Source organism: Coregonus clupeaformis, chromosome 20 (genome assembly GCF_020615455.1).
Source record: "Coregonus clupeaformis isolate EN_2021a chromosome 20, ASM2061545v1, whole genome shotgun sequence".
NCBI lineage: Eukaryota > Metazoa > Chordata > Actinopteri > Salmoniformes > Salmonidae > Coregonus > Coregonus clupeaformis.
Genome location: NC_059211.1, coordinates 27963960 through 28108138, shown reverse-complemented (window position 1 = coordinate 28108138; position 144179 = coordinate 27963960). Strand labels below are relative to the sequence as shown.

At 44.7% G+C, this 144179-nt stretch overlaps 1 protein-coding gene across 2 annotated transcripts; it reads right to left on the bottom strand.

Annotated features, from left to right (window-relative positions):
- Positions 1 to 50459: 50459 nt before the first annotated feature.
- Positions 50460 to 142404, bottom strand: lepr (leptin receptor). Of its 2 annotated transcripts, none has more exons than XM_045205454.1 (19): positions 142191 to 142404; positions 105160 to 105212; positions 101787 to 102032; positions 100286 to 100415; positions 99191 to 99372; positions 94789 to 94952; positions 94171 to 94315; positions 83764 to 84042; positions 83518 to 83617; positions 77958 to 78178; positions 77596 to 77747; positions 72032 to 72185; positions 70148 to 70230; positions 69641 to 69854; positions 63835 to 64041; positions 60368 to 60451; positions 59856 to 59958; positions 54500 to 54575; positions 50460 to 54272 (listed from the first exon to the last, which is right to left on the bottom strand). In XM_045205454.1, the coding sequence occupies exons 2-19, from the start codon at positions 105197 to 105199 to the stop codon at positions 53424 to 53426; spliced, it is 3429 nt and encodes a 1142-aa protein (XP_045061389.1). In that variant the 5' UTR covers positions 105200 to 105212; positions 142191 to 142404; the 3' UTR covers positions 50460 to 53423. The 2 variants fall into 2 exon arrangements, with proteins under 2 accessions (XP_045061389.1, XP_041696014.1); XM_041840080.2 differs by lacking the exon at positions 142191 to 142404 and adding an exon at positions 110441 to 110809.
- Positions 142405 to 144179: the final 1775 nt, after the last annotated feature.

Here is a 144179-nt window from a genome sequence, read left to right as displayed (position 1 = left end):
AACATCATGTTTTAGTCTAGCTGTTTTTGCTTAGAGTCCTTGCGTAAAGATGAGTTGACTGGTAAACATCATGTCAGGGCTACTTGGTATCTCTTTTGATCAATCATTAGCTTGAGGCTTTAGCCTTAGGCCAAGCATGATGCTGAAGAGCAATTGAAAATATAGAATATTGCATGTTACAGTGTATAATACACTAGCCTGGTCCATCCTGTATACTGTACGTTCTCCCTGTAGCCGAAAATTCTAGTCAAGTCATACATGTATGAAGCAGTTTTAAATAATGGATTTTATAGGATCTGCAGGATCTATATAAGACAGAAAATGTAAAATCACTGTAAATTACGTTTCTAGGAAATGCCATAAATGCATATGGATTTTGAATATGGATATAGTAAATGTCTTTACAGTACATGAATACAGAAAGAGCTAAATGGTCCTGGCATATTGATGTCATTGTTTCACAGCTAGATACAGTTGAAGTCGGAAGTTTACATACACTTAGGTTGGAGTCATTCAAACTCGTTTTTCAACCACTCCACAAATTTCTTGTTAACAAACTATAGTTTTGGTAAGTCGGTTAGGACACTTTGTGCATGACACAAGTAATTTTTCCAACAATTGATTAAAGACAGATTATTCACTTATAATTCACTGTATCACAATTCCAGTGGGTCAGAAGTTTACATACACTAAGTTCACTGTGCCTTTAAACAGCTTGGAAAATTCCATAAAAAGATGTCATGGCTTTAGAAGCTTCTGATAGGCTTATTGACATCATTTGAGTCAATTGGAGGTGTACGTGTGGATGTATTTCAAGGCCTACCTTCAAACTCAGTGCCTCTTTGCTTGACATCATGGGAAAATCCAAAAAAATCAGCCAAGACCTCAGAAAATAAATTGTAGACCTCAATTTCCAAACGCCTGAAGGTACCACGTTCATCTGTACAAACAATAGTACGCAAGTATAAACACCATGGGACCACGCAGCGTCATACCGCTCAGGAAGGAGACACGTTCTGTCTCCTAGAGATGAACGTACTTTGGTGCGAAAAGCGCAAATCAATCCCAGAACAACAGCAAAGGACCTTGTGAAGATGCTGGAGGAAACAGGTACAAAAGTATCTATATCCACAGTAAAACAAATCCTATATCGACATAACCTGAAAGGCTGTCCAGCAAGGAAGAAGCCATTGCTCCAAAACTGCCATAAAAAAGCCAGACTACGGTTTGCAACTGCACATGTGGACAAAGATCGTACTTTTTGGAGAAATGTCCTCTGGTCTGATGAAACAAAAATAGAACTGTTTGGCCATAATGACCATCGTTATGTTTGGAGGAAATAGGGGGTGCTTGCAAGCCGAAGAACACCATCCCAAACGTGAAGCATAGGGGTGGCAGCATTATGCTGTGGGGGTGCTTTGCTGCAGGAGGGACTGGTACACTTCACAAAATAGATGGCATCATGAGGAAGGAAAATTATGTGGATATATTGAAGCAACATCTCAAGACATCAGTCAGGAAGTTAAAGCTTGGTCGCAAATGGGTCTTCCAAATGGACAATGACCCCAAGCATACTTCCAAAGTTGTGGCAAAATGGCTTAAGGACAACAAAGTCAAGGTATTGGAGTGATTGAAGCCCTGACCTCAATCCTATAGAAAATGTGTGGGCACAACTGAAAAAGTGTGTGCGAGCAAGGAGGCCTACAAACCTGACTCAGTTACACCAGCTCTGTCAGGAGGAATGGGCCAAAATTCACCCAACTTATTGTGGGAAGCTTGTGGAAGGCTACCCAAAATGTTTGACCCAAGTTAAACAATTTAAAGGCAATGCTACCAAATACTAATTGAGTGTATGTAAACTTCTGACTCACTGGGAATGTGATGAAATAAATAATTCTCTCTACTATTATTCTGACATTTCACATTCTTAAAATAAAGTGGTGATCCTAACTGACCTAATACAGGGAGTTTTCTTTACTAGGATTAAATGTCAGGAATTGTGAAAAACTGAGTTTAAATGTATTTGGCTAAGGTGTATGTAAACTTCCGACTTCAACTGTATATTGTTAAGCCCTGGAAGTGTGTTGTCACACACACACACACAGTTATCTCTGTGTGCCAGAGATGACTGAGCAGAACCAGTCCACCCCAGAGCCTGACGGTCACTCTGAAATGACAGATAACAGCCTTGTGACAAGACAGAGACAGAGACAGCCAGACCACTGTGACGCAGCCTGCCAGGGGGCCTCTGTTTGTTTGTGTTTTTGTGCATGTGTGTGTGTGTGTATGTCAGGCCCGACTCCAGGATGACATGGGGGGGGCTACATATAGGCTACATTTCTGTCGAATTTATGACACTACTCAATGAACATAACCAAGCCGCCACTTCTCCAGGTGCGCAATATTTTCTTTGTGGGACTGGGAGAGTTTCAGAAGAGCAAACTAAATCAAACTAAATCCATATTCTATAGCCATAGCTGATGTGACATTTCCTACATGACAGTAGCCAATTTGAATCTGCCGCGAACAAGATTACATTTCCATTCAGAGAGCAATGTTTTCATAGTATTGAATCACTTTTACAGTAGCCTATCACACAATGACTGTGTAATGCAAATGAATGATAACAGTGTGAAAGTTTGCCTACTTGATTTAGTAGCCTAAATATGGTATTGGTCCTACATACAAAATGTACTAAAATGAAGGCCTATCTGTTTTGAAGCCATATACACAACAACTGTCATTTTGCACACAAGAAAACACTCGATGTTGAACAGAAGCCCCACGAAGACTGGTAGCCGAAGATGCGCTCATTAAAACAGCACACACCTTAACCATCAATTCAGGAAGGTGGACAGAATGCTACAGCCAGTCAACACCATGCACTGCCAATTTCAGCATCACCTCAGAGCACAACCAATAGGCTACATTGGTCATGGTCCCAATAGCAATTAGACCCGCAAAAGCAAGCAATGACATTAAGAAGCACAGATGCATCTAATAAACTGAACAAAAATATAAATGCAACATGCAACAATTTCAAAGATTTTACTGAGTTAGTTCATATAAGGAAATCAGTCAATTCAAATAAATTCATTAGGCCCTAATCTATGGATTTCACATGACTGGAAATACAGATATGGATCTGTTGGTCATAGATACCTTATTTTTTAAAGGTAGGGGCGTGGATCAGAAAACCAGTCAGTATCTGGTGTGACCACCATTTGCACCATTTGCCTCATGAAGCGCGACACATATCCTTCGCATAGAGTTGATCAGGCTGATTGTGGCCTGTGGAATGTTGTCCCACTCCTCTTCAATGGCTGTGCGAAGTTGCTGGATATTGGCGGGACCTGGAACACGCTCTTGTACATGACGATCCAGAGCATCCCAAACATGCATCCCAAACAACAATGGGTGACATGTCTGGTCAGTATGCAGGCCATGCATTGTGTACAGATCCTTGTGACATGGGGCCGTGCATTATCATGCTGAAATATGAGGTGATGGCGGCGGATGAATGTCACGACAATGGGCCACAGGATCTCTTCACGGTATCACTGTGCATTCAAATTGCCATCGATAAAATGCATGTTGGTTGTTCGTAGCGTATATCTGCCCATACCATAACCCCACTGCCACCATGGGGCACTCTGGTCACAACGTTGACATCAGCAAACCCGCTAGCCCACACCACGCCATAAACGTGGTCTGCGGTTGTGATGCCAGTTGGACGTACTGCCAAATTCTCTAAAACGACGTTGGAGGCGGCTTATGGTAGAGAAATAAACATTAAATTATCTGGCAACAGCTCTGGTGGACATTCCTGCTGTCAGCATGCCAATTGCATACTCCCTCAAAACTTGATACATCTGTGGCATTGTGTTATGTGACAAAATTGCACATTTTAGAGTGGCCTTTTATTGTCCCCAGCACAAGGTGCACCTGTGTAATGATCATGCTGTGTAATCAGCTTCTTGATATTCCACATCTGTCAGGTGGATGGATTATCTTGGCAAAGGAGTAATGCTCACTAATAGGGATGTAAACAAATTTGTGCACAGAATTTGAGAGAAATAAGCTTTTTGTGCATATGGAACATTTCTGGGAACTTTTATTCAGCTCATGAAACATGGGACCAACACTTTACATGTTGCGTTTATATTTTTGTTCAGTGTAGATGCAAGGACGTAAAAAGCAAAGGCCTAAACTATACATTACATTCAAAAATCTGCCAAACAACCAGTAGGCTTACATGAGGGAAAACCAATTAATTAATCATTCTGGCATGGCAGCCAGGGCCATAAAGGTTGTAGCTTACCATTTAGACGAGTTGCAGCCTCCTCTATGCTGTGTTGAGCCTCATGAGAAGTTTCTGATTCCATACTCCTTCCTGGCAAAATGTACTTGTCAGGTCCCACTCAAATGACAGCTGGATAAGCTGGGCTTTTCGTTGATGTAACAAGCAGCGTCTGTGTGCACTGAATACGAAGGAATTTTTGCACATTGCTGTAGATGTCCCAAATGTGAATCCAAATCCATGTTTCAATGCCAGTCAGCATTGCTGACAAAGGCCCGCTGTATCTTTGAAAACACTGAGTGGAGTCCATTTGTTGTTGCTGGCTGTGGTTGTGAACTCCTCTTCCACTGGTTCAGTTTTGGTTAGATCCAACTGGTCGTCAGGTGCTAGTGGCTGGGATAACGAAGGTTCAGGTGCTTGTTGTGATGTTACCCTTGTGCCCTGGCTCTTCTCGAATCTTGTGCCCTGGCTCTTCTCGAATCTTGTTGGTCAGCAGGCAGCATGGGGGATGGGCGGGTATTACATTTGCTGCTAGGCTCCTCAACCTTGGTGGCTGGTCCAGCAGGTTGCTCGCTGAATTCTGCATCGCACTGAACATGGTGGTCCTCTGTTATTTTGCTGTTGGCAGTGCCTAGCCATTTTCTGGCATCCATGCTGATTAGCCAGCTATAATTATTTTGCTCGCCGCTACCAAAACTTAACGCAGCTAGTAGTTACTAGCTAGCCTATTATTAGCTGTAGCTGTCTTGAAAAGTGAACAACATTGTTCCCCTCTCTGTGAGAAGAAAACAGTCTATTTGACCCTGTCCTGGGTGGATCCAAAGAGCTTCCTAAACAAGGTAACAAAAGCAGTACCGTATGACATTGCATGGCTGGGTGTCCAATCAGAATGCATTTTTGGATTTTACTAAATATTACATTATTACATCCACCCTCCCTCCCCCTCCTCAGATCATGAGCGCACACCTGGTCTGCGCTACTGGCAGGCCCAGAGGCGCTACATTTGCAAAACCGGTCATTGTAATTCATATAGCATTTATTATGTTTATTGGGAAACAAAACTGGGGGGGCACAAATTCTATCTGGGGTGTCCATGCCTTGCTTTGCCACCCTGTAGAGCCGGCACTGGTGTGTGTGTGTGTGTGTGTGTGAGGTATACTCACTTTGAGGACACAAGCTCAAGTACATAGTGCAAATATTATGAAAATATGAAAAATCATATATGATTTTCTTCCTATTCAGCAAAAGTGGGAGAATAAGGCTTGAAATGATTGAAATGTTTTCTAAATACAGTAACAATGAAATTGTAAACAACTTACTATAAGATTTCACCTTTCTTATAATTGCAAAAATAAATATGATCATACTTAGTGACAGCACAAAATTGGCACCATTTCATATTTACATTTTAGTCATTTAGCAGACGCTCTTATCCAGAGCGACTTACAGTTAGTGAATACATATATATTTTTTAGTATATATATTTTTTTCATACTGGTCCCCCGTGGGAATCGAACCCACAACCCTAGCGTTGCAAACGCCATGCTCTATCAACTGAGCTACATCCCTGCCGGCCATTCCCTCCCCTACCCTGGACAACTGTGCGCCGCCCATGAGTCTCCCGGTCGCGGCCGGCTGCGACAGAGCCTGGATTCGAACCAGGATCTCTAGTGGCACAGCTAGCACTGCGATGCAGTGCCTTAGACCACGGCGCCACTCAGGAGACTCATATAACTGACAACAGAGAATGTTCTGCCCTGCATCCTCAGAGCAATGCAAACACTTTAAGCACAAAGTGATTTTGTCCCTCTTTGATCAAAAGAAAGTGGTCTTGTTTCAATTCTGCAAAATGATGTAGTATTTCTTTCATGTTGAGAGCTCTAAATGCGTCGGAGAACATCACAGTGAGATGGAACCACAATCGCTGCATTCCCTTTACATCTAAGAGGATTTATTAAGACTCTTGCACTCTAACGTGATTGCCTTTCACTGGATTGGAGCAGAAAATTGTATTTGTCACATGATTCGTAAACAACAGGAGTACACTGAGTGTACAAAACATTAGGATCACCCTCCTAACATTGAGTTGCACCCCCTTTTGCCCTCAGAACAGACTCAATTCGTCAGGGCATGGACTCTACAAGGTGTCAACAGTTTTCCTCAGGGATGCTGGCCCATGTTGACTCCAACGCTTCCCACAGTTGTGTCAAGTTGGCTGGATGTCCTTTGGGTGGTGGACCATTCTTGACACACACGGGAAACTGTTGAGTGTGAAAAACCCAGCAGCGTTGCAGTTCTTGACACACTCAAACCGGTGTGCCTGGCAACTACTACCATACCCCATTCAAAGGCACTTAAATATTTTGTCTTGCTCATTCACCCTACATACACAATCCATGTCTTAATTGTATTAAGGCTTAAAAATCCTTCTTAAACATATGTACATATACAGGTAGGTAGGGGTAAAGTTACCAGGCAACAGGATAGATAATCAAATCAAATCGAATTGTATTTGTCACATGCGCCGAATACAACAGGTGTAGACCTTACAGTGAAATGCTTACTTACAAGCCCTTAACCAACAATGCAGTTTTAAGAAAGAATAAAATAAAAAAATAAAAAATACAACATAAAATAATATGAAATAAAAGTAACAAATAATTAAAGAGCAGCAGTAAAAATAACAATAGCGAGGCTATATACAGGGGGTACCAGTACCGAGTCAATGTGTGGGGGCACCGGTTAGTTGAGGTAATTGGGGTAATATGTACATGTAGATAGAGTTATTAAAGTGACTATGCATAGATAATAAACAGAGAGTAGCAGCAGCATAAAAGAGGGGTGGGAGGGCAATGCAAATAGTCTGGGTAGCCATTTGATTAGCTGTTCAGGAGTCTTATGGCTTGGGGGTAGAAGCTGTTTAGAAGCCTCTTGGACCTAGACTTGGCGCTCCGGTACCGCTTGCCGTGCAGTAGCAGAGAGAACAGTCTATGACTAGGGTGGCTGGACTCTTTGACAATTTTTAGGGCCTTCCTCTGACACCACCTGGTATAGAAGTCCTGGATGGCAGGAAGCTTGGCCCCAGTGATGTACTGGGCCGTATGCACTACCCTCTGTAGTGACTTGTGGTCGGAGGCCGAGCAGTTGCCATACCAGGCTGTGATGCAACCAGTCAGGATGCTCTCGATGGTGCAGCTGTATAACCTTTTGAGGATCTGAGGACCCATGCCAAATCTTTTCAGTCTCCTGGGGAATAGGTTTTGTCGTGTCCTCTTCACGACTGTCTTGGTGTGCTTGGACCATGTTAGTTTGTTGGTGATGTGCACACCAAGCTCCATTACAGCCCAGTCGATGAGAATGGGGGCGTGCTCGGTCCTCTTCTTTTTCCTGTAGTCCACAATCATCTACTTTGTCTTGATCACGTTGAGGGAGAGGTTGTTGTCCTGGCACCACACAGCCAGGTCTCTGACCTCCTCCCTATAGGCTGTCTCGTCGTTGTCGGTGATCATATCAGGCCTACCACTGTTGTGTCATCGGTTTCGCTGCATTAAAGTCCCCTGCCACTAGGGACACCACCTCTGGATGAGCATTTTCCTGTTTGCTTATTGCCGTATACAGTTCATTGAGTGCAGTCTTAGTGCCAGCATCGGTTTGTGGTGGTAAATAGACAGCTACGAAGAATATAGATTAAAACTCTCTTGGTAGATAGTAGCAGCAGCGTATGTTGTGAGTGTGAATGTGCATGTGTGGCATCACTATTTGTGTCTGTACCAGTGGAGGCTGCTGAGGGGAGGACGGCTCATAATAAGGGCCAGAACAGAGCAAATGGAATGGCATCAAACGCCTGGAAACCATGAGTTTGATGTATTTGATACCATTCCACTGATTCCGCTCCAATCATTACCTCGAGCCCGTTCTCCCCAATTAAGGTGCCACTAACCTCCTGTGGTGTGGGCGTATGTAGTGTGTGTGTATGTGTGTGTTGGGGTGTCAGTGTAAGTATGTGAGTGTGCGGGTAGAGTCTAGTGTGTGTAATAGTCGGTGCAGAGTTAGTGCAAAAAAGGGTCAATGCAGGTCTGGGTAGACATTTGATTAGCTATTTAGAAGTCTTGCTTAGCAATCTAATGGCTTGGGAGTAGAAGCTGCTCACGATTCTGTTGGTTCCAGACTTGGTGCACTGGTACCGCTTGCCATGCGGTAGCAGAGAGAACAGTCTATGGTTTGGGTAGCTGGAGTCTTTGACAATTCTTTGGGCCTTCTTCTAACACCGCCTGGTAAAGAGGTCCTGAATGGCAGGGAGCTCGGCCCCAGTGATGTACTGGGCTGTACTCACCACCCTCTGTAGTGCCTTGCCGTTGCCATACCAAGCAGTGATGAAGCCAGTCAAGATGCTTTCAATGGTGCAGCTTTAGAACTTTTTGATTATCTGAGGGCCCATGCCAAATCTTTTCAGACTCCTGAGGGGGAAGAGACGCTGTCGTGCCCTCTTCACAACTGTGTGTGTGTGTGTGTGTGTGTGGACCATGTTAAATCCTTAGTGATGTGGACATTGAGGATCTTGAAGCGCTCGACCCACTCCACTACAGCCCCATCAATGTAGTGTTCGCCCCTCCGTTTCCTGTAGTTCATGATCAGCTCCTTTGTCTTGCTGACGTTGAGGGATAGGTTGTTGTCCTGGCACCACACTGCCTCATCGTCGTCTGTGATCAGTCCTACCACCGTTGTGTCGTCAGAAAACTTGATGATGGTGTTGGAGTAGTACGCAGCCACGCAGTCGTGGGTGAACAGGGAGTACAGGAGGGGACTAAGCACACACCTCTGAGGGGCCCCCGTGTTGAGGGTCCGCGTGGCAGATGTGTTTTTGCCTACCCTTACCACCTGGGAGCGGCCCGTCAGGAAGTCCAGGATCCAGTTGCAGAGGGAGGTGTTCAGTCCCAGGGTCCTTAGCTTAGTGATGTGCTCGGAGGGAACCATGGTGTTGAATGCTGAGCTGTAGTCAATGAACAGCATTCTCAAATAGGTGTTCCTCTTGCCCAGGTGGGCTAGGGCAGTGTGGAGTGCAGTAGAGATTGCATCCTCTGTGGATCTGTTTGGGTGGTATGCAAATTGGAGTGGGTCCAGGCTGTCTGGGATGATGTGTCCCGTGTAGCTCAGTTGGTAGAGCATGGCGTTTGCAACGCCAGGGTTGTGGGTTCGATTCCCACGGGGGGCCAGTATGAAAAAAAAAATGTATGCACTCACTAACTGTAAGTTGCTCTGGATAAGAGTGTCTGCTAAATGACTAAAATGTAAATGTGTGCCATGACCAGCCTTTCAAAGCATTTCATGGCTATAGATGTGAGTGCTATAGTCATTAAGACAGGTTACCTTGGCGTTCTTAGGCATAGGAACTATGGTGGTCTGCTTGAAACAAGTTGGTATTACAGACCGGGTCAGGGATAGGCAGAACATTTCATTGACGACACCAACATACCACGTACATTTACATTTTAGTCAATTAGCAGACGCTCTTAGCCAGAGCGACTTACAGTTAGTGAGTGCATACATTTTCATATTGGCCCCCTGTGGGAAACGAACCCACAACCCTGGCGTTGCAAGCGCCATGCTCTACCAACTGAGCTACAGGGGACTACAGCGCGCACACACACACACACACACACACGCACACACACGCAATGTGTAGCCTGACCTGAATGCAGATATTAATCTAGTTCCATCACTGAAAATCCTCTGTAGTCTGTACTACAGGCTTTATGTAAGCAATAAGGCCTGAGGAGGTGTGGTATATGGCCAATATCCAATGGCTAAGGGCTGTTCTTAGCCAGTTGCAACATTGAGTGCCTGGATACAGCCCCTTAGCCGTGGTATATTGCCCATATACCACAAACCCCTGAGGTGCCTTATTGCTATTAAAACATGTCACCAATGTAATTACAACAGTAAACAAGTAGTATTGCGTCATACCCGTGGTATATTGTCTCGTATACCACGGCTTTCAGCCAATCAGCATCCAGGGCTCGAACGACCCAGTTTATAATGATGACTATAAACTGGGTGGTTCGAGCCCTGAATGCGGATTGGCTGACAGCTGTGGTATATAGTGGGGAAAAAAAATATTTAGTCAGCCACCAATTGTGCAAGTTCTCCCACTTAAAAAGATGAGAGAGGCCTGTAATTTTCATCATAGGTACACGTCAACTATGACAGACAAAATGAGAAAAAAAAATCCAGAAAATCACATTGTAGGATTTTTTATGAATTTATTTGCAAATTATGGTGGAAAATAAGTATTTGGTCAATAACAAAAGTTTCTCAATACTTTGTTATATACCCTTTGTTGGCAATGACACAGGTCAAACGTTTTCTGTAAGTCTTCACAAGGTTTTCACACACTGTTGCTGGTATTTTGGCCCATTCCTCCATGCAGATCTCCTCTAGAGCAGTGATGTTTTGGGGCTGTCGCTGGGCAACACGGACTTTCAACTCCCTCCAAAGACTTTCTATGGGGTTGAGATCTGGAGACTGGCTAGGCCACTCCAGGACCTTGAAATGCTTCTTACGAAGCCACTCCTTCGTTGCCCGGGCGGTGTGTTTGGGATCATTGTCATGCTGAAAGACCCAGCCACGTTTCATCTTCAATGCCCTTGCTGATGGAAGGAGGTTTTCACTCAAAATCCCCATTCATTCTTTCCTTTACACGGATCAGTCGTCCTGGTCCCTTTGCAGAAAAACAGCCCCAAAGCATGATGTTTCCACCCCCATGCTTCACAGTAGGTATGGTGTTCTTTGGATGCAACTCAGCATTCTTTGTCCACCAAACACGACAAGTTGAGTTTTTACCAAAAAGTTCTATTTTGGTTTCATCTGACCATATGACATTCTCCCAATCCTCTTCTGGATCATCCAAATGCACTCTAGCAAACTTCAGATGGGCCTGGACATGTACTGGCTTAAGCAGGGGGAGACGTCTTGCACTGCAGGATTTGAGTCCCTGGCGGCGTAGTGTGTTACTGATGGTAGGCTTTGTTACTTTGGTCCCAGCTCTCTGCAGGTCATTCACTAGGTCCCCCCGTGTGGTTCTGGGATTTTTGCTCACCGTTCTTGTGACCATTTTGACCCGACGGGGTGAGATCTTGCGTGGAGCCCCAGATCGAGGGAGATTATCAGTGGTCTTGTATGTCTTCCATTTCCTAATAATTGCTCCCACAGTTGATTTCTTCAAACCAAGCTGCTTACCTATTGCAGATTCAGTCTTCCCAGCCTGGTGCAGGTCTACAATGTTGTTTCTGGTGTCCTTTGACAGCTCTTTGGTCTTGGCCATAGTGGAGTTTGGAGTGTGGCTGTTTGAGGTTGTGGACAGGTGTCTTTTATACTGATAACAAGTTCAAACAGGTGCCATTAATACAGGTAACGAGTGGAGGACAGAGGAGCCTCTTAAAGAAGAAGTTACAGATCTGTGAGAGCCAGAAATCTTGCTTGTTTGTAGGTGACCAAATACTTATTTTCCACCATAATTTGCAAATAAATTCATAAAAAATCCTACAATGTGATTTTCTGGATTTCTTCTCCTCAATTTGTCTGTCATAGTTGTCAAGTACCTATGATGAAAATTACAGGCCTCTCTCATCTTTTTAAGTGGGAGAACTTGCACAATTGGTGGCTGACTAAATACTTTTTTCCCCCACTATATCAGACCGTATACCACGGGTATGACAAATCAGTTATTTTTACTGCTCCAATTACGTTGGTAACCAGCTTATAATAGCAATAAGGCACCTCGGGGGTTTGTGATATATGGCCAATAAAGTGCTATGGAAAAGTATTTGCCCCCTTTCTAATTTTCTCTACTTTTGCATATTTGTGATATTGAATGTTATCAGATCTTCAACCAAAACCTAATATTAGATAAAGGGAACATAAGTGAACAAATAACACAACAATTACATATTTATTTCATTTATTTCATAAACAAAGTTATGCAACACCCAATTCCCCCGTGTGAAAAAGTAATTGCCCCCTTACACTCAATAACTGGTTGTGCCACCTTTAGCTGCAATGACTCCAACCAAATGCTTCCTGTAGTTGTTGATCATTCTCTCACGTCGCTGTGGAGGAATTTTGGCCCACTCTTCCATGCAGAACTGCTTTAACTCAGTGACGTGTGGGTTTTCAAGCATGAACTGCTTGTTTCAAGTCCTGCCACAACATCTCAATTGGGATTAGGTCTGGACTTTGACTAGGCCATTCCAAAAGTTCCAATTTGTTGCTTTTTAGCAATTTTCATGTAGACTTGATTGTGTGTTTTGGATCATTGTCTTGCTGCATGACCCAGCTGCGCTTCAGCTTCAGCTCACAGACGGATGGTCTGACATTCTCCTGTAGAATTCTCTGATACAGAGCAGAATTCATGGTTCCTTCTATTAAGGCAAGTCGTCCAGGTCCTGAGGCAGCAAAGCATCCCCAAACCAGCACACCACCACCACCATGCTTGACCTTTGGTATGATGTTCTTACTGTGGAATGCAGTGTTTGGTTTTCGCCAGGCATAATGGGACCCATCTCGTCCAAAAAGTTGACTCAAGTTTGTCAAAAAGCACCTGGATGATCATCAAGACACTTGGAAGAACGTTCTAAGGACAGATGATTCAAAAGTATAACTTTTTGGACGACATGGTTCCAGTAATGCCTGGCGAAAACCAAACACTGCGTTGCGTCGTGCCTAAGAACAGCCCTTAGCCGTGGAATATTGGCCATATACCACACCCCCTCGTGCCTTATTGCTTAATTATACCACAGCATTGTTGAATACTTGTTTCTGATTGGTAATGAACAGGGCAAAATCGTGCATCACCAGTTCATTGTTATGGATGTATCCAAATGACTGTCACTAAAAAAAGGTACTAAAAAAACTACTTTGCTGTTATTCTAGCTGCAAAGGTTGACGTGACTGTGTTAGCCATGAGTGTGTTAGCCGTAGTTGGCTAGCTAGTAAGCAAGGGATAAGAATGGCAACCAAATAAAAATAACAAATGACTGGGTCTCTTCCATATACACTGAACAAAATGATAAACGCAACATGTAAAGCGTTGGTCCCATGTTTCATGAGCTGAAATAAACCGGCCTCACAACCGCAGACCATGTGTATGGCATCGTGTGGGCTAGCGGTTTGCTGATGTCAACGTTGTGAACAGAGTGCCCCATGGTGGTGGTGGGGTTATGGTATGGACAACGAACACAAGTGCATTTTATCGATGGCAATTTGAATGCACAGAGATACCAGACGAGACTCCGAGGCCCATTGTCGTGCCATTCATCCGCCGCCTATCACCTCATGTCACCCATAAAGCATGTTTGGGATGCTCTGGATCGACTGCATGTTCCAGTTCCCGCCAATATCCAGCAACTTCACACAGCCATTGAAGAGGAGTGGGACAACATTCCACAGGCCTCAATCAACAGCCTGATCAACTCTATGTGAAGGAGATGTGTCGCACTGCATGAGGCAAATGGTGGTCACACCAGATACTGACTGGTTTTCTGATCCACGCCCCTACCTTTTTTTAAAGGTATCTGTGACCAACAGATGCATATCTGTATTCCCAGTCATGTGAAATCCATATATTAGGCCTAATTAATTTTATTTCAATTGACTGATTTCCTTACATGAACTGTAAGTCTGTAAAACCTTCGAAATTGTTGCATGTTGCGTTTGTGTTTTTGTTCAGTATATATAGAACAGAAATAATTAATAACTGGGTTGCGTCTCTGGCAACGGACTAACAATCAGGTTTGGTGGGAGGATGAAAAAGTATGAATTTACTTAAAAACATACAAATATAAATGAAAACATGTCATTTCTACCGTTAAATGTGTGCTTTAGTATTGTTTTCTTTGGCAACTGTGGTATAAGCGGGATTAACGCCTTTGTTCTGTAGATTTTTGTAACATTCCTCTTAAGTCTTCCAGAGGTACTGAATGTCATAGCCCGTTCGGAACATTATAGGCACATTCATAACGTTTCTAATAAGTATTATAGAGGTTATAAATATCAGGTCGCTATTCAGACATCATGGGAACATTAAAACGTTCCTTGGTAGTCCATGAAAGGTTCTGAATATCATGTTATTTTGGAGATATCCTAGGAACATTTCATAACGTTACATTTAGAGCTATGGTTTGTCTTCATATAACGTTACAATCGGAATGATAGAAATACATTTTGGAACATTGTCTGTAAGTTTCACAATAACGTTATCATGACTTATGTGGGGACTAAACTAACTTTGTGGTCACGTCCTGGAACGTAATTTTGTTAGCTGGGCAAGAATCTAAAGACAGGACAGACATGCATCTCATTATACCCATTATACTAGCACAGGACTAAACATAAACGAGCCCTCTCACCAGGCCAGCCGATTAGTCCCTTATGCTAGTTCAAGGCATTGTGCACATGGGAATTCCCACTAGCATTGATGCAGAGTCATGCACTTAAAGCATTAAAGGCTTAAAGTTTTTTGAATGTGGTGGTTAAGACGTTAACGTAGGGACCGGGAGAGCCTTTCCTTTCAAATACCCTCTGTTGAGATGATAGAAAGCACTCGGTTTCTCAGGCAATTACAGGGTTGTGTGTGTGCGTGGGAGCTATGGCTCTCGCTCTCTCTCTGTGTGTGTGTGTGTGTGTGTGTGGAAGCTATGGCTCGCAAAGCTACCTTCAACTTCCTTCAGATCACAGTGACAAGTTACAACATATATTTGTAGCAAACAGAGCAAGCAGTGGAGCGAATGAGAGCCATGAGCGTACAGCCACCGCTTGCTCCTCATCATCTCCCTAGAGTGCAGTGGTGCGCATCAGTTATATTTCAGATGGTGTCAAAATCATATAATTTTAATGCATTTTGGAGTCCTTTCAAAATGTTACAAGAAGTGACCTTCTCACAGTCATTCAAAAAAAAAACATCTCTCCGGACCCTTCCAGCAACACGCTGTCGCAGGTTGACGTTTATTGGGATGAATCTTGTCCTGGAGGCAGAGCTAGATGGGCCAGCTGCAAAGTCAAAATTGGCTATATATCGTAAACATTTATGAAAACAAACATTTGCTTTTTGGTCTTAATTTAAGGTTAGGCATAAGGTTAGCAGTTGGTTAAGGTTAGGGTTAGGTTTAAAATGTTTGACTTTGTGGCTGTGCCAGCTAGTGAATACCCTGCAAAGCTGCCTCCAGTAGTCATCCCAGTAAATGCCAACCAGCTGTTCTGTTGATCCTTCTTCATATGATGCCCTGTGGTGTGTGTTTAATATTATGTGTATATCGGGGCAAGGGATGGGGGGGACTAAGACACACGGAGGGAGGGGAGGGGGGTTCAGGGGATTTACTACTTAAGAAACACGCTTGAGATTAGGGAGCAGAGCCATCTGGTAGTCTGTGACATACACACACACACAAAGAAAGACACCCCCCCCCCTCCACACACATAGAAAGACAACTTCACACACACACACACATACACACACACACAGAGCATCACCTGAGTGACTCTCTCCTGTTCAACACCATCCACCACAGCACCGCATGCTATTGAGGGAGGTTCTCTGAAGGTTAAACATTTCATTTGACATTTTCCACACAGACAAAACCAACAATATCACAGAGCAATCTACAAAATACATTCACATGAAAAAACAAGAAGACGGAGACAGATACACAGTCCCCTCCCCGATTTCATTGTGGGGACAAAAAAACGAACAAATAAAACAGCGATGTCTTCCAAGAATAAAACAAGTTAGAATAGGTGAATAAGAAAATACTGTCATTCTACTTATCTTTATGTTCTTCCATGATAAATATATATATCCCTTTCTCTCCTTACTCTCCTTCCCAAACAAATTATTATAAGTATTGAATTCCTTTTTTTTTTACCACCTTTTTCGTGACATCCAATTGCGATCCAATTACGATCTTGTCTCATCGCTGCAACTCCCCGACTGGCTCGGGAGAGGCAAAGGTCGAGTCATGCATTCTCCAAAACATGACCCGCCAAACCGCATTCCTTAACACCCGCCCGCATAACCCGGAAGTCAGCTGCACCAATGTGTCAGAGGAAACACTGTTCAATTGACGACCGAAGTCAGCCTGCAGGCACCCGGCCTGCCACAAGAGCGCGATGAGCCATGTAAAGCCCCCCCGGGCCAAACCCTCCCCTAACCAGGACGACGCTGGGCCAATTGTGTGCTGCCCTATGGGACTCCCGGGTTTGATCCCATAACCTGGGATCGAACCCGAGTCTGTAGTGACGCCTCAAGCACTATGATGCAGTGCCTTAGACCACTGTGCCACTCGGGAGGCCATAAGTATTGAATTCCAGTGGTACAAACAGCAACACCCAGATGCTTGGTGGGTTATGGGTTGGCAATCCCCTTCAAAAGTATATGTGCACACTCATCTCCAATAAACCGAACTACAGGTTCCAGATATGCAAAAGCTTGTCAAGTTTCCCCTTGAGGACATTAGTCAGAGAGGAAACAACCACAACAGGTTTCTGAGCCACAAGGAATTGTTTGGTTTCGTGTCATCTATCCATGGTTGAATAATTGCTATTCTAGCAGCATACCACATTAGAGCTAAGCTTATTTTTAGGACATTTCAGTCCAGGGTTAGCCGAGTGTAGACCCATAGCACATTGTAGAGGCTGTTACCAACTGGAGAGCCCAAAATATTGGAGATGTCACTTTCCACCTCTTTCCAGAAATCTTTAACAATGGGACAGTACCAGATAAGATGTACATAAGTACCTTTGTGCTGCTTACATTTGGGAAATTCCCCAGAACATGCAGGGTCATATTTCAAATCAAATCAAATGAAATTGTATTTGCCACATGCGCCGAATACAACAGGTGTAGACATTACAGTGAAATGCTTACTTACAAGCCCTTAACCAACAATGCAAAGTAAAACAAATAAAAAAAGTGTTATGCAAAAAAAATTAAAGCAAATAACTAAAGAGCAGCAGTAAAATAAAATAACAGTAGGGAGGCTATATACAGGGGGGTACCGGTGCAGAGTCAATGTGCGGGGGCACCGGCTAGTCAAGGTGATTGAGGTAATATGTAAATGTGGGTAGAGTTAAAGTAACTATGCATATATAATTAACAGAGTAGCAGCAGAGTAAAACAGGGGGATGGGGTGGGGGTGGGGGGGGCAGTGCAAATAGTCCGGGTAGACATGATTAGCTGTTCAGGAGTCTTATGGCTTGGGGGTAGAAGCTGTTGAGAAGCCTTTTGGACCTAGACTTGGCGCTCCGGTACCGCTTGCCGCGTGGTAGCAGAGAGAACAGTCTATGACTAGGGTGGCTAGACTCTGACAATTTTGAGGGCCTTCCTCTGACACCGCCTTGTATAGAGGTCCTGGATGGCAGGAAGCTTGGCTCCAGTGATGTACTGGGCCGTACGCACTTCCCTCTGTAGTGCCTTGCGGTCGGAGGCCGAGCAGTTGCCATACCAGGCTGTGATGCAACCAGTCAGGATGCTCTCGATGGTGCAGCTGTAGACATTTATGAGGATCTGAGGACCCATGCCAAATGTTTTCAGTCTCCTGAGGGGGAATAGGCTTTGTCGTGCCCTCTTCACGACTGTCTTGGTGTGTTTGGACCATGATAGTTTGTTGGTGATGTGGACACCAAGGAACTTTAAGCTCTCAACCTGTTCCACTACAGCCCCGTCGATGAGAATGGGGGCGTGCTCAGTCCTCTTTTTTTCCCTGTAGTCCACAATCATCTCCTTTGTCTTGATCACGTTGAGGGAGAGGTTGTTATCCTGGCACCACACGGCCAGGTCTTTGACCTCCACCCTATAGGCTGTCTCATCGTTGTTGGTAATCAGGCCTACCACTGTTGTGTCGTCCTACTTATGACAACATGTGTAGTTTGTAACTTATGCATGATTTTATAGTTTTATAGGAACAACATATTTTCTTTGCATTAGTAAGAATAGCTTCCCATTCACAATTATTGATGGTCAACCAAAGGTCTTGCTGCCATGCATGTTTGCAACTATCATTGTTGACCTTGCCTATTTTAAATAGACTGCTGTATACAGTGCCTTGCAAAAATATTTATCCCCCTTGGCGTTTTTCCTATTTTGTTGCATTACAACCTGTCATTTAAATAGATTTTTATTTGGATTTCATGTAATGGACATACACAAAATAGTCAAAATTGGTGAAGGTAAAACATTCAACTAAATAAATAACGGAAAAGTGGTGCCCCCCATATTAAAAATTTATAATATAAAAAACATTTTAAAAAAAGTGGTTGTCCCACTGGCTATCATAAGTTGATTGCACCAATTTGTTAGTCGCTCTGGATAAGAGCGTCTGCTCTCAAGGAGCGCTCAAAACAGGTCAGGGACAAAGTTGTGGAGAAGTACAGATCAGGGTTGGGTTATAAAAAAATATCTGAAACTTTGAACATCCCACGGAGCACCATTAAATCCATTATTAAAAAATGGAAAGAATATGGCACCACAACAAACCTGCCAAGAGAGGGCTCCCCACCAAAACTCACAGACCAGGCAAGGAGGGCATTAATCAGAGAGGCAACAAAGAGACCAAAGATAACCCTGAAGGAGATGCAAAGCTCCACAGGGAGATTGGAGTATCTGTCCATAGGATCACTTTAAGCCGTACACTCCACAGAGCTGGGCTTTACGGAAGAGTGGCCAGAAAAAAATAAGCAAACACGTTTGGTGTTCGCCAAAAGGCATGTGGGAGACTCCCCAAACATATGGAACAAGGTACTCTGGTCAGATGAGACTAAAATTGAGCTTTTTGGCCATCAAGGAAAACACTATGTCTTGTCTTATTTCTTGTTTGTTTCACAAGAAAAAATATTTTGCATCTTCAAAGTGGTAGGCATGTTGTGTAAATCAAATGATACAAACCCCCAACAAATCCATTTTAATTCCAGGTTGTAAGGCAACAAAATACGAAAAATGCCAAGGGGGGTGAATACTTTCGCAAGCCACTGTATGTAGCTTATTTTTTATTTTTTTATGGAGCTAGCATGGACAAAAAAAAATCCCAGCTTATTAAGGCCAGATCGCTCCTTGCAAAAGGAAATTGAATTGATAATGCTTAGAAGCTGGAGGAAACAGTGAAATTGTGAGTGCGGTAAACCATATTCTTGTTGCAATTTCAGGAAAGATATACGGGAGCCATCATTAAAACAAATCATTCAATGTCGTAATTCCAGCTTTGTACCAATTCTTAAAGCCACTGTCTGTACATGAAGGAGGAAGGAAGGGATTGATAACAATCGGAGCAAAGAATGTCATATGAAAAGCTGCTTTTGCAGTATTCTATGATTCAATGGTGTTCGTGACAATAGAATTCTCCTTTAGGCTTTTATCTTAGGTCTGCCAGAGATCCGAAACCAACAACCCTCTGATTCCAGATCCAACCATGTTGAGTTTGGGTGTGCTCAATCCTCTCAGAAATGATCTTTAGTTGTGTGGACCAGTGATAGTATTTAAAGTTAGTTACAGACAAATTTCAGTTGGAGTTTTTCTGATTTTAATTTTAGGTCGCTTGTTGTTCCAAATAAATTGCTCAGTGAATTTATTTGAAAAACTTTCCAGGGATATGATTTGGGATCATCTGCAAAGGATATACTATAACATTCATTTTAATCACAGCAATGAGACCACCTAATCAGGAGGTTTGCTGCAGTTCTCACGCCTCCTCCTGCATGTAATCATTTCTTCATAGCTTCCCTCCCTCCCTCTGCTGGCTGTACACACTCACCATCTGTTAACTCCACAGCTAGGTTATAGTTGAACATCAACATACCTGTCAAAAACAGAGAGAGAGAGAGAGAATGAGAGAGGGGGGCGGGAGGGAGAGAGAGAGAGAGAGAGAGAGGGAGAGAGAGAGGGGGGCGGGAGGGAGAGAGAGAGAGAGAGAGAGGGAGACAGGAGGGAGAGAGAGAGAGAGAGAGAGAGAGAGAGAGAGAGAGAGAGGGGGCGGGAGGCGGGAGGAGAGAGAGAGAGGGAGAGGGGGGCGGGAGAGAGAGAGAGAGAGAGAGAGAGAGAGAGAGAGAGAGAGAGAGAGAGAGAGAGGGGGACGGGAGGCGGGAGGGAGAGAGAGAGAGAGAGAGGAGAGAGAGAGGGGGGGCGGGAGGGAGAGAGAGAGAGAGAGAGGGAGACAGGAGGGAGAGAGAGAGAGAGAGAGAGAGAGAGAGAGAGAGGGGGGCGGGAGGCGGGAGGGAGAGAGAGAGAGGGAGAGGGGGGGAGGGGAGAGAGAGAGAGAGAGAGAGAGAGAGGGGGGCGGGAGGCGGGAGGGAGAGAGAGAGAGAGAGGGGGGAGGCGGGAGGGAGAGAGAGAGAGGGAGAGCGATGGGGTCTTCTTAGACCCACATAATTACAACAGTCCTTGTACAGATTTATACAGCTAGGGTAAACCAACAACCTTCCTGTCAAAATACAAGTTTGTTTTTGCAGTCTTCACTTTTGCAGTCTTCACATTCAAGATGTGTACAGTAGTAGCATGTTAGATGTAGTACTTGTTTGTCTGCCCCCAGGTTACACACAACTTTATCACACACACAACTACGCTAAACACAACCGCACAGCCTATCAGAGATTCACAGTCATGTTATCAGAGAAAGAGAGAGAGAGTTAGGAGAGGGAGAGCTTTATTTCACTTTTGTTTATTATTTATTTCACTTGCTTTGGCAATGTAAACATGTGTTTCCCATGCCAATAAAGCCTTTTGAATTGAATTGAATTGAGAGAGAGAGAGGTACAGAGAGAGAGTTAGGAAATATAGAGAGAGAGAGCGAGATAGAGTTAGGAAAGAGAGATCAAAAGAAAGGGGTGTTAAATCAAACTAGCCAACTGTCAGGTTAAATGCATCCCTAGCCAAGGACTAGTTCATAATTAAATAGCAACATGCAGCGCCATGCAGCAGTAGAGCTCCCTAATCAGCAGGCTGCAGCCATTAGGCTTGTCTCAGTCTCTGGCTGGCTCCCTTAGTATGGCGGCATGAGATCCTCTTCTTTCCCACTCTCCTTATGTTCATACGTCTCGATACACGGGGAATGGGATACACGTACAGTCATTCTGCGTATGGTTCTTAGCACCCCAAACACTAAATGCATACTCATACTTTCACAGGCACAAACACACACACCTACACACACACACACCTACACACACACACCTGCACACACACACACACACACACACAGAGTCAGATCTGATATTACTCATCTTTGTGCTAGCGAGGCGTGCTGAGAGGCTCTGCCTACACGATCCAGCCGCTATCATTCCAACAAGATATCACGGTTTGACACGGTTTGACTTCAGTATTCGACGTTTGACCAGGGTGGGCATCAATTCCGAATGCTTAAGGTAAGGGTTAAGGGCTGGGATTGGGTTACAACAGAAACAACACAATGGTTAAGTTTAGGCACTACTTCCAAATGGTTAAGGTAAGGGTTAAAGACATGCTCCGGAACTTTGGCGACTACTAAGTCTTTTTTAAACCTTCCACTTTGGGCTGGATGTGTAAATGTGTAGTTCATACATGCATAATCTATGAGCAGAATTACTGTCTTAACTCAATTAGCCATGAAATCCCTAGTTTGAAAGCAACTATTTTTCTGGACGCTGTGTGCTACACCATTTACCCTACATATTCCCCCACGTGGACCAGACCCCTAGCAATTCGATTTCTAGCCAATGAGCTTCAGCACCTTACCATTTGAGTGACAGCTAGCAAGATACACACACAGCAGAGCGAGAGAGAGAGAGCAATGACGTGGTGCACATATCTGCACATATGTGACGTAGTCCACAATTTTCGGGGACCACTTTTGGCTTGTGAACACTAATTTCAGAAATACTGGCTAGAAAGTATACAAACGTTTGGGATAGGGTAAAAAAAAAAGTTTAAAAAACGATTGCCTAGCACTGGAATTGACCACGCGACCCTCGGGCCCGAAGCGCACCGCTTACGCCCATCTGATCCACCATCCCAATCCACAATGCTCTAGCAAACCGCAAGCCTACTTGATGGTAATAGGGCTCACCGTTGCCCCTAGTGGCTGGCATCTCCCAAGGTCCTGGGGACCTTAATGAACGTAGAATATTGCCTTGGATCTCGAGTAACCTGGCTAATCATTCGCCATAACAACCAGCCCTAGTCACATGACCTCCAGACATGACTCATCAAGCTCACATTGTTTCCACGAGAGCCCTGTGTGAGTATGTGTGTGTGTGTGTGTGTGTGTGTATTTGTGTGTATTTGTATGTGTGTGTGCGTGTGTGTGTGTGCCCGTGAGGATGTTCGTGCGTGTGTGTAGGATCACTGTATGTGGTGGATATGATTATGTTTCACATATATAATACAGGCATTACACAATAACAACATGATGTTGTTGACATTTCAACTCTCCATGGGAGATTTCCCCTCAGCCTTTCAGGAATCTGGAGTTTGTAGTCTAACTACAGCTCTCTGGTCCACATTGCATCCAAGTACAGTAGCATGCATTGTTCTAACACAAACCTCTGGTGTACATCTTGTTGAGCTTTTGGAAAGATTCCATCCACATCTCCATCTCCCTGGGTCTAAATATAGGGATGGAAATCGTGACTTTACAGTATCCCTGTAAGGCTGACAAACGCACAATAGCAGATCCACCATAAGAAACAAAATAATTCATGTATTCGCTCGCTAACATATGCAAGGAAATATGCACATTTACAGAATAAAGATTAAGAGGAGTTTTCTTTCAATCCCTCAAGTCTCTCTCAAGTCTCTCTCCACCGAATCTATAGTCTTATCCACTGAAAACAATAGCACCTGAACGCTACAAGGTTAGATATCTTGCAGGCATGCTTAAAGGGGCAATCTGCAGTTGCTATAGTCTGCAAACTGCAATGAATATGTCACTTCAATAACCGCTAAAATCCCCTTCGTTTTGAATGAATGTTATTTTCAAAATAATAATAATCTAGCCTAGGCATGATAAGGCAACCATTTGGATCAGTAATGGGTATTTACCAGAAAGGCACTTTATACACACACATACAAATACACACAAAAAATAAATATAAAAAAACATTGTAAAGTGGTTATCCCACTGGCTATAAGGTGAATGCACCTATTTGTAAGTCGCTCTGGATAAGAGCGTCTGCTAAATGACGTAAATGTAAAATGTAAATGTGTATTTTGTCAGGATGTATCTGCGACTCTGCGTTAACAGATACCATCAGAAAATATATGGATATGTGCTGTTTGTCGTGGATCATCATTCTCCCGAGTCGTCCTATAATTAATGTGGCCACCAATATGCTCACACATGCCCAGTTATTCAGGCAAGCTAACCGTGTGCTCTGCCTTCTCTCCTCTCCGAGCAGCCTTGCACACCTACAACCTAACCTAATGCCCAATTTCCACATAACACAATCATTCAAATAGCCAGGGTTGCTTCGCCCTCATGTGAGTGCTAGCAATCAGGCTAGGTAGTACTAGGCATTAACAGCCAATCCAGTAGGGGCTGGACGCTATAATGAGCTTCCATTGGTCAACAGCGCCGCGATATCGCTGAGTATTTGCAAAAAGTTCAGCTTTCCCCAACTTTGGTCCCGCCTGTTCACGCTACCTTGGCCATGCTCTGATCGCCCATGGGCACTTCACTCCATTGAAAATGAATGGGGCTCGATTGTTTCATCGCCCGCAACATGTTAAGTGGAAATGCACTGTAACATAGCAGGCGTAAACCGATGCTGGCACTAAGACCGCACTCAATGAGCTGAATAGGGCCATAAGCAAACAGGAAAATGCTCATCCAGAGGCGGCGCTCCTAGGTGTCGGTGATTTCAATGCAGGACAACTGAAATCCGTCTACCAGCATGTGACCTGTTCATGTCCGGGTTAGACCCATAGCACTCACGTTGGAAGGACCCTGGGACTAAACACCTCCCTCTGCAACTGGATCCTAGACTTCCTGACGGGCCACCCCCCTCAGGGGTGCGTGCTTAGTTCCCTCCTGTACGCCCTGTTCACCCACGACTGCTTGGCCAAGTACGATTCCAACACCATCATTACGTTTGCTGACGACACAACAGTGGTATGCCTGATCACCGACAACGATGAGAGAGTCTATAGGGAGGAAGTCAGAGACCTGGCAGTGTGGTGCCAGGACAATAACATCTCCTTCAATGTGAGCAAGACAAAGGAGCTGAACATGGACTACAGGAAAAGGAGGGTCGAACAGGCCCCCATTAACATCGACAGGGCTGCAGTTGAGCGGGTCAAGAGATTCAAGTTCATTGGTGTCCACATCACCAATGAACTATCATGGTCAAAACACACCAAGAAAGTAGTGAAGAGGGCACAACAACACATCTTCTCCCTCAGGATCCATGGGTCCCCAGATCCTCAAAAAGTTATACAGCTGCACCATCAAGAGCATCCTGACCGGTTGCATCACTGCCTGGTATGGCAACTGCTCGGCATTATTTAATTTTTAACTTTCGTTTATTTAGTAAATATTTTCTTAACTCTATTTCTTGAACTGCATTGTTGGTTAAGGGCTTGTAAGTAAGCATTTCACAGTAAGGTCTATACTTGTATTCGGCGCATGTGACATAACATTTGATTTCATTTGATCTCGTTGTGTTGTTGTCCTCCAGTGGCTAGCTAGCTAATTAAAATTGGCCCTTTACTAAATTAGCCATGGATGGAGATAGGGATTTGGACATGATTATAACTGCGATTTGGATCCAACCATAAAATACATTGTGCCCCTGGACTGAGAGGATGGAAGTTCAATATCTAGCTAGATGTAGAAGGCTAATGTTAACTAGCTAAGGTTGCCCATGAAAGGAAGTTAGGATAACGAGCAATCATTTTAGGTAGCCGAGGACAATTTTCTTTTTTTAACGTTTACTGTATGACAGTCATCGACCGTTTCGTCAACATGAAAGAGAGGAGGATGGCATTGGCGTTTTTGTATAGTAGGGTGAGTCAACATGTTTTTTCTACTAACACGAATGCATACACACACACACAAATCAGAACTATGGACAGCCATATCATATTTAGCTTACGTTGACTGGACTAAATTGTTTTTGGTTCCTTTTAGTTGTCACTGTATTACACTAACCATAGGTGATTTGATGATGTTGAAATGTTGAAGTTGAAATGGTGCTGGAATAGTGAAGGCAACTCCTGTTTTCTTTGCGACTTGCAGTAACTCTCCGTGGTTCTAAATCAATAGTTGTTTAGTAGTCCTAAAATGTTGGAAATATGAATTTTCTTGACCAGCTGTAGGTCATGTAAATGTTTGTTACATGCAATATCCTTTGTGGACTTCAGCGGACAGAGGTTGCTCTCCGGTTTTGTGACAAAACAAAAGTGTGGATGAATTTATTCTGCCACTGTCTTCTTATTGTCTCAGCCTTAGGCCTATATGTCACGGTCGCAAGGCATATGAACTAACAGGTTATAGAGCAAACAACGCAATTATCACAACACACTGGTTTCCCCAGTGATTTTACCCATGCACGCTACTGATACACACACACGCTGATTATGTAACAGTTTTGCTTCCATCCCTCTCCTAGCCCCAGGGATCCTCTGAACACATCAACAACTGCCTCCCGCAAAGCAATGTTACCTATCGCTCCACAAAAGCTGCAGCCCTACTACTTCAAGGTCTCAGAGTGAGTGACGCACTGCTAACTAGCATTTCACACTGTTTACACTCACCCACTTTGACCTCCTCCTTCTCCGCAGCAACCCCAGCAGCTGGGCAGAGCACATCTGAGTGATCTGGGTCAACAGCATCAATGTAACAGTGTTTTTAGAGAGTGAGAGTGAGAGAGAGAGAGAGAGAGAGAGAGAGACTCCTGCAGCTCTGTCGCACGCTGGGTATGTACATAATCAATGGTAGGCTTCGAGGGGACTCCTATGGTAGGTACACCTATAGCTCATCTCTTGGCAGTAGTACAGTAGAATACTTTATCACTGACCTCAACCCAGAGTCTCTCAGAGCGTTCACAGTCAGCCCATTGACACCCCTATCAGAACACAGCAAAATCACAGTCTACTTGAACAGAGCAATACTCAATCATGAGGTATCAAAGCCAAAGGAACTGAATAATATTAAGAGATGCTATAGATGGAAGGAAAGTAGTGTCAAAACCTACCAAAAAACAATTAGGCAACAATAAATTCAATACCTTTTAGACAACATCCTGGACAAAACGTTCCACTGTAATAGTGAAGGTGTAAACTTGGCAGTAGAAATCCTAAACAGTATATTTACATTTTACATTTTACATTTAAGTCATTTAGCAGACGCTCTTATCCAGAGCGACTTACAGGAGCAATTAGGGTTAAGTGCCTTGCTCAAGGGCACATTTACGTCATTTAGCAGACGCTCTAGTCCAGAGCGACTCACAAATTGATGCATTCACCCTATAGCCAGTGGGATAACCACTTTACAATTTTTGGGGGGGGTAGAAGGATTACTTTATCCCTATCCCAGGTATTCCTTAAAGAGGTGGGGTTTCAAATGTCTCCGGAAGGTGGTGAGTGACTCCGCTGTGTGGGGGGGTAGAAGGATTACTTTATCCTATCCCAGGTATTCCTTAAAGAGGTGGGGTTTCAAATGTCTCCGGAAGGTGGTGAGCGACTCCGCTGTGTGTGGGGGGGTAGAAGGATTACTTTATCCTATCCCAGGTATTCCTTAAAGAGGTGGGGTTTCAAATGTCTCCGGAAGGTGGTGAGTGACTCCGCTGTGTGTGTGTGGGGGGGGTAGAAGGATTACTTTATCCTATCCCAGGTATTCCTTAAAGAGGTGGGGTTTCAAATGTCTCCGGAAGGTGGTGAGCGACTCCGCTGTGTGTGTGGGGGGTGCGGGGGGGGTAGAAGGATTACTTTATCCTATCCCAGGTATTCCTTAAAGAGGTGGGGTTTCAAATGTCTCCGGAAGGTGGTGAGTGACTCCGCTGTCCTGGCGTCGTGAGGGAGCTTGTTCCACCATTGGGGTGCCAGAGCAGCGAACAGTTTTGACTGGGCTGAGCGGGAACTATGCTTCCGCAGAGGAAGGGGAGCCAGCAGGCCAGAGGTGGATGAACGCAATGCCCTCGTTTGGGTGTAGGGACTGATCAGAGCCCGAAGGTACAGAGGTGCCGTTCCTCGCTGCTCCAAAGGCAAGCACCATGGTCTTGTAACGGATGCGAGCTTCAACTGGAAGCCAGTGGAGTGTGCGGAGGAGGGGTGACGTGAGAGAACTTGGGAAGGTTGAACACCAGACGGGCTGCGGCATTCTGGATGAGTTGTAGGGGGTTTAATGGCACATGCAGGGAGGCCAGCCAACAGCGAGTTGCAGTAATCCAGACGGGAGATGACAAGTGCCTGGATTAGGACCTGTGCCGCTTCCTGTGTGAGGCAGGGTCGTACTCTCCGAATGTTGTAGAGCATGAACCTGCAGGAGCGGGTCACCGCCTTGATGTTAGCGGAGAACGACAGGGTGTTGTCCAGGGTCACGCCAAGGCTCTTCGCACTCTGGGAGGAGGACACAACGGAGTTGTCAACCGTGATGGCGAGATCATGGAACGGGCAGTCCTTCCCCGGGAGGAAGAGCAGCTCCGTCTTGCCAGGGGTTCAGCTTGAGGTGGTGATCCGTCATCCATACTGATATGTCTGCCAGACATGCAGAGATGCGATTCGCCACCTGGTTATCAGAAGGGGAAAGGAGAAGATTAGTTGTGTATCGTCAGCGTAGCAATGATAGGAGAGGCCGTGTGAGGATATGACAGAGCCAAGTGACTTGGTGTATAGGGAGAAAAGGAGAGGGCCTAGGAACTGAGCCCTGGGGACACCAGTGGTGAGAGCACGTGGTGCGGAGACAGCTTCTCGCCACGCCACTTGGTAGGAGCGACCGGTCAGGTAGGACGCAATCCAGGAGTGAGCCGCGCCGGAGATGCCCAGCTCGGAGAGGGTGGAGAGGAGGATCTGATGGTTCACAGTATCAAAGGCAGCAGACAGGTCTAGAAGGACAAGAGCAGAGGAGAGAGAGTTAGCTTTAGCAGTGCGGAGAGCCTCCGTGACACAGAGAAGAGCAGTCTCAGTTGAATGACCAGTCCTGAAACCTGATTGGTTTGGATCAAGAAGGTCATTCTGAGAGAGATAGCAAGAGAGTTGGCTAAAGACGGCACGCTCAATAGTTTTGGAAAGAAAAGAAAGAAGGGATACTGGTCTGTAGTTGTTGACATCAGTGGGGGTCGAGTGTTGGTTTTTTGAGAAGGGGAGCAACTCTCGCTCTCTTGAAGACGGAAGGGACATGGCCAGCGGTCAAGGATGAGTTGATCAGCGAGGTGAGGTAGGGGAGAAGGTCACCGGAGATGGTCTGGAGAAGAGAGGAGGGGATGGGGTCAAGCGGGCAGGTTGTTGGGCGGCCTGCAGTCACAAGTCGCAGGATTTTGTCTGGAGAGAGAGGGAGAAAGAAGTCAAAGCATAGGGTAGGGCAGTGTGAGCAGGACCAGCAGTGTCATTAGACTTAACAAACGAGGATCGGATGTCGTCAACCTTCTTTTCAAAGTGGTTGACGAAGTCATCCACAGAGAGAGAGGAGGGGGGGGAGGATTCAGGAGGGAGGAAAATGTGGCAAAGAGCTTCCTAGGGTTAGAGGCAGATGCTTGGAATTTAGAGTGGTAGAAGGTGGCCTTAGCAGCAGAAGCAGATGAAGAAAATGTAGAGAGGAGGGAGTGAAAAGATGCCAGGTCGGCAGGGAGTTTAGTTTTCTTCCATTTCCGCTCCGCTGCCCGGAGCTCTGTTCTGTGAGCTCGCAATGAGTCATCAAGCCACGGAGCTGGGGGGAGGACCGAGCCGGCCGGGAGGATAGGGGGACACAGAGAGTCAAAGGATGCAGAAAGGGAGGAGAGGAGGGTTGAGGAGGCAGAATCAGGAGATTGGAGGGAGAAGGATTGAGCAGAGGGAAGAGATGATAGGATGGAAGAGGAGAGAGTAGTGGGAGAGAGAGAGCGAAGGTTGCGGCGGCGCATTACCATCTGTGTAGGGGCAGAGTGAGTAGTGTGGGAGGAGAGCGAGAGAGAAAAGGAAACAAAGTAGTGGTCGGAGACATGGAGGGAGTTGCAGTGAGATTAGTAGAGGAGCAGCATCTAGTGAAGATGAGGTCAAGCGTATTGCCTGCCTTGTGAGTAGGGGGACGGTGAGAGGGTGAGGTCAAAAGAGGAGAGGAGTGGAAAGAAGGAGGCAGAGAGAAATGAGTCAAATGTGGACATAGGGAGGTTGAAATCCCCCAAAACTGTGAGGGGTGAGCCATCCTCAGGAAAGGAACTTATCAAGGTGTCAAGCTCATTGATGAACTCTCCAAGGGAACCTGGAGGGCGATAGATGACAAGGATATTAAGCTTAAATGGGCTAGTGACTGTGACAGCATGGAATTCAAATGAGGAGATAGACAGATGGGTTAGGGGAACAATTGAGAATGTCCACTTGGGAGAGATGAGGATTCCTGTACCACCACCCCTCTGACCAGATGCTCTCGGGGTATGCGAGAACACATGGTCAGACGAGGAGAGAGCAGTAGGAGTAGCAGTGTTTTCAGTGGTAATCCATGTTTCCGTCAGCGCCAGGAAGTCGAGGGACTGGAGGTTGGCATAGGCTGGGATGAAGTCAGCTTTGTTGGCAGCAGAACGGCAGTTCCAGAGGCTGCCTGAGACCTGGAACTCCAGGTGTGGGGTGCGTGCAGGGACCACCAGGTTAGAGAGGCAGCAGCCACGCGGTGTGGTGCGTTTGTGTAGCCTGTGCAGAGAGGAGAGAACAGGGATAGGCAGAGGCATAGTTGACAGGCTGTAGCAAATGGCTACAAAAATGCAGAGGAGATCGGAATGAAATGAGCTAAGCATCTGGGAGAGGAGAGAGCAGGGCCTTCCTCACCAAAAACTTCTACCTCAGAAACTAAAATTGTTTCACTGAACCACCCGAACAAAAACTCTCCCAACTTCCACCTTTAGAAATCAGAATTGTTGTGAACCACAGCGGTTCAATGTTTAGACAAGGAATAGACTCAACCCACTTTATTCAGCTAGCTAACTATGACACCATAGCTAACTAGCATGATAGCATCCAATAACAATAACACACAGTTTAGCACCAACACTTGGTCACAACAAACCACCAATAGTGTGTTAACTAGCTAACTAGCATGCTAGCATCCAGTAACACACAGTTTAGCACCAACACTTGGTCACAACAAACCACCAATAGTGAGTTAACACACTAAACAGATCATTCGTGTCTGTGTCAAGTTCCTTTCATGACGCAGCAATGATTAAACGTTGGCTAGCTAGGACAAGTATATTGTATTTAGCTACTACAGTACAGTTAGCTGGTCGTGTTGGGTAGCTAGCAATGGCCACTGTGTTGACTTTGTTTGGAGAACGGCTAGCTAGCTAGCTTCGTACTACACCCGGCACACAATGGCTACTGTGTTGACTCTGACTCTGTTCGAAAAACGGCTAGTTAGCTCGCTTCGTGCTACAGCCGGCACGGCCGAAGACACTGCCAACCTACAGTAACTACCCACAACAACCCACGATGCCTAGCTATGACGCCATAGCTAACTAGCATGCTAGCATCCATTAACACACAGTTTAGCACCAATACTTGGTTACAACAAACTGCCAAGAGTGTGTTAACACACTAAACAGATAATTCATGTCCGTGTCTAGTTCCTTTCATAACGCATAACGCAGCAAAAAATTAAACGTTGGCTAGCAGCACATTAACATTGGAAACAGCTCTCCACCGTTGCTAAACGTTACCAGTAGCTACCCGCTAGCTAGCTAGCCTCGTGCTTCGATACTAACCTACAATAATTACCTACGGAAACCTACAATAACAACAATACTAACCTACAATAACTACAATACCTAACTACAACTAACTACCTACCTACGATCTAATACATGGTTTAAGCTTTACTCAACACCATATGAGAAGCTTACCTCCTGCTAGAGAAAAACACAACCTCTCCCGATGGCTCTCGTATTAAGTTTATCCCTAATACAGACAGACACAGATCCTATTGGCTGTTTCCCAAATGGCAACCTATTCCCTACATATGGGTCCTGGTCAAAAGTTGTGCACTATATATGGAATAGGGTGCTATTTGGGATGCAGACATACACTGGGAGATACACTGGGAGAGAGAGTCTTACTGCACAGAAGTCTGCAGGCTGGTTGGCAGATGAACTGTCAGAGGACAATGTTCAGTTCTTACAGATGAGATGAAGTGACTCGTCCAGGACTTCCCAGCTTCCCTATCAAATCTAAAAAATCTATAACAGAAAACCGAAGAAAAGTAACGACAATGACAAATGGTTTGATGAAGAATGCAGAAACTTAAGAAAGAAACTGAGAAACATATCCAACCAAAAACATAGAGACCCAGAAAACCTGAGCCTACACCTTCACTATGGTGAATCACTAAAACAATACAGAAATACACTACGGAAAAAGAAGGAACAGCATGTCAGAAATCAGCTCAATGTAAATGAAGAATCCATAGACTCTAACCACTTCTGGAAAAATCGGAAAACACTAAACAAACAACAACACAAAGAGTTATCTATCCAAAACTGAGATACAGTTGAAGTCGGAAGTTTACATACACCTTAGCCAAATACATTTAAACTCAGTTTTTCACAATTCCTGACATTTAATCCTAGTAAAAATTCACTGTCTTAGGTCAGTTAGGATCACCACTTTATTTTAAGAATGTGAAATGTCAGAATAATAGTAGAGAGAATGATTTATTTCAGCTTTTATTTCTTTCATCACATTCCCAGTTTACATACACTCAATTAGTATTTGGTAGCATTGCCTTTAAATTGTTTAACTTGGGTCAAACGTTTCGGGTTGCCTTCCACAAGCTTCCCACAATAAATTGGGTGAATTTTGGCCCATTCCTCCTGACAGAGCTGGTGTAACTTAGTCAGGTTTGTAGGCCTCCTTGCTCGCACACGCTTTTTCAGTTCTGCCCACAAATTTTCTATAGGATTGAGGTCAGGGCTTTGTGATGGCCACTCCAATACCTTGACTTTGTTGTCCTTAAGCCATTTTTACACAACTTTGGAAGTATGCTGGGGGTCATTGTCCATTTGGAAGACCCATTTGCGAGCAAGCTTTAACTTCCTGAATGATGTCTTGAGGTGTTGCTTCAATATATCCATATACTTTTCCTTCCTCATGATGCCATCTATTTTGTGAAGTGAACCAGTCCCTCCTGCAGCAAAGCACCCCCACAGCATGATGCTGCCACCCCCGTGCTTCACGGTTGGGATGGTGTTCTTCGGCTTGCAAGCAACCCCTGTCACGATTCTCTAAAGCAGAAGCCAGAAGCAGACCAGGACAAGGTGAGTAGAAGGTGGGCACCGGAGGTGAGTTGGTGAGAGTGAATAGGCAGATCCAATGATGTCACAGAAGCCACCAACGACCAGGCAGAGGTGGGGTGAATGTTCCGGGAGAATGACTGTAGACAGAGTAAACGAAGGTAAGTACACGGCAAGCAAAAAGTACAAAACAACAAAACTAACTCTAGTAACTTTGAGGCTGATACGCTGACACAACATACTGTTCATGGCTAACAATCCGGCAGGGAATGGTTGTCAGGTCAGAGCTTATGAAGTGGAGAGGTGATGATCAGGACCAGGTGTGCAGATAGCTGATGAGATGCAGGTGCGGGTAATAGAGAGATCTCCCGCCTATATTCGTCGCCCGGCAACCAGACAGGGTGCGTTCAGGAACCTCAAGAAACAGACTCCAGGACAGAAAACAGGCAACGCAGGCAGAAACAGACTCAGGAAGCGGGATTCATGACAACCCCCTATTTCCTCCAAACATAACGATGGTCATTATGGTCAAACAGTTCTATTTTTGTTTCATCAGACTAGAGGACATTTCTCCAAAAATGTTGCAAACCGTAGTGTGGCTTTTTTATGGCGGTTTTGGAGCAGTGGCTTCTTCCTTGCTGAGCGGCATTTTAGGTTATGTCGATATAGGACTCGTTTTACTGTGGATATAGATACTTTTGTACCTGTTTCCTCCAGCATCTTCACAAGGTCCTTTGCTATTATTCTGGGATTGATTTGCACTTTTCGCACCAAAGTACGTTCATCTCTAGGAGACAGAACTCGTCTCCTTCCTGAGCGGTATGATGGCTGTGCGGTCCCATGGTGTTTATACTTGTATACTATTGTTTGTGCAGATGAACGTGATACGTTCAGGTGTTTAGAAATTGCTCCCAAGGATGAACCAGACTTGTGGAGGTCTACAATTGTTTTTCTGAGGTCTTGGCTGATTTCTTTTGATTTTCCCATGATGTCAAGCAAAGAGGCACTGAGTTTGAAGGTAGGCCTTGAAATACATCCACAGGTACACCTCCAATTGACTCAAATGATGTCAATTAGCATATCAGAAGCTTCTAAAGCCATGACATCATTTTCTGTAATTTTCCAAGCTGTTTAAAGGCAAAGTGAACTTAGTGTATGTAAACTTCTGACCCACTGGAATTGTGATACAGTGAATTATAAGTGAAATAATCTGTCTGTAATCAATTGTTGGAGAAATGACTTGTGTCATGCACAAAGTAGATGTCCTAACCGACTTTCCAAAACTATAGTTTGTTAACAAGAAATTTGTGGAGTGGTTGAAAAACTAGTTTTAATTACTCCAACCTAAGTGTATGTAAACTTCCGACTTCAACTGTATATGGGTAAATCACTTCTCCAATCTTTTTGGCCCTATAACAAAGAACAAACAGCAAAAAAAATACATGATCAAATGCAAATCTTAGAATGAACTATTAAAGACTACCAGAACCCACTGGATTCTCCAATTACATTGAATCAACTACAGGACAAAATACAAACCCTCCAACCCAAAAAGGCCTGTGGTGTTGATGGTATCCTCAATTAAATGATAAAATATACAGACCACAAATTCCAATTGGCTATACTTAAACTCTTTAACATCATCCTTATCTCTGGCATCTTTCCCAATATTTGGAACCAAGGACTGATCACCCCAATCCACAAAAGTGGAGACAAATTTGACCCCAATAACTACCGTGGGATATGCGTCAACAGTAACCTTGGGGAAATCCTCTGCATTATCATTAACAGCAGACTAGTTCATTTCCTCAGTGAAAACAATGTACTGAGCAAATGTCAAATTGGCTTTTTACTAAATTACCGTACGACAGACCACGTATTCACCCTGAACACCCTAATTGACAAACAAACAAACCAAAACAAAGGCAAAGTCTTCTCATGCTTTGTTGATTTCTAAAAAGCTTTTGACTCAATTTGGCATGAGGGTCTGCTATACAAATAATGGAAAGTGGGGTTGGGGGAAAAACATACAACATTATGAAATCCATGTACACAAACAAGTGTGCGGTTAAAATTGGCAAAAACACATATTTCTTTCCACAGGGCCGTGGGGTGAGACAGGGATGCAGTTTAAGCCCCACCCTCTTCAACATATATATCAACGAATTGGCGAGGGCACTAGAACGGTCTGCAGCACCCAGCCTCACCCTACTAGAATCTGAAGTAAAATGCCTGCTGTTTGCTGATGATCTGGTGCTTCTGTCACCAACCAAGGAGGGCCAACAGCAGAACCTAGATCTTCTGCACAGATTCTGTCAGACCTGGGCCCTGACAGTGAATCTCAGTAAGACAAAAATAATGGTGTTCCAAAAAAGGTCCAGTTGCCAGGACCACAAATACAAATTCCATATAGACACTATCGCCCTTGAGCACACATAAAACTATACATACCTCGGCCTAAACATCCCTGCCACAGGTAACTTCCACAAAGCTGTGAATGATCTGAGAGACAAGGCAAGAAGGACCTTCTATGCCATCAAAAGGAACATAAAATTCGACATACCAATTAGGATCTGGCTAAAAATACTTGAATCAGTTATAGAACCTATTGCCCTTTATGGTTGTGAGGTCTGGGGTCTGCTCACCAACCAATAATTCACAAAATGGGACAAACACCAAATTGAGACTCTGCATGCAGAATTCTGCAAAAATATCCTCAGTGTACAACAAAAAACACTAAATAATGCATGCAGAGCAGAATTAGGCCGATACCAGCTAATTTTCAAAATCCAGAAAATAGCGGTTAAATTCTATAACCACCTAAAAGGAAGCGATTCCCAAACCTTCCATAACAAAGCCATCACCAACAGAGAGATTAACTTGGAGAAGAGTCCCCTAAGTATGCTGGTCCTGGGGCTCTGTTCACAAACACAAACAGACCCCACAGAGCCCCACAACAAAGACAACAACACAATTAGACCCAACCAAATCATGAGAAAACAAAAAGAGAATGACTTGACACATTGGAAAGAATTAACAAAAAAACGGAGCAAACTAGAATGCTATTTGGCCCTAAACAGAGAGTACACAGTAGCAGAATACCCGACCACTGTGACTGACCCAAACTTAAGGAAAGCTTTGACAATGTACAGACTCAGTGAGCATAGCCTTGCTATTGAGAAAGGCCGCCGTAGGCAGACCTGGCTCTCAAGAGAAGACAGGCTATGTGCACACTGCCCACAATCGTACTACACCGGCTCTGACGCTCGTCGGATTTGGCAGGGGTTGAAAACTATTACAGACTACAAAGGGAAGCACAGCCGCGAACTGCCCAGTGACAAAAGCCTACCAGACAAGCTAAATCACTTCTATGCTCGCTTCGAGGCAAGCAACACTGAAGCATGCATGAGAGCATCAGCTGTTCCGGATGACTATGTGATCGCGCTCTCCGTAGCCGATGTGAGTAAGACTTTTAAGCAGGTCAACATTCACAAGGCTGCAGTGCCAGACGGATTACCAGGACGTGTACGCCGAGCATGTGCTGACCAACTGACAAGTGTCTTCACTGACATTTTCAACATGTCCCTGACTGAGTCTGTAATACCAACATGTTTCAAGCAGACCACCATAGTCCCTGTGCCCAAGGACACTAAGATAAGCTGCCTAAATGACTACCGACCCGTAGCACTCACGTCTGTTGCCATGAAGTGCTTTGAAAGGCTGGTCATGGCTCACATCAACACCATTATCCCAGAAACCCTAGACCCACTCCAATTTGCACACCGCCCCAACAGATCCACAGATGATGCAATCTCTTATGCACTCCACACTGCCCTTTCCCACCTGGACAAGAGGAACACCTACGTGACAATGCTATTCATTGACTACAGACTGCTCTCAAAGCTCATCACTAAGCTAAGGATCCTGACGGGCCGCCCCCAGGTGGTAAGGGTAGGTAACAACATGTCTGCCACGCTGATCCTCAACACAGGGGCCCCTCAGGGGTGCGTGCTCAGTCCCCTCCTGTACTCCCTGTTCACCCATGACTGCATGGCCAGGCACGACTCCAACACCATCATTAAGTTTGCCGACGACACAACAGTGGTAGGCCTGATCACCGACAACGATGAGACAGCTTATAGGGATGAGGTCAGAGACCTGGCTGTTTGGTGCCAGGATAACAACCTCTCCCTCAACGTGATCAAGACAAAGGAGATGATTGTGGACTACAGGAAAAAAAAGAGGACTGAGCACGCCCCCATTCTCATCGACTGGGCTGTAGTGGAACAGGTTGAGAACTTCAAGTTCCTTTGTGTCCACATCACCAACAAACTATCATGGTCCAAACACACCAAGACAGTCGTGAAGAGGGCACGATAAAACCTATTCCCCCTCAGGAGACTGAAAAAATTTGGCACGGGTCCTCAGATCCTCAAAAGGTTATACAGCTGCACCATCGAGAGCATCCTGACTGGTTGCATCACCGCCTGGTATGGCAACTGCTCGGCCTCCGACCGCAAAAAAAGAAATTTCGCTCAGCACTATTCAGAAGACTCATTCCTCCAGGCTATTATCCTCTATTCTCTTCCCTTAATTCTTAGCATCAGGAAGATACAGAAGCACTTTACACCAATAAACCTGCCTGTGTGAATCAGCTCAATTGGATTTTAGGGGGTTGTGTGGCACTGCGCAGAGCTTTGGCCTTCATGAGTCCACCACCACCTTTCCTCTCCCCTCTCAGCGATGTCATGTCCTGTGTGAAATAGGTTAGGTTTAATTTACATTTAAGTCATTAGGCAGACGCTCTTATCCAGAGCGACTTACAAATTAATGTGAGTATCACATCTATGTTACAGAAAGAAATATTGAAAAAGAAAGAGAGAAAGTGTGGGGGTGTAGGGCTTGGAGCTATTATCTGTGCCTTGATTAATATAGAAAATAGTTATTGATTGAAACTGTTAATTGAGAGAAGTCGTTATGTAATTGCAGCAATGTTCTCTACTAAATTGATTGTTGATAGTCTTGAAAACCCGACCCTAGGCAACACAGTGACTACCAACTGGGCACACACTGGTTGAATCAAAGTTGTTTCCACGTCAATTCAATGAAATGACGTTGAACCAACGTGGAATAGACGTTGAATTGTCGTCTGTGTGCAGTGGGTAAGGTCTGGTTTCAATGATGGACTTGCCTACGACACTACTTTATCCGCTTGAATAAATACAAAATAGTAGCTAACAAGATGGAGATCACATTGGTTATTTTTAATGAGTGCATTTCGCAAGTGGCTAGTTTACATCAAGTACCTTGACTAAAACCACTGCAAAGGTTTTTGCCTGCAAACTTTGGTTTTGAATAGCAACGTTCTGGCATGTCTGCCTTGTGATTTGTTGGGAGAGTCCCAATATATTTTTTTTTTCCTTATCAATGTAGTGATGTGTATTTTTAATGGATTATCAGATAAAATTGAGTTAATCATGAACATATAGTTAACATTCTTTGTGGCTAACGGAATTGGGCAGTTTGTTTTAGTCTTCAAACACAGTGAAAAGAGCCAGGGTTGAACAGAGTTTAAACTAAACATGAGTGTTTTTGCAAGATAAGGATTGATTGATTGTAGTACTCTGAACTTAATGAAAGTTGAGTTTAGCCGCTCTCAGAGACAAAGGAAGTGGGCGGAGCAACAAAAGAGCGGGAAAACTGAAGAGGACTATATAAGATGGAGGGAGATCGTAAGAATGTGTGCCCCTCTGCAGACAGGTATCGGCTTTGTTGAAAACTTTAATAAAGTCATTTCTTGATGCAACAAAAACTCTGTAAGACCTTATTTGTAATAAAGTATAGTGGTTATTTTCCACAACAGTAGGCAGTGACATAGTTCCTCTATGCCAAAAGAGTCCATAATTGAAACCAGACTCTAGTCAGTGTTGCCTAGGGTCGGGTTTTTCGAGACTAGATTATTGACCACCCGTGAAAAGACAATAATACAGTGGGGGAAAAAAAGTATTTAGTCAGCCACCAATTGTGCAAGTTCTCCCACTTAAAAAGATGAGAGAGGCCTGTAATTTTCGTCATAGGTACATGTCAACTATGACAGACAAAATGAGAAAAAAAATCAAGAAAATCACATTGTAGGATTTTTAATGAATTTATTTGCAAATTATGGTGGAATATAAGTATTTGGTCAATAACAAAAGTTTCTCAATACTTTGTTATATACCCTTTGTTGGCAATGACACAGGTCAAACGTTTTCTGTAAGTCTCCACAAGGTTTTCACACACTGTTGCTGGTATTTTGGCCCATTCCTCCATGCAGATCTCCTTTAGAGCAGTGATGTTTTGGGGCTGTCGCTGGGCAACACGGACATTCAACTCCCTCCAAAGATTTTCTATGGGGTTGAGATCTGGAGACTGGCTAGGCCACTCCAGGACCTTGAAATGCTTCTTACGAAGCCACTCCTTCATTGTCATGCTGAAAGACCCAGCCACGTTTCATCTTTAATGCCCTTGCTGATGGAAGGAGGTTTTCACTAAAAATCTCACGATACATGGCCCCATTCATTCTTTCCTTTACACGGATCAGTCGTCCTGGTCCCTTTGCAGAAAAACAGCCCCAAAGCATGATGTTTCCACCCCCATGCTTCACAGTAGGTATGGTGTTCTTTGGATGCAACTCAGCATTCTTTGTCCTCCAAACACGACGAGCTGAGTTTTTACCAAAAAGTTCTATTTTGGTTTCATCTGACCATATGACATTCTCCCAATCCTCTTCTGGATCATCCAAATGCACTCTAGCAAACTTCAGACGGGCCTGGACATGTACTGGCTTAAGCAGGGGGACACGTCTGGCACTGCAGGATTTGAGTCCCTGGCGGCGTAGTGTGTTACTGATGGTAGGCTTTGTTACTTTGGTCCCAGCTCTCTGCAGGTCATTCACTAGGTCCCCCCGTGTGGTTCTGGGATTTTTGCTCACCGTTCTTGTGATCATTTTGACCCCACGGGGTGAGATCTTGCGTGGAGCCCCAGATTGAGGGAGATTATCAGTGGTCTTGTATGTCTTCCATTTCCTAATAATTGCTCCCACAGTTGATTTCTTCAAACCAAGCTGCTTAGCTATTGCAGATTCAGTCTTCCCAGCCTGGTGCAGGTCTACAATTTTGTTTCTGGTGTCCTTTGACAGCTCTTTGGTCTTGGCCATAGTGGAGTTTGGAGTGTGACTGTTTGAGGTTGTGGACAGGTGTCTTTTATACTGATAACAAGTTCAAACAGGTGCCATTAATACAGGTAACGAGTGGAGGACAGAGGAGTCTCTTAAAGAAGAAGTTACAGGTCTGTGAGAGCCAGAAATCTTGCTTGTTTGTAGGTGACCAAATACTTATTTTCCACCATAATTTGCAAATAAATTCATTAAAAATCCTACAATGTGATTTTCTGGAAAAAAAATTCTCAATTTGTCTGTCATAGTTGACGTGTAACTATGATGAAAATTACAGGCCTCTCGCATCTTTTTAAGTGGGAGAACTTGCACAATTGGTGGCTGTATGTATGAGAGTTTGTGGTAGCATGCTCATTCACTTGGTTTTGGCGCCAAACCAATCATTTGTTTGCGGCTCCCCGATACAATTAGCTTTTTTCCATTCATGCATTTGTTAATTAAAGTTACAACTACAAACTGATGTAACTCCCTAGTGTCAAATGAGGCACCCGTGCGTCAATCTAATTAACATTTTTTAAAAATCTGTCAGTTTAAGCTAGAGATATCTGTTTTTTTGTATGGACTGCGTCTCAATCCACTGCATCTGCCAATGTCGGGCCTTCCGCATCTTCTCACAAAAACGTCTGTACGAACAGTTTGGCCTACAAACTAATATGACCCCTCTATGGAAAGATGAGACTCTCACAAAGTGTCACGGGACTCGTCTGAAGGTAACCCGGCACCGGTAAAAAAAAATATGGAAGTATATAAGTAGTTTTGTGCCCCCACCCCCCCACCCCAAAAAAGGGGTGAAATATCTCCTAGATGTAGAGCAGAAACTTCAAAACCTTATTCCTTATGATTTTATTTTTTTAGAAAATCTGTTTTGCCATTTATGAATGTGTTATTCAATGAGTTTCTATGGGCTATAACAGTAAAGTATGAAAATGTATGCACTCACTAACTGTAAGTCGCTCTGGATAAGAGCGTCTGCTAAATGACTAAAATGTAAATGTAAAGGCCAAATTCAATATTTTATAAAATAATTTGTAAGTATTTTTTTGATACCTACAGGGGTCCTAAAATTCAAAATCAAATAGCTAAATAATCCATTGTATGACCATCTTAAAACAATTCCATATTTTAGGTTAGTATTTTTCCTTTATCTAACCAGGCAAGTGTTATTGAGATCGTAATCTGAACGTTCCCATCTTCCCTCAAACAGAGCCCTAGCTAGTAAAACCCAACATCAATATGGCCACAATATGGCCACAATATGGCCCGGTAATAAAAGTTGGTGAGCGAATGGGATTAATAAAAAGAGGTAAACGTGACATAACTGGTCCTAAGAAATATGTTTTCTTTCTGTTAGGTGTCAACAGAGCTTTAACGTCCTCACAACCCTCTGGGCCAGGCACTACTATTGCAAAACTAGTGCACTATGTAGGAAATGGGATGCCATTTAGGGACAAAACCCCTGAGTCCAATCCAATCTGTTTAATCTTTGCAAACCCACCAAACTCAATCAGAACGATATGACATCAACGCCGGCAGGGTTATTCTATTACAGGAGCTAGGGCCTTCACTTCAGCTTGAACTCTGTCTCTCTAAACACAGAGTGACAGCTCACTCACCTCACCTACCTCCGCTGCTCACTGTAATGTCATTACCACAGGTTAGAGGCAGAGCCGGGGTCTGTCAGTAGCCTACAGGCTGCAGCAATCACATGGTATTATTTTCTCATTCTACAGGTGAATAATGAATCATAAACATCCCCCCCCTCTCTCTCTCTCTCTCTCTCTCTCTCTCTCTCTCACACACACCCCACCCCTCTGCTTTTCTTCTGTTTCCTGGTAGTATGATAACTTGACCATTCTAATCAGCTATGTCATGTTGACCTACACTACCAGTCAAAAGTTTTAGAACACCTACTCATTCAAGGGTTTTTCTTTATTTTTTACTATTTTCTAAATTGTAGAATAATAGTGAAGACATCAAAACTATGAAATAACACATATAGAATCATGTAGTAACCAAAAAAGTGTTAAACAAATCAATATATATATTTGAGATTTGAGATTATTCAAATAGCCACCCTTTGCCTTGAGACAGCTTTGCACACTCTTAACATTCTCTCAACCAGCTTCACCTGGAATGCTTTTCCAACAGTCTTGAAGGAGTTCCCACATATGCTGAGCACTTGTTGGCTGCTTTTCCTTCACTCTGCGGTCTGACTCATCCCAAACCATCTCAATCTGGTTGAGGTCGGGGGATTGTGGAGGCCAGGTCATCTGATGCAGCACTCCATCACTCTCCTTCTTGATAAAATAGCCCTTACACAGCCTGGAGGTGTGTTGGGTCATTGTCCTGTTGAAAAACAAATGATAGTCCCACTAAGCCCAAACCTGATGGGATGGCGTATCGCTGCAGAATTCTGTGGCAGCCATGCTGGTTAAGTATGCCTTGAATTCTAAATAAATCACAGACAGTTTCACTAGCAAAGCGCTCTCACACCATTAAACCTCTTCCCTGCTTTATGGTGGGAAATACACATGCAGAGATCATCCGTTCACCCACAACTCGTCTCACAAAGACACGGCGGTTGGAACCAAAAAACTTTGGACTCCAGACCAAAGGACAAATTTCCACCGGTCTAATGTCCATTGCTCGTGTTTCTTGGTCCAAGCAAGTCCCTTCTTCTTGTTGGTGTCCTTTACTAGTGGTTTCTTTGCAGCAAATCGACCATGAAGGCCTGATTCACACAGTCTCTTTTGAACAGTTGATGTTGAGATGTGTCTTTTACTTGAACTCTGTGAAGCATTTATTTGGGCTGCAATTTCTGTGGCTGTTAACTCTAATGAACTTATCCTCTGCAGCAGAGGTAACTCTGGGTCTTCCATTCCTGTGGCGGTCCTCATGAGAGCCAGTTTCATCATAGCGCTTGATGGTTTTTGAGACTGCACTTGAAGAAACTTTAAAAGTTCTTGAAATGTTCCGTATTGACTGACATATCTTTAAGTAATGATGGACTGTCGTTTCTCTTTGCTTATTTGAGCTGTTCTTGCCATAATATGGACTTGGTCTTTTACCAAATAGGGATATCTTCTGTATACCCCCCTACCTTGTCACAACACAACTGATTGGCTCAAACGCATTAAGAAGTAAAGGAATTCCACAAATTAACTTTTAAGAAGGCACACCTGTTAATTGAAATGCATTCCAGGTGACTTCCTCATGAAGCTGTGTGTGTCCATCTGTGTGTGTGAGTGTGTGTGTGTGTGTGTGTGTGCCGCTTAGGATGGTTCCATGCTCCTACAGATCTGAGCCCCTCTCTCACTTATACCCCAGGCCAATGGGTTCCAATTAGACTGTCAAGTGCTCACCTAACACAAATGACACCCTATTACCTTAAAATGCATTACTTTTGACCAGGGCCCAACGCTCTAAAGTAGTGCACTATAAAGAGAATAGGATGCCATTTGGGACGCATCCAAGGAAGCCAGACCCAGACAGAACTACAGTGTCTGGAGTCATCTGGAGTCATCTAGGAGGAGGGCTTGAAGTCAGCCAATTATCTCAATAATAATTTGGATATTTCTGGAGGTGAACCAAAGGACCACAGGAGGGAATATTTATTCTAACAACAGAATAGTGTGAATACGCAGTAAAAGCAATGGTTTTGTACACCACTATTATCATTGTTTTCCCTGCTGGAAAAAAACAGCATTTATTTCAAGCTGGTCGATGCTGGTCCATGCTGGTCTATGCTGATCAAGCTAGTCTGACCAGCATGGTCTAGCTGGTCTGACCAGCATGGTCTAGCTGGTTATGCTGGCAGACCAGCCTTCATTGTGTTTTTGCTGGTGATCAGCATTAGCTGTGTTTTTGCTGGTAACCAGCATAAGCTAAAGCAAAACCAGCATCAAGTCACATTATGCTGGCTTGCGAAGTGATGTTTAATTCCTATTAGAATCCAGACAGATTCCCACAATCTGCATCAACTAAGACTGCCAGGGTTAGAAAGATGAATGAATGAGACTACATAAACCACGTAAACTGGAACAACCATTTCAGTAACGGGTGCAACAAATCCAACTAATAGATTGGATTAGTTTAGAAAAATGTATGTTATTTTGAAAAATGTTATTTATCATTGTGTAGCAAAAACACAGATATTGAAAGAAACAATAAAAAAAATATCTAACTGCAGTAGAGCATACTGGGAAATATGATAGTGATGGCCGTGGTTTTGCAGACCTCTCGGTCACTGGCATAGCACACCCCCGTACGAGCTTTGGTCTTGTGTTTTTTGGTTATTGTCCTGTTGAAAGTTGAATTAATCTCCTAGTGTCTGGTGGACAACCAGGTTTTCCTCTAGGATTTTGCCTGTGCTTAACTCCATTCCTTTTCTTTTTTTATCCTGAAAAACTCCCCAGTCCTTAACGATTACAAGCATACCCATAACATGATGCAGCCACCACTATGCTTGAAAATAGAGAGTGGTACTCAGTAATGTGTTGTATTGGATTTGCCCAAAACATAACACTTTGTATTCAGGACAAAAAGTTAATTCCTTTTTTGCAGTATTACTTTAGTGCCTTTTTGCAAACAGGATGTATGTTTTGGAATATTTTTATTCTGTACAGGCTTTCTTCTTTTCACTCTGTCAATTAGGTTAGTATTGTGGAGTAACTACAATGTTGTTGATCCATCCTCAGTTTTCTCCTATTACAGCCATTAAACGCTGTAACTGTTTTAAAATCACCATTGGCCTTACGGTGAAATCCATGAGCGGTTTCCTTCCTTTCCGGCAACTGAGTTAGGAAGAACACCTGTACCTTTGTAGTGACTGGGTGTATTGATACACCATCCAAAGTGTAATTAATGACTTCACCATGCTCAAAGGGATATTCAATGTCTGCTTTTCTTATTTTTTTTTTAATCTATCAATAGGTGCCCTTGTTTGTGATGCATTGGAAAACCTCCCTGGTCTTTGTGGTTGAATCTGTATTTGAAATTCACTGCTAGACTGAGGGACCTTACAGATAATTGTATGGGTGGGGTACAGAGATAAAGTTATCATTAGAAAATCATGTTAAACACTATTATTGCACGCAGAGTGAGTCCATGCAACTTATTATGTGACTTGTTAAGCAAATTCTTACTCCTGAACTTATTTAGCCTTACCATAACAAAGGGGTTGAATACTTATTGACTCACGTATGGTGGTACATTGCAATATGAATGTCCAATACGCACAATAGGCTGAATAGTGAGGTGATTTTCCACATTTAAAGTCCTGCAATGAGAGCTATGATGCTGATATTTGTGTTAACTCTTTAGAATTGTAATCTGTGGGTGCACTGAGTAGGCTGATTAGCCATTTCATGGACCTAAGATCCATAGGTAAGGCTGTACATTGCAATATACAGTGAGGGAAAAAAGTATTTGATCCCCTGCTGATTTTGTACGTTTGCCCACTGACAAAGAAATGATCAGTCTATAATTTTAATGGTAGGTTTATTTGAACAGTGAGAGACAGAACAACAACAAAAACATCCAGAAAAACGCATGTCAAAAATGTTTTAAACTTATTTGCATTTTAATGAGGGAAATAAGTATTTGACCCCCTCTCAATCAGAAAGATTTCTGGCTCCCAGGTGTCTTTTATATAGGTAACGAGCTGAGATTAGGAGCACACTCTTAAAGGGAGTGCTCCTAATCTCAGTTTGTTACCTGTATAAAAGACACCTGTCCACAGAAGCAATCAATCAGATTCCAAACTCTCCACCATGGCCAAGACCAAAGAGCTCTCCAAGGATGTCAGGGACAAGATTGTAGACCTACACAAGGCTGGAATGGGCTACAAGACCATCGCCAAGCAGCTTGGTGAGAAGGTGACAACAGTTGGTGCGATTATTCGCAAATGGAAGAAATACAAAAGAACTGTCAATCTCCCTTGGCCTGGGGCTCCATGCAAGATCTCACCTCGTGGAGTTGCAATGATCATGAGAACGGTGAGGAATCAGCCCAGAACTACACGAGAGGATCTTGTCAATGATCTCAAGGCAGCTGGGACCATAGTCACCAAGAAAACAATTGGTAACACACTACGCCATGAAGGACTGAAATCCTGCAGCGCCCGCAAGGTCCCCCTGCTCAAGAAAGCACATATACAGGGCCGTCTGAAGTTTGCCAATGAACATCTGAATGATTCAGAGGAGAACTGGGTGAAAGTGTTGTGGTCAGATGAGACCAAAATGGAGCTCTTTGGCATCAACTCAATTCGCCGTGTTTGGAGGAGGAGGAATGCTGCCTATGACCCCAAGAACACCATCCCCACCGTCAAACATGGAGGTGGAAACATTATGCTTTGGGGGTGTTTTTCTGCTAACGGGACAGGACAACTTCACCGCATCAAAGGGACGATGGACGGGGCCATGTACCATCAAATCTTGGGTGAGAACCTCCTTCCCTCAGCCAGGGCATTGAAAACGTGGATGAGCAATCGAGGGAGAAGGGCCTTGATCAGGGAGGTGACCTAGAGCCCGATGATCACTCTGACAGAGCTCCAGAGTTCCTCTGTGGAGATGGGAGAACCTTCCAGAAGGACAACCATCTCTGCAGCACTCCACTAATTAGGCCTTTATGGTAGTGGATAGACGGAAGCCACTCCTCAGTAAAAGGCACATGACAGCCCAATTGGAGTTTGCCAAAAGGCACCTAAAGACTCCCAGACCATGAGAAAGAAGATGAATCTGGTCTGATGAAACCAAGATTGAACTCTTTGGCCTGAATGCCAAGCGTCACATCTGGAGGAAACCTGGCACCATCCCTACGGTGAAGCATGGTGGTGGCAGCATCATGCTGTGGGGATGTTTTTCAGCGGCAGGGACTGGGAGACTAGTCAGGATCGAGGGAAAGATGAACGGAGCAAAGTATAGAGAGATCCTTGATGAAAACCTGCTCCGGAGCGCCCAGGACCTCAGACTGGGGTGAAGGTTCACCTTCCAACAGGACAACAGGACAACGACCATAAGCACACAGCCAAGACAATGCAGGAGTGGCTTTGGGACAAGTCTCTGAATGTCGTTGAGTGGCCCATCAGAGCCTGGACTTGAACCCGATCAAACATCTCTGGAGAGACCTGAAAATAGCTGTTTAGCAACGCTCCCCATCCAACCTGACTGCGCTTTAGAGGATCTGCAGAGAAGAATGGGAGAAACTCCCCAAATACAGGTCTGCCAAGCTTGTAGCGTCATACCCAAGAAGACTCGATGCTGTAATCGCTGCCAAAGGTGCTTCAACAAAGTACTGAGTAAAGGGTCTGAATACTTATGTCGATGTGATATTTTAGTTTTTGTATTTTTAATAAATTAGCAAACATTTCTAAAAATGTGTTTTTGCTTTGTCATTAATGGGGTATTGTGTTTAGATTGATGAGGGAAAAAAACAAGAATCCCTCAGATATAAAATATACACTTACTGTAGCAGTTTTGGGTGCCTCCATCTGATGAAAACACACTTTCCGATTTACACTTAAACACAGGTGTTCGGAGCATCTTGTCTTCCTTAGACAAGTGCTGTAACGTGGAGATATGGCCATGTGGGAACACTAACCCTATCAAGGTGTGCATCAATTTAACCTTTTGTTTTTTGAAAATCATTTCTCACTGATATGAAAGATAAGGTCCTTATGTTTTCAAAACAGTACCGCAAGCAATGCGTGTTAACTTTCAGACTGAGGGCCAGGGCTCTTAACAAAAAGCCCCCCGTAAAGAAGATACTATCATCAATAGGCGCCAAAGCAGTTAGCGTCTATAAATTGGGTAAGGGCTGACTAACGCTATCACACATTCATAGACTTTACCCTGCACATATTGTGTAGACCTGTGCTGGATTAATGGCTTTTTTTTCTTCTATTTTACATCAGGAATGATGTTGAACCCCTGCCCGGATGAAACCTCTCTCCTGGAAGAAACAATTGATCAGTCACTCTCCCTGTGGTGGGAAAAAGTACCCAATTGTCAAAAGTAAAGATGCCTTAATAGAAAATGACTCAGGTAAAAGTGAAAGTCACCCAGTAAAATACTACTTGAGTAAAAGCCTAAAAGTATTTGGTATTAAATATACTTAAGTATCAAAAGTAAAAGTATAAATCATTTCAAAAATCCTTATATTAAGCAAACCAGATGACACCATTTTCTTGTTTTTTAAATGTATAGATAGCCAGGGGCACACTCCAACACTCAGACATCATTTACAAACGAAGCATGTGTGTTTAGTAAATTCACCAGATCAGAGGCAGTAGGGATTACCAGAGTTTTTCTCTTGATAAGTGTGTGAATGGACACTTGTCCTGTCCTGCTAAGCATTCAATATTTAACGAGTACTTTTGGGTGTCCGGAAAAATGTATGGAGTAAAAAGTACATTATTTTAGTTAGGAATGTATTGAAGTAAAAGTATTCAAAAATATAAATAGTAAAGTAAAGTACAGATTCCCTTTACACCACTGCACTCTCCCCAATCCTCACCTACAGGTAATCCTGGCTGACCATGTTCGTGCTGTATAACCTATTTGAGCCAATGCAAACACAACACTATTTAGGATATCTAGTTTATTCAAATGGTATACTGACTCGCTTTTGAAATAAATCTTGAACATGCTGCAAATAAATAGTTGGTCCCACAGGTACCCTGTTTATAGTGTCTGTAGGCTATCCAGGGCTTAAAAAAAATCAAGCCAACTACTAGACATTTACACAATTGTATTTATTTCACATTTCATGCTACACAAAGATAAATAGAATACATTTTTCTAAACTAATTCAATCTGTTAGTTGGACTTATTGCGTCCTATACTGAAATGATTGTTCCAATTTGGATGTTTTAGGTAGTCTCATTTACTCATCTTTCTAACCCTGGCAGTCATTCTGAATGCAGATTGTGGGTGATTTTCTGATATCCCCAGTCAAGCTGGATTCCAATAGGAATTAGACATCACTTTGCAGGCCAGCATAATGTGACTAGATGCTGGTTTTGCGGGTAACCAGCATATATTGGTATGCTGGTGACCAGTTTATGTGTCCAAAACACAGCGAAGGCTGGTCACCAGCAAAAACACAACGAAGGCTGGCCACCAGCGAAAACACAACGAAGGCTGGTCACCAGCGAAAACACAACAGCGAAAACACAACGAAGGCTGGTCACCAGCGAAAACACAACAGCGAAAACACAACGAAGGCTGGTCACCAGCGAAAACACAACGAAGGCTGGTCACCAGCGAAAACACAACAAAGGCTGGCCACCAGCGAAAACACAACGAAGGCTGGTCAGCAGCGAAAACACAACGAAGGCTGGTCACCAGCGAAAACACAACGAAGGCTGGTCACCAGCGAAAACACAACAAAGGCTGGTCACCAGTGAAAACACAACAAAGCCTGGTCACCAGCGAAAACACAACGAAGGCTGGTCAGCAGCGAAAACACAACGAAGGCTGGTCACCAGCGAAAACACAACGAAGGCTGGTCACCAGCGAAAACACAACGAAGGCTGGTCACCAGCGAAAACACAACAAAGGCTGGTCACCAGTGAAAACACAACAAAGCCTGGTCACCAGCGAAAACACAACGAAGGCTGGTCACCAGCAAAAACACAACAAAGGCTGGTCACCAGTGAAAACACAACAGCGAAAACGCAACAAAGGCTGGTCACCAGTGGAAACACAACAAAGGCTGGCCACCAGTGAAAACACAACGAAGACTGGTCACCAGCGAAAACAAAACGAAGGCTGGTCACCAGCGAAAACACAACAAAGGCTGGTCACCAGTGAAAACACAACAGCGAAAACGCAACAAAGGCTGGTCACCAGTGGAAACACAACAAAGGCTGGCCACCAGTGAAAACACAACGAAGGCTGGTCACCAGCGAAAACACAACAAAGGCTGGTCACCAGTGAAAACACAACAGCGAAAACGCAACAAAGGCTGGTCACCAGTGGAAACACAACGAAGGCTGGTCACTAGCGAAAACACAACAAAGGCTGGTCACCAGTGAAAACACAACAGCGAAAACGCAACAAAGGCTGGCCACCAGTGAAAACACAACGAAGGCTGGTCACCAGCGAAAACACAACAGCGAAAACACAACAAAGGCTGGTCACCAACGAAAACACAACAAAGGCTAGTCACCAGCGAAAACACAACAAAGGCTGGTCACCAGCGAAAACACAACAAAGCCTGGTCACCATTGAAAACACAACAAAGGTTGGTCACCAACGAAAACACAACAAAGGTTGGTCACCAGCGAAAACACAACGAAGGCTGGTCAGCAGCGAAAACACAACAAAGGCTGGTCAGCAGCGAAAACACAACGAAGGCTGGTCAGCAGCGAAAACACAACAAAGGCTGGCCTAGAGCGAAAACACAACGAAGGCTGGTCAGCAGCGAAAACACAACGAAGGCTGGTCACCAGTGAAAACACAACGAAGGCTGGTCACCAGCGAAAACACAACAAAGGCTGGTCACCAGTGAAAACACAACAAAGGCTGGTCAGCAGCGAAAACACAACGAAGGCTGGTCACCAGTGAAAACACAACAGCGAAAACACAACAAAGGCTGACCACCAGTCGAAAACACAACAGCGAAAGGCTGGCCACCAGCGAAAACACAAGAAAGGCTGGTAACCAGCGAAAACACAACAAAGGCTGGTCACCAGCGAAAACACAACAAAGGTTGGTCACCAACGAAAACACAACGAAAGCTGGTCACCAGCGAAAACACAACAGCAAAAACACAACAAAGGCTGATCTCCTGCGAAAATGCAACAAAGGCTGGTTACCAGCGAAACACAACAGCAAAAACACAACATAGGCTGGTCACCAGCTAAAACACAATGAAGGCTAGTCACCAGCGAAAACACAACAAAGGCTGGTCACCAGTGAAAACACAACAGCGAAAACGCAACAAAGGCTGGTCACCAGTGGAAACACAACAAAGGCTGGCCACCAGTGAAAACACAACGAAGGCTGGTCACCAGCGAAAACACAACAAAGGCTGGTCACCAGTGAAAACACAACAGCGAAAACGCAACAAAGGCTGGTCACCAGTGGAAACACAATGAAGGCTAGTCACCAGCCTATGCTGCTCTGTTTTTTTTTCAGCAGGGTTACAGCCAAATCAAACATTTTGAGGGGATGTTACAGTAAAATGTTGATAAAGAGCACCCTCTCCTGGTAGTTATGCTACAGCACACTGGAAATAACACTAACCCAGAGGTTCTTCAGCTTTTTCAGCTCGAGACCCAAATGAGAAATTGACTGTCCTCGAACGACCCAAATTAAGAAGAAACAGTGTGTGATCATAAATGTTTACTCATAACTCGGGACCCACCTCTCACATGCTCAGGGCTCACGTTGGGTCCCAAACCATAGTTTAAGAAACCCTGCTCTAACCAATTCCATATTATGCAAATATCCCACATCTGATTTCTTATACTATCCCATCGGACCAAATGTTACTCCATACCCAAACCCTTTCAGATCATAGATATGTCCGTTTCTCACATGAAATCTAATAAAGCTGAATGACTCATATGCCAATCTATCATGTTTCAGCACATTCTGTATGAGCTGTCTTGCTCTAGCCTGGGTAACAGTCTGTTGGTGCCATCATGCCAGGGAGTTGGAATGATAGCACAAACAGGTCTGGGACCAGGCTATTCTTGTTCTACTTTCATCTAAATTCTGAACATTCTGAAAACGTATTAATGGACCAGGTGGGTGTTGTTGTTTGGCTTATATCCTACTTCCAGCGAGGTGAGAGCAGCTGTGGTCTTTATGTTCTCAAGGATAAATAAGGTTGTGTTCTGCTGTGAAGCCATGACTAACCATGGTCCCTGCCTAGCAACATGGCTAATCCTGTGTCACAGCAGATAGCAACTCAGTGTATATATTTTCTCTCTCTCTCGCGCGCTCTCTCTCCTCTCGCGCTCTCTCTCCTCTCTCGCTCTCTCTCCTCTCGCTCTCTCCTCTCTCGCTCTCTCTCCTCTCGCTCTCTCTCCCCAAGACAACCAAGTCGATATTCAACAAAACAACGGTTTTCTCCTAGTACTGTCTGTCTGCAACCCTAACCTTTCTTTTCTCTGCTGTCTGAGTGACTGATGGCCTTGGTAATGGTGGAAGAGAAAACACTTATATTTTATCTTTCTCAGTATGGACCATCTTCAACTCAACCTTCAAGTTAACCATTTCTTAATAAGTCAACAGTCGTGGCAATAAATATTTTATTTTGACCACGAAAAATAGACAAGAGATCTTGATAAGGATTACATATCACTCTGGTATTTTCTAGACATTCTTTAGAGTCTTCTTTTTTTTCATTGGTTTCAAAATGTCCATTATTCTGTCATGTATACCTAGCAACAGCTTTTTCAATAGAAAATGGCACGCAATGAAACTAGATGGCACATTTCTTACATATCATAACAAAGTTTCAAATACAGTACATATACAACGAAGAAAATAGACATATTTTCTTTGAGGGCTCAGAAAGCAAATTCAGATCTGAAAGGCAATTCTCCACAAGCGTTACAATAAGTGTCCCAAAAACATCCAAATCCAACATCATCGTGATCACCATTTGCACACCACCAACCATTCAGTAACACCGGCTTTGAGACAAGATCCCATCATGTGCTTATGCTGCACAGTCTGTTGAGCTTAGAACAGCCATCGGAAAGAAAATAGACATTTTCAGAAGATAGGCCTTTTCAGAAGATAGGCCTTTTCAGAAGATAGGCCTTTTCAGAAGATAGGCCTTTTCAGAAGATAGGCCTTTTCAGAAGATAGGCCTTTTCAGAAGATAGGCCTATAGGCCTTTTCAGAAGATAGGCCTTTTCAGAAGATAGGCCTTTTCAGAAGATAGGCCTTTTCAGAAGATAGGCCTTTTCAGAAGATAGGCCTTTTCAGAAGATAGGCCTTTTCAGAAGATAGGCCTTTTCAGAAGATAGGCCTTTTCAGAAGATAGGTCTTTTCTTTCATTTTTTCTAATTTTTAATTAAATACATCCCAGCGTAATAGTTCCTGAAAGTGTGCAACACTCCTCAGCTCGAAGACGTGACAGAGATGACTTCCTGTGAACTGAACAGTAGCACAGTAGACGGAGGGAGTGTGCTTATAAAATGGCATCCTATTCCTTATAAAGTGGGCAGAGGCTTAGCATCTAGGACGCCTTGCACCCTCGGACACCTTTTCCCCATATTCTAAATGTTCAATATAAGTGCACTACTTTTGCCCAGGGCCCATTGGGATCTAAGTGCACTATATAGGGAATAGTGTGCCATCTAAGACAACCAAGGTTCTGTAAATGCCCTCAACAGAAAGACAAGCCTATCAGTGACTGAACACCGGCCACAGGCCATTGTCTGTGTCTCTCATGAGTCCTCTCCCTCCTGAGGGACTAAACAGCAGCATCAGAGTGAATCAGTACATGAGGCACTAGCAGGGCTTACAGCTGGCGGGCGCTGTCCTGTGCTTTGAGCTGCCTGGAGGGAGCAGTTCTGAACTGGGGGAGATAGAGGGGGACGATCCTCATCCCCACCACCGACCCCTCGTCACTGGACTCACTAAACATAGAGTTCTGACGCCCGAGCAAAGGGTTGGACTCAACGGACGAGCCCTCTCTCCCCAGAACCATCACCTCTTTGAGAAGCATAGCCCCTGTGTGTTCCTCCGTCTCCTCCTCCTCTCCCTCCTCTCCCTCACTCTCCTCCTGACAGCCCATCCCCAGGTAATACAGGTCCTTCTCCTCAATCCCCTCCATCCCCCCATCCTTCTCTCCTCCCAGGGCCTCATCCTCCTGTTCTGACGTCTCAGAAAACTCCTCCACAGAGTTGTAAGAGCAGGAACGCCGTGGGTCCAGGTCCGACTCTCCGGCTCGGGAATGGGAATTATCCAGCTCCCACAGACCTCCGGGGAAGGAGCCAGAGATGTCGGAGTTGTTGCCGGAGAAGTTGCCCTCGTCGCTGGAGCTGCTGAGGCTGCCCTCCTGCTTGTAGAGGCGGTGGGGGTTGTCAGAGAGAAGCACGGTGGCGTAGGTCACTGATGGCTGGGCTGAGCTCTCCAAACTCCTGGGGAGATCTGGGAGTTGGAGGGTCTCCTCCTCCGGTATCCCAGGCACCTCTGAGTCCACACAGAGAGCTGGGGAGGAGGCTGGGATCAGGTCCTTGTCTGGGCCTGACGTAGGGAGCCCAGTCTTCTCCACAATGGTAGCCTGGGAAATGGTCTCTGAGACGAGGAGTAGTGGCCAGACTGGCAGGCCCTCTGGTTGGCGGAACAACTGCTCCATAGTGTCAGCCTGGACAAGAAGAGAGGAGGAGAGTTAGGACCACAGCAAGGTGAACTGGCCTGCCAAATACAGTGAATAAGATGAAATAGTACTTTATTAATACTGCAGCAAGCTGTCCTATACAGCACATGTACTTTTTTGTCTCTATGGTCTCTTACTGTATGAGTAGCCTGCTATATCTTTAAGTGTGTATTCATGGGTAAGTGTGTGTGGAGTAGTATTTCTGTACACCTCACCTTCCTGAAGTCAATCCCCTGAGCCCAGGAACAGTTGTTGGGGTTGGGAACATCCTTCCACATAAACTTCTTCATGCTGGGATTCAGACAGAATAGAATTTAACAACAAGGTATGGAGCCTCTCAGTCTCAAACTCGCTCTCTCTCTACTCTCTCTGTCGGTCTCTCCCTAGGGATGGGCGATATGGCCAAAATATCATATCACTGTATTTAAAAAAGATGTTATGACGGTATTTAACAGTATTTTATGTTTTTGGATAATACAAGTTCTAAATTTGCTTCATGAATAGTGCGTGACCCTAGGGTGACAACGCATACAGTGCATTCGAAAAGTATTCAGACCCGTTCCCCACATTTTGTTACGTTACAGCCTTATTCTAAAATGGATTTAATTAATTATTTTCCTCAATCTAAACACACTACCCCGTTATGACAAAGCGAAAACAGGTTTAGATATTTTTGCACATTTATTAAAAAATATATAACTAATACCTTATTTACATAGGTATTCAGACCCTTTGCTATGAGACTCGAAATTGTGCTCAGGTGCATGCTGTTTCCATTGATCATCCTTGAGATGTTTCTACAACTTGATTGGAATCCACCTGTGCTAAAATCAATTGATTGGACAAGATTTGGAAAGGCACACACCTATCTATATAAGGTCCCATAGTTGACAGTGCATGTCAGAGCAAAAACCAAGCCACGAGGTCGAAGGAATTGTCCGTAGAGCTCTGAGACAGGATTGTGGCGAGGCACAGATCTGGAGAAGGATACCAAAAATATTCTGCAGCATTGAAGGTCCCCAAGAACACAGTGGGGTCCATCATTCTAAAATGGAAGAAGTTTGGAACTGTGACACTCTGGCTCTAGGACTTTTGTATGTGAGCTAGAGTGTATGTTGTTTTGTTGGGGATTTGGGTGTTTTTCTATGTTGGTAGTTCTGTCGGGTGTATTTCTATGTTTGCAGGTCTGTGGGTTGTTTTTCTAGGTGTTGTATGTTGTAGTCAATGACTCCCAATCGGAGGTAACGAGTGTCAGCTGTCGGCTCGTTATCTCTGATTGGGAGCCATATTTAAACTGTCAGTTTTCACCTTTGTTTTGTGGGTTATTGTTCCAAGTTCAGTGTATTGTTACGTTAGGACTTCACTATCGTCTTTTGTTGTTTTTACGTGGTTGCTTTATAAATAAAGTCATCATGTTCACTCCACGCGCTGCGTATTGGTCCGCTCCTTCCGACGTTCGTGACAGAATAACCCACCGTAAAAGGACCAAGCAGCGTAACAAGCGGCAACAGGACCTACCTAGACAGGATTTGTGGACACCTCCTAAGGATTCATGGACTTGGGAGGAGATTCTGGATGGAAAGGGTCCTTGGGCACAACCGGGAGGAATATCACCGCCCTCGTGAAGAGCTGGAGGCAGCTAAAGCCGAGAGGAGGTGGTATGAGGAGGCAGCACGGAGTCGAGGCTGGAAGCCCGAGAGGATTACCCAAAAATTTCTTGGGGGGCTAGAAGGGAGTATGGCGAAGTCAGGTAGGAGACCTGCGCCTACTCCCTGGACTGACCGTGGAGAGCGAGAGTACGGGCAGACACCGTGTTACGCAGTAGAGCGCATGGTGTCTCCTGTACGCAGGCATAGCCCGGTAAGGTACATTCCAGCTCCACGTATCGGCCGGGCTAGGTTGAGCATTGAGCCGGAGGTCATGAAGCCGGCCCTACGCATCAAGCCACCAGGGCGTCTCCTCGGGCCGGCTTACATGGCACCTGCCTTAAGCATGGTGTTCCCGGTTCGCCCACATAGGCCGGTGCGGGTTATTCCTCCTTCCCGTACTGGTCGGGCGACGGGGAGTATACAACCAGGTAAGGTTGGGCAGGCTCAGTGCTCAAGGGAGCCAGTACGCCTGCACGGTCCGGTATTTCCGGCGCCACCTCCTCGCTCCAGCCCAGTACCACCAGTGCCTACACCACGCACCAAGCCTCCTGTGTGTTCCCCGAGTCCTGTGCGTCCTGTTGCTGCTCCCCGCACTAGGGCGGTATGTGAGTCCCCAGGGTCCAGCATGCCCTGTTCCGGCTCCCCGCACTAGGCGTTATGGGAGTCCCCAGGGTCCAGCATGCCCTGTTCCGGCTCCCCGCACTAGGCGTCATGTGCGTTCCCAGGGTCCAGCAAGCCCTGTTGCTTCTCTCCGCACTAGCCCTGAGATGCGTGTCCTCAGCCCGGTACCTCCTGTTCCGGCACCACGCACCAGGCCTACGATGCGCCTCAGACGGCCAGAGTCTGCCGTCTGCCCAACGGGGCCTGAACTGTCCGTCTGCCCAACGCCGTCTGAACTGTCCATCTGCCCAACGCCGTCTGAACTGCCCGTCTGCCCAACGGGGCCTGAACTGTCCGTCTGCCCAACGCCGTCTGAACTGCCCGTCTGCCCAACGCCGTCAGAGCCTTCCGCCAGACAGGATCAGCCAGAGCCTTCTGCCAGACAGGATCAGCCAGAGCCTTCCGCCAGACAGGATCAGCCAGAGCCTTCTGCCAGACAGGATCAGCCAGAGCCTTCTGCCAGACAGGATCAGCCAGAGCCTTCTGCCAGACAGGATCAGCCAGAGCCTTCTGCCAGACAGGATCAGCCAGAGCCTTCTGCCAGACAGGATCAGCCAGAGCCTTCTGCCAGACAGGATCAGCCAGAGCCTTCTGCCAGACAGGATCAGCCAGAGCCTTCTGCCAGACAGGATCAGCCAGAGCCTTCTGCCAGACAGGATCAGCCAGAGCCTTCTGCCAGACAGGATCAGCCAGAGCCTTCCGCCAGCCAGGATCCGCCAGAGCCGTCCAGCCAGGATCCGCCCCTCAGTCCGGTGCTGCCCTTTAGCCCGGTGCTGCCCCTTAGCCCGGTGCTGCCCCTTGGTCCGGTGCTGCCCCTTAGTCCGGTGCTGCCACTTAGTCCGGTGCTGCCCCTTAGTCAGGTGCTGTCCCTTAGTCCGGTACTGCCTACTAAGCAGTTTGTGACTGTGGTGGGGTGGGGATCACGACCGGGGCCAGAGCCACCACCGTGGACAGACGCCCACCCAGACCCTCCCCTAGAGCGTATGCTGGTGCGCCCGGAGTGCGCACCTTTAGGGGGGGGTACTGTGACACTCTGGCTCTAGGACTTTTGTATGTGAGCTAGAGTGTATGTTGTTTTGTTGGGGATTTGGGTGTTTTTCTATGTTGGTAGTTCTGTCGGGTGTATTTCTATGTTTGCAGGTCTGTGGGTTGTTTTTCTAGGTGTTGTATGTTGTAGTCAATGACTCCCAATCGGAGGTAACGAGTGTCAGCTGTCGGCTCGTTATCTCTGATTGGGAGCCATATTTAAACTGTCAGTTTTCACCTTTGTTTTGTGGGTTATTGTTCCAAGTTCAGTGTATTGTTACGTTAGGACTTCACTATCGTCTTTTGTTGTTTTTACGTGGTTGCTTTATAAATAAAGTCATCATGTTCACTCCACGCGCTGCGTATTGGTCCGCTCCTTCCGACGTTCGTGACAGGAACCACCAAGACTCTTCCTAGAGCTGGCCCGCCCGGCCAAACTGAGCAATCGGGGGAGAAGGTCCTTGGTCAGGGAGGTGACCAAGAACCTATATTGATAAAAGGTGACCAGGGAGGTGTCCTAGAGAGATTTACATGGTTATCAAAACGTCACGCCAGGTTAAGCCTACACAAAACACAGCCCTTGTTAAGTCTTTTTTAAATCCCCTATGGGAAAAGTGAATGGTGGAAAAACGATTGGAACCATTTCCCTGTTTGACCGCAAGGTTTTATGGGTATTATGACACCTCCATTGTGGGGCTCTATGGACCATGTAGACTGAACGCAAGTGTCTCGTGGTCAAGCAACAACAAATGCTCTCCTTGAGTGACAGGGGGCGGGACTAGGTCTGTGTGGAAAGCGGCATGGAGAGAGAGAGCTGAGAGGGATGACTGATGTAGCGTGTAAACTATAAAAATGGACGTTACACACAGCATATCACATTAACAAACCAAACATTCAAATACCGTTAAACAGTGAGGGAAAAAAGTATTTGATCCCCTGCTGATTTTGTACGTTTGCCCACTGACAAAGAAATGATTAGTCTATAATTTTAATGGTAGGTTTATTTGAACAGTGAGAGACAGAATAACAACAAAAAAATCCAGAAAAACGCATGTCAAAAATGTAATAAATTGATTTGCATTTTAATTAGGGAAATAAGTATTTTACCCCTCTGCAAAACATTACTTAGTACTTGGTGGCAAAACCCTTGTTGGCAATCACAGAGGTCAGACGTTTCTTGTAGTTGGTCACCAGGTTTGCACACATCTCAGGAGGGATTTTGTTCCACTCCTCTTTGCAGATCTTCTCCAAGTCATTAAGGTTTCGAGGCTGACGCTTATTCTGTCTCTCACTGTTCAAATAAACCTACCATTAAAATTATAGACTGATCATGTCTTTGTCAGTGGGCAAACGTACAAAATCAGCAGGGGATCAAATACTTTTTTCCCCCTCACTGTAGAAGGTAAAGTAAAAACCTAAACAGGACCGTGCATCAATACATTTTAGTCATTTAGCAGACACTCTTATCCAGAGCGACTTACAGGAGCAATTAGGGTTAAGTGCCTTGCTCAAGGGCACAGACAGATATTTCACCTAGTCGGCTCGGGGATTAGAACAAGCAACCTTTCGGTTACTGGCACAACGCTCTTAACCACTAAGCTATCTGCCGCCCCAATAATGGTATATAGTAAAATACGGTATACCTCCCAGCCCTATCTCTCCCTCCCCTTCTCTCCTCTCTCTCTGCCCCCATCTCACCCCCTTTCTCCATTTCTCCCTCTTTCTCAGAACACATTCAGCCAATCACCATAGTAATTGAACCCTGAGGACATTCTGTACATTGTTGAAATGTCACGTATACTCTAATTCCACTCCTAATCAATGTGTCTGACTGTGTTCCTCAGATCAATAACCACCTGGAATCACCACTTTAGTCTTCACCACCTGCCCAGAGGCCAAAACCATTGTTCCTCTCTTTCTTAATGTCAGACACAGTCCAAAAGTGCTTTCTGTAAATACACCACTGCTATAGAACAGAATACACCACTGCTATGGAACAGAATACACCACTGCAATAGAACAGAACATACCACTGCTATGGAACAGAATACACCACTGCTATGGAACAGAATACACCACTGCAATAGAACAGAATACACCACTGCAATAGAACAGAATACACCACTGCTATTGTGTGTCTACGACTGAGCAAAAATCTGTTAGCAGTATATACAGTTGATTGTCAAATGATTGAACTTTAAACTATATTCAATAATGATGAGAAATATAATCTTACTGGTTTTGGGATATGACCAGGGTGACGAAGAGGACGATGGCGAGGAAGGCGATGATCATCAGAAGCATGTAGGCTGCAGGCCCAGCTTCACCCCCCCTAAAGACTGGAGGACAGGACAACACCCTGGGTAAGTCTATCAGTCAATCAATCCATCCACATTGGATCACATTCATATTGACACCAATACATAACCCTAGAGGAAATGTATTAAACACCCTTATAGAATTGGCACTTAAAAAATTTGAACATATGACTTACATTATAGATGCATGCATGTCAGTGCTGCAATATACAAAATAAACATAATCCATACTCATATGCCAAATACATAGGCTGCATTTACATAGGCAGCCCAATTCTGATCTTTTGACCAATTATTGTATAAGGATCTGATTGGTCAAAAGACCAATAATTGGAAAAAGATCAGAATTGGGCTGCCTGTGTAAAAGCAGCCATCGAGACATATTTTTGGCCGGGTGTATTTTATGTTCCTATCTTGAGGGAGGGCTTACCTTTAGTATACACTGGCTCTCCTTCTCCATCCGCAAACACTGGATACAAAATAAACTCGTACTCATCAGAGTCATAGAAATGACCTGGGAAATATAGTCACAGAGAAAGTGGCTCAGATTAGAACAGATTCAACCATGTCTATAAACTCTCACTAGAGGGCGCCAGAACCTCACAGCCAACAACCTCTCAAACTGGAACTCCATACGGATTGAAGTGCCACAGTTTGACCAGATGTCCAGATCAATTGTCCTGCAGTGTTTTTGTGGGTTTATTAATGTCCTTCTAGATCAATCTAAAATAACATTGATTCACGGAACTGAGTGTTGTGAAAGAGAAGGTGACCCAGGGAGAGAAGTAATCAGAAAGATTAAAGAGAGGTATTAATCAAATCAAATGTTTTTTGTCACATGCGCCGAATACAAACGTGAAATGCTTAATTACAAGCCCATCACCAACAATGCAGAATTTGTTCTGCGAAATATTTGTTATGTAAAAAAAATTACAAATAAACTAAAGTAGAAAAAAAGTAACAATAAAATAACAACAACAAGGCTATATACAGGGGGGTACTGGTACCAAGTCAATGTGCGGGGGTACAGGTTAGTCAAGGTAATTGAGCTAGTGTACATGTAGGTAGGGGTAAAGTGACTATGCATAGATAATAAACAGCGAGTAGCAGCAGCGTAAAAAATGGGGTCAATGCAAATAGTCCGGGTAGCCATTTGATTAACTGTTTAGCAGTCTTATGGCTTGGGGTAGAAGCTGTTAAGGAGCCTTTTGGACCTAGACTTGGCGCTCCGGTACCGCTTGCAGTCCGGTAACAGAGAGAACAGTCTATGACTAGGGTGGCTTGAGTCTTTGACAATTTTTGGGCCTTCCTCTGACACCGCCTGGTATAGAGGTTCTGGATGGCAGGAAGATTGGCCCCAGTGATGTACTGGGCTGTATGCAGTACCCTCTGTAGCGCCTTGTGGTCGGACGCCGAGCAGTTGCCATACGAGGTGGTGATGCAACCAGTCAGGATGCTCTCGATAATGCAGCTGTAGAACTTTTTGAGGATCTGAGGTCCCAGGCCAAATCTTTTCAGTCTCCTGAGGGGGAAAAGGTGTTGTCATGCCCTCTTCACTAATGTCTTGGTGTGTTTGGACCATGATAGTTTGTTGGTGATGTGGAAGCAAAGGAACTTGAAGTTCTCGACCCGCTCCACTACAGCCACGTCGATGTGAATGGGGGCATGCTTATCCCCCCTTTTCCTGTAGTGCATGATCAGCTCTTTTGTCTTGCTCACATTGAGGGAGAGGTTGTTGTCCTGGCACCACACGGCCAGGTCTCTGACCTCCTCCCTGTAGGCTGTCTCATTGTTGTCGGTGATCAGGCCTACCACTGTTGTGTCGTCGGCAAACTTCATGATGGTGTTGGAGTCGTGCGTGGCCACTTTGTCGTGGGTGAACAGGGTGTACAGGAGGGGACTAAGAACGCACCCCATTGAGGATCAGCGTGGCAGATGTTTTGTTGCCTACCACCTGGGGGCGGCTCGTCAGGATGTCTAGGATCCAGTTGAAGAGGGAGGTGTTTAGTCCCAGGATCCTTAGCTTAGTGATGAGCTTTGAGGGAACTATGGTGTTGAATCCTGAGCTGTAGTCAACGAACAGCATTCTCACATAGGTGTTCCTTTTGTCCAAGTGGGAAAGGGCAGTGTGGAGTACAATAGAGATTGCGCCATCTGTGGATCTGTTGGGGCGGTATGCGAATTGTAGTGGGTCTAGGGTTTCTGGGATGATGGTGTTGATGTGAGCCATGACCAGCCTTTCAAAGCACTTCATGGCTACAGATGTGAGTGCCATGGGGCGGTAGTCATTTAGACAGGTTACCTTGGCGTTCTTGGGCACAGGGACTATGGTAGTCTGCTTGAAACATGTAGGCATTACAGACTCGGTCAGTGAGAGGATGAAAATGTCAGTGAAGACACTTGCCAGTTGGTCAGCGCATGCTCCGAGTACGCGTCCTGGTAAATTTTGACCTGTTTAAAGGTCGTACTTACATCGGCTATGGAGAGTATGATCACACAGTCGTCCAGAACAGCTGGTGCTCTCATGCATGGTTCAGTTGGGCTTGCCTCGAAGCAAGCATAGAAGGTATTTAGCTCGTCTTGTAGGCTCGCGTCACTGGGCTGCTCGCGGCTGGGTTTCCCTTTGTAATCCGTAATAGTTTGCAAGCCCTGCCACATCCGACGAGCGTCAGAGCCGGTGTAGTAGGATTCAATCTTAGTTATGTATTGAAGCTTTGCCTGTTTGATGGTTCGTTGGAGGGCATAGGGGGATTTCTTATAAGGGTTTTTGTTATCCCGCTCCTTGAAAGCGGCAGTTCTAGCCTTTAGCTCAGTGCGGATGTTGCCTGTAATCCATGGCTTCTGGTTGGGATATGTACGAACAGTCACTGTGGGGATGACATCGTCGATGCATTTATTGATGAAGCCAGTGACTAATGTGGTGTACTCCTCAATGCTATCTGAAGAATCCCAGAACATATTCCAGTCTGTGGTAGCAAAACAGTCCTGTAGCCTAGCATCCACGTCATCTGACCACTTCCGTATTGAGCGAGTCACTGGTACCCCCTGCTTTAGTTTTTGCTTGTAATCAGGAATCAGGATATATTATGGTCAGATTTGCCAAATGGAGGGCGAAGGAGAGCTTTGTACGCGTCTCTGTGTGTGGAGTAAAGGTGGACCAGAGTTTATTTTCCTCTGGTTGCTGGTAAAAATGAGGTAAAACGGATGTAAGTTTTCCTGCATTAAAGTCCCTGGCCACTAGGAGCGCCGCTTCTGGGTGAGCATTCTCTATTTTGCTTATGGCCTTATACAGCTTGTTGAGTGTGGTCTTAGAGCCTGCATCGGTTTGCGGTGGTAAACTCTCCTGGTAAATAGTGTGCTCTACAGCTTATCATGAGGTACTCTACCTCAGGCGAGCAAAACCTTGAGACTTCCTTAATACTAGAGATTGCGCACCAGCTGTTGTTGACACAGACCACCACCCCTCGTCTTACCGGAGGTCGCTGTTCTGTCTTGCCGATGCACGGAAAACCCAGCCAACTGTATATTATCCATGTCCTCGTTCAGCCACGACTCGGTGAAACATAAGATTTTACAGTTTTTAATGTCCCGTTTGTAAGATAGTCTCAAACGGAGCTCACACAGTTTATTCTCCAGTGATTGCACGTTCCCCAGTAGGACAGATGGTCAAGGCCGATTATCCACTCGCGACAAATTCTCACCAAGCACCCGGATCTGCGCCCCCTGTATCGGCGTCTCCTCTTCATGCAAATTACGGGGATTTGGGCCTGGTCCAGGAGGAGCCGTAAATCTTTCGCCTCCAATTCGTTAAAGAAAGCGAAAGAATGAAAGAGAATGAGAGGGGAAATGAGAGGGGAAATGAGACGGAGAGGTATAACAGGAAGTAAATGTACATACCATATAGGTAGAGGAGCTTGTCAGTAGGGGGGAACCTGGTCCACCTCTCCCTGCCCTCTGGGGTCTGGCCCTGTCTGTCCTGGTGGTTCTGACCCGACCACTCTACGACCAGGGACCACGGTACATTGCTGTTAGGCTGCAGAGACCACAACAGGACCACACAACTACTGTTCACACGGGATGCACTGAACGAACGCACACACTGACCTGGAGAGAGGGAGGGAGGGACGGAAAAGGGTGGACGAGAGAGAGAGAGGTGGAAGGAAAGGGGGAGAGAGTGATAGAGGGGAATAAAAATTACATGTTTATATTTTCTCTTCATGTAAAAACGGTTGGCTGGCATGCCCTCACCGGCTAGTACACTTATGATGACTGATGTGTGTTCTGACCCTCTACAGGACTTCCGGTAAGAACAATGCTGATGCTTCTCTTTTCAGGGTTTTGTTTATTTTGCCTCTTCACCAACACACACACTTTGATTATATACCGTGGATCTTGACTGGGAATTCATCTTGGTGGAATAGTTATTGTGTTAAACCGAATTAATTGTGTTTCTATAAAGGCAAGAACATGCACAACATAACAGTATCAGTAAAGTGTAATAATTATATAATATAAATAAGCTATATAAACATGAATGAATAAGCATGATATTACACTACTATAACACAGATATAAACAGGGCTATAAACATGAACCTAAACGATAAACATCGTGTCGTAGAGAGAGAAACCAATTACTGACACTGACAAGATAAAGATTTATGGCACCCTCTCTCTCCGGCCCACAGCCAAAGGGTGCTGCAGCACCCCCTGAAAAATATGATTGGAAAAAATGTTTTTCACAAAGGTAGTGCACTGGGCCTCTACCAGTCCTGTATTAGTGGTTCGATATAGACTTCTGTAGCGCGCCAAAAATAAAAACATGCCGCAAAAATGAGCTGGGCGCACACATTATAAGGAACATCTCTGAATGCAGCGCAAACATTTTGGTGGGAAGCGCACAAGACAATGACACTGTCATAGAACACTGTATGTGTGCATTCCCCTTCATATAGCTTATAGCAGGGGGGCTGCAACCTTTTTCATATGAGTGACAATTTACAATTGATCCTACAATTTCTAAAGATCTGCGTGCCAGTTATGATTTTCATATTAGCATTGTAGGCTACTCAACTGTGCCCAGAAAATGTCTAACTGCCCACAAACTGAATAGCCTCCTCCTAACTGGCTAACGCTATCCATTCAGCCACACCCCACGGCGCTCCACTATCCCTACCTGTACGGAGGCGCTGTCCATTTAGCGGTACTGAATCACGGGCGTGGCCTTAAATGTGTAGATTTTTCTTCATTCCTTGGTTGAGTTTGTTTGTCTTTATGCGTCCTTTGTAGGCCTAAGTAATTCCTTTGACGTATGCCTTTTATTTCAATGCGTGTGTAGGATTTATCTGGCATAGTTTGCATTCGCAGTCAGCTGTTTTATGCTCCAGTTACTTTCACATTGATGTATGTATTTGAAGTCACCCTTGATAGCATGTATTATGCATCTATTTCATGTTGCCCTGTATGCACTGTTCCACAAGTTGGCTAAATGAGTCAATGTAGCCTATGTGCATTCGGACCCCTTCACTTTTTCCACATTGTTACGTTACAACCTTATTCTAAAATTGATAAAATAAAATAAAAATCCTCATCAATCTACACACAATACCCCATAATGACAATGCAAAAAAAAGTTTTTATAAATTTTTGCACATTTATAAAAAAACAAAAACACCTTATTTACATAAGTATTCAGACCCTTTGCTATGAGACTCGAAATTGAGCTCAGGTGCATCCTGTTTCCATTGATCATCCTTGAGATGTTTCTACAACTTGAAGGACAATCATCTCTGCAGCACTACACCAATCAGGCCTTTATGGTAGAGTGGCCAGACGGAAGCCACTCCTCAGTAAAAAAGGCACATGACAGCCCGTTTGGAGTTTGCCAAAAAGGCACCTAAAGAACTCTCAGACCATGAGAAACAACATTCTCTGGTCTGATGAAACCAAGATTGAACTCTTTGGCCTGAATGCCAAGCGTCACATCTGGAGGAAACCTGGCGCCATCCCTACGGTGAAGCATGGTGGTGGCAGCATCATGCTGTGGGGATGTTTTTCAGCAGCAGGGACTGGGAGACTAGTCAGGATCGAGGGAAAGATGAACGGAGCAAAGTACAGAGAGATCCTTGATGAAAACCTGCTCCAGAGCACTCAGGACCTCAGACTGGGGTGAAGGTTCACCTTCCAACAGGACAACGACCCTAAGCACACAGCCAAGATAACACAGGAGTGGCTTCGGGACAAGTCTCTGAATGTCCTTGAGTGGCCCAACCAGTACCCGGACTTGATCCCGATCGAACATCTCTGGAGAGACCTGGAAATAGCTGTGCAGCAACACTGCCCATCCAACCTGCAGAGAGGAATGGGAGAAACTCCCCAAATACAGGTGTGCCAAGCTTGTAGCGTCATACCCAAGAAGACTCGAGGCTGTAATCGCTGCCAAAGGTGCTTCAACAAAGTACTGAGTACTTATGTAAATGTGATATTTCCGTTTTCTATTGTTAATAAATTTGCAAACATTTCTACAAACCAGTTTTTGCTTTGTCATTTTGGGGTATTGTGTGCTCTTTCATGCCGTCCCTAGGAGGGGTGCGTCACTTGAGTGGGTTGAGTTACTGACGTGATCTTCCTGTCTGGGTTGGCGCCCCCCCTTGGTTTGTGCTGTGGTGGAGACCTCTGTGGGCTATACTCGGCCTTGTCTCAGGATTGTAAGTTGGTGGTTGAGGATATCCCTCTGGTGGTGCGGGGGCTGTGCTTTGGCAGAGTGGGTGGGGTTATATCCTTCCTGTTTGGCCCTGTCCGGGGTTTCTTCGGATGGGGCCACAGTGTCTCCGGACCGCTCCTGTCTCAGCCTCCAGTATTTATGCTGCAGTAGTTTATGTGTCGGGGGGCTGGGGTTAGTTGGTTATACCTGGAGTACTTCTCCTGTCTTATCCAGTGTCCTGTGTGAATTTAAGTATGCTCTCTCTAATTCTCTCGTTCTCTCTTTCTCTCTGAGAACCTGAGCCCTAGGACCATACGTCAGGACTACCGGGCATGCTGACACCTTGCTGTCCCCAGTCCGCCTGGCCTTGCTGCTATTCCAGTTTCAACTGTTCTGCCTGCGGTTACGAAACCCCTACCTGTCCCAGACCTGCTGTTTTCAACTCTTAATGATCGGCTATGAAAAGCCAACTGAGAGACCTGAGCCCTAGGACCATACGTCGGGACTACCGGCCGTGGTGACTCCTTGCTGTCCCCAGTCCGCCTGGCCTTGCTGCTATTCCAGTTTCAACTGTTCTGCCTGCGGTTATGGAACCCCTACCTGTCCCAGACCTGCTGTTTTCAACTCTTAATGATCGGCTATGAAAAGCCAACTGAGATTTATTCCTGATTATTATTTGACCATGCTTGTCACTTATGAACATTTTTGAACATCTTGGCATGGTTCTGTTATAATCTCCACCCGGCACAGCCAGAAGAGGACTGGCCACCCCTCATAGCCTGGTTCCTCTCTAGGTTTCTTCCTAGGTTTTGGCCTTTCTAGGGAGTTTTTCCTAGCCACCGTGCTTCTACACCTGCATTACTAGCTGTTTGGGGTTTTAGGCTGGGTTTCTGTACAGCACTTCGAGATATTAGCTGATGTAAGAAGGGCTATATAAAATAAAATTGATTGATTGATTGATTGATTGATTGATAGATTGATGAGGGGGGAAAATAATTTAATCAGTTTTGGAATAAGGCTGTAACGTAACAAAATGTGGAAAAAGTCAAGGGGTCTGAAAACTTTCCGAATGCACTGCATGATGAGGTTGAGTAGTACATTGTAGACGCCATTCCACAGACCTTTAAAGCTAATATTGAGGTGATAATGTCTGTGGGACATTTTTGTTTGAGTTTCTTTTTACAGGGACAGTGCACATTAATCAACGTTTCAGTAAAAGTGCAGGTTTTAGCCAACCGGCTAATTTTCAACCGCAGTCCCTGGGCAGGTTATTAAAAACAATTACAATACAGACCAAACAATGAGCAGTGAACACATGCAGAGCAACATAGGACAAGCAACACCTAGCACGCAGACAGACAGAGCAACATAGGACAAGCAACACCTAGCACGCAGACAGACAGAGCAACATAGGACAAGCAACACCTAGCACACAGACAGAGCAATAGCACAAAAAGCAACAAAACAAAATACATAAAAGCAACAAAATGTTTCCACACCTCACAAGCTACAGACAACAGATAATATGGAAAGCGGCAATACACAGCTAAGGATTATGTTCACAAGTCTGATTGTCCTTTAGCCATGTCATGTTTGTTTTCGCTGTTCTCCAAATAGCATTTTAGAGTTTAAAAATGGTGTCGAAGTACAGTAAATGAGCTTCAACTGGTGGGTGTATTTCTACACACCCCACTTTGCTATTCCCTAGGTTTAGCTGAACTGACGCCACTCCCCCCCCCCAGATAAGATCCCCCTCCCCCATCGCAGCAACCCCATCCCCAAACTACTTCCCACTGCTATGCTCCGGGCTGGTGCGAGAATCTGCCATGCTGAGATCTTCTCTGATCTGCCCCAGAGCCACAGGGTCATACATTATTCTGCACATCCGCGAGCTCCAAGACCCGTCTGGACCCGTCACATTATTACACAACATGTGAAAAGAAACCCAATAACCCCCCCCTGCAACTTACATTTCGATGCATGCACAACATTCAGGCACAACATTCAGGTATTCTTGTTACTGTCCACAATAAAAATAGTCCTCAGAAAATGTCCATCTTCTTTCTTCCTATGATGGGTGAGGGATAACAAAGGTAGGCTGCGTGGGAATAAACACAACAAAAAGTGTTCCCCTCATGTCCTTGACTATAGAATAAACCGAACATCATATTTTATTTTTTGGGCCCATCCAAGTTGAGAGACCAGTACCTATTTTGCTAATACTAATAGTACTAGCATCACAGTTAATGGTTCCCTCTCAACCAACTAGCTATTAATGAAAATATGAATAACAGATGAAAACACACAACAAGCATCCCGGTACGTCACAAAGACCTGAGAGGCCCATTATAACCACTATTAGACCTCGGTAGTGAGGATACCAAGCCACAGATAATGGTTTTTGATCCACTCTCATGCTTTGAACTGACATCAACATGCTTAATCATTTACATTTTAGTCATTTAACAGACACTCATATCCAGAGTGACTTACAGGAGCAATTAGGGTTAAGTGCCTTGCTCAAGGGCACACCGACAGATTTTTCACCTAGTTGTTCGGGGATTCAAACCAGCGACCTTTTGGTTACTGGCCCAAAGCACTTAACCACTAGGCTACCTGCCGCTGTCCTCACCCTTCCTCTTCTCTCCCTCTCTAGTGAAGCCGCGCCCTCTCGGGCCTTGAGGCAGTGAGCATGCCCAGTGGGGACCAACATGCCTGTTATCTCCCACTGATGACCATGAAGTCAGAAACATAGCATTTCAACTGACTATGACATAAAGCAAGACCACCAACTATATATATGTTATTTCAATTGGGAAAACAAACATGCAGTTTTCAAATAACATTTTCTTTTTTTCCAGATATTTATTTCTGACTACTAACTATTTAGACTGCTAGTAATCTGTGTATGCTAGTAATCTGTGTACTGGGTATAACAATCCTTCAGCCCCATACAAATACAGTACATTCCCATTCAGTGTATTTTTCAGCAGTGACTTACGTTTGGGGTGTCTCTCCAGGGTCATGTGGGTGTTCCTAGTGGAAGAGCCCTGGCTGTTCTGAGCCTTGACTGTCACAGAGTGGACCTCCCCTCTCCACTCAAAGCTATAGGAGGACACCAGGCCTATCCGCTCCTCAGTTACAGTGCCCCCAGAGTCCTGGTGCTGTACTACAAGTGCCTCCACACAGTAGGTTGGCTCCACTATGGGGGAATGCTATGGGGAAGAGGAGAGGGAAGAGTTGAGAGACTATCAAGGACTCTAACGAGGATTCATTATCCAATGTGCTACTTCCTTATACTCTCTGATCTGATAAAGGTGTTGGGGAAGGCAACCGAGTACTGCTCTATTGCGCTGACTCATCTAGTATTTTCAGAATAAACTAAGAACAATGACGTAATAAAAGGAGAGGATACACCTGTTCAATTAATCTAACTCTCTCTGATGTTGACATTTAAACCACATACTGTAGGACATGTAATGTGTTCTCTGAAAGCTATGGACTGTACCTCGAAGAGAAGAGTGACGTTCGTCTGCGTACTTGGTGGATCCTCCTGAAACACTCGCCAGAAATCAGGACCCTGGTCAGGAGCTGAGAGAACAGAATATAGATGTTACAGCTGTGTGTGTGTGTGTGTGTGTGTGTGTGTGTGTGTGTGTGTGTGTGTGTGTGTGTGCACGTGTACCTACTGTATGACTGAGGCTTGAATTTTCTATCAGAACGTAATTTTCCATTTAGCAGCAGGCTACATAAAAATGGAACCGCTGGATAGGGGAAACGCTTGAGTCGCACAAAATGGGATATAATGTTGCGGATAAAGGTCTAAAGACCTGCATCGCTATACTGAGAGTGTTTTAGTTTCTAAAAGGACGTATTTGGGTGTTTTTGGAGCATTTGTTCATGTTTATTCAGACCCCCCATACCGCACAACGAGGATCAGGAAGTGAATCGCTGGTTGGGGTAGGTTTCTCAAAAACAAGTGAAATCACAAAAAAGTGTCTGGACCCTTCTATAACATGCCATTTAGATCAAAAATAGAGATTTGGTTGTAAAAAAGCAAACTTCTCATTTAAGATCAGGGTCAGAAAGAGTGTTTTACACACAGCAAACCATGGATAATGAAGGGTTTGAAATGACCCATCTCCTTTCCCCCTTCTGATAACCAGGTGGCGAATCGCATCTCTGCATGTCTGGCAGACATATCAGTGTGGATGTCGGATCACCACCTCAAGCTGAACCTCAGCAAGACGGAGCTGCTCTTCCTCCCGGGGAAGGACTGCCCGCTCCATGATCTCGCCATGACGGTTGACAACTCCATTGTGTCCTCCTCCCAGAGTGCAAAGAACCTTGGCGTGACCCTGGACAACACCCTGTCGTTCTCCGCTAACATCAAAGCGGTGACCCGATCCTGTAGGTTCATGCTCTACAACATTCGCAGAGTACGACCCTAACTTACACAGAAAGCGGCACAGGTCCTAATCCAGGCATTTGTCATCTCCCGTCTGGATTACTTGGCTGGGCTCCCTGCCTGTGCCATTAAACCCCTACAATTTATCCAGAACACTGCAGCCCATCTGGTGTTCAACCTTCCCAAGTTCTCTCATGTCACCCCGCTCCTCCGCACACTCCACTGGCTTCCAGTTGAAGCTCGCATCTACTACAAAACCATGGTGCTTGCCTACGGAGCTGTGAGGGGAACGGCACCTCCTTACCTTCAGGCTCTGATCAGACCCTACACCCAAACGAGGGCACTACGTTCATCCACCTCTGGCCTGCTAGCCCCCCTACCTCTACGGAAGCACAGTTCCCGCTCAGCCCAGTCAAAACTATTCGCTGCTCTGGCACCCCAATGGTGGAACAAGCGCCCCCACGACGCCAGGACAGGGGAGTCACTGACCACCTTCCGGAGACACTTGAGACCCCCCCCCCATTAAAAAATAAAAATAGGGTGGTTGTCCCACTGGCTATCATAAGTTGAATGCACCAATTTGTAAGTTGCTCTGGATAAGAGCGTCTGCTAAATGACGTAAATGTAAATGTAATTGTGGTTGTAAGAGCTAATGTACTGTACGTTTGTATAAAGAAGTTCAACCTTAATAGTAGTGGTGTGCTGGAGGTGCTATAACCAGTATTTTTATTGTCTGGACCGCTGAAGGGGTGCTCAGTCCTAGCATTGTAAAACTGCATTTGTAAAGGAAGGTTCAGGACGGCAGCTAAATTCCGTTAAAAAGTTTGTCGATGCGTTTCAGAGGCAATTTGTCGAAGCACCTCAGCAATAAACTTTTCTATACATTGCATGTCTCTCTTGCAAAATATATTTTTTATCGCAATGAGACTAACCTGTATAAATAAAAGTGAAATGACATGGATGAAGTGATGAGGAAGACAGTACCTCTGCTGTTGTGAGGGGTGGTGTAGAGCAAGTGGCTCCAGTCACTCCAGGTCCCGGAGCCGTTGATGTGCACACAGCGGACCTGCACATTGTACACCCCACACACATCTGGTTCAGGAACCTCAGCCCACAACTCAGTCTGCGGAGCTAGGACCTGTGGAACATATCCCAATTAAATCACATATTTACCCCGAATAATATATTTTACAATAATAGAGCTTCAAAATAAATCAATATGTATCCATTAACTCAAAAATGAACGGATTTTGGGAAAATACACTACATGAACAAAGTTATGTGGACACCTGCTCGTCGAACATCTCATTCCAAAACATGGGCATTAATATGGAGTTGTTCCCCTCTTTGCTGCTATAACAGCCTCCACTCTTCTGGGAAGGCTTTCCACTAGAGGTTGGAACATTGCCGCGGGGACTTGCTTCCATTCAGCCACAAGAGCATTAGTGAGGTCGGGCACTGATGTTGGGCGATTAAGCCTGGCTCGCAGTCGGCGTTCCAATTCATCCCAAAGGTGTGCGATGGGGTTGAGGTCAGGGCTCTGTGCAGGCCAGTCAAGTTCTTCCACACCGATCTCGACAAACCCTTTCTGTATGGACCTCGCTTTGTGCACGGGGGCATTGTCATGCTGAAACAGGAAAGGGCCTTCCGCAAACTGTTGCCACAAAGTTGGAAGCACAGAATCGTCTAGAATGTCATTGTATGCTGTAGCATTAAGATTTCCCTTCACTGGAACTAAGGGGCCTAGCCTGAACCATGAAAAACAGCCCAAGACCATTATTCCTCCTCCACCAAACTTTACAGTTGGCACTATGCATTCGGGCAGGTAGCGGTCTCCTGGCAACCGCCAAAACTCAGATCCGTCCGTCGGACTGCCAGATGGTGAAGCCTGATTTATCACTCAAGAGTCCACAGAGTCCACTGCTCCAGAGTCCAATGGCGGTGAGCTTTACACCACTCAAGCCGACGCTTGGCATTACACATGGTGATCTTATGCTTGTGTGCGGCCATGGAAACCAATTTCATGAAGCTCCCGACGAACAGTTATTGTACTGACATTGCTTCCAGAAGCAGTTTGGAACTCGATAGTGAGGGTTGCATTTCTACGTGCTATGCACTTCAGCACTCGGCGGTCCTGTTCTGTGAGCTTGTGTGGCCTACAACTTCACGGCTGAGCCGTTGTTGCTCCTAGACATTTCCACTTCACAATAACAGCTCTAACAGTTGACCGGGGCAGCTCTAGCAGGTCAGAAAGTTGACGAACTGACTTGTTGGAAAGTTGGCATCCTATGACTGTGCCATGTTGAAAGTCACTGAGCCCTTCAGTAAATGCCAATGTTTGTCTATGGAGACTGCATGGCTGTGTGTTTGATTTTATACACCTGTCAGCAACGGGTGTGGCTGATATAGCCGAATCCACTAATTTGAAGGGGTGTCGACAGACTTTTGGAAAGTCTGGAAAGCATTCAGACCCTTTGACTTTTTCCACTTTGTTATGTTACAGCCTTATTCTACAATGGATTAAATATATTTTTTTCCTCATCAATCTACACACAATACCCCAAAATGACAAAGCAAAAACAACTTTAGACATTTCTGCAAATGTATCAAAATACAAAAAATGAAATATCACATTTCCATAAGTATTCAGACCCTTTACTCAGTACTTAGTTGAAGCACCTATGGCAGCGATTACAGCCTTGAGTCTTATTAGGTATGACGCTACAAGCTTCGCACACCTGTATTTGGGAAGTTTCTCCCATTCTTCTCTGCAGATCCTCTCAAGCGCTGTCAGGTTGGATGGGGAGCGTCACTGCACAGCTATTTTCAGGTCTCTCCAGAGATGTTCGATTGTGTTCAAGTCTGGGCTCTGGCTGGGCCACTCAAGGACATTCAGAGACTTGTCCCGAACCCACTCCTGCATTGTCTTGGCTGTGTGCTTAGGGTCGTTGTCCTGTTGGAAGGTGAACCTTCGCCCCAGTCTGAGGTCCTGAGTGCTCTGGAGAAGGTTTATATCAAGAATCTCTCTGTACTTTGCTCCGTTCATCTTTCCCTCAATCCTGACTAGTCTCCCAGTCCCTGAAAAAAATCCCCACAGCATGATGCTGCCACCACGCTTCACCATAGGGATGGTGCCAGGTTTCCTCCAGATGTGACGCTTGGCATTCAGGCCAAAGAGTTCAATCTTGGTTTCATCAGAAAAGAGAATCTTGTTTCTCATGGTCTGAGAGTCCTTTAGGTACCTTTTGGCAAACTCCAAGCAGGCTGTCATGTGCCTTTTACTGAGAAGTGGCTTCTGTCTCTACCATAAAGGCCTGATTGGTGGAGTGTTGCAGAGATGGTTGTTCTTCTGGAAGGTTCTCCCATCTCCACAGAGGAACTCTAGAGCTCTGTCAGAGTGACTATCGGGTTCTAGGTCACCTCCCTGATCAAGGCCCTTCTCCCTCGATTGCTCAGTTTGGCAGGGCGGACAGCTCTAAGAAGAGTCTTGTTGGTTCCAAATTTCTTCCATTTAAGAATGATGGAGGCCACTGTGTTCTTGGGGACCTTCAATGCTGCAGAGATTTTTTGGTACCCTTCTCCAGATCTGTGCCTCGACACAATCCTGTCTCAGAGCTCAAGGACAATTCCTTCAACCTCTTGGCTTGGTTTTTGCTCTGACATGCACCGACAACTGTGGGACTTTATATAGACAGGTGTGTGCCTTTCCAAATCATGTCCAATCAATTGAATTTACCACATGTGGACTTCAATCAAGTTGTAGAAACATCTCAAGGATGATCAATGGAAATAGGATGCACCTGAGCTCAATTTTGAGTCTCATAGCAAATGGTCTGAATACTTATGTAAATAAGGTATTTCTGTTTTTTATATTTTATACATTTGCTAACATTTCTAAAAACCTGTTTTCGCTTTGTCGTTGATGATGAATATACAGTGGGGGAAAAAAGTATTTAGTCAGCCACCAATTGTGCAAGTACTCCCACTTAAAAAGATGAGAGAGGCATGTAATTTTCATCATAGGTACACGTCAACTTTGACAGACAAATTGAGGAAAAAAAATCCAGAAAATCACATTGTAGGATTTATTTGCAAATTATGGTGGAAAATAAGTATTTGGTCACCTACAAACAAGCAAGATTTCTGGCTCTCACAGACCTGTAACTTCTTCTTTAAGAGGCTCCTCTGTCCTCCACTCGTTACCTGTATTAATGGCACCTGTTTGAACTTGTTATCAGTATAAAAGACATCTGTCCACAACCTCAAACAGTCACACTCCAAACTCCACTATGGCCAAGACCAAAGAGCTGTCAAAGGACACCAGAAACAAAATTGTAGACCTGCACCAGGCTGGGAAGACTGAATCTGCAATAGGTAAGCAGCTTGGTTTGAAGAAATCAACTGTGGGAGCAATTATTAGGAAATGGAAGACATACAAGACCACTGATAATCTCCCTCGATCTGGGGCTCCATGCAAGATCTCACCCCGTGGGGTCAAAATTATCACAAGAAAGGTGAGCAAAAATCCCAGAACCACACGGGGGTACCTAGTGAATGACCTGCAGAGAGCTGGGACCAAAGTAACAAAGCCTACCATCAGTAACACATTACGCCGCCAGGGACTCAAATCCTGCAGTGCCAGATGTGTCCCCCTGCTTAAGCCAGTACATGACCAGGCCCGTCTGAAGTTTGCTAGAGTGCATTTGGATGATCCAGAAGAGGATTGGGAGAATGTCATATGGTCAGATGAAACCAAAATAGAACTTTTTGGTAAAAACTCAACTCGTTGTGTTTGGAGGACAAAGAATGGTGAGTTGCATCCAAAGAACACCATACCTACTGTGAAGCATGGGGGTGGAAACATCATGCTTTGGGGCGGTTTTTCTGCAAAGGGACCAGGACGACTGATCCGGGTAAAGGAAAGAATGAATGGGGCCATGTATCGTGAGATTTTGAGTGAAAACCTCCTTCCATCAGCAAGGGCATTGAAGATGAAACGTGGCTAGGTCTTTCAGCAAGACAATGATCCCAAACACACCGCCCGGGCAATGAAGGAGTGGCTTCGTAAGAAGCATTTCAAGGTCCTGGAGTGGCCTAGCCAGTCTCCAGATCTCAACCCCATAGAACATCTTTGGAGGGAGTTGAAAGTCCGTGTTGCCCAGCGACATCCCCAAAACATCACTGCTCTAGAGGAGATCTGCATGGAGGAATGGGCCAAAATACCAGCAACAGTGTGTGAAAACCTTGTGAAGACTTACAGAAAACGTTTGACCTGTGTCATTGCCAACAAAGGGTATATAACAAAGTATTGAGAAACTTTTGTTATTGACCAAATACTTATTTTCCACCATAATTTGCAAATAAATTCATTAAATTAAAAATGAACTTGCACAATTGGTGGCTGACTAAATACTTTTTTTCCCCACTGTATATATTTTTGTAATCAATTTTAGAATAAGACTAACGTAACAAAATGTGGAAAAGGTCAAGGGGTCTGAATACTTTCCATTTTACATTTTAGTCATTTAGCAGACGCTCTTATCCAGAGCGACTTACAGTTAGTGAGTGCATACATTATTTTTCATACTGGCCCCCCGTGGGAATCGAACCCACAAACCTGGCGTTGCAAACACCATGCTCTACCAACTGAGCTACATCCCTGCCGGCCATTCCCTCCCCTACCCTGGACGACGCTGGGCCAATTGTGCGCCGCCCCATGGGTCTCCCGGTCGCGGCCGGCTACGACAGAGCCTGGATTCGAACCAGGATCTCTAGACCACTGCGCCACTCGGGAGTTTCCATATGTATAGTGTATACTGTATGTCTTAAAACATTTTGAATGGAGGAAAGATTTCCAAAATACTCATGCACCCAACGAAAGTGGGCACATTTTAGAAAGAAAATATATTAACCTAAATATTCTCATCTGCCCACCAAAAGTTTTAAATCAGAGGTTTTATTAAAATAACGTATTCTGCCTCAAGCCACCAGTAAATGCCATGTATTTTAGGGCAAATAATGCCACTCCTAGATCAGAGATAGATAGAAAAGTGAGACTTTATGCCCGACCAGCTGATGCTCATGGCCAGGCAGTTGTACCTGTTGCTCCCTCCCTGCCACTCTAGATGAGCTCAAGGCTGCATCCGAAATGGCACCCTACATCAGGGTTCCCCAACTAGCGGCCCATGGGCCGGATTTGGCCCGCCAGTGATTTTATTTGGACATAGAAGACTGTAAAAACACCAGCAAATCAGCTCCAATTAATTTTTATATTGGAAATCTGTTCCAAAGTATTCCCACGCATAATAGAGAGATATATCTGATCGTATACTAATGCAAGCAAGGTTTGAAATTATTATGTTTTAGTCAAATATTATATCTGTTTGGGCTTCATGCAGTCAATTTGCAGTCTACAAATTATTAGTAATTGTGTTCTGGCCCCCTGAGCATCCACTCAAGAATAAGACGGACCGCGGCTGAATCTAGTTGATGATCCCTACATAGTGCACTACTTTTGACCAGAGCACTATGGCAAGAGCCCTACGTACCTGCCAGAATGGATGGGCCCTGCCAGTGGAGAGGGCATAGCGGACCTGGTACTGCATATCGTAGAGGGGCAGTTCTGGGGGCACCCACGCCAGCTTTAGGACCCCACTGGGCATGCTTACTGCCTCAAGGCCTGAGGGAGGATGGGGCTTCACTAGAAGGGGAGAGGCAATGAAGGGAGAGGACAGTCATTATGTAGCCTGGTCAAGCAGACTGAAAGCTATATAAAATGTGAAAAAAAAAAGAAAAGAAAAAAAGACATTATTATTATTAACACATACAGGTGCTGTAGGTTCCAAAAAGCCACAACATGTAAGAAAATAAATGTAACAAGACCAGAACTCCTATACTGGTCCTAACTCACCGTGTTCCATAGGTGTGATGTAGACAGGATGTGACCTCGTGCCGTTGTCTGTCTTGGCCTCCATCCACAGCTTGTAGCAGGAAGTCACTCTGATTGGCTGCAGATTGCAGCTCTTCACTCCCCTAGAGCTGCTGGATTCACACTTCGCCTGCCTGACCACACCCACTGGCCCGCCCACCCTCTCCGCCTCCTCCATGACGTCACAGGACAGGTCGGCCACCCTGGAGAATTTAACAGACACACACACGCATACACACAAAGAACGTCAGGGTGAAAACGCCCTTACCACTTCTGGGTATGTATGATCTATATCATAGTCTATGGTATGCAACAAGTCTAAACTTCTACACTTCCTTTCACTGCCTGAGTTTTGAAATCACAGCAATAATTCACAAATTACACACACACAGTCATTTACATTTTGCTTGACAACCTGCACTCAGGGGTAGATGTAACATAGTAAAGTATGTCTCTCCATTTAGTATTATATGTTACGTTTCGTATGGGATGTTAATGTTAATTTGTGGATGTCCATCATACATTTCGTATGATATGTTCCAGTACCAATTGCAATTCGTACGATTTGTTACGAATTGCAATTCGTACAATTTGTTACGAATTGCAAACTGTCTCATGTAACCCGTTTCAGAAAGTTAGGCTTATGTCCACGTCACTACTTCACAGAGAAGGCACTTGAATGTAAAAAGAAAATATATTTATCAAAATGCGTTTTGTTTGGGCAGAAATGCCTTCTGGAACATGTGAACATTCATGTGCCTTAATAACAAACTTGCATGCCATCTGTAAATATGAATAAAATTGTTAAATTATGAAAAAAAGACAGGAACCTTCCCACTAGACATGATTGGCTGAGATAATCGTGGGCTGGACATGCCGAGAGAGGAGTTTGGATTGGTCTGCCATGTAGCATGCGTCTTTCTATAACATGAGCTGCTCAGTATGTGTAGATAATCCTTGCTACCGCAGCATTTATTAAATATATAACATTAGCCATAGAGAACTGCAAAAGTGTTGCTACTGCTCTAACAACATTGCTGCCCTGAATTTAGCAGGCGCTATCAACAAAGATCAGTGGGGAAAAAGTTGTGATGGACTATTTTCTGCACACGGTCAGTGTAAACCGAAGTGACTTGAGACAATGCGGGCCAAACAAGCTGTACAAACAAAATGGAAACAATACAGGACGTACTTAGTTAAAGGCCTTCTAGTCTGCCGTGAAGCATTCATCCATGTATACGGGTAAGTCTAGCTACATTTTCAGATACACGTTTCTAATTTTGTTAGAATTTTAATTGCAAGTTAAAGCGTACTGTTAGCTAGCTACCAAACGTTAGCATGCTGGCTCGCTAGCTAACGTTACATGTATGATCTGTGTAGTAATATTATTTGTATCTCAGAAAGCCCTTTGCATTGTATGCATGGTGGCTAGCTATGACAATCTGTTTGTAGTGCTAGTAGTATTGTATAGGTTGGGATTATGGTTCATTGTTTAGCTAGCTCATTATAGCATTTATTTCACATGACCCATCAATTTATACAAGTGTGCCTGGGTAAAATATGTATAAAATATTTGCATCTGAACCCATTTCAGAGCACCATTTACACCTTCTGTATCCTGTGCATGTGACACATAGTTTGATTTTATTTGATATAGTGTGTGTTTACCAGAGATGGTAATGTGAAGAACAACACGACCTACACCAAAGTCAGCTTAGGATATAGGACTAGATAAAGTGTATTTTTACCTGTTTTTTTTTCTTATTGCAGGCTACTACTTTCACCACTTTTAGTCTTGAAATCTTTGGTTGTTTACTACACTACCTTACTCACTCTAATTAGCACATGGTATTACATGTGAATCCTTAAAGAGATGGGTAGACAAAGAAGATCTCTCCAGTAGGTGTACCAAAACATTCAAGAGCCATTTTCTCGAAAATGTGGGGTAACAAGTTTATCAACTTTCAAAGCAGGATTACTTTCCCATTGTTCCTCAACTGCAGTGTACGATCTACCATTTTGAAGCTCTGAGTCTCTACTTTTATCCAATGGCAAAAACACAATTTCAAATTTCGCAACATAAGACTGAATCGAGGTGGTCGGTCACATATAATTCTAATTTGAGTGTCCCGGACTTACATTTACTATGTTACGCCTAGTCTTAGACACCAGGCTGCGCTTGAGGGGGTTAAATCTGTTCTGTATTGTTCCATGATCCTGAACCAACTCCCACTCTGTATTTCTTAGGAATACATCAGAGACACCAAGCAGAGACACTGAAAAGGTGTCAACATTTAAAGCTGCAATATGTTCTGTTGTATTTTTGACTTTATGTTTTGGTTACCCCATATGTAACTCTGTGTTGTTGTTTTTATCGCACTGCTTTGCTTTATCTTGGCCAGGTCGCAGTTGTAAATGAGAACTTGTTCTCAACTGGCTTACCTGGTTAAATAAAGGTGAAATAAAATAAAAAAAGATATAAAAAAGATGGTGTGGTCTACAGCTTATCATGAGATACTCTACCTCAGACGAGCAAAACCTTGAGACTTCCTTAGATATTGTGCACATATCACTTTGCCTGTTTGGCAAACTATTAAAATCGTATCAACCAGGAAATGTCAGAGCAATTTATGTATAATGCATCTTTAACAAAGAGCCAAATATAAGATCCTCCTGTATTTCAAATGCTCTAATACACTGCTTTTAATAATAAGATATAAGATAACCAATAGTCACTTTAACAATACAGTACCAGTCAAAAGTTTGGACACATCTACTCATTCCAGGATTTTTCTTTATTTTTAATATTTTCTACATTGTATAATAATAGTGAAGGCATCAAAACTATGAAATAACACATATGCAATCATGTATTAACCAAAAAAAGTGTTAAACAAATCAAAATATATGTTATATTTGAGATTCTTCAAAGTAGCCACACTTTGCCTTGATGACAGCTTTGCATACTCTTGGCATTCTCTCAACCAGCTTCATGAGGTAGTCACCTGGAATGCATTACAATTAACAGGTGTGCCTTGTTAAAAGTTAATTTGTGGAATTTCTTTCCTTCTTAATGCGTTTGAGCCAATAAGTTGTGTTGTGACAAGGTAGGGGTGGTATACAGAAGATAGCCCTATTTGGTAAAAGACCAAGTCCATATTATGGCAAGAACAGCTCAAATAAGCAAAGAGAAACGACAGTCTATCATTACTTTAATACATGAAGGTCAGTCAATACGGAACATTTCAAGTGTGCAGTCGCAAAAACCATCAAGCGCTATGATGAAACTGGCTCTCATGAGGACCAGCCTCAGAAATTGCAGCCCAAATAAATGATTCACAGAGTTCAAGTAACAGACACATCTCAACATCAACTGTTCAGAGGAGACTGTTTGAATCAGGCCTTCATGGTCGAATTGCTGCAAAAAAAACACTACTAAAGGACACCAATAATAAGAAGAGACTTGTTTGGGCCAAGAAACACGAGCAATGGACATCAGACCAGTGGAAATCTGTCCTATGAGTCCAAATTTGAGATTTTTGGTTCCAACCGCCGTGTCTTTGTGAGATGCAGAGTAGGTGAACGGATGATCTCAGCATGTGTGGTTCCCACCGTGAAGTACGAAGGAGGTGGTGTGATGGTGTGGGGGTGCTTTGCTGGTGACACTGTCAGTGATTTATTTAGAATTCAAGGCACACTTAACCAGCATGGCTAAAACAGCATTCTGCAGTGATACACCATCCCATCTGGTTTTCACTTAGTTGGACTATCATTTGTTTTTCAACAGGACAATGACCCCAAACACACCTCCAGGCTGTGTAAGGGCTATTTGACCTAGGAGAGTGATGGACTGCTGCATCAGATGACCTGGCCTCCACAATCCCCCGACCTCAACCCAATTCAGATGGTTTGGGATGAGTTGGACCGCAGAGTGAAGGAAAATCAGCCAACAAGTGCTCAGCATATGTGGGAACTCCTTCAAGACTGTTGGAAAAGTATTCCTCATGAAGCTGGTTGAGAGAATGCCAAGAGTGTGCAAAGCTGTCATCAAGGCAAAGGGTGGCTACTTTGAAGAATCTCAAATATAAAATATATTTTGATTTGTTTAACACTTTTTTGGTTACTAATTGATTCCATATGTGTTATTTCATAGTTTTGATGTCTTCACTATTATTCTACAATGTAGAAAATAGTCAAAATAAAGAAAAACCCATGAATGAGTAGGTGTGTCCAAACTTTTTACTGGTACTGTACGTGTACAGGTGTAGGTTGTAGAGGTGTATGTGTAGGTTGTAGAGGTGTATGTGTAGGTTGTAGAGGTGTATGTGTAGGTTGTAGAGGTGTATGTGTAGGTTGTAGGTTGTGGAGGTGTAGGTTGTAGAGGTGTATGTGTAGGTTGTAGAGGTGTATGTGTAGGTTGTAGAGGTGTATGTGTAGGTTGTAGAGGTGTATGTGTAGGTTGTAGAGGTGTATGTGTAGGTTGTAGAGGTGTATGTGTAGGTTGTAGAGGTGTATGTGTAGGTTGTAGAGGTGTATGTGTAGGTTGTAGGTTGTGGAGGTGTAGGTTGTAGAGGTGTATGTGTAGGTTGTAGAGGTGTATGTGTAGGTTGTAGAGGTGTATGTGTAGGTTGTAGAGGTGTATGTGTAGGTTGTAGAGGTGTATGTGTAGGTTGTAGGTTGTGGAGGTGTAGGTTGTGGAGGTGTAGGTTGTAGAGGTGTATGTGTAGGTTGTAGAGGTGTATGTGTAGGTTGTAGAGGTGTAGGTGTAGGTTGTAGAGGTGTAGGTGTAGGTTGTAGAGGTGTATGTGTAGGTTGTAGAGGTGTAGGTTGTAGAGGTGTAGGTTGTAGAGGTGTATGTGTAGGTTGTAGAGGTGTATGTGTAGGTTGTAGAGGTGTATGTGTAGGTTGTAGAGGTGTATGTGTAGGTTGTAGAGGTGTATGTGTAGGTTGTAGGTTGTAGAGGTGTAGGTTGTACAGGTGTAGGTTGTAGAGGTGTAGGTTGTAGAGGTGTAGGTTGTAGAGGTGTATGTGTAGGTTGTAGAGGTGTAGGTTGTAGAGGTGTAGGTTGTGGAGGTGTATGTGTAGGTTGTAGAGGTGTAGGTTGTAGAGGTGTAGGTTGTAGAGGTGTAGGTTGTAGAGGTGTAGGTTGTAGAGGTGTAGGTTGTAGAGGTGTAGGTTGTAGAGGTGTAGGTTGTAGAGGTGTATGTGTAGGTTGTAGGTTGTAGAGGTGTAGGTTGTAGAGGTGTATGTGTAGGTTGTAGAGGTGTAGGTTGTAGAGGTGTATGTGTAGGTTGTAGAGGTGTATGTGTAGGTTGTAGAGGTGTAGGTTGTAGAGGTGTAGGTTGTAGAGATGTATGTGTAGGTTGTAGAGGTGTAGGTTGTAGAGGTGTATGTGTAGGTTGTAGAGGTGTATGTGTAGGTTGTAGAGGTGTAGGTTGTAGATGTGTAGGTTGTAGAGGTGTATGTGTAGGTTGTAGAGGTGTAGGTTGTAGAGGTGTAGGTTGTAGAGGTGTATGTGCCCAATGCTGTAAGTAGTGTTTACCTGGACAGGAAGTTGATTCCACCTACAGGTAGGTTGTTCCACCTACAGGTCATGCTGTCCAGATCCCCATTGGTCACACAGCTGATATCAATGACCGGATCTGAAACACACAGAGAATCTACATCAAACTAAATACATTTCCTGAGGTCTAACGCTAACCCAATCCCAACCCTATATCAATCCAAGCCTTGACATACATCCAAACCCTGACATCCATACATGCATCCTCCCATCATCCCAGCTCACCTTTAATATATATCGTTGCGTAGCGGTAGTTACAGCTATACGTCTCCCCTAAAGGCTGGCAGCAATGCAGGGTGTCAGACAGTCTCTGCTCCGATGGTCGAACCGTTATCTTACTGACACGGTCGTTGACCGCAGTGTACTGGCTCTTAGGCAGGCGGTCACGGGAGTTCAGAATCCAGACCGTGGTGCTGGCGTTCACCGTGAGGTCGTTGAACACGCAGTACACGGTCACGCTGTCTCCAAAGCTGGCCACCACTCTCTCAGGGAGATATGTCACATCTGAAAGCAAGCAAAGTGAACTCAGTTAGAAAAACTGTATAATAGGCTAATAGCCACATCACACCAAACCTTCACAAATGTTTCTAAACTTTATTAGGGTAATGTCAAAAGTAAGTCAAGCCATTGTTTATATGGAAAATACAAGCAGGATATTTTATCGCGGCAAACACAACATTTCAGCCATTTCAAATGGCTCAACAGAATGAAACATAACACCTGCGAACTAGTTTAAACCTTCACAAAAGTTTTGAACAGGCTATATTGCAGCAATTACCAAGAAAGGCTAGTGCCTACCGTACCCAACAAATGACAGCAATAGGCTAATGATATTAATACTATAACCTATCTAAAAATGGAGCACACATTTCAAAAACGTAATTTAACCACGAAAATGTCTCAACAGAATTAAACAAAACACGTTTTGCATATTTAAAGAACTGGTTTAGATTTTTAAATAGGCTACAATAATAACAATGATATACAATAATAATAAAACAAATGATTATAAATACGAAAATAAAATAAAAAGTTCCAAAATGGCATCCTACCTGAATAACGAGTTCCACAGTAGCCTGCATTTGGCCCTTTGTGTGGTACACTACATGGCCAAAAGTATGTGGACACCACTTCAAATTAGTGGATTCGGCTATTTCAACCACACCCGTTGCTGACAGGTGTATAAAATCGAGTACACAGCCATGCAATCTCCATAGACAAACATTAGCAGTAGAATGGCCTTACTGAAGAGCTCAATGACTTTCAATGTAGCACCGTCATAGGATTCCACATTTCCAACAAGTCAGTTCGTCAAATTTCTGCCCTGCTAGAGCTGCCCCAGTCAACTGTTTGTGCTGTTATTGTGAAATGGAAACTTCTAGGAGCAACAACGGCTCAGCTGCGAAGTGGTAGGCCACACAAGCTCCCAGAACGGGACCGCCAAGTACTGAAGCGCGTAGCGCGCAAAAAATCTTCTGTCCTCGGATGCAACACTCACTACTGATTTCCGAACTGTCTCTGGAAGCAACGTCAGCACAAGAACTGTAGTAAAGGGGGGACCAACTCCATATTAATGCGCATGATTTTGGAATTAGATGTTCGACAAACAGGTGTCCACATACTTTTGGTCATGTAGTGTATAAAAAAATATTCTGCTAAAGTCTTCTATCATGTAAATGACATAGAATTGCATGCATGCATTTTTTTCTTCACACCTTGCAACAACAAAAAAATATCCCATGTCTGGAAATCCTAAAAACATGTCTGCTCAACATGTCTAGTTACCATGGCAACAGGTGGTAAGAACACTTTTCCCCCGCTTTGATTCTACCCTTCATCCTGAATGGAAAATTTGTAATCAACGGACCAAGGTAAGAAACAAAATCAATGTCATAAAGATTTATTTGAAAAAATAATCTGAGAAGACATTAAAAGGAGAAAAACTCAATTTCACACAGCAGTACACAATCTCCAGACATAGTCTGAAATAACAGATGAAGCATCACAGTTTCAGGGACAATGATGAAAAACTTGCTTCCAGTTTAAGTTATTTTCTGTTTGTCTGATTTTATGTACCTCATAAACAATCTATTGACTGAAAGCTAAAAAGGGCCATAGCCTAGGTGATTAGTTGCATGTAATGATCTTCCTCGGAGCAATGAGAAACAAAGAGCGTGTGTGAGGGAGAACCTCCTGGAGCCTCTCTAGGATTCAAATGTAACAAATGTCTCTGCGTGTGTCTCTGTGTGTGCTCGTCCTGACCAATAAAAATATAATTATATTTCCATGGTCCTGGCTCTCCTGTGTGTGTTTTCAATAATCACTTTTACACTGGGCAGAATCCCTCAGAGATCCCCATCTTTCATTCCCTGTCTTTGTCCTTTATGAAGAGCCTTCATCATGTCAGTCAGAGAGAGGGCTGACAGGGCTGACCGATGAATCTCCAGCTCTGCAGTGAAGCTATAGGAGGAGAGGTTGGACATAGACAGACAACCTCCGAAAACCAACTCTCTGCATGATGTAGTCATCACAGAGAGAGGGGGAGAGGGAGAGAGAGGGACAGAGAAAGGGACAGCGAGAGAGAGATAGAGAAGAGGGGCAGGGAGGGAGAGATCGAAAGAGGAGAATAAGAGAGAGATCAACTAGACAAAAATGCAAATGAGCCCTTTGATGAAAATAATAATACAATAATCCCACCTTCATATTCCTAATCTAATATTCTCTTAATTTAATCCATCCACCATCCAGCTCCCTAATTACCACCCTGCTCCATCCTGATCCTGTCCCCATATTTGACATTACATCTGGCAACCTGATACAACTTCACAATTTCCTAACCAAATCTGTTTGCTAAGTTACCCAATGTATACTGTATTGGCTGCATGGGAATGCAATGTATATCTATGAATCATTGCGTCTCTAACAGTACAGTATGCAGCAGGTACTGACCCATCCCAGTCTCCCCATATAGGTGTGTTTGTGTGGGCAAAATCTATCAACCACAGATGTATAGAAAGACAGTGTGCTAAGAAAATAGCTTCTCCTTTTGTCTTAAAGAGTGACTCAATGCACCAATTCCGCATGCGTTTCTCTGTTGCTCATTGTGAAAAACAAAATGTCAGTCTTGGGGGTGTGATTCAATGTGGCAGTTACTGATGTTTGTCCCACATGAGACACCATAGAACAAAGCCAGAATTACTTTAGAATGAATCTAAGATAACTCAAAATAAATCTAATTTTTCTGTACGTTTTTGCCGAGGTTTTAGTCACGCAATTTTACATCCAGCTAAGGTGTTTGGTGCAGTATTTCTCAAGTAACATTTTTTACGACCTGTTGTCTTATGTAAACAAAGTCAGATCCACTGTGCTGCTGGGCAGGTGTGTCTCACTGTCTGTGTGTTCTGCATATCCTGTGTTTAGAGGGCAAGTGAGCATTGTCGAAATCAAAACCCTATCCTCAAGTAAGTCATGACAAACTCACCTACAAAGACTGACTTTATGACCAGAATTATCCTATTTACACTTTGTAGTCAATTTTGAGACTAGAATAAATGTTTGACTAATATCGATGCCAGCGGAGTACAAAAATAATAATTATCAGCTTCCATTCAGTCAGCGCATAAAACCGCTTCGCCAGGCCAAATATATACACATCTTTCTTGAAACATTAATATCTTAAAAGCCTTAATAGACATGTTTGCGCAGTGGTGAACCTATATGCCTTCAGTGTGTGACAGGTTCGTGATTCTGAAAGGACAGCAACCGTAATACCAGCGCACTCATGTAGGAGACTGCACTTTTTGTAAAACACAAAAGGGCCAGTGGTGTAGCACAGGTATTCTTTTCAGTGGGCATTGCGTATACTCACTTCTTAATCCCTATTGATGCGGATCAAAGTACTGTAGTGGAGGTATACGACTTATCAATTATGTAGTACAATAGAGAAATCATGCACAAAGTAGCCTACACAATCGCAAAGCACGTGAAATATATTCACATGCGCACTGCACACATAGCCTAGTTTCAGCGGAATATCATTTGCAGGCAGCAAGAGTGTGCAGCTCTCAACTGGTTTTGGCATGGAGCAGCTCACAGAAGAATGACGGAAGGGTAGTAAAGACGTTTCCACTTATGATACCAGTAAATGCAAACTAAGGCAAAAATGGGTATGAAAACTAGGTATTGAAAAAGTTTAGTCGAAGTGTTGGTTAGTAGGCTATTTGGGATGAGCATTTGTCATCATGAGCTGTTTGCATCAGGGGCGTAGACATAGATGGGGCTGGGTGGACAAAGGCCCACCCACTGGGGAGCCAGGCCCTGACGGGCCCACCCAATCAGATTGATGTGGTTTAAGCATTGTTGTAGACTTAGACCATCTAACTTTTGTCAATTTTAGAGTGAAAATCTGAAAAATCAATAGGAAAACTTGTTAAAAAAACATAGGAAAACACAGGATCTTTCACATAGGGTGCTCTTCCTTCGCTGGGCGGCACATTTGGGAACTTTTTGGCAAAATTGGAGTATACCCGCTTCTCCAGGCACCACTACACCACTGCATAGGGCCGATGGAAAGACAGCAGTCAGACACAGCATGATGTTGTTAAAGGATAAGCAGTCCATAAACTCTGACCTAATAAGCCAGTAGGTCCCAATCATAAGAATCGAAATGTACAACTATTACTTCCCTCTGCAAACAACATTTCACGTTTAGCACAAAGTAACCACTGACCTAAAGTTTAAAGTGGAACTGACAGCGTTTTAACTACTTTGCAGATATGAAACAAACAGACAATCATAATATCAGTCAAAAATATCATTCCCAGTTTATGCTACAAAACCAACTTTATAAAGAGGTTTTAAAAATAGGTTATATTTGACTCAACATTCCATGACGTACACTAAGGCATTGTTGGCAGAATAGATGGATGCAGTTCATGATTAATATAATTCACCAATACATTTCTTGCTAGTCCAAAAAATATTGCTATCAGGTTGTAAATCACAGCTGGCCTGGTACATTGTTTGCTGCCTCCATTCGGGATGCACTGTTTCAGTTTCAATGACTCAATATTCTGGACAAAAATGGATGAATGTAACTAAAGCTGGGAATGTCAATACAATCAAACTAGCAAGGGCAATGATCACAAGTCAGTCATAACATGGCTAATAGGCTAGCATATCTATTTATGTAGTAAGCTAAAAACACAGAGCCTAATGTTAGCTAGATAGCTAGCTAACTGCCAGGAGGATGTCATGTCATGCCATTGGAGGAGTGGGTGAGTGACTGACTTTCTCCCTTCATATAGTTTTTCGGTGGCTATACACAGCTAGAGATGCAGGTGTCATTTGGTTAGCTTGCAAGAACTTGAACGAATGTTATCCAGTTAGCATATCTCTTGCGTTCGCAAATTTACTCTGGCTATCTACTCCGATTTCAGAGCACTCTCGTCTGAGTGTGCCAGAGCGCAGAACTGATGAATTTACGAACGCGCAACACCCGTTAAATATGACCGGTGTCAGTAAACATAGGCAAAAAAAGTTATAGTTAGTCAAGAACGCTCTAGATAACATGTAAACAGCATAACCAGCTCTGCTAGGGCGAGTAAAATGGTCAGAGTGAGGTGTTCTCTCATTTGTGTCTGGAAGTAGCTAGCTAGCAAGCAGTGTTGCCAACTCCTCAGTAAGGAAAGTAGCTATTGGCTGTCCTAAAAGTCGCTAGAAGTCGCTAAATGACATCATCACCTAATTTGCATAATTGGCAATGTGCATGTAATTGTGATGGACGCTGTAGGAGAGAGGAATAACGTCGTGGGAGAGACAAAAAATGAGTAAAAAACACCCTACATTTACATCCCGCCCTGAATGTAAGCCAGGGCGGGATCAGCCAGCGGTGGCTTCCCGCATGCGCGATTCATTTGCAGTCTGGACGCGGAGGGGTGAACATCTCCTGCTCTGACTGCAGCAGGGAGGGACTGCTGCGCGAGGACTGGGCCGCCTGTGAGTGCTTTGGGACGGGGGTGGAGCCCACGCCACGGCAGCACCTGCTGCTCGTTGAGAAGAGTAAGAACGATACGTGCTTTCAGTCTCCAATAACACCAGAAAAAGTCGCTAGATTTGTCACTAGTCGCTTTTTTGAAAATGTGTCGCTAGAGGGGTCTGAAAACTCGCTAAATATAGCGACAAAGTCGCTAAGTTGGCAACACTGCTAGCAAGTTAGCCAACTTTAGTCAGTTAGCTTGGGTGCTTGGTTTGGACAAGCATGCATTGGCAGGCAAGCTGCAGAAGGACGAGGAGGCTACAATTCCCCATCCCATCATTTATCAGTGCAATTTTGACGGCCAACTAGCTGAAAAAGTTTGAGAGGGTTTATCTAATGTTCCGTCGTTAGATATTTAGCTCATCTTGCTCTGGCTAGCATTAGTTGTTGATGTCCATAACTGAGGAAGAGAGAGCCTACCTTTTCATAGTTGTTTGATCAATAGGACTGTAAAGGTCCTTAAATGTAAGAGGACTCCCGTGGTGTTTACATATTTGCAGAAATCCATTCAGGTGTATTTTGTGGCTTTTGGCGAACGCTTTCTAATGATCTAAAGTCACGCTGTTGCAACTGCCTGTAAAACACGCAGTTCAAAGTGAATGATGGCAGGCCTGTGTGGTAAATGGCTTGTTCGTATGAAGGCCTAATGTAGCTCTGATTGGCTATAGCGCACCGGTCTGTGTAGACTCAAGTCCTGGACAAGACAGATGTTTTTAATTGGTTTTATTTACTGCAGTGTCTATTAATTGTCCAAACGCACAGCCGCTTTCCCACTCTATATTACTAAAGAATTTTCACAAATGCGTAATATCCAAACATTCTAAGAATTTATGAAAATGTGAAAATGACCATATCTAAGTGGTCGCTTGTCAGAAAATGATTTTTAAAAAGTGTCATTCTTCCTGGGGGTGTATATGAACAGATATTAATAAGATTTCATGTTGCTAAAATACTTTCAGTTCCACATTAAATGCAACAATGTTTCACACACACAAAATATTGTCTAAGAGATGGCTAGCAACAGCAAGCGCCGCTGCAATAGAAAAAACACAGTTCCACTCACCAGATGATCATTTAAAACTTAACTTCTTGTTGAAAGTTATTCTTGAAAAGGAAGAAGCTAACAAATTAGCAACAACATCCTCTTTGATAGCACCTGCTGAAGCCGCTGCAAAATAGCCGACAACAAAAGCTAGCTAGCTAGACCGTGAGAAAACTATTGTTCGCTACTGCGCGGTGACCTGTTGTCCTTCAAGAAGGCAGACGTTTCCATAAGTGTTTGTAAAAACGGCCCCACCCATTAAGTCAAAATGTGATTGGTTGATTCCACTGTCACTCCAACATTTTGCCCAAATACAGCTGAATGGCAGATGCCTTTATTTAGCTTCTGATGGCCTAGCCTATGGCTGACTTAGCTAGCTAGATTTATTTTCCCAGAGACCATCAGTGTTAACTGTGGGGATCTATTTTCTTATAACTAGATGTGATGCCTAGCTTAGAAAGAATACATTAATGATTAAACATAATAGGTTTGTGCTGTACTGATATAGATTGTTTAACATAACAAGCTGTGATTAATGTGAGGAACCGTTAGGGGGTAGGCTGAGACAGGCTTGTGACTCACACACACACACTGCCTCTTTGTTAAACTGCTCAAGGACATGTGTACTGCTACAATGAAGAAGAACAAACTATGTCTGAGGTTGCTGACTCGAGACAAGTTGTAAAGATAACAACTAATGCCCGGCAACAGTGAAGCGCCAAGGGGCTGGGACCAGCCTGAGCGCCAACGATAGGTTGGGTAAGTTTAAACACACCCAGCCTCTATTCTGACAGGCCCAGCAGGGAGCGGGAACTATCTCTGTCAGAGTATTTAAAGAAGAACTTATAACAATAGCTCAGTTCTCTGTCTGCCCTGCGTGGTTTTTCAGTGGGCCCGTATATACGAACATCATATTTACCATTCAAGTGTTTGCATTAATTAAAATACTAGTATATCTTAAAAGACGTGTGTTCACCTCTTTTTGTTCCTATACCAGATTCGAATTGACGCAACATAACATAACCCTTTTCTTTCCAACAAAAACAGAAGAGATAAAATCAGAACATAATTGAAAATAATACTATCATTATTATTATATAATAATAATTATTATTTTATAAATCCTTAGCCCTTCTCTGAAGGCGTAGAAGGCCCATTGTTCCCCACTGTGTTTGGGTTAGTAATAATTTGTAGAGTGGCTCTATTTTCCCTCAGCATGCATTTTTTCACTATTCTGAATGTCTAAAGAATCCATCCATATGTTGTTCTGAAATATGAACACAGAAATACTGGACATTTTAAATTGTTATTACAATCATAGTCTTGAATTGGACTCGCATTTTTCTGGTCTCAGTCTTGACTGTCTCTGACCCCTTTTCCCCCTCCCGGTCTCGGTCTTGACTTGGACTCGAATTTGTTCCGGTATTGATCTTGAATCAGTCTCGCTTTAGGTGATCTCGAACACAACACTGCTGCTTCCTACTTAGTCATAAACGGTCATAGATGACCACACTGAGATTGGCCCTGTATGCATATCATACTGTATACAGATGAGCAAGTTTAATTGGTTTGTTTTCAGATATTGCACCCTATCTCCCCTTGGAGATAATAGAGGTCAATGATTGAATCACACACACACACACCAAACATACACACACACACACACACAAACAATCATGAACACACACAAGCATGCACACATACATACACACACACACACACGCACGCACACACGCAGGCGTGCACACACACACACACACACAGGATAATTAATGGAACGCACACGCACAGGACAATTAATGGAAGGTTTGTCCTCCACGACTTTCTCTAAAACAAATGCCACCATATCGGCCACAGAGAACACTAGAATAACAAAACTTTGAAGGACGAATAAGAAATGACTCATTCTGTTGTCTGGAACAATACGCAACTAGCTACTATCTGGAGATGTGACTTGAGTGCGGAGGCCTTGGTGCCAGAGAAGCTCACCTGCAGACTCACTCACTTTTTCAGAACCATTCAATCATGCTTTTACAGATGGATGGGAACAGCAGAGGGATGTGGATAGACTAGATTATAGGTAGCAGCTGTGAGTCCATTGAAAACAACCTCACATAGAGTGTACATGTCACTCCATGGAATACCCGGGACAAAAGCCAGTGGGAAAGCCAACCCTAGCTGCACAGCTGCCTAAGGCCCTGATAGATGGTCTGCACAGCTGCCTACAGCCGTGATAGATGGTCTGTACAGCTGCCTACAGCCGTGATAGATGGTCTGTACAGCTGCCTAAGGCCGTGATAGATGGTCTGTACAGCTGCCTACAGCCGTGATAGATGGTCTGTACAGCTGCCTAAGGCCGTGATAGATGGTCTGTACAGCTGCCTACAGCCCTGATAGATGGTCTGTACAGCTGCCTACAGCCCTGATAGATGGTCTGTACAGCTGCCTACAGCCCTGATAGATGGTCTGTACAGCTGCCTACAGCCCTGATAGATGGTCTGTACAGCTGCCTACAGCCCTGATAGATGGTCTGTACAGCTGCCTACAGCCGTGATAGATGGTCTGTACAGCTGCCTACAGCCGTGATAGATGGTCTGTACAGCTGCCTACAGCCGTGATAGATGGTCTGGAACATAGAAAAGCTTGTTTTTGCTCGACAAACGGTTATTGTACCAGTAATCAAATAATAAGTAACTGTAAATGTTGTGTTAATGCAGACAGCTGAAGCATGATGGGAAGTTTGGCTTCTTTTACGGACTCAGATCTTTTCGACTCGTTCAGTCAAAAGAACAAATCTTAACTCAATTTGTTCATTTGAGTCAGTAATAACCAGAGCATGCAAAGCTGTGTCCATCATAACGTTCAATAATAAATGTATTTCATTCTTGCACCATGCGATCAATTATCAGTTCTAATTTAAACATATTTTTCCTTCTCTATGCTGCCTGCATCATGATCTATTTTGCCTGCGCGCATACAGACAGTTGTTGGTCGGAGCACGTCTCCGGAGTCACCGGAGGAGCACGTATTAATCCTGCTGTAGAATTCATTGCAGCCAGCAGGTCAAACGAACGACTAAAATGAATGAGTCACTCAGAAAAACGAATCATGACTCTCGAGTCAGTAAAAATTGTTGTTCAAAAAGAACGAATCGTTTGCGAACTGCACATCACTAAAGCATGTGTACATTGCTGTATAACCAGAGGTCTTACTGTGCAGCACAGGAGGATGGTGGCACCTTAATTGGGGAGAACGGGGTCGAGATAATGACTGGAGTGGAATACCTGGAATGGTATCAAATACATTAAACTCATGGTTTCCATGTGTTTGATGCCATTCCATTTGCTCCGTTCCGGACATTATTATGAGCCGTCCTCCCCTCAGCAGCCTCCTGTGCTGTGCAGGTATACTGTATGTGAGGGGAATATCTCTGACTGTATGTGTGTATGTAGGGCAAGGCAGAGGTCTTACTGTGCAGATAGATGTCCAGTATGATGTTAACTGTGTGTTTAAGATACGCATGTTTCTGTGCAGAAAGAGAGAGAGGTCTTACTTTCCAGATGGATGCGGTGTGGCTGGCTCCAGTCACTCCACAGGTGAGGCAGAGCAGGGTGGTGAGACCGGATCTGGACAGTGTAGTGCAGACCAGGCCTCAGTCCAGTCAGAGACACCCACTGGCCTCCAGATACCTCCATGTGCTGGAACAAAGGAGTAGGGGAGAGAAATACAAGATGTCATACAGAAGTTACTATATGGATTGACAATTTGACACAAATACAAAATGGCATTGTGATGACTGAGTCTAATAAAAAGTATGAGCTGGCGCACACCCAGAGAACATCACTTAGTGTAGAGGTGCTGACCAACGGAGAATAAACTGTAAGCTATAAAAACAAATAAAAGAGAGTCGCACACACTATGTATAAACTCCCAGTAATTTATTTACTGTGCGACTCTCTTTATTTGTTTTTATTGTGATGACTGAGAACATAACTAAAACTGATATCTACATCTAAGAAAACCATGAGCGGTCTTAAGACTCTTCTTCAACATCCTCTATCCTCTAGGTGTTTGCTCTTGTTCTCTGTTAAATTATTATTGTCTTTAGCTTTATTTGCTGTAAGACCTGTACTTAGATGTTGTGTTTGCTCGGAGGCCAGCATGTTCTTACCAGCCAGTTGGGGTGAGAGGTACTTTGGGAGGTGTTGTATCGGACCTCATAGCTCAGTGGGACAGGGCTGGCATGGGGCTGTGGCTGTGGGTCGCTCCAGCTCAGAACCAACTCTCCCTCTGTGGTCTGGGTGTGCGTTAGGTTCACTAGTGGACTTGGTTTCCCTGTACAACACACACACACACACCACAAGCAATACATACTGGATGAATACATAATCATCTTCATCATCATCCATGATTCATGATTGTTAGCAGCATCACCATCCTCCAAACAATGACATTGTTCATCCATATAGTTATATATTCTTATTCCATTCCTTTACTTAGATTTGTGTGTATTAGGTTTTTGTTGTGGAACTGTTAGATATTACTTGCTAGATATTGCTGCACTGTCGGAACAAGAAGCACAAGCATTTCGCTACATTCGCAATAACATCTGCTAACCATGTGTGTGTGACCAATACATTTGATTTGATTTGATGAAACACCACCATCATCATTAATCGCCATCATCAACATCATTGTCATAATGCCATCCAATACGCCAATGTAGGATCTTAATTTGACCAGTATTTGGTAGCAACAGGATTTGAAAGTTTTGTGCATAATGTTGCTTGATCGGTGGTTAGGCTGTTAGCTGGACAAAAGTAGGCAACATGAAAAGTGCAATACTGTTAATACACCAAACTAAAATATAAAAACGCAACATGTAAAGTGTTGGTCCCATGTTTCATGACCTGAAATAAAAGATCCCAGAAATGTTGCATACGGACAAAAAGCTTATTTCTCTCAAATGTTGTGCACAAAGAAGCTGATTAAACAGCATGATCATTAAACAGGTGCACCTTGTCTTGGGGACAATAAAAAGCCACTGTAAACTGTGCAGTTTTGTCACACAACACAATGCCACAGAGGTCTCAAGTTGAGGGAGTGTGCAATTGGCATGCTGACTGTGTCATTTTAGAAAATGTGGCAGTACGTCCAACTGGCCTCACAACCACAGACCACGTGTATGGTGTCCTGTGGGCGAGCGGTTTACTGAACAGACGTTGTGAACAGAGTGCCCCATGGTGGTGGTGGGGTTATGGTATGGGCAGGCATAAGCTACGGACAAGGAACACAATTACATTTTATCGATGGCATTTTGAATGCACAGAGATACCATGACAAGATCCTGAGGCCCATTGCTGTGCCATTCATCCGCCGCCATCACCTCATGTTTCAGCATGATAATGCATGGCTCCATGTAGCAAGGATCTGTACACAATTCCTGGAAGCTGAAACTTTCCCTGTTCTTCCATTGCCTGCATACTCACCACACATGTCACAAAATTTGGATGTTCTGGATCAACGTGCACGATAGCATGTTCCAGTTCCTGCCCATATCCAGCAACTTCGTACAGCCATTGAAGAGGAGTGGGACAACATTCCACAGGCCACAATCAGCCTAATCAACTCTATCCAAAAGAGATGTCGCACTGCATGAAGCAAATGGTGGTCACGCCAGATACTGACTGGTTTTCTGATCCAGGACCCTACCTTTTTTTTTTAAAGGTATCTGTGACCAATGGATGCATATCTGTATTCCCAGTCATGTGAAATCCATAGATGAGGACCTAATGAATTTATTTCAATTCACTGATTTCCTTATATGAACTGTAACTCAGGAAAGATGCATGTTGCATTTATATTTTTGTTCAGTATATAACCGTGTGTTTGTGCAGGTTTTCAGTGAATGTATGTAAATCACGAAGCTCATCTGCATTTCCAGCGCAGGAACATTCTCAGTAACAAACAAGCGATCAAATTAAGATGCAATATCTGTAACTCTATACTGCAGAGACAACAATGGCCTCAGGCACATACACTACTGTAACAGCCATTGGAGACACATTGATTGTGCCTGATAAACTGCATTGGTTATAGACTCCCACAGGCTTCATACAGGGCAGCCAAATGATGAAATCAGCAGAAACGTATATAATAATATAATATGCCATTTAGCAGACGCTTTTATCCAAAGCGACTTACAGTCATGCGTGCATAATTTTTTTTGTGTATGGGTGGTCCCGGGGATCGAACCCACTACCCTGGCATTACAAGCGCCGTGCTCTACCAGCTGAGCGACAGAGGACGTGAGATGACGTGACACCATGACAGGCCAGGCTCAGTGGTGTGTGAACATGATATAATAACAGTCTATCTATTAGACAGCATATCTACTTTAGTGGTCTATGGGCTTATTACTGAATACCGATCAATAAGGCCAAGCTCCTCATGTCAGGAAAATCAATACCTCAAAATGGAATTAAATCACTGAAATCGCAACCCAGTACCAAGGCAGAGTAGAAAAGACACCCTCTCACAAGTTCTTCTTGGAATTTTAACATATATTACAGTATTTTACAGTGAGATGTATCTTCCTGGTATTTAAACTGCTTTGTTCATTTTGAGGTCTTTGTGTTTACTCCCAGTGATTGACTTGACACAGGCGTTGTTTGTAACCCATCTTATAAAACAGAAAAGAGAAGTGTCATAATTATAAGGCGCGGTGATGATGAGCAGCAGGGGGGATAATTGAGTCTCATAATGGAAATGTCCCCGCCTAACCGACAGGAAGAGAGACTGAATTAATCAGCAGTTTTTTTTCCTTCTTCTGTTTTTTTAATGTTTCATTATTAAAGATTATCACTCTCAGACATTCACATCTTAATAAACAGGCTGTGAATGTTAAATTACTTTTAGGGAATGAATGGTAGTTCCCTTCACGTTGGTTGGACACTAAAGGCACTAAATCATGCATTGACTTTGATAGGAGACTCGTGTGAAAATGTAAGTTAAGCGCAAGAATATTAAGTCAGAATACCAGCCCATACGAGCATAAACAGCATATCTGACGTACATTCATTCCTCACATAATGGCGAGGGGAGCAAACTCTTCTTAAAGCTGATAAGCAGGCAATTTTCCTGCTTCCTGCCTTGCTACATCATTTAGGCCTACTGATATTCCAGGGGTTTATACCCCTCTCTTGATAAGTGCTCTTTCTGTGGCATAGGACTTTGTAAATATTGAGATGCATGTAGCTACGTATGCTTTACTGCTTGTGATGTAAGAGAGCAGACCCACTAATGGAAACCATAACCTCTGATCAAAATGTTGTTGTTAATCATTGAGAACATGGCTGATAAGGCAATATATATATGCATCCTCTAATGTACTATCATAAAGAGCACATGTTCAACTTAATAAAAACACATTTTCCCATCTTTTCCCATCTATAGTAATACTATAGTAAGTGCCAAATAAAGTAACAGGGTTGACAACTTAATCTTAAATTAGCCATAAATCCCCTAGTGACAGGGGGAATGGAAGCTTGTTGTGTGCAACAGGGAGAGGCAAATTAATACAAGCTTCACACAATTATTTATTGTTAAAACATTTCTAGCCTGTCCATCTATGGGTAACAGGATTGACATGTTATGCTCGACCCGCTCAGTTTTCCACCACAAAACACCAGCTCACCTGCTTTTACACTATGATTTGAATATTAGATCTTCAATGTCTATTTATATATATTTTTTAAAGGAATAGTTTCACCATATTGAAATGAGAGTTCAGTTCACTTAAGAGGGTTAACCTTAAAATGAGGGACAGATTTTTAACAACAAATAAATAATAATCTTCAGAAATGACTTTGTCAAAGCAGCAAAATAACTAGGGCTTTACAATGATGGTGAAATGTAGGGGTTAAGTGGGTTAAAATCCTCCTAGAAGTCACAGAGAATGCACAGAACGACATGTCTAAATGCAGAATTTTGGCCCTTTAGCAAGTCTTTCTTCATATTAAAAATAAGACTTACAGAATTTTCCATGTGATCTAAATTAAATGGCACTTCAATTAATATAACAGGCTACAATTTCTACTTGTATCAAACCAATGTTCCATTGACCAACAAGGCCGCAAAGAGCTTTGATTGAGCAAACAAGGTATGTGTTTCCCATCAGTGGAGAGATCTCCAGCTCATCACCATGGTTCCTGGGACCAGAGTAAACACTAACCCCGGCCTGCCTGGAAGTCCCAAAGGGCAGCTGGTATCAGACCTACTGAAGCTGCCCGTTACACTCACTATAATGTAAACACGTGTGTGCAGTCTTTAAGCCTTAACCAATAACTCCCCAGTTTCATTCATGGTACAAATGGCACCCTAGATACTGCTAGCCTACATAATAAACAATAAGCTTGCCAGGCAACACGCTGGTGCTTGGCAAATGTTAAGTGATATCCATTAACCTCAGAATATGAGGACCTGATAGATAGGCCATTTAAGCAATTAACATCCTCTATCACCTTCAGACGAGAGGTTGAGAGGGGGATCAGACGCATTCAGACACGCCTTACCGAGACATGGAGGGACGCTGAGCATCACCAGGGGACCTGCTGTGGTGTTGGACACATTGGCTGTCACCACGACGATACTGCTGACCACATGGAGAGCAATAGAACAAGTGATGGAATCCTCTCCCACACAGTCCATGCTGTCAGTCCCATGCGTGGTGTTTACCTCACTGTCAGACAGTGTTCTGAAATAGACAGGAGACATTTATGTACTTCACCAGATGAGGCCATGGATTGCGTCCCCCCATATGCACTACGTTTAGCCCTATGGGCCCTGGTCAAAAACCCAGCCTAAATAAATATACTTTCATTCAGTAAAGATAAGAGGCTAGTGTGGTAATCATAGACTAAACACAGGTCAGGATACAACCTAGCCTGGTCCCAGATCTGTTTGTGCTATCATGTCAACTCCTTGTCATGCCATGTTTGAAATGATCACACAAACATCTGGGACCAGGCTAGGTGCAATCCACATGAAAGTAATGAAAACAACAAGTAAAAACACTTTTGTGATATTTTGCCTAATTATTTGCAAAATATTTAATCTGATTGGCCAAAAGACCAATTATACAGTGGCTTGCGAAAGTATTCACCCCCCTTGGCATTTTTCCTATTTTGTTGCCTTACAAACTGGAATTAATATTGATTTTTGGGGGGTTTGTATTATTTGATTTACACAACATGCCTACCACTTTGAAGACGCAAAATATTTGTCCATTACATGAAATCCAAATAAAATTTCATTTAAATTACAGGTTGTAATGCAACAAAATAGGAAAAACACCAAGGGGGATGAATACTTTTGCAAGGCACTGTAGGCAACTGGTGTTGGTTTTTTATCACACAGCCAACAATCTCAGCCAGCTCCATGCTTAACCCTGCTGTGGGAGAATAGGCTCTGCCAGTCACATTGCATGCAGACATGGACAGACACGGATACACACACACACACACACACACCTCAGACCCCCACCTGTGCTCTTACTGCCTCAGGCACATATTTGAGCCAACACTAGACAAGAATAACAAACAGGACGGGAGAGGAGAGGACAGAGACTCTAGACAATAGCAGCAGGTTGAATTGAACTTGATACTCACGCTAAGTGATGCAAGCAAAGTGCCACTGACCCGGGAGTGGAGGTGTCTGAGGAAGTGGTGAGGTGCTTTAGATCACATATTACATTTTCCCAGGTCTCATCAACACGGCACAGGATGTCCCAACAGGTGGCTGGAGAGAAATTAAATTAGCATATTAGCATCAACACAGGCACATACTGTCTGTCTGTCTGTCTGTCTGTCTGTCTGGTCGCTGTAAACCTTAATATATGAACTCACCAACCCCACGCCAAGCACACAAACCCACCTAGTTGAATAAACCCACACCCAGTTAGGACAGTCATAGCAAGCCCTGGAACATATTCTGAAAAAAGAAGCCCTAGAATCTGGCCAACGTCATCTAACAATCCATCCATTCACCCCCTCTTCCTCACACTTAGGACCTCAGGTCTTCCTGAGCTGACCGCCTCTTCCTCACACTTAGGACCTCAGGTCTTCCTGAGCTGATTCAGCTCGTCATTGTAGAGAAAAATGTAACACCCACTGACACCATTTTACCTCTGCACAGTTATTGTCAACGATTCATGAGACCGTTTTCAAAACATCCCCTCTCTAAATGCCACAGAGCCACAGGCGGTGGGTAGCCTCATCTAATGACCATGGATTAGCATTAGCACGCGTCAGAGGCTACCACCTCGCTTTCGATCTCATGAATAAATCCTTCGCCATGAGCCATTACTTCCTGTTGTTAAAAACACACACATGCACGGATGCACACACAGGCACGGATGCATACATACACACACAGCTTTAGCTTGTGTTACCACCTCCCACTTCCACCACCACCTCCAGACAGAGAAAAACACCACACTCAAGTGCACAGAGGCCATCATATCACTCCAGTTAATTGGCCCCTATTCAACTGAATGAGCCTCAATGTTCTCTTCTTCAGTGCAGTTAGTGGTCACAGGCTGTTTTATTACGCACCATTCAGAGAAATGAAATGAAAAACACATTCATCCAGCTGTCCAAGGCCAGTATATACAAACCGTCTCAGTATAGGAGTGCTAATCTAGGATCAATTCCTTACTCTTATTCATTATGATTTAAAAGGTATTTGATCCTAGGTCAGCACTCTACTATATGATGCTTTGTGAATACGGTCCCAGGGCAGTAGTAAGACAGAACTCTCACCCAGTAAATGTCATGCACAGGAGGTTGGTGGCACCTTAATTGGGGAGAATGGGCTCATGGTAATGACTGGAGCGGAATAATTATAATAATATGCCATTTAGCAGACGCTTTTATCCAAAGTGACTTACAGTCATGTGCGCATAAATCTTTACGTATTGGTGGTCCCGGGGATCGAACCCACTACCCTGGCGTTACAAGCGCCATACTCTACCAATTGAGCTACAGTGGAGTGGTATCAAATACATCAAACACATGGTTTCCAGGTGTTTGATGCCATTCCATTTGCTCCGTTCCGGCCCTCAGCAGCTTCCTGTGATGTCATGTCAGTAAAACAGAGCAGGATGCTTACCTCTGCTGGGCTCAGTCTCCGGGTGAGGTCCTAGTGTGCTTGTGAAGTTCCTGAAGAGGCACTGAGGGGTGTGTGGGTGTCCCGGAACAGATGGTGCTGCCCTGGACCCCGCAGACCACCTGTCTGCTCCCTCTACTCCCTGGTGAAGTTGGGCTGGGCGTGAGGCACAGCAGAGCTCTGTCTGCCAGGGGAGGTCTAGAAGGTCTCCATGGGGGGATTCTTCCACAGGCTCCACCGACACAGCACCTGAGGCAGAAACAGGAAGTAAACATGATTGACAGGAAATTACATCAGACACTGGACAGAAGCTGTGGCTGGGGTATAATGATGCTGGTAATACCAGAATTGTGGGTTTGATTCTCCACATGGTATTCAATCCCCACAATATTTATTCCAACCATTACAATAGCATTTGCCCCTAGGCGGATATGAAACATTTAAAAATACGACATTGATATGAATTCCTAATAATACATTCCTTTCAGACCGAATTCAAGAGATCAAGATTTCAAGAGATGTTCATGAATTTGGTAAAAGTATTATAAAAAGGCTACACTATTGTTCAGAGACCTTCACTAGAATAAACTCTGGTAACCTCAGCCTATACCAGAGTGATTCTACCAACTCAAGGATACTTACTGCACATGCTTCTTTGTCAACCAGGTAAAACAACGTGACTGACAAGACTATGGTTCATTCCACCCATTAGTCACCCATCCACCCTCCCAGTCTCCCCATAGCATGCTGGCTTGGGGTAGATATTACAAAAGGGATGTCTGTTGTATACTGATTCCCAAAGACAGTGTTCTCAAAACACAAACACACACACACACACACAAAGGATTGCTACTTTACCTGACAAAGATCCACTCTTGGATAAATTCGTTGTAGCTTAGTGGGTAAGAGCGTTGTGCCAGTAACCGAAAGGTCGCTGGTTCTAATCCCCGAGCCAACTAGGTGAAAAATCTGTCGATGTGCCCTTAAGCAAGGCACTTAACCCTAATTGCTCATGTAAGTCGCTCTGGATAAGAGCGTCTTCTAAAATGTAAAATGTAATTAAAAAGGTATGTGGTGCAGCAATCATGTTCCTACTTCATTTCTACTTTTCTTTTTGTGTGTCTATTTGGTTCAATGTGGGCCATTTTTGTGGTCAGGAGACATTATGCGCTGCTAATGTGAGAACGATCTATTCTGTGTTTCACTTGTGTGGTAGAAGGATTACTGCCGAACACATTGGATGATGTCCAACATTTCAAGGATGGCTAACCGCAGAGACTGGCATACTTCTATTTAGATCACTCAGTGTCACACCAATGAAATGCAACACTTTTTGGCAATAATGGACTGTATTGTAAGTAGGGGTGTGACTGTATGGGAAGATGACCTTTGTTTCTGTATACAGTGGGGAGAACAAGTATTTGATACACTGCCGATTTTGCAGGTTTAAAACAAAAATCCAGAAAATTACATTGTATGATTTTTAAGTAATTCATTTGCATTTTATTGCATGACATAAGTATTTGATCACCTACCAACCAGTAAGAATTCCGGCTCTCACAGACCTGTTAGTTTTTCTTTAAGAAGCCCTCATGTTCTCCACTCATTACCTGTATTAACTGCACCTGTTTGAACTCGTTACCTGTATAAAAGACACCTGTCCACACACTCAATCAAACAGACTCCAACCTCTCCACAATGGCCAAGACCAGAGAGCTGTGTAAGGACATCAGGGATAAAATTGTAGACCTGCACAAGGCTGGGATGGGCTACAGGACAATAGGCAAGCAGCTTGGTGAGAAGGCAACAACTGTTGGCGCAATTAATAGAAAATGGAAGAAGTTCAAGATGACGGTCAATCACCCTTGGTCTGGGGCTCCATGCAAGAGCTCACCTCGTGGGCCATCAATGATCATGAGGAAGGTGAGGGATCAGCCCAGAACTACACGGCAGGACCTGGTCAATGACCTGAAGAGAGCTGGGACCACAGTCTCAAAGAACACCATTAGTAACACACTACGCCGTCATGGATTAAAATCCTGCAGCGCACGCAAGGTCCCCCTGCTCAAGCCAGCGCATGTCCAGGCCCATCTGAAGTTTGCCAATGACCATCTGGATGATCCAGAGGAGGAATGGGAGAAGGTCATGTGGTCTGATGAGTCAAAAATAGAGCTTTTTGGTCTAAACTCCATTTGCCGTGTTTGGAGGAAGAAGAAGGATGAGTACAACCCAAGAACACCATCCCAACCGTGAAGCATGGAGGTGGAAACATCATTCTTTGGGGATGCTTTTCTGCAAAGGGGACAGGACGACTGCACCGTATTGAGGGGAGGATGAATGGGGCCATGTATCGCAAGATCTTGGCCAACAACCTCCTTCCCTCAGTAAGAGCATTGAAGATGGGTCGTGGCTGGGTCTTCCAGCATGACAACGACCCGAAACACACAGCCAGGGCAACTAAGGAGTGGCTCCGTAAGAAGTATCTCAAGGTCCTGGAGTGGCCTAGCCAGTCTCCAGACCTGAACCCAATAGAAAATCTTTGGAGGGAGCTGAAAGTCCGTATTGCCCAGCGACAGCCCCGAAACCTGAAGGATCTGGAGAAGGTCTGTATGGAGGAGTGGGCCAAAATCCCTGCTGCAGTGTGTGCAAACCTGGTCAAGACCTACAGGAAACGTATGATCTCTGTAATTGCAAACAAAGGTTTCTGTACCAAATATTAAGTTCTGCTTTTCTGATGTATAAAATACTTATGTCATGCAATAAAATGCAAATGAATTACTTAAAAATCATACAATGTGATTTTCTGGATTTTTGTTTTAGATTCTGTCTCTCACAGTTGAAGTGTACCTATGATAAAAATTCCAGACCTCTACATGCTTTGTAAGTAGGAAAACCTGCAAAATCGTCAGTGTATCAAATACTTGTTCTCCCCACTGTATATGCGGATGAGTGTACTGTTCTGTATGTTCTGGCACGGGAAGTTTCCAGGGAATTTGTGGCGGCAGGTAGCTTAGTGGTTAAGAGCGTTGTGCCAGTAACCGAAAGGTCGCTGGTTCTAATCCCCGAGACGACTAGGTGAAAAATCTGTCGATGTGCCTTTGAGCAAGGCACTTAACCCTAATTGCTCCTGTAAGTCGCTCTGGATAAGAGCGTCTGCTAAATGACAAAAAAAAAATGTAAAAAAAATGATGAATTGCTGCTGGACTGCAATCAATAAGGAACCTAATGTAAATACATGTGGCATTGCTGCTGAAATGTTTGCTATTCATTATTTTAGTCCAAGGGAAAGCTTTCCTGGGGATAGTGAAGTTGTGAGCCCCAGGGGAGGTAATGTGGATGGATGCAGTGAGACTAACGGGGAAGGAGCTCAACTCACCGTGGGAGACGATGAGGATATGCACCAAGAATGTCAGCATTGCAGACAGGATCCTGTTGAGAGAGAGAAAAAGAGGAAGAGAGGGAAGGAGGGAGAGAGAGATGGAGGGAGAGAGAGGAGGGAGAGAGCGAAAGAGAGCAAGAGGGAGGGAAGGAGAGAGAGAGAGAGAAAGGTACGGGTGGATGAAGAGAGAAACCGTAGAGAGAGTGAGAAACATAGATAAAGAGAGAGCGATATGTAAAACACATAGACAGTCTATGCAATCGTGACTCAACCCAACACTGAAAACTCATTTGACAGGAGAACAGAGGGTTTTGCAGTAGATACTAATGTCAGGCAGTGTCACTGAGCCTAGTCAGAGCCTTTAGTAAAAGTCACCACACCATGACCACAGTATTCTGCTGTAACGGCCTGGGTGTTGTCTACTCATCTGCAGGCACAGGCTTGACTCATCTCTACACTGCAGAAACTTCCTCATGCAAGATTAGAATGGATGATGCTGTACTTTCAGACTTTTTACAAGTCTGCAGTTATACAAACTTTTGTGAGCTTCTGAATGGAAAATTGCTGAGCAGTTTTTCAAAAAGTCAAATTCTCTCCCCCATCCCCACCCACACTTGAATTTCCATTATGACTATAGCATCCATATCATAAACCACTATATAGTCCAACCCTAACCCTCCTGTGACCACATAGGCACTACAGTAAATAACATTTACACAATAAATAACACAAACTTACATTACATGCTGTATAAACATGGTGCCTGCCTGCCTGGGTTTTAAATTAAACAAATCACACATGCTGAAGTTCAATCCCATGCCACATTCATTCCATTTCATATTCAAGATCACCACCATCAAATCATACAATCCTTACATTGTCTTCATGAGTTAGAGTTAGTGAGCATAGCCTCTACTGTGGGTGAGATAACTCTCACTGGGGAGAGAACAGAGATGGAGAGAACCTTAGGGACCAGTTAGGAAGACAACACAACGCACATATATACACTGAGTTTACAAAACATTATGAACACCTGCTCTTTCCATGACATAGACTGACCAGGTGAAAGCTATGATCCCTTATTGATGTCACTTGGTAAATCCACTTCAATCAGTGTAGATGAAGTGGAGGAGACAGGTTAAAGAAGGATTTTTAAGCCTTGAGACAATTGAGACATGGATTGTGTATGTGTGCCATTCACAGGGTGAATGGGCAAGACAAAATATGTAAGTGCCTTAGTAGTAGGTGCCAGGCGTACTGGTTTGTGTCAAGAACTGCAACGCTGCTGGGTTTTTCACGCTCAACAGTTTCCCGTGTGTATCAAGAATGGTCCACCACTCATCTTGATCTAACAGTGTATCTAGAACCTAAAAGGATTCTTCGGCTGTCCCCATAGGATAACCATTTGAATATCTATTTTTTGGCTCTAGGTAGAACTCTTTTCAGTTCCATAGAACCCTTTCCACAGAGGGTTCTACCTGGAACCCAAAAGGGTTGTCCTATGGAACCCTTTTTTCTAAGAGTGTAGATAGAGATGTTATAGATGCTGAAGAAACTGTTGAAACTGCTCCCCAAGTAATCTCACCATCCAGAACCCAATCTCCCACTACTCAATGTTAATGTATATCACAAGAGACTACTACCAAGGTAAATGAAATTCAAGCAGGGGCCATTTCAGTGCAAAAATAAAAATAAAAGGTCAATAAAAATACAAGATTAACTCAGATAGTCTGTGTAGCTATTTTGTTAGCTATTTATCAGTCTTATTGCTTGGGGATAGAAGCTCTTCAAGAGCCTGTTGGTGTCAGACTTGATGCACTGGTACAAGGAGGTGTCGTGAGGAAGCAGAGAGACAATTCTATGGCTTGGGTGGTTGGAGTCTTTAACGATTTTCCGGGCCTTCCTTCCACACCACCTGATATAGATGTCCCTGATGTCAGGGAGCTCAGCCCCAGTGATGTACTGGGCAGTCCGCACCACCCTCTGTAGCGCCATGCGATCGAGGGCGGTGCTATTGCCATACCAGGCATTGATGCAGCCAGTCAGTCACGATAACAGCTGAGAAACTCCCTTGGGAGGTAGAAGTGTCGGCATTTGACCATCAGGTATTCCAAGATGGGTGAATAGTGGGTCAACACCTCTACTGCGCTGGAGTTGCATTGACGCGACTGCATTGACGACTGAATTCATATGCTCAATGCCAAAAAAAATACAAAATAAGATATATTACAAGAAAATACAATTTGGTTCAATGTCACTTTGTACTTAAACAGTAACAACATCAATTATCTTAAGTCAGGACAAACTTGACATAACGCACCATAAACATGTCTGTCCCCCTCCTTCTCAACACATGCATGTGCCTGCGATTGACTACAGGGAAGTATTAAGAAAAGAAAACACTATGAGAATTACACAACTCTTGCCTTGCGACAACGGATAGACTCATTCCCAAACTTATGGGCGTGTTCCTCTGCCCAGGCGTTGCTGACGCATGCCAGATCTTACAACGCCTGGATAGGTATTTTAAGTATCAGCTAACCATATCATATGTTATAGCAATGTGTCAGTCGATGACACAGTCGATGATGTGGCACGCAACCATTGGTTGATACCGTGCAACGTCTGAGCAGGGGAACGCAACCATTACCAGCGTTCCCGGTTGTGACTATATGGTATACAGCTACGGACGGAAGTTACTTTCCGTAGCAGGTTAGGAGAGCATTTTAGCTAATCATAACCCTTTTCCTAACCTTAACCTAATTCTCCTAACCTGCTACATTACATTATCCTAACCTGCTGCGTAAATTCTCCTAACCAGCTATGAAAAGTCACTTCCGTCCATAGTCAAAAGCAGTGGTCACCATGTGCAGGCGCCTAACAACCCCCCGGAAAACAAGGAAGTGATAGGCTGGTAAGAAACACTTTTCTCAAATACTGTAACGATAACTCATATTATAACTTCTAAATGACTCCTCAAAGGCAGTGGAAGTATAGGCAACAACGTTACTATAATGAGCTACAGGGGACATGACTGAGCCATGAATATGTTCATGGCTCAGGGATTCTAACTAGCAACCTTTCGGTTACTGGCCCAATGCTCTAACCGCTAGGCTACCTGCTGCCCTATTTGACTCACTCAGTAATGAGAAAGTGTTTTTACCTGGTCTGGGAACTTGATTCCCACACCAAACATCAATAGCCTACCCTTTGCATGCAGGTTCGTGAAAAAATTTAATCATGAAAATTACTCCAAACATGAATACAGATTAATGACTGCCTCCATCAATTCATTGGTTCTCTTGTTCAAAACAATAACATCCCAGGTTACAATAAAGTACGGACGGACAGCTACCCAGCTCTGCCAAGTGGCCACCTGCAGCTGAGAGACCTAGTCCTAGACCATCCATAGGGATGAGTTAGGCCACTGAACGATAACAACTGGGCTAGGTGTTATTCAATGTTATATAACAACCTGTGTGTGTGTGTGAGAGAGAGAGAGATATCAAACTGCTATCAGCATAATGATGAGAAGGAAGCATTGGGCATGATCGGGCCCTAAATTAAAAACACAGGTGAATCCTCTCCATCACAGCCCGTGCTGGTACACACATGCCTCATACCTCATATTAATTAGATCACATATCAAAACAAGTTGTACTTTGCAAGTGACAATAACAACATATGGTAGTAGGCCTATCACAAATATTCAAATGACCAGAAAAGTAATGAATGTTAAATGACTAGTCAAATGGAAAACTAGATCTAGATTTGATAAACAAATGTGGTCCAGATTTGATAAAGCACCTCATGCGTATTCACACATAGATCAGTGGCCAAATCAAATCTCTCATCTCATTTTGAGTACTGATTGAATTTCAGCAGGTTGACATTTATTGTCACAAGTCTTGTCCTGGAGGCAGAACTGTGCAATTTGCCCTTAGATAGGCCAGCTGCAAATTTAAAATGGTCTATATTGTAAAAATTTATGAAAACAAAAATTAGCTTTGGTCTTAATTTAAGGTTAGTGTTAGGCATTAGGGATAGCAGCGTGGTTAAGGTTAGGTTTCAAATCAGATTTTATGACTTTGTGGCTGTCCGTTTGTGATCACCTACATGTCAGTTCAACATCTAGTTTTGATTTACATTTGATTTGATTTACATTTGATTGAGTTGTAAACTTTGTCAACTAACGTTAAATCAACATGAAATCAACAAAAAATGTCACCATGTTATTGGATTTAGGTGAAAAGTTGGGTGAAAATAAATATGAAATTCCCTTCTGTTGATGACTTTTTTCAAATTCAACCATTTTCCCACGTTGATTCAATGTCATGACATTGCACTTTTGTTGTTGAAATGACGTGGAAACAACATTGATTCAACCAGTTTTTGCCCAGTGGGCACTCTGCAGAGCTGCCTCCAGAGCAAGATTCATGACGAAAAACGCTAACCAGCTGAATTTCATCCATAGCCTGAATGTCAATGTAGATTAATTAACCTATAAAAAGATGTTAAGTCTGTTTTTGACACCCAAATCTCAGTCCCTCGATGGCATGCCCATGGGAGTATTGCCTAACAACCTACTCCACCAAGCCACCGACGCAATGTGAGTCACAGCATTGAAACAGTTCCAAATTGGGCGCGCTGGGTCTTGCATCACCGGGAGGAAATCCTGGTTAATTTCTTTAGAAAAGCAGTTCCACAGTTCCCTCTAATTAAGGAGGGACTCCAACACATGCATGCCAGAATTGCAAACATATGCCTATAATAGTTTTTTTCGTTTTTAAAACTTGAAATCTTTAACCAACAACAAATATATGCATATAAGCTGTAATACAAACAAATAAGAAGGCTAAAAAAATACAGTTGTTGATGGTTTTTCTTTTTACTTAGAAAGAAGAGCATGCAGAAAACAAACATTTCTGCTCAGCTGACACACTGAGACAGCTGTGTCTGTATTGATACTGTATGTAGGCTATGTGTACTGTTTTAAAATGTATGTAGTTCTGTCCTTGAGCGGTTCTTATTTATTAATGTTCTGTAGTATGTCATGTGTTATGTTTTGTGTGGACCCCAGGAAGAGTAGCTGCTGCTTTCGCAACAGCTAATGGGGATCCTAATAAAATACCAGAAAAAAAAGATCCCCTTGAGTTTTCACACCTGGACCACAAATATTATAGAATGTTGCGATGATCTTGAAAGCATGTACTGCTCTGAATAGTAGTCTATAATTCACAAACATTTTAGAAGAGAAAATGAATTAATTGATCCTTACTTGATCTCTTGGTTCCTCTCTAGTCGCCGATGTCCCAGTAACCGACAGTTATCCAGTCTGTGAATTACTATGCAAGTTATGCAACAAATACCTAAGTTTGAGTCCTTATAAGTAGGCTAGCCAATAGTTTGCCCCATTCTTTCACAAACACAAGTGCGGGATCATAAGCTACTGTTGTAGAGCATACTGTTACAGCAATGTCAGAATGCTGCAACAGTTCCTTGTCACTGAAGTCCAGTATGTTTCCCAGCGCTGTCCCCTCTCCCCAACATGTAGCTAACTAAAAGGCGCTCTTCACTAGAGTGATCCTAAAGGAACCCTCCTCTCCGTTTGGAGAAGGGAGTGGCATAGGTTGTTACGCATGAGACAATATCGTCACGGGAACTAACGCGCATCAAATAATAACACTGTTCTAATAACCATTAAAAACACAATTATAATAAAAATGTCTTCAACACAACATAACATGGTTGACAATGCACAATTAAATAAGCATTATGCCAAAATCGCTCCGCCATTTCCTGATTGCTAAAATTCTAATAGTTTGCTGAATTTCAGTTTGTGACAAAACAAGCAAGTATAGTGTAGAGAATCATTGTGCCATCTTAACCACTGTCAAATATGTGTTACATAACCCAAAATATTGTATTTTCAGCTGTTTGAAGCTGGTGTACAAAACCGAAAGTAAAATACACAAAAATGAAACTTAAGAATGGGAAGCATAGAAATGGCTACATAGAACATATCTACTAGATCTATAACTCACATTTCTATGTGAATTTGGTTGGTCACCCAAAAAGTTATATATTGCAGCTTTAAGTAGTAATTAGTCTATTAAAAATACTAATTAATTTAATTTAGTCCCATAGGCATAAAATAATAACATATCATTCATTACGGGAAAATTATCATGACATTGCTTTGGAGGACAATGTGAAATTTTTAAAGTGGAAAAAAGGATCATATGTACAGTATATATTTACCTTACATCAGTGGAGTGATCTCATCCTCAAGGTGATGTCATATTACAGTTTCATAGATAGCTTAGTCATGGCAAGTTTGTAGCCCAAGGGAATTTTTTTGTATATTGTGTAGTCAAAGGGTAGCTGTTATTTTAACTGAAAAGTAGGCCCATACATGAGTAATAAATGGTAGTGTTGTAAATCCAACTGGCATATTATAGACAGGAAGAATAACTCATATGTGGGCCATATTATTCTGAAGGGATGGGTGCTTAGATATGGACTAATAGTTACCATGAGGTGATTGTTATTTATTGCATCATATTCATCCTATTTATCAGTTTCCCTTGAAATTCACTTTAAATCTTCTTCCCTTGAAACTACCTGAGTGTTATAGCTATTATTGTGTCTGATTAAGCATAACAGAAGCCTGATATTGGTGTGTTGCATTAGCAGAAAAAAATATGGGTGAAGGAGAAGTAAGGATACCAGGTCCAGGCTGACAACCCTGGCTGGAATTTCACCTACACTCACTGCTGGACCTCACACTCTGGAGGTGTGGCAGATTGATTATATTGGAGTCCACATTCCTTGCTTTCACCGAAGTACAATTTCAGTCCTGAGCAACCTGAACAACCCATTTCTAATCCGTCCATCCCAGACCCAGTAGTGTCCTTGCTGCATCCCAAAGTAAACAGACAGTGTGATGAGTGTGATTAGAAGGAGTCAGGCGCAGGAGGGTAAATCACCGAATACAGAGTTTATTCCGTCGTACACAGTTGCGCTGGATTGCGACAACAAAATACAGGCACAGGGGAACAATCGACCCCGGCAATACAAGGTACGGGTATCTCCAACAAAATACAGGCACAGGGGAAATATCTACCCCAGCAATACAAGGTACGAGTAGCTCCACCCAGCTACACTCAACTCACATAAAACAATCACCCACACGGACAAGGGGGCAGAGGGAACACTTATACACAGACTAATGAGGGGATATGAACCAGGTGTGTGTAATTGACAAGACAAGACAAATGGAATGATGAGATATGGAGCGGCAGTGGTATAAAACTTTAAACTTGATTCTGTATGAGAGGCACACAGCCAAAGCAGAGGTGGGTGACTGTTCTAGGCAGGTTGTTTGTTCCCTGACAGAGATGACAGTCTGTTTTATCATTGAAACACAGTTTGATGCATGGAGCGTGTCCTTGTGTAACTAAGGACTGTTTTGCATGTAAAGAAACAAAACCTTTTTTCACCAAAACCTTCTTCTACCGTTTTTCCTTCTATTACAGTAGGCAGATGTGTTTATATTGTAAAGTTTGACTTTGGCAGATCATTTGTCTTTGTGTGTGTGTGTGTGTGTGTGGTGTGTGTGTGTGTGTGTGTGTGTGTGTGTGTGTGTGTGTGCGCACGCATGCTTGTGTCTGCACACTCCTGCCTCATTGTTAAGGGTGGGAGTGTGTGCATGCCTGCTTGTGTGATGAGATGGATAGCCCTGTGAGTGTAGGATGCGTCATATGTAGGGGCACCCTATTATCGTTTTATGTAGGCTATATTCTGTGGGTTGCATTGATTGGTCTTCCCTGGCAGACCCCTGTCTAGTCCTACCCTCCACATGGTGTGCTGGATTGCAGCTGTGACAACTTTCTGCAGCTATCTCCACAGCCTGCAGTGTGTGGGTGTATGTAGGCCATCGAGGGCAGGAAGATACCAAAGGCAGACAAAGCCTGCAAATCCTATACTACCCTATATTCACACCACGACTCTGCACTAAGATCACAGAGATATTAACTGATGTGGGGGTCACTTTCCCGAAAGCATAAGAAATTTTTTTGTCCACGTTACGATGAATCGTTATATGCATAGTAAAAGAAATACGCACATGAAAAAAAAAAAAAAACTAGAAGACAATTAAATATGGTAGGCTTGTGTATCCTACAGTGTAAAGTTCACTCAATGGGCTACACACAATCACATTGGGGAAAAAATCACGGTTGGCTTTGACAAAGAACACGTGTGAGACAGTACAGTAGGCTACATTACAGTACATTACAGTAAGCTAGAAAGGACACCAGACTTACCCATGCATTCAGGGGGGTGACATCATTCTCCTCACCAGGCATCATCCCACCTCATGTAAGAATGACATCATCCTCCAATGATGTCATGCTCCCAGGAGAGTGGTCACATGGTGCACTGCACACTGATTAATAATGAATAAACAGATTCCATCATTTGACGTGCTGAGCAGAGAGAACAGTATCCGAGCCACAGCCTATATATGTGTCCATATATGGAGTGCCACATACATTGAGGATAGGTACCGGTAGTCTAGAGTGGCACAATAGGATTGTAGGATAATATGAAAAATAGGAGTAGGGAATCGTTGCTACTAGTATAAATATTTAATGACGTTGTTGCATGTGATACGAGCCACATACATATGACTCTGGCTACAAAGGCTATTGCGCTTTGGAACGTCATCTAATTAAAATCGACTGTTGGCTATTGTTTAGCCAATTAATATGCTCATGTCAACTTAATTTAATTTATCTAGATAGCAGTGACTGTGTCATCTCTTCTGACATTTTCCTGAGGGAGAAAATGATTATTCTATAAGAAGCGAGGAACAACAGAAGATTTACTATCTACGTCACAGGCAAGCCTTGCTGGCATTCTGGAGGTTGTCTACCGTTAAATCCACAAACCGGGCCGTTACTCTCTCCCTGGTGATAGATCTATCTCGCCGGTCTGCTAAATCTATCGCCCTACTGATGAGATCGATGGTGGCCAACAAAAGCTGGCCGAGCATCCTTTCTTTAGACTATGAATTCTGTCCTGGCAGTCAGTATGGCTTCGCTTAGCTTTGTCTCCGAACAACATGATCTCACAACTCACTGCTATATTTCAACAATGTTTGTCCAAAAGACACAATCGTCAAACTGCAAAGCTGTAATCAAAAGTGCTATACCACCGTCAAATGTGAGATTAGTTTCTGGCCACCTTGTCACGACTTCCTCTGAGGCTACCTCCTCTCCTTGTTCGGGCAGGCTTCAGCGTTCATCGTCACCGGCCTTCTAGCCACTGCCGCTCCTCATCTCATCATTCCATTTGTTTTGTCTTGTTTATTACACACACCTGGTTCATATCCCCTCATCAGTACCTGTATAAGTGTTCCCTCTGCCCCCTTGCACGACTCCAACACCATCATTAAGTTTGCCGACGACACAACAGTGGTAGGCCTGATCACCGACAACGATGAGACAGCCTATAGGGAGGAGGTCAGAGATCTGGCCGTGTGGTGCCAGGACAACAACCTCTCCCTCAACGTGACCAAGACAAAGGAGATGATTGTGGACTACAGGAAAAAAAAGAGGACTGAGCACGCCCCCATTCTCATCGACGGGGCTGTAGTGGAACAGGTTGAGAGCTTCAAGTTCCTTGGTGTCCACATCACCAACGAACTATCATGGTCCAAACACACCAAGACAGTCGTGAAGAGGGCACGACAAAGCCTATTCCCCCTCAGGAGACTAAAAAGATTTGGCATGGGTCCTCAGATCCTCAAAAAATTCTACAGCTGCACCATCGAGAGCATCCTGACTGGTTGCATCACCGCCTGGTATGGCAACTGCTTGGCCTCTGACCGCAAGGCACTACAGAGGGTAGTGCGTACGGCCCAGTACATCACTGGGGCAAAGCTCCCTGCTATCCAGGACCTCTATACCAGGCGGTGTCAGAGGAAGGCCCTCAAAATTGTCAAAGACTCCAGCCACCCTAGTCATAGACTGTTCTCTCTGCTACCGCACGGCAAGCGGTACCGGAGTGCCAAGTCTAGGTCCAAAAGATTTCTCAACAGCTTCTACCCCCAAGCCATAAGACTCCTGAACAGCTAATCATGGCTACCCGGACTATTTGCACTGCCCCCCACCCCATCCTTTTTACGCTGCTGCTACTCTGTTAAGTATTTATGCATAGTCACTTTAACTCTACCCACATGTACATATTACCTCAACTACCTCAACTAGTCGGTGCCCCGCACATTGACTATGCAACGGTACCCCCCTGTATATATAGCCTCCTACTGTCACTTTATTTTACTGTATGTATAGCCTCCCTACTGTCACTTTATTTTACTTCTGCTCTTTTTTTCTCAACACTTTTTTGTTGTTGTTTTATTCTTACTTTTTTGTTTAAAATAAATGCACTGTTGGTTAAGGGCTGTAAGTAAGCATTTCACTGTAATGTCTGCACCTGTTGTATTCGGCGCATGTGACCAATAAAATTTGATTTGATTTGATTTGTCTTTGTGTGTGATTGTTCATTGTAGAGGATATATATCTTGGTGGAGCTAGATTTGTATTGTGTATCACCGGGATATTCACCCGTGTGCCTTGTCTTCCCCAGTGCGCCGTTTACCGCACTGGTGTATATTACGCATTGCTGCGTACCTCTGTTTATTTGAATAAACCATTTATTCCGTGATTTCCTCTCCTGCGCCTGACTCTGTCCAACATCACCCCCGCTACACACCTGCGATGCCTCCTCTTGACAGCGCTGCTTGAAGGCCACAGAGGAAAGGTCAGATCCTAGATTTGGCTTTTTAAAATTTTGTAAATAAAGTGATCCTCTTCTGATGGTTCTGACCGCTGTTGGCCTTGCCAAGACACTCAGTCAATTTACCCCTGCAGACATAAGCCAAAATCAGACAGAAGACAATTCTGTTGTCTGACAAAGCCATGCTGCATAATCTCACATTTTGATGTCACAACTTGCCATTTGCACCACTTGGTCAAAACGTCAAGAGTCGACACGAGTTAGTGAGATCTTGTTGCAATAGAATAGACTGTGTTATGGCAGGTGACAAACAGGCCTGCAGCCACTGACCGGGGTAGCCTTTTCACCTTTGATGCCCCCAAAGAGCAGTGCTCACTATAAAGCTGATTTTACAGAGGTAGAAGCTTGCAGAGTATTAGCAGTGAAGCATGGTACAAGTGTGCAATTCAGGCCCAGTGGAGCAGGAAGGCTGAAGGCCAAGCTAAGTACAGTGAGGGAAAAAAGTATTTGATCCCCTGCTGATTTTGTACTACTTGGTGGCAAAACCCTTGTTGGCAATCACAGAGGTCAGACGTATCTTGTAGTTGGCCACCAGGTTTCACACATCTCAGGAGGGATTTTGTCCCACTCCTCTTTGCAGATCTTCTCCAAGTCATTAAGGTTTCGAGGCTGACGTTTGGCAACTCAAACCTTCAGCTCCCTCCACAGATTTTCTATGGGATTAAGGTCTGGAGACTGGCTAGGCCACTCCAGGACCTTAATGTGCTTCTTCTTGAGCCACTCCTTTGTTGCCTTGGCCGTGTGTTTTGGGTCATTGTCATGCTGGAATACCCATCCACGACCCATTTTCAATGCCCTGGCTGAGGGAAGGAGGTTCTCACCCAAGATTTGACGGTAACATGGCCCCGTCCATGTTTTGCAGAGGGGGTACTTATTTCCCTCATTAAAATGCAAATCAATTTATAACATTTTTGACATGCGTTTTTCTGGATTTTTTTGTTGTTATTCTGTCTCTCACTGTTCAAATAAACCTACCATTCAAATTATAGACTGATCATGTCTTTGTCAGTGGGCAAACGTACAAAATCAGCAGGGGATCAAATACTTTTTTCCCCTCACTGTATCTCCCACCTCTGTTAACAAAAGCCTAGGTTCTACCTTAGCGCTTTGTAACTTCTTTCTTTTCCTTTAAATCTGTATAATGAAAGGAAATATAATTTGTTGAGCTTTTTCCTGTAAATAACAAGGTTCGTATAAATTATTTTTATGAATAGCGTCTGCATATTTACATGTTTGTGGAAGGTCTGTGTGTTAGGCATCCTCCTCAGTCTACAGTGTTGCCATTGGACCCTTGCCCAGGGCCCCTGCTATGAGGGCCGTCACTGAGTTTCATGTCCCAGGCTAAGGTAACATGCCATCATTTGATCCCCTCCGCAAGGATAACTCAGGACTTCTTCCAGAAGTTTGCACTCATACAGTACAGTACACTCCCCCTCATGGATTCAAATGAAGAAAAAGGAGTAGTGTAAGGAATTTGGTGGAAACTTCCACCAGCCATGTACCAATGCAGTGGTGTTAAATGCAAGAGGGGGAGTGAACGAGGGCACACTTCTGGAAAAAGGGTAGAGAATTGGAATGCAGCCGAGTTGGCCTTGCCGATGGGATCAGATGATATTTGTTCCTTCAGTTCAGTCTGGGACATACAGTAAAGATCCAGTTATTCATTCATGACTTATTCACCCATTTGCCTAAAGTAACAGCTCCATGGAAATGTAAAATGCTGCTTACTGGTAAAAGTGCTCCCTCAAATTAAACGTGCGTGTGTGTGTGCGTCCATGTCTTCATCCATCCATGCATGCAGGACAGAGGGGCTTGTTGTGAGTAGTTTCAGCATTTGTTTTCCAGAGCTGAACTGTATCGGATGTCTCCCCAAAAATATAGGCCTGCCAAATACAAGGCTGGTCCGCTATGCTGTTGAATGTAGCAACCTAGCAAACATGACCCCATTGGCCCCATGTGAGTAATCGGTGGGTAAGGTGGGCACGGGCTAGCCCACACCAAGTCCACAGCAAGACCACACCAAGCCCAACCCGGGCTAGCCCAAACCAAGCCCACACAGGCCAGCCCACACAGGCCAGCCCATACCAAGCCCAACACTGGAGTTGTCACTAGTTACCACAGCCACAAAGTCAGAAGGCCCACCTACCTCAACCAATCAGATGAGAGAGTGTGATGATGCGTATGCCGGTTTACGGTTTGTGGGAAACTACCAATCAGATTAAAGAGTGTGATGACGCGTATGCCGACCGGCTTGCAGGGGCAGACGAAAGACATGCATTTCTTTTGTCTTATTAGCTATAATAAAACCAACCGTTCTAAATGCAAAGTGGTAATCGGATGTCTTATTCAAACTCAGTTTGCAAGCTTATCATAGTTGTCTTAAGCCAGAATAGGTTTACTCCAATACAGTGAGGGAAAAAAGTATTTGATCCCCTGCTGATTTTGTACGTTTGCCCACTGACAAAGAAATGATCAGTCTATAATTTTAATGGTAGGTTTATTTGAACAGTGAGAGACAGAATAACAACAAAAAAATCCAGAAAAACGCATGTCAAAAATGTTATAAATTGATTTGCATTTTAATGAGGGAAATAAGTATTTGACCCCCTCTCAATCAGAAAGATTCCTGGCTCCCAGGTGTCTTTTATACAGGTAACGAGCTGAGATTAGGAGCACACTCTTAAAGGGAGTGCTCCTAATCTCAGCTTGTTACCTGTATAAAAGACACCTGTCCACAGAAGCAATCAATCAGATTCCAAACTCTCCACCATGGCCAAGACCAAAGAGAGCTCTCCAAGGATGTCAAGGACAAGATTGTAGACCTACACAAGGCTGGAATGGGCTACAAGACCATCGCCAAGCAGCTTGGTGAGAAGGTGACAACAGTTGGTGCGATTATTCGCAAATGGAAGAAAAACAAAAGAACTGTCAATCTCCCTCGGCCTGGGACTCCATGCAAGTTCTCACCTCGTGGAGTTGAAATGATCATGAGAACGGTGAGGAATCAGCCCAGAACTACACGGGAGGATCTTGTCAATGATCTCAAGGCAGCTGGGACCATAGTCACCAAGAAAACAATTGGTAACACACTACGCCGTGAAGGACTGAAATCCTGCAGCGCCCGCAAGGTCCCCCTGCTCAAGAAAGCACATATACAGGGCCGTCTGAAGTTTGCCAATGAACATCTGAATGATTCAGAGGAGAACTGGGTGAAAGTGTTGTGGTCAGATGAGACCAAAATCAAGCTCTTTGGCATCAACTCAACTCGCCGTGTTTGGAGGAGGAGGAATGCTGCCTGTGACCCCAGGAACACCATCCCCACTGTCAAACATGGAGGTGGAAACATTACGCTTTGGGGTTGTTTTTCTGTTAAGGGGACAGGACAACTTCACCGCATCAAAGGGACGATGGACGGGGCCATGTACCGTCAAATATTGGGTGAGAACCTCCTTCCCTCAGCCAAGGCATTGAAAATGGGCCGTGGATGGGTATTCCAGCATGACAATGACCCAAAACACATGGCCAAGGCAACAAAGGAGTGGCTCAAGAAGAGCACAAGGTCCTGGAGTGGCCTAGCCAGTCTCCAGACCTTAATCCCATAGAAAATCTGTGGAGGGGGAGCTGAAGGTTTGAGTTGCCAAACGTCAGCCTCGAAACCTTAATGACTTGGAGAAGATCTGCAAAGAGGAGTGGGACAAAATCCCTCCTGAGATGTGTGCAAACCTGGTGGCCAACTACAAGAAACGTCTGACCTCTGTGATTGACAACAAGGGTTTTGCCACCAAGTACTAAGTAATGTTTTGCAGAGGGGTCAAATACTTATTTCCCTCATTAAAATGCAAATCAATTTATAACATTTTTGACATGCGTTTTTCTGGATTTTTTTGTTGTTATTCTGTCTCTCACTGTTCAAATAAACCTACCATTCAAATTATAGACTGATCATGTCTTTGTCAGTGGGCAAACGTACAAAATCAGCAGGGGATCAAATACTTTTTTCCCTCACTGTATCTGCATTGTTTTTAAAATGGCATGTAGACAAACAAATGGACACATCTTGATTTTAGATGTATTTATTTTTAATCACAAGTAAAACGTACACAGTTTCACAGACATTTCAATTTTTTTAATTGGCTGATTTCTGGCTGGTTTAAGAAGAAAATGACATACTTTATTTTGCACCTAGGCACTTACAATAGTCATTTCTTTATTTAACTTAATATAGCATAGGGCTCCCGAGTGGCGCAGCGGTCTAAGGCACTGCATCTCAGTGCTTGAGGCGTCACTACAGACCCCCTGGTTCGATTCCAGGCTATATCACAACCGGCCGTAATTGGGAGTCCCATAGGGCGGCGCACAATTTGCCATGAAAATGAACTTAATCCCCAAAAAACATTTCCACTGCATTTCAGCCCTGCCACAAAAGGACCAGCTGACATCATGTCAGTGATTCTCTCGTTAACACAGGTGAGAGTGTTGACGAGGACAAGGCTGGAGATCACTCTGCCATGCTGATTGAGTTAGAATAACAGACTGGCAGCTTTAAAAGGAGGGTGGTGCTTGAAATCATTGTTCTTCCTCTGTTAACTATGGTTACCTGCAAGGAAACACGTGCTGTCATCATTGCTTTGAAAAGGGCTTCACAAAAAGGGCTTCACAGGCAAGGATATTGCTGCTAGTAAGATTGCACCTAAATCAACCATTTATCGGATCATCAAGAACTTAAAGGAGAGAGTTTCAATTGTTGTGAAGAAGGCTTCAGGGCGCCCAAGAAAGTCCAGCAAGCGCCAGGACCATCTCCTAAAGTTGATTCAGCTGCGGGATCGGGGCACCACCAGGGCAGAGCTTGCTCAGGAATGGCAGCAGGCAGGTGTGAGTGCATCTGCACGCACAGTGAGGCGAAGACTTTTGGAGGATGGCCTGGTGTCAAGAAGGGCAGCAAGGAAGCCACTTCTCTCCAGGAAAAACATCAGGGACAGACTGATATTCTGCAAAAGGTACAGGGATTGGATTGCTGAGGACTGGGGTAAAGTTATTTTCTCTGATGAATCCCCTTTCCGATTGTTTGGGGCATCCGGAAAAAAACTTGTCCGGAGAAGACAAGTTGAGCGCTACCATCAGTCCTGTGTCATGCCAACAGTAAAGCATCCTGAGACCATTCATGTGTGGGGTTGCTTCTCAGCCAAGGGAGTGGGCTCACTCACAATTTTGCCTAAGAACACAGCCATGAATAAAGAATGTTACAAACACATCCTCCGAGAGCAACTTCTCCCAACCATCCAAGAACAGTTTGGTGACGAAACAAGCCTTTTCCAGCATGATGGAGCACCTTGCCATAAGGCAAAAGTGATAACTAAGTGGCTCGGGAACAAAACATCGAAATTTTGGGTCCATGGCCAGGAAACTCCCCAGACCTTAATCCCATTGAGAACTTGTGGTCAATCCTCAAGAGGCGGGTGGACAAACAAAAACCCACAAATTCTGACAAACTCCAAGCATTGATTATGAAAGAATGGGCTGCAATCAGTCAGGATGTGGCCCAGAAGTTAATTGACAGCATGCCAGGGCGGTTTGCAGAGGTCTTGAAAAAGAAGGGTCAACACTGCAAATATTGACTCTTTGCATAAACTTAATGTAATTGTCAATATAAGCCTTTGACACTTATGGAATGCTTGTAATTATACTTCCGTATACCATAGTAACATCTGACAAAAATATCTAAAAACACTGAAGCAGCAAACTTTGTGAAGACCAATACTTGTGTCATTCTCAAAACTTTTGACCACGACTGTACATACAGTACATTATACTTTTATACACAGTATTGCATGATAGGAATCAGTGGAGGCTCCTTAGAGGAAGAAAGGGGAGGACTATCCTCCTCAGTGAATTTCAGATTTGTAAAATAATGAAACATTTAAAAAAAGTTATCCTTTTTAGATAAAACTATACTAAATATATTCACATCACCAAATAATTGATTAAAACACACTGTTTTGCAACGAAGGTCTACAGTAGCCTCAACAGCACTCTTTAGGGTAGCACAATGGTGTAGCCGGGGGACAGTTAGTTTCCGTACTCCTCTGGGTACATTGACTTCAATACAAAATCTAGGAAGCTCATGGTTCTCACCCCCATACACTTACACAGTAATTATGACAGCTTTCGGAGGACATCCTCCAACCTATCAGAGCTCATGCAGAATGAACTGACATGTTGTCCACCCAATTAAAGGATCAGAGAATGAATTTAGTACTGAAAGCATAACCAACAGCTAGCTAGCACTGCAGTGCATAAAATGTGGTGAGTAGTTGACTTAAAGAGAGAAAGACAATAGTTTGACAGTAACAACAAATTAATTTAACAACAAATTAATTTCTTCAAAAATGAAGGAGAAGCAAGATCAAGCAAGAGAGAGTGAGCTACAGTGGCTTGCGAAAGTATTCAGCCCCCTTGGCATTTTTTTCTATTTTGTTGCCTTACAACCTGGAATTAAAATTGAAACAAACAAGAAATAAGACAAAAAAACAGAAAACTTGAGCGTGCATAACTATTCACCCCCCCAAAGTCAATACTTTGTAGAGCCACCTTTTGCAGCAATTACAGCTGCAAGTCTCTTGGGGTATGTCTCTATAAAGCTTGGCACAGCTAGCCACTGGGATTTTTTCCCATTCTTCAAGGCAAAACTGCTCCAGCTCCTTCAAGTTGGATGGGTTCTGCTGGTGTACAGCTATCTTTAAGTTATACCACAGATTCTCAATTGGATTGAGGTCTGGGCTTTGACTAGGCCATTCCAAGACATTTAAATGTTTCCCCTTAAACCACTCAAGTGTTGCTTTAGCAGTATGCTTAGGGTCATTGTCCTGCTGGAAGGTGAACCTCCGTCCCAGTCTCAAATCTCTGGAAGACTGAAACAGGTTTCCCTCAAGAATTTCCCTGTATTTAGCGCCATCCATCATTCCTTCAATTCTGACCAGTTTCCCAGTCCCTGCCGATGAAAAACATCCCCACAGCATGATGCTGCCACCACCATGCTTCACTGTGGGGATGGTGTTCTCTGGGTGATGAGAGGTGTTGGGTTTGCGCCAGACATAGCGTTTTCCTTGATGACCAAAAAGCTCAATTTTAGTCTCATCTGACCAGAGTACCTTCTTCCATATGTTAGGGGAGGCTCCCACATGCCTTTTGGCGAACACCAAACGTGTTTGCTTATTTGTTTCTTTAAGCAAAGGCTTTTTTCTGGCCACTCTTCCCGTAAAGCCCAGCTCTGTGGAGTGTATGGCTTAAAGTGGTCCTATGGACAGATACTCCAATCTCCGCTGTGGAGCTTTGCAGCTCCTTCAGGGTTATCTTTGGTCTCTTTCTTGCCTCTCTGATTAATGCCCTCCTTGCCTGGTCCGTGAGTTTTGGTGGGCGGCCCTCTCTTGGCAGGTTTGTTGTGGTGCCATATTCTTTCCATTTTTTAATAATGGATTTAATGGTGCTCTGTGGGATGTTCAAAGTTTCTGATATTTTTTATAATCCAACCCTGATCTGTACTTATTTGTCCCTGACCTGTTTGGAGAGCTTCTTGGTCTTCATGGTGCTGCTTGCTTGGTGGTGCCCCTTGCTTAGTGGTGTTGCAGACTCTGGGGCCTTTCAGAACAGGTGTATATATACTGAGATCATGTGACACTTAAATAAAGTCCACCTGTGTGCAATCTAACTAATTATGTGACTTCTGAAGGTAATTGGTTGCACCAGATCTTATTTTGGGGCTTCATAGCAAAGACGGGGAATACATATGCACGCACCACTTTTCCGTTATTTATTTTTTTAGAATTCTTTGAAACAAGTTATTTTTTTCATTTCACTTCACTAATTTGGACTATTTTGTGTTTGTCCATTACATGAAATCCAAATAAAAATCAATTTATATTACAGGTCGTAATGCAACAAAATAGGAAAAACGCCAAGGGGGCTGAATAATTTTGCAAGGCACTGTATATTTCATTGTATTTTTTACACTTTCACTTACTTAGCTAGTGAATGCAGCTAGCTAGTTAAGCCTACTCAAACACCCGGCTCAAACAGAGGGATGCTATGCTAGCTAGCTGGCTATGACTATCCAATACTGGAACTCTTCCAAATCAAGGTAAGCTTTTGGTTTTACTAATTTATTGCTGCCGGGGCCCGTCGGTGTAACTGCTAAATTGCTTGCTGACTGTACACTGTACTGCATGATTGTAGTGGGTTTACTAACGCGTTGGTTCCTGTAGCTATGTTGACTATGACGTTAGCTAATATAGTGACAACGATGTAGGCTGTGTGTAGAGGTTAGCGACTGGATCCTGGACTTCCTGATGGGCTGCCCCCGGGTGGTAAGGGTAGATAACAACACATCTGCCACGCTGATCCTCAACACGGGGGCCCCTCAGGGGTGCGTGCTCAGTCCCCTCCTGTACTCCCTGTTCACCCATGACTGCATGGCCAGGCATGACTCCAACACCATCATTAAGTTTGCCGATGACACAACAGTGGTAGGCCTGATCACCGACAACGATGAGACAGCCTATATGGAGGGGGTCAGAGATCTGGCCTTGTGGTGCCAGGATAACAACCTCTCCCTCAACGTGACCAAGACAAAGGAGATGATTGTGGACTACAGGGATAAAAAGAGGACTGAGCACGCCCCCGGGGCTGTAGTGGAACAGGTTGAGAGTTTCAAGTTCCTTGGTGTCCACGTCACCAACAAACTATCATGGTCCAAACACACCAAGACAGTCGTGAAGAGGGCACCACAAAGCCTATTCCCCCTTAGGAGACTGAAAAGATTTGGCATGGGTCCTCAGATCCTCAAAAAGTTATACAGCTGCACCATCCTGACTGGTATGGCAACTGCTCGGCCTCCGACCGCAAGGCACTACAGAGGGTAGTGCCCCCCCCATCCCCCTCTTTTACGCTGCTGCTACTCTGTTTATTATTTACATTTTAGTCATTTAGCAGACACTCTTATCCAGAGCGACTTACAGTTAGTGAGTGCATACATTTTTTTTCTCCATACTGGCCCCCCGTGGGAATCGAACCCACAACCCTGGCGTGGCAAGCGCCATGCTCTACCAACTGAGCTACATGGGACTTGTCACAGTTCCCTCAGCCAGAACCCAAAAGCAGACCAGGACAAGGAGAGTTGAACGAAGGTGAGGGTTTATTGGATACGACAAAAAGGTGCAGTATAATCCAGGGACAGAGCGGGCGGCGTGGTTGAGTAGTTGGGGGTGCAGTCTGGGTCCAGTGATGGCTCGGCAGCCGCCGACCATCAGGCAGAGGTGGAGTGAAGGTTCCGGACGTGTGACTGCAGGTGGAACAAAAACGGAGGTAAGAACACAAAACTCAACAAAGTACAAAATAACAAAACTCACGCAAGATACTCTTAAACTGATACACAGTACACCTACTGTTCATGGCTAACGATCCGGCAGGAACTGGATGTTGGGCCAGAGCCTAAGAAAGGTGCTGATTAGGCCCAGGTGTGCAGATTGCTAACAGGAATCAGGTGCGGAAACCAGAGCGCTCCCCGGAGCGTTCCCGAACCCTCGGGAAACTGGAGACTACGACCAGACCCCGACTCAGACAGCCGGGATCGTTACAGTACCCCCTCCGACGAACGCCACCGGGCGGACTCCCGGAGCGCCAGGATGGAGGCGGTAAAAGTCCCTGATGAGATCCGCATCTAGGACCTGTCGCCGCGGAATCCAACTCCTCTCCTCCGGACCATACCCCTCCCAGTCCACGAGATACTGGAAACCCCGGCCCCGCCGTCTGGCATCCATAATGCGACGCACCGTGTAGGCAGGACCACCTCCGATCATCCGAGGAGGAGGAGGAGGAGGCGGAGGAGGCAACAGAGGACTGAGGAAGACAGGCTTGAGGCAGGAGACATGAAAAGTGGGATGGACTCTGAGCGTCCTCGGTAGTTTGAGTCGCACGGCCACTGGATTGATCACCTTCTCCACCACAAACGGACCAATAAACTTCGGTAACAACTTCCTAGACTCAGTCCGTAACGGGAAGATCCCGTGTGGCCAACCAAACCCTATCTCCGATGGTATAGGTGGGAGCGGGGATCCGGCGACGTTCGCCTGGAGCTGATACCGGTCCGAACCTCTAAGGAGTGCCTTTCTGGCCCGATGCCAGGTCCGGTGGCAACGCCGAATATGGGCCTGAACAGAAGGCACTGAGAGCTCCTTCTCCTGAGAAGGGAACAGGGGAGGTTGGTAGCCATACAGGCACTGGAAGGGGAGACATCCCAGTGGCCGATGTAGGGGGAGAGTATTGTGGGCATACTCAACCCAAGGCAACTGAGAGGCCCAGGAGGTGGGGTTGGAAGAGACCAGACAGCGTAGCGTGGATTCCATCTTCTGGTTGGCTCTCTCCGCCTGACCATTGGATTGGGGGTGAAAACCAGATGTGAGACTGACTGTAGCTCCAATGGCCAAACAGAAGGACTTCCAGACAGCAGAGGTAAACTGAGGGCCACGGTCGGAAACGATATCACTGGGCAACCCGTGGACCCTGAAAACCTCCCTAACCAGGATCTCGGACGTCTCCGAGGCAGAGGGAAGCTTGGCAATAGGCACAAAGTGGGCGAACTTGCTGAATCTGTCCACGATAGTCAGAACGACCGTGTTCCCCTCAGAAGCGGGCAACCCCGTGACGAAGTCCAGGGCCAGATGCGACCATGGACGCCGGGGAATAGGAAGGGGATGAAGTAGTCCAGAGCTGGGCCGATTGGTACTCTTATTCTGCGCACACACTGGACAGGCAGCAACAAAACCCCGAGTATCCTCGGCCATGGCAGGCCACCAAAAACGTCTGCGAAGAAACGCCATCGTCCGAGGCCACGCCGGGGTGACAAGCCATCTTGCTGGCGTGGGACCATTTGAGGACAGCAGGACGAACCGACTCAGGCACAAACAACTCGACCCGGGTGGACCGTTACGGGACCGGGCTGAGTCCGAAGGGCCGCCAGCACCTCCTCCTCAATCTTCCACATCACTGCTCCCACGACGCAGTGCCGGGGGAGAATAGTCTCGGTCTTGGACCCACTCTCCTCCGTCTTGGAGAACATCCGGGACAAGGCGTCCGCCTTGCCGTTCTTAGATCCAGGTCGGAACGTCAGGGCAAACTTGAATCGTCCGAAAAACAACGCCCACCTGGCCTGACGGGAGTTGAGACGTTTAGCCGATTGCACGTAAGCAAGATTCTTGTGGTCAGTCCAGACAATAAACGGTTGCTCCGCCCCCTCCAACCAGTGGCGCCACTCCTCCAAGGCAAGTTTCACCGCGAGAAGCTCCCGGTTACCCACATCGTAATTCCTCTCCGCAGGCGAAAGGCGGCGAGTAGTAGGCGCAGGGATGGAGTTTACTGTCCGTGGAGCATCGCTGCGACAGGATGGCGCCAACTCCCACATCAGACGCGTCCACTTCAACGACGAACTGGCGGGCCGTGTCGGTTGAGAGAGAATCGGTGCGTTGGTGAATCGCCTCTTCAAATCCAGAAACGCTCGATCCGCCTCCGGATTCCACTTGAAGGTCCTGATGCTGGGAAGTCAAGGCAGTTAATGGAGCGGCCACACGGCTGTAATCCCGGATGAATCTGCGGTAGAAATTCGCAAACCCCAAAAATCTCTGGAGCTGCAACTCGTACCGGGCTGGGCCCATTCCAGAACCGCTCTAACCTTCTCCTGGTCCATCCTAATCTCACCCCTGGAGATGATGTACCCGAGAAAGGATGTCGTGTGGGCGTGAAACTCGCACTTCTCGGCCTTCACGAACAGGCGATTCTCCAATAATCGCTGCAGAACCTGCCGGACATGCTGGACGTGGTCGGAAGGTTCCTTCGAGAAGATCAGAATGTCATCCAGGTAAACAAACACGAAGAGACCGATCATATCTCTCAGGACGTCGTTCACCATACTCTGGAATACCGCTGGAGCATTGGTCAGTCCAAAACGGCATCACCTGATACTCGAAGTGCCCCATCGGTGTATTGAAACCCGTCAACCACTCGTCCCCTCTCTGATCCGGACCAGGTGATACGCATTGCGTAGGTCTAACTTGGTGAACACCGTAGCACCCTGTAAGGAGTCGAAGGCAGAACTCATCAAGGGCAGGGGATACTTGTTCTTGACCGTGATGTCATTCAACCCCGATAATCAATACACGGTCGAAGAGAGCCATCCTTCTTTCCCACAAAGAAGAATCCTGCCCCCAGGGGTGATGACGAGGGACGAACGAGACCAGCAGCTAGGGACTCCTTGATGTAGGTCTCCAACGCCTCACGTTCAGGTCGGGGAGATACTGTATAACCTTCCCTTGGGGTAGACAGCTCCAGGAACCAGGTTGATGGCACAATCATATGGTCGGTGGGGGGGGAAGTGACAGAGCCTTCTGCTTACTGAAAACTTTCCCCAAATCGTGATATGTCTCGGGAACCAGGGACAAATCTGGGGGGTTTAGCCTCAATCACCTGACTGGGAACCGAATGGGGGCAGGCAGTCTTGAGACAGTTAGCATGACAATCAAGGCTCCAACTCGTTACCTTGCCCGTCGCCCAATCGACCGTGGGATTGTGTTCCTTCAGCCAGGGGGTATCCAAGGACCAGAGGAACATGGGAAGACGGCAGAATGAAAATGAAATCATCTCCGAATGATTCCCGACAACCGCATCTTAACCGGTTCAGTCCTCATCGTGATACGTGCCAGACTACTGCCGTTCAGAGTGGTCGCTTCAATGGCTTCCGGCAATTGCTCCTTGGAAAGCCCCAGCTGTTCCACCAACTCGGCATCAAGAAAGCTTCCATCGGCACCTGAATCGATAAAAGCGTTAAGCGCTAAGCTCTGATTCCTGTTCACAAGGATAGCCGGGAAGCGGGGTCTGACAGAGGTACTGAGAGGTTGAAACTGGCTCGCTAAAAGTCCTCCCAACTTTAGCGAGCCGGGCAGTTTGACGACCGCCGGGAACAAGTGGAGATGTAATGTCGGCGACCACAGTAGAGGCAGCAGTTGGTCTTACGTCTAGGTTGACGCTCCTCCTTGGTTAACCCGTGCCGCCCCACTTGCATGGGTTCAGAATCGGGAGAGAGGTCCTCTCTACTAATCCTTAGTGGTGGAGAATGATCGGCGTGTTCTGGTCCACCACCCGATCCGACTGGGAACTGAGAAGCTGATCGATTGGACGGACCCCATTGCTTCTCCCTCCTTCGCTCTCGGACTCGATTATCCACCCGAATAGACAAGGCTACCAAGCTGTCCAGGTCACTAGGCTCCGGATAGGAGATCAACTCATCCTTGAGCTGCTCCGACAGGCCCTGGTAAAAGGCCGCTTGCAAAGACTCCTCGTTCCACCCACTCTCCACAGCCAACGTCTTGAACTCGATCACGAAGTCGGCCACGCTGCAGTTCCTTGGTGAAGAGAAAACAGACGCCTAGCTCGTCCCTCCCTCGGACGGAATGGTCGAAGAGCTTCCTCATCTCGGCCGTGAACCCCTGGTATGAAGCCATGCAGGGATCCTGTCGTTCCCAAACGGCTGAAGCCCACTCCAGCGCTCGACCACGCAGCAACTCAATCAAAAAGGCTATCCTAGCCTTGTCAGTGGCATAAGAGTAGGGCTGTGATCGAACACTAATCCACACTGCATAAGGAAGGAACGCATCTTCCCAGCTCCCCCTCATATTTATCCGGTGTCGGCACCTTGGGCTCACGGAGGGACACAACTTCAGAAGCGGCAGAAGCGAGATGGGTGAAACCCGGTAGTGAGTCCTCCACCGGACACTGGCGTTGGTTCTGGACCTCCGTCAGGCCGGTAGAAAGGTTCGAACTGACAACGCGATCTCCTGTAGTACCATGCTATGATGGCCCAACATCTTCTCCTGCTGGGTAATGGCATGGCGAACAGAGTCCAGGTCCGCTGGGTTCATAATTGGCCGGATCGTTCTGTCACAGTTCCCTCAGCCAGAACCCAAAAGCAGACCAGGACAAGGAGAGTTGAACGAAGGTGAGGGTTTATTGGATACGACAAAAAGGTGCAGTATAATCCAGGGACAGAGCGGGCGGCGTGGTTGAGTAGTTGGGGGTGCAGTCTGGGTCCAGTGATGGCTCGGCAGCCGCCGACCATCAGGCAGAGGTGGAGTGAAGGTTCGGACGTGTGACTGCAGGTGGAACAAAAACGGAGGTAAGAACACAAAAACTCAACAAAGTACAAAATAACAAAACTCACGCAAGATACTCTTAAACTGATACACAGTACACCTACTGTTCATGGCTAGCGATCCGGCAGGAACTGGATGTTGGGCCAGAGCCTAAGAAAGGTGCTGATTAGGCCCAGGTGTGCAGATTGCTAACAGGAATCAGGTGCGGAAACCAGAGCGCTCCCGGAGCGTTCCCGAACCCTCGGGAAACTGGAGACTACGACCAGACCCCGACTCAGACAGCCGGGATCGTTACAGGACTACTATTATTTATGGATAGTCACTTTAACTTTACCCATAATACATAATACCTCAATTACCTCGACTAACCGGTGCCCCCGCACATAGCCTCCCTACTGTTATTTAATTATTTGCTTTTTTTTTTGTTGTACTTATCTATTTTTTACTTAACACTTTTTTTTTTTTCTTAAAAACTGCATTGTTGGTTAAGGGCTTGTAAGTAAGCATTTCACTGTAATGTCTACCCCTGTTGTATTCGGCGCATGTGGCAAATAACATTTGATTTTATTTGATTATGATATGAAGGTTTGGCTAGTAAAGGTTTTTCGCCTGGTCACAGACAGCTGATGTGTTGTGCACAAGGGAAAAGTTGAGAGGAGGAGAGCGCGTAGATGCAAGAAGGAATGATACAACAAATATGAATATGAATGACAGTCATCCAATATACTGTAATAGAAATATGGCCATGCTCATGAAAAAATAATAGTCCTCCCTCATCTTAAACGGCACCGACCGCAAAATGGTACTCATCATTACATACTCTTGCAATAAGTGCCATGAGATCTTTAGTGACCACAGAGTTAGGACACCCGTTTAAAGTCCCATCTTCAATTTTATTGAGGAACATTCCATAGTTAGTTATTAATTATAAATAACGTTATGAACACTTTGGGACGATGGGAGAGAGGAGGTTTGCCCACACCTCCTCCAACGATACCACCACCATCGGCTCCTCCTATCGTCTCACATCCGGAGTCCAGTGGGATTCGGCTCTCGCTCCCGAGGGCTTATGATGACACCTTAGCTAAGGACGTGAGAGTTTACGTTTCTTCCTGCTCGGTGTGCGCCCAGTGTAAGGCGCCTAGACACCTGCCCAGGGGGAAGTTACAACCTCTCCCCGTTCCACAACGGCCGTGGTCTCACCTGTCGGTGGATTTTGTCACGGACCTTCCCCCCTCCCAGGGGAATACCACGATCTTGGTCGTTGTGGATCGGTTTTCTAAGGCCTGCCGTCTCATCCCTATGCCAGGTCTTCCTACAGCCCTACAAACGGCCGAAGCCCTGTTTACTCACGTTTTCCGGCACTACGGGGTGCCTGAGGATATAGTGTCTGATCGGGGTCCCCAGTTCACCTCTAGAGTGTGGAGGGCATTTATGGAACGTTTGGGGGTCTCGATCAGCCTTACCTCGGGTTTTCACCCTGAGAGTAATGGGCAGGTGGAGAGAGTAAACCAATATGTGGGTAGGTTTCTGAGGTCCTACTGCCAGGACCGGCAGGAGGAGTGGTCGGTGTATATTCCCTGGGCAGAGATAGCCCAAAACTCACTCCGCCACTCCTCCACTAATCTCACTCCTTTCCAGTGTGTGTTGGGCTATCAGCCGGTTCTGGCACCCTGGCATCAGAGCCAGATCGAGGCTCCTGCGGTGGATGAATGGTTTCGGCGCTCGGAGGAGACATGGAAATCTGCGCACGTCCATCTGCAGCGGGCCATCAGACGGCAAAAGGCGAGCGCCGTGCGTGGAGTATTTCCTCCCTGCGTGGAGTTATTTTCGGTGTCCTTTTGGATCCTTTTCGTATTAAAAGTACGTATCCGAGAGTTCTGTGTCCTGCGCCTGACTTCGTTTGCCGCATCTCACAGACAGTCGTGACACATTGTCTGTTGTTCCCCCTTTCTTTCCCCTTTCTTTCTCTGTCGTGTTCATTGTTTTGTATGTTATTTTGTTTTTGAAAACCATAACAGATTTTCAAAAAAGAATGACTTAATTGCCTGGGCCTGAATGGGCCTAAAGGCCTCTAAGACTCGATCTGACCATCAGAGGGAGAGTCGTGATAGGTCAACCCATTTCTGCTGATTCTCTCACATCACATGATGATGTAGCTTTACTCTTGAGAGACAGATGGAGATGGTCATAAAACCCTTACAGCATTCAGATGATCACCTCTCACAGTCTCTGAGGATGCTTACTCATACAATCTCTCTCTAGGCTATGTCTTTATCTCTCTCTCTCTCTCTCTCTCTCTCTCTCTCTCTCTCTCTCTCTCTCTCTCTCTCTCTCTCTCTCTCTCTCTCTCTCTCTCTCTCTCTCTCTCTCTCTCTCTCTCTCTCTCTCTCTCTCTCTCTCTCTCTCTCTCTCTCTCTCTCTCTCTCTCTCGCTCTCTCTCTCTCTGTCTCTCTCTCTCTCTCTCTCTCTCTTTCTCTCTTTCCATCTCTCTCTGTGTGAACTCACTAAACCCACACCAAGTAGACACAAGCACAGACACACCCATAACATCTCCTCCTCCTCCTCCTCCTCCTCCTCCTCCTCCTCATCTCTACCTCCACTCCTTTTCAGTTTCACACACATAACCTTATCTCCAGCCGAGAAAAATAGGAAATAATTGAATGAAAGAGAGAGAGAGAGAGAGATAGAGAGAGAGAGAGAGAGAGAGAGAGAGAGAGATGAAGTAGCCAGTTGGTACGTCACTCTGTGTCATCATCTCAAGTGAGTAACCATCCAGAAACTACATTTAGGTAATGTCTGGGGGAAACAGTCACTGGTGTCCATGACACTGCTCTCATTTGGAAACAGTACTACGATCTCTAATATTGTTTCTTTGACATTGGATTGTTTTCTCTTTCTCAGAGAAAGACAAAGGAAAGATGTTGAAACCCACAGAGGCAGGGGAGGGGATAGGATTATAGCTTGGTTTGGAGAGAATTATAAGGACCACTGACTGCTGTAGTCTGTATCATGTCTTTCCATTCATCACAGAGGGGAAAATAACACTCCTGGCCAGGAAAGCTAAGATGCCCTCCCTGAGTATTCTGCCATTTTCAGAGCTGAAATACTCAAACAGAAGCAACATTTACATTTACATTTTAGTCATTTAGCAGACACTCTTATCCAGAGCGACTTCCAGTTGGTGAGTGCATCCATACCACAGACAGTTACAGTAAAGTCCAGTGGTAATAGTGTGTTTGTTGACACGTTCCAGAATGTCCATTCTGAGAAAATAATGTTCCATAAGCATATTCCATAATGTCCATTGTGGGAAAGAGATAGATACAGTGTTGTATGTAAACATTAGTTGATGGGCATCAGCTATATGTTTGTTATGTCACTTTCCAGGAAGGTAGTGGTCTGGATGAAAGAAAGGTTACTGTCCTTGAGCATCTCCAGACAAACAGCCGTCCCTTCAGACATACAGCCTTCACACCAACACAATATTCAATATTCCTCAACGACAGTAGCACTCAGCCAGGAAAGAGAGAGAAGGGGGGGGGGGCATATAGGAGAATATAGAGAAAAGGCACAGAGGTAAGAAGAGAGGAGGTATGAGGTTCCTTGCAGACCTTTTCCTGCTAGTGGTAAGACCAACACATTTCATGTGTGTCTGGGGATTTTGTGAAGGAAGGAGATTGAGTAATTTCATCATCTTGAATCATTGATGGTGATAGTGAACATTTTCTGATTAAAACTGTGGCGGTTTATGAATGAAACACCTTAAGGCCACAGAAGAACATTGAAATGTATTATTATGTTTACCTTTTATCATCTCTTTGGTACTAGCCTAACATTCATGTCATAATTATAATTAATAGTTTGCATTTTGCAACTGAAACTATAGGCTTAGGCTAGGTAATGAATGGGGATGAATCATTGTTTACTGAAGGAACATTCAGATCATTGAGAAGGGATGAATATGTATGCTTCTGCAAAATGTAAAATAAATGTCTGCAGGCACAGCATGTGCCAGAGTACTTTTTATTATCACTGTCAAGTGCCAATTAGCCTTAGCATTAACTCACTAGAGAGAGAGAGAGAGATAAAGACATAGCCTAGAGAGAGATTGTATGAGTAAGCATCCTCAGAGACTGTGAGAGGTGATCATCTGAATGCTGTAAGAGTTTTATGACCCTCTCCATCTGTCTCTCAAGAGTAAAGCTACATCATCATGTGATGTGAGAGAATCAGCAGAAATGGGTTGACCTATCACGACTCTCCCTCTGACGGTGACAGATCGAGTATGAGGGCACTTTAAACAAAATAACATACCAAATAACTTTTACAGATGCACCATTGAGAGCATCCTGTCGGGCAGTATCACCGCCTGGTATGGCAACTGCACTGCCCGCAACCGCAGGGTACTACAGAGGGTGGTGCGGTCTGTCCAACGCATCACTGGGGGACACTGCTTGCCCTCCAGGACACCTACAGCACCCGATGTCACAGGAAGGCCAAAAAGATCATCAAGGACATCAACCACCCGAGTCACGGCCTGTTCACCCCGCTATCATCCAGAAGGCGAGGTCAGTACAGGTGCATCAAAGCTGGGACCGAGACTAAAAAACATCTCAAGGCCATCAGACTGTTAAATAACCATCACTAGCCAGCCTCTACCCAGTACCATGCCCTGAACTTAGTCACTGTCACTAGCCGGCTACCACCCGGTTACTCAACACTGCACCTTAGAAGCTGCTGCCCTATGTACATATAGACATGGAATCACTGGTCACTTTAATAATGTTTACATACTGTTTTACTGATTTCATATGTATATACTGTATTCTACCGTATTCTAGTCAATGCCACTCTGACATTGCTCGTCCTAATATTTCTATATTTCTTAATTCCATTCTTTTACTTTTAGATTTGTGTGTATTGTTGTGAATTCTTAGATACTACTGCACTGTTGGAGCTAGGAACACAAGCACTTCGCTACACCTTCGCTATGTGTATGCGACCAACAACATTTGATATGATTTGAACAATGAACACAACAGACAATGAGAGCAAAATGGGGCTTCCTTGGTGTACAGGCTTTCTGGCTGAGGTGTTGGCTGCAGTCCTTAAAATCACTAAGGAACTATAATAGTCCACACACATCAACACGGTTATGAAGAGTGCATGACAACACCTCTTCCCCCTCAGGAGGCTGAAAAGATTTGGCATGGGCCCTCAGACCCTCAAAAAATTATACAGCTGCACCATTGATAGCATCTTGACTGGCTGCATCAAATCAATTTTATTTGCCACATGCGCCGAATACAACAGGTGAAATGCTTACTTACAAGCCCTTAACCAACAATGGTTTTAAGAAAAGTAAAAAAGTGTTACGTAAAAAATAGATAAGTATAAAATAAAAATAATTAAAGAGCAGCAGTAAAATAAAATAACAGTAGGGAGGCTATGTACAGGGGGTACCGGTACAGAGTCAATGTGCGGGGGCACCGGTTAGTTGAGGTAATTGAGGTAATATGTACATGTGGGTAGAGTTAAAGTGACTATGCATAGATTATAAACAGAGTAGCAGCAGCGTAAAAGAAGGGGTGGGGTGGGGTGGGGGTAGGAGGGACAATGCAAATAGTCTGGGTAGCCATGATTAGCTGTTCAGGAGTCTTATGGCTTGTGGGTAGAAGCTGTTAAGAAGCCTTTTGGACCTAGACTTGACGCTTCCGGGCGGTAGCAGAGAGAACAGTCTATGACTCGGGTGGCTGGAGACTTTGACAATTTTTAGGGCCTTCCTCTGACACTGCCTAGTATAGAGGTCCTGGATGGCAGGAAGCTTGGCCCCAGTGATGTACTGGGCCGTACGCACTACCCTCTGTAGTGCCTTGCGGTCGGAAGCCGAGCAGTTGCCATACCAGGTGGTGATGCAACCAGTCAGGATGCTCTCGATGGTGCAGCTGTATAACTTTTTGAGGATCTGTGACCCATGCCAAATCTTTTCAGTCTCCTGAGGGGGAATAGGCTTTGTTGAGCCCTCTTCACGACTGTCTTGGTGTGTTTGGACCATGATAGTTTGTTGGTGATGTGGACACCAAGGAACTTGAACTCTCAACCTGTTCCACTACAGCCCTGTCAATGAGAATGGGGGCGTTTTTAGTCCTCTTTTTTTCCTGTAGTCCACAATCATCTCCTTTGTCTTGGTCACGTTGAGGGAGAGGTTGTTGTCCTGGCACCACACAGCCAGTTCTCTGACCTCCTCCCTATAGGCTGTCTCATCGTTGTCGGTGATCAGGCCTACCACTGTTGTGTCGTCGGCAAACTTAATGATGGTGTTGGAGTCATGCCTGGCCATGCAGTCATGGGTGAACAGGGAGTACAGGAGGGGACTGAGCACGCACCCTTGAGGGGCGGATATGTTGTTACCTACCCTTACCACCTGGGAGCAGCCCGTCAGGAAGTCCAGGATCCAGTTTCAGAGGGAGGTGTTTAGTCCCAGGGTCCTTAGCTTAGTGATGAGCTTTGAGGGAACTATGGTGTTAAACGCTGAGCTGTAGTCAATGAATAGCATTCTCACGTAGGTGTTCCTCTTGTCCAGGTGGAAAAGGGAAGTGTGGAGTGCAATAGAGATTGCATCATCTGTGGATCTGTTGGGGTGGTATGCAAATTGGAGTGGGTCTAGGGTTTCTGGGATAATGGTGTTGATGTGAGTCATGACCAGCCTTTCAAAGCACTTCATGGCTACTGACGTGAGTGCTACGGGTCAGTAGTCATTTAGGCAGGTTATCTTAGTGTTCTTGGGCACAGGGACTATGGTGGTCTGCTTGAAACATGTTGGTATTACAGACTCAGTCAGGGACGTGTTGAAAATGTCAGTGAAGACACTTGCCAGTTGGTCACCGCATGCTTGGAGTACACGTCCTGGTAATCTGTCTGGCCCTGCGGCCTTGTGAATGGAGTAAAGGTGGTCTAGAGTTTTTTTCCCTCTGGTTGCACATTTAACATGCTGGTAGAAATAAGGTAGAACGGATTTAAGTTTCCCTGCATTAAAGTCCCCGGCCACTAGGAGCGCTGCCTCTGGATGAGCGTTTTCCTGTTTGCTCATGGCCTTATACTGTTCATTGAGTGCAATTGAGTGCAATCTTATGGCAACTGTTTGGCATCTGACCGCAAGGCGCTACAGAGGGTAGTGCGTACGGCCCAGTACATCACTGTGGCCTAGCTCTCTCCCATCCAGGACCTCTACACTGGTTTCCCGTGTATATAGCCAAGTTACTCATTGTGTATATATTCCTTGTGTTATTATTTTTCAATTTATTCTACTATTTCTCTCTGCATTGTTGGGAAGGGCCCGTAAGTAAGCATTTCACTGTTAGTCTACACCTGATGTTTACGAAGCATGTGACAAATACAAATTGTGTACTGAGCAATGTGGCCATTCCCCCCTGTAGAGCATCATTAATGCCACCTCAGAAACCCCAAAAGAGCAGACTGAGAGAGAGAGAGAGAGAGAGAGAGAGAGAGAGAGAGAGAGAGAGAGAGAGAGAGAGAGAGAGAGAGAGAGAGAGAGAGAGAGAGAGAGAGAGAGAGAGAGAGAGAGAGAGAGAGAGAGAGAGAGAGAGAGAGAGAGAGAGAGAGAGAGAGAGAGAGAGAGAGAGAGAAGAGGAGAGAGAGGCAGACAGGCAGGCAGGCAGGCAGGCAGGCAGGCAGGCAGGCAGGCAGGCAGGCAGGCAGGCAGGCAGGCAGGCAGGCAGGCAGGCAGGCAGGCAGGCAGGCAGGCGGGCAGGCAGGCGGCAGGCAGGCAGGCAGGCAGGCAGGCAGGCGAGGCAGGCAGGCAGGCAGGCAGGCAGGCGCAGGCAGGCAGGCAGGCAGGCAGGCAGGCAGGCAGGCAGGCAGGCAGGCAGGCAGGCAGGCAGGCAGGCAGGCAGGCAGGCAGGCAGGCGGGCAGGCAGGCAGGGCAGGGCAGGCAGGCAGGCAGGCAGGCAGGCAGGCAGGCAGGCGAGGCAGGCAGGCAGGCAGGCAGGCAGGCAGGCAGGCAGGCAGGCAGGCAGGCAGGCAGGCAGGCAGGCAGGCAGGCAGGCAGGCAGGCAGGCAGGCAGGCAGGCAGGCAGGCAGGCAGGCAGGCAGGCAGACAGACAGACAGACAGACAGACAGACAGACAGACAGACAGACAGACAGACAGACATGTGGTGGAGAGGGAATGGGAAAAGACAGGCAGAGGACATTGCATGATTCAGTAGTCAACTAATTGACCATTAGAATAAATCACCATGAGTCTTCCTGGAATTTGTGATTGGCCAATTGCACTGTTCTGCGGAGTGTCAACAAAAACAACAACAGTGGTGGCTGGCAGATCGCCACGGTAACAACAACACTATACGGACAGGCCTAGACCACGACTTCATTAACGGTCCTTGGGTCATTAGTTCCTAATGCCACGGTGATGAGTCTTGAGACCCTGGACTGGGGGCTGGTGGTGATGAGTGTTGAGTCCCTGGACTGGGGGCTGGTGGTGATGAGTGTTGAGTGTTGAGCCCCTGGGCTGGGGGCTGGTGGTGATGAGTGTTGAGCCCCTGGGCTGGGGGCTGTTGGAGATGAGTGTTGAGCCCCTGGGCTGGGGGCTGGTGATGATGAGTGTTGAGTGTTGAGCCCCTGGGCTGGGGGCTGGTGGTGATGAGTGTTGAGTCCCTAGGCTGGGGGCTGGTGCTGATGAGTGTTGAGTGTTGAGTCCCTGGGCTGGGGGCTGGTGGTGATGAGTGTTGAGTGTTGAGCCCCTGGGCTGGGGGCTGTTGGAGATGAGTGTTGAGTCCCTAGGCTGGGGGCTGGTGCTGATGAGTGTTGAGTCCCTGGGCTGGTGGTGAGTCCCTGGGCTGGGAGCTGGTGGTGATGAGTGTTAAGCTCCAGTGCTGAGAGCTAGTGGTGCGTCACGATAACTCCTTTCTCCTGAAGTTTGCACTACTTTCCACAAATCTAAAAGGCAAGTGTTAGTGGGAGTTTCCACCATATTTCTCATACCAGTCATTTCCTTTCAAATCAATAAAGGGAAGTGAACAAGTGCACACTTTGTGAGGAAGGAGAGATAATTGGGACATAGCTGCCCATACGAGCTGCCCACTGAGACAGCTCTTGCCGGGGACTTGTTTGCAGTGTTGGCCTAGACGGTACCCCCTGGTGTTGGAGAGGTCAGCTGAGTTTAGCAGGGCCATGACCGCAAACATAGGCAGCAACATTGATTTGTTGACATCCTATTGATTAATAGAAGTCAAAACAAAGGAGCAGATTCACTCTCTCTTTCACTCTACCTGCCAGTATTTCTCTCTTCAGTCTCTCTCTTCACTACTGATACCTCCTTCTCCTTTATCTGCTCATTCCCTCTCTCCTCTCTGTATTCTCTCTCTTCCTCTCCACCACTTCTTCTCTCTCTCCTCTCTGTATTCTCTCTCTTCCTCTCCACCACTTCTTCTCTCTCTCCTCTCTGTATTCTCTCTCTTCCTCTGCACCACTTCTTCTCTCTCTCCTCTCTGTATTCTCTCTCTTCCTCTCCACCACTTCTCTCTCTCCTCTCTGTATTCTCTCTCTTCCTCTCACCACTTCTTTTCTCTCTCTCTCCTCTCCGTATTCTCTCTCTTCCTCTCCACCACTTCTCTCTCTCCTCTCTGTATTCTCTCTCTTCCTCTGCACCACTTCTTCTCTCTCTCCTCTCTGTATTCTCTCTCTTCCTCTGCACCACTTCTTCTCTCTCTCCTCTCCGTATTCTCTCTCTTCCTCTCCACCACTTCTTCTCTCTCTCCTCTCCATATTCTCTCTCTTCCTCTGCACCACTTCTTCTCTCTCTCCTCTCCGTATTCTCTCTCTTCCTCTCCACCACTTCTTCTCTCTCTCCTCTCTGTATTCTCTCTCTTCCTCTCCACCACTTCTTCTCTCTCTCTCTTCTCTCCGTATTCTCTCTCTTCCTCTGCACCACTTCTTCTCTCGCTCTCCTCTCCGTATTCTCTCTCTTCCTCTGCACCACTTCTTCTCTCTCTCCTCTCCGTATTCTCTCTCTTCCTCTGCACCACTTCTTCTCTCTCTCCTCTCCGTATTCTCTCTCTTCCTCTGCACCACTTCTTCTCTCTCTCCTCTCCGTATTCTCTCTCTTCCTCTGCACCACTTCTTCTCTCTCTCTCCTCTCCGTATTCTCTCTCTTCCTCTGCACCACTTCTTCTCTCTCTCCTCTCTGTATTCTCTCTCTTCCTCTGCACCACTTCTTCTCTCTCTCCTCTCCGTATTCTCTCTCTTCCTCTGCACCACTTCTTCTCTCTCTCCTCTCTGTATTCTCTCTCTTCCTCTGCACCACTTCTTCTCTCTCTCCTCTCCGTATTCTCTCTCTTCCTCTCCACCACTTCTTCTCTCTCTCCTCTCCGTATTCTCTCTCTTCCTCTCCACCACTTCTCTCTCTCCTCTCCGTATTCTCTCTCTTCCTCTGCTCCACTTCTCTCTCTCCTCTCTGTATTCTCTCTCTTCCTCTGTACCACTTCTTCTCTCTCTCCTCTCCGTATTCTCTCTCTTCCTCTGCACCACTTCTTCTCTCTCTCCTCTCTGTATTCTCTCTCTTCCTCTGCACCACTTCTTCTCTCTCTCCTCTCCGTATTCTCTCTCTTCCTCTGCACCACTTCTTCTCTCTCTCCTCTCCATATTCTCTCTCTTCCTCTCCACCACTTCTTCTCTCTCTCCTCTCCATATTCTCTCTCTTCCTCTCCACCACTTCTTCTCTCTCTCCTCTCCGTATTCTCTCTCTTCCTCTGCACCACTTCTCTCTCTCTCTTTCTCATGATCTCCCTGTCTTTCGAGGTATCAGGTTGATTTGTCTCATAGTTCCGCCATACTCACTCCAATGAATCTGTGTTACATCCCCTGTTTACTGTCACCTTTTACCCCGGCTGTTCTGTTCCTGGATCAGTGGAGAGGTCTTCCCTCCCTGTTTCCACTGGTCTAATGAAACAATCACACGTCCTAATCTCTTCAAGTAGTACAAGTTCCTGGATCGTTCTTATTATTACTGAACAAAAATATAAACGCAACATGTAAAGAGTTGGTTCCGTGTTTCATGAGCTGAAATAAAATGAATTTTCCATATGAACAAAAAGCTTATTTCTCTCATATTTTGTGCCCAAATTTGTTTACATCCCTGTTAGTGAGCATTTCTCATTTGCCAAGATAATCCATCCACCTGACAGGTGTGGCATATAAAGAAGCTGATTAAACAGCATGATCATTACACAGGTGCACCTTGTGCTGGGGACAATAAAATGTGTCACAGATGTCTCAAGTTTTGAGGGAGCGTGCAATTGGCATGCTGACTGCAGGAATGTCCACCAGAGTTGTTGCCAGAGAATTTAATATTCATGTCTCTACCATAAGCCGCCTCCAACGTTGTTTTAGAGAATTTGGCAGTACGACCAACCGGCCTCAAACCGCAGACCACGTGTAACCATGCCAGCCCAGGACCTCACAGGAACATCCGGCTTCTTCACCTGCGGGATCGTCTGAGACCAGCCACCTGGACAGCTGATGAAACTGAGGAGTATTTCTGTCTGTAATAAAGCCCTTTTGTGGGGGAAAACTCATTCTGATTGGCTGGACCTGGCTCCCCAGTGGGTGGGCCTATGCCCTCCCAGGCCAACCCATGGCTGCGCCCCTGCCCAGTTATGTGAAATCCATAGATTAGGGTGTAATTAATTTATTTCAATTGACTGATTTCCTTATATGAACTGTAACTCAGTAAAATCGTTGAAATTGTTGCATTTGCATTTATATTTTTGTCCAGTATATATTGTCCCTGGATCAACCAATCAGCAGTTACTAGATTAGTTACTAAAGCAGGTGCAGGTGCTATTTCATCTCAGATAAAACATTGTCAACTTAGAGAAAGTGAATGAGTAAAATAAAATAAAAACAAACATTGTATGACACAGCACATTCTGAGGCCTCGGTTTGGTACTCACCAACTGCTCAGTCAGGATCTTCACAGAGCCACTGTCTTCACAGAGCCAAGGTCTTCACACAGTCCGGCCAGTGGATAAATAGACAGGGTTGACGAGAGTCTGGAGAGTAGGGTAGATGTAGAGTAGGATTGATATTCAGGACAGCCAGCTGAGAGTGAAGAAGGCTATGTTGCAGAGCAGGAGGTGTTTGGGGAGATTTGTCTATGGCCTAAAAGGTGTGTAGTACAACAGGTGTGTAGTTAAGTTTTAGAACATATCGCTGCTTCCTCGCAGGTCGCTGGGCAAATGTACAGCTATTCTGGGAGAGAGGGTCAGGAATACACACCAATCATCTGCACTGACACTGGCATGCCAGGAGGGGCTGAGGAGGGGGCCTGGGAGGAGGCCAGGGGGGTTTAATGGGGACTGAAAGCCAGCTCACACTCACACACACACACAGAAACACACACACACACACACACACACACACACACATACAACCCCCCCTACAGTTGGTCAGAATGGCAAACATGCCAGCTTAGCAACCTGGCACCTTGGCTGCTACTGCCCTCTCCCCACCCTACCCTACCCTACCCAACCCCCACACCCTACCCCACACCCTACCCTACCCTAACCCCCACCCTACCCTACCCTACCCTACCCCACCCACACCCTACCCTACCCTACCCAACCCCACCCTACCCTACCCTACCACACCCCACCCCCTACCCTACCCTACCCTACCCTACCCCCTACCTCACCCCCCCTACCCTACCCTACCCTACCCCACCCCACCCCACCACCCTACCCTACCCTACCCTACCCCACCCCTACCCCCACCCCACCCCTACCCTTTCCCTACCCTACCCCACCCTACCCTGGCTCATATGAGAGTGTGATGGATAGATAGGGGAGTTCAGAGGGGGTGGTTGATGGTGAGCCCTAACACTCCTCTGTCCTATTGGGAGAGTAATCACAGTAACAACAGTGTCATCTGTGGAGACATCTGTTGCTGGCCCAGAGCCCTGTTAAACTCAGCTCACCTCTCCAACACCAGGGGTCCAGGCAATGACTGCAAACAACCCCCCCTGACCTGAGGCCTGGGGATATTGTTTTATTTATATAATACATTGTTTTATTATCGTCTTGTTATAGATTTCCGATAAGCATAATAGCAGATTGCATTAACTTGGTTTCAGGAGATGTACAGTACTGCAGCAGTGTTCAGGCTATCCCATAGTAGTCCCTACCTTTCTCAATAAAAATTATATTGTACATAAAAATTATAAAATGATGCTGAAAATGTTTAATAAGTTATTATTATTTAGTAGTTTATTTATTGAATTCACAGAGAGATAAAAGTACCTACAGTAGGACTACATACAGTAATGGCACTGTATTTCAGTTCTTAAAATCTAATCAGTCGTAACGAAAAATCCCCAACAACAGAACAGGTCCCACGAACAGCTGTTTATTTTATTTTAGAATTATGGCAACATTTCCGATAAACGTCTATGAAAGTGACTATTACTGTTAATGCCGTTTATTATTATTATTATTTGTTTTATTTTCCTTTTTTGGCAGCTGTAACTCCACTAATCCTGTGCCATGCCTGTGAACAGACTCACAGACAATTTGGGCCCTTCTATTCTTAGGCTTCCAGGAAGGTACCTAGCTGCAGTACACTTGGTCTTGAAACTGCAGCAGCTGCTTTGTCCAATTATCAGCATGAAACGTATTGAAATTTATTGAATGGAAAAATACTTTAAAAGTTCTGAATCATAAGTTTATCGTTCATGTATTCCCTGTAAACCACAGACCAATCTTACTGGAAGAGATCCTATGGCAGGTTATGGTCACAAACATGGTTGTAAAAAGGTTCATGTTTCCAAACTGGAGAGTTTGGACACTAAGGACCATCATTTCTGTCATGCAGAGAGAGAGAGAGAGACGACAGAATGGTCAGAATATTCACAACAACACACTAACAACATCCCCATAGATGCATCA

Excerpts from the sequence above, each read along its gene's own strand:
- lepr (XM_045205454.1), bottom strand. The coding sequence starts at position 105,199 with ATGCTGACATTCTTGGTGCATATCCTCATCGTCTCCCACG. Across the intron at positions 83,618-83,763 it reads CGCAACGATATATATTAAAG|ATCCGGTCATTGATATCAGC; the intron begins GTGAGCTGGGAT and ends TGTGTGTTTCAG. Across the intron at positions 60,452-63,834 it reads CAAGCTCCTCTACCTATATG|GTCATTTCTATGACTCTGAT; the intron begins GTATGTACATTT and ends TATATTTCCCAG.